This window comes from Passer domesticus, chromosome 27 (genome assembly GCF_036417665.1).
Source record: "Passer domesticus isolate bPasDom1 chromosome 27, bPasDom1.hap1, whole genome shotgun sequence".
Classification (NCBI taxonomy): Eukaryota; Metazoa; Chordata; class Aves; order Passeriformes; family Passeridae; genus Passer; species Passer domesticus.
Window position 1 is genome coordinate 1,966,127 of NC_087500.1, and position 140,767 is coordinate 2,106,893.

Sequence of the window (140,767 nt, forward strand, 5' to 3'; positions counted from 1 at the left end):
GCCGCTCGCCCGGAGACAGCGCTCGGAGCGCCCCCCCGGTCCCTGTCACCCTCCACGGGCTCTGTCACTCCCGGACCCTGTCACCTACCCGACCCTGCCACCCTCCACGGGCCCTGTCACTCCCGGGCCCTGTCACCCTCCATGGGCTCTGTCACCCTCCACGGGCTTTGTCACCCTCCATGGGCTTTGTCACCTCCCGGGCCCTGTCACCCTCCACGGGCCCTGTCACTCCCAGACCCTGTCACCCTCCACGGGCTCTGTCACCTCCCGGGCCCTGTCACCTACCTGACCCTGCCACCCTCCACGGGCCCTGTCACTCCCAGACCCTGTCACCCTCCAGGGGCTCTGTCACCTCCCGGCCCCTGTCACCCTCCACGGGCTTTGTCACCCTCCATGGGCTCTGTCACCTCCCAGACCCTGTCACCTCCCGGGCCCTGTCACCCTCCACGGGCTCTGTCACCCTCCACGAGCTTTGTCACACCCAGACCCTGTCACCCTCCACGGGCTCTGTCACCCCCGGACCCTGCCACCCTCCACGAGCTCTGTCACTGCTGGACCCTGTCATGTCCCTGACCATGTCACCTCCAGGCCCCATCACACCCCCGACCCTGTCAACCCCTTCACCCTGTCACACCCAGACCCTGTCAACCCTCCCCAACCCTGTCATCCCCCCGACCCTCTCACTGGCCCCCAGGCACTGTCACCCCCCCGACTCTGTCATCCCCAGGCTCTGTCATCCTTCCCGACCCTGTCACTCCAGGTTCTGTCACCCTCTCTGGGCTCTGTCACCCCGAGGTCCTCTCACACCCCCCGATCCTGTCACCCCTCCAGACCCTGTCACCCCCCCACCCCAATCTTGTCACCCCATCCCCCGAGCCTGTGACCCCTGAGCCTGTCACCCCTCCAGACTCTGTCACGCCCCCTCACACCCATCATTGCCCCAGCCCTGTCACCCCTCCCGGCCCCATAAGGAATCCCCTCAGGGCCGGGCCCGGGCTGTGGATGAGCTCTGGAGCCGCCCGAGGCCTTTGCACAACAACGGGCGCAGGGACATGTGGCCCAGGCAGGGGACTGCCACCAGGAGACAGCAGGAGCTGGTGACCCCAGACTGCACACACCTCTAAGGGTACACAAGCCAAGGATTTCCTCGGTTTGAGCTCTTGCTATTTAATCATTGCACCAAGATCAGATAGTCTGTATTGAGATGGCTGAGACTCCGCTGTGGGCAGCCTGGTGTGACGCTGAGTGTGGGGCTGAGGGGGGCTTTGGTGCCAGCTCAGGAGGTGACAGTGACTGCCAGTGTGGCTCCTGGATGCCTGGACAGCCCTTCCGTGGCAGCCCTGACCAGTGCAGCTATCCCCTCAGTCCTGCTCATCTCTCACAGGAGCAACCCTCTGTCACCCCTCACCGGTGACACAGCTGTCCCCAGTGCCTGTGGCAGGGTCTGTGCCCTGCCGAGGTGTCCCAGAGCCCCAGGGCTGCTCGCCTGGAAGAGAACACAACGGGGAGGTGTTGGCAGGGGAGCTGGGACAAGCAGGGGGTCACAGCCTGTGTTTGTTTATCCTTTTCATTGTTGCTGCTGCTTTAGATACTCTGCCGGCACATGACTATCGCTGCTCTGCCTGAAAATGACTAAGAAAAACCCACAAACTCTCAAGCCACACCCAACTTGTTTTTACTTCTAAAGATACTTTGTTTTGCACTCCTCAAGCTGTTTTTAAGGCACATGGAGACACCATTTTTTGCTGCCACGCTATCTGGGCCACACAGGGCAGTAAGTGCCCGCAGAAGCAGATGTTGTTTTATGAATCTTGGTCTTTTGTGCTGCCCTGCATCTCTCACTTCCTCAGTGTGTGCTGCCAGCCCGCAGGACCATGGGGAGGGTGGTATTCACATGCCCTGGGAACAGAGAGAAGTTGTGAGCAACAGTGAGTGCGAGGCAGATTCAGTTTTGATGTAATGTGTATAGTATAGAATAATAAAGTAATTATTTAGCCTTTTGATGATGGGATCATTTTCTCTCTCACACGTTGGCGTCACCCCTGATTTTCAATAGGGGAAGGCAGCCAGGTCTGCCCAGCCCCTTCCTGAACCCACCCAGGGACTGCAGACACAGATGTTCTGTCTGCGGGAAGCCAGAGGATTCACTCCAGGAGATCAGGGGGAAATCAGTGCAGTCTTGGTTCCAGGGTGTGTCCCAAACCCCCAGAGCTGTGGGGCAGGGCTTTGGGGCTGGCTCAGGAGCAGCCGGGTGTGGGCTGTGCTCCCCCTTAGTCCTGGACTGCAGAGGAGTCGGTGTGATCTTTGTGCTTGGTTTGGGGGAGCTTTGCTTTGTTTTTCTCCTCGTTTTGAAATGGTGAAAAGTGGGGAAGAACAGCCACTGCCTCACTGTTCCCCTCAGCCATTCCCTACAAATTCATATGCTGCATTTCCTGCATTCCTTGCTGCAAGAGACTCTCTTAAGGCCACAGAGCAGAGATGTGGGAAGCTGAGAGCAGTGAGAATCCCCCAGAACTCATCCCTGAGCCAGAGCTCACCGCTGGGCTGAGCCTGGGCACCTTTCCAGCTCGGCAGGACAAAGGCGTCACATTGTCACCTGCTGGGGTCTGGCCACCCCGAAGCACAGGGCTTGTTTGCAATATTTAACAACCACTTCCCAGCGCTGTGATTTCTGTCAGGGACAGAGAAAGTGCTCAGCTGCAGCCAGGGGCAACAGGCTCTAACTGCAGGAAACTGAATCCCTGCAGTGCTGGGATCAGATTTAGGCACTGACCCCATTTCTCCCTCCCCTCCCTGAGGCACATCCACAGTCTGGGGCACTGTCCACTTTGGCCAGCGTGGTGAATTCTCCTTGGTGCCAGTTTTCCGTGGATCTGGCACTGCCTCTGGATGCCAGCTGCCTCTAGTACCTGTTCAAGGCAGTAACCAGCAGTTACAGTCACTATTAATATTTTATGATGCTGTCAAAGCCCACGCAGGAAGCTGCTGGGACGGCTGCTAATGCGTTAAAGCTCCCAGGATGTTTGGGCTGGCTTTGCAGACACCGCTGAGCTTTGGGGTCGGGGTGTTTGCCGTCCCCTCCCTCAGAACACAAACCTCAGAGCACAGCTGGGATCTCATCTCTGGCTGCACATCCCACAGGGGATGAGCTCTGGGAAGAGGCCATTGTCACCTCTCAGCACCGCTCCTCCAGTGTCTCTGCTTCTCCAGAGTGAATCCCACAGGGATCCCCATCCCAAAACCGGGCTGGAAGCTGCCGGTGCTCAGGCAGGACCCGGCTGTGCAGGAGCAGAGCTGCAGTGATGGGTGACGGGCTGGAGGAGCCCTGAGCCCCGCGGGGACGAGCCACGGCCGGCTGTGACAGCTGCGAGGGGCTGGGGGCAGCTCTGAGCTCCCACTGCCACCTCGGGCTCACACACACCCGGGACTGTATCAAATATAAACAGCCATCAGTGCCAGAGAACGGGAAATCCATCAGGGAAAGTGAAACCATCAGGTGCCATCGAAGGAGACCACGAGGCCTGGTTTACAGCAGCTGCTGTGCGGTCGCTTCGGAGCAGGAACAGAATCAAAGCCAGATTAAAAATGGAATGAAAATAAATAAAAATGAATGAAAACAGAATTAAAATTTTTAAAATTACATACAATTAAAAAAATTAGATTAGTATAATACTTTATTATATATATAAATATAGCATCCTATATTATGTTATAAAATACAATAATATGTTAATAATATAACATAATACAATATAATACAACACAATAAATATAATACAATATAATACAACACAATAAATATAATACAATATAATACAATAAAATACAATAAAATACAATATAATACAATAAAATACAATAAAATACAATAAAATACAATATAATACAATACAATATAATATAATATAATATAATATAATATAATATAATATAATATAATATAATATAATATAATGTAATTATGTTATAACGTACAATATACTATACAATACGGAATGTAAATATTATCACTAATATATCAATAACTATACAAAACTACGAATAGTTATTATAAACAATATTAATTAATCACAACCACATTAAAATAGAATTAAATAATTTAAATAAGTAAAGCAGGCGTTGCCTGGCGGCTCGGCCCGTTCACCCTCACACCACGGGGCTCGGCCCATCCCGCTACGGACCGGGACCGGGGCCGGGGCCGGGACCGACCCCACGCTCGGACCGCCGGCAATACCGGGACCAGCCGGACCCCTTGGCCCCGCCCACCCCGCCCCACCGACCAATCCCCGCAGCTCTCCCGATGACTGACAGCAGCACATCCTGCCCCTCACCGCCGGGCAGATGGGCGGGGCGCTCCGTGACGCACCCCTCCGTGCCTTGAGCGGCGGGCAGAACGACCAATGGAAAGACGGAATCGCTCAGGGGGCGTGGCCTCCGGGCCATGGAGGCCCCGCCCCGGCGCGCCGCGGCGCCTGCGCTGCGCCGCCCCCTGGCGGCCGCGGGGAGGGCCTGTCGGTCGGCGCTGCGGCAACATGGCGGGGCGGGTAAGTGGGGGGGACGCGGACCGGCTATCGCCCATCCCCTGCCCCCTCCTCCGCCCCTGCTCCTCCCTGCGCCTCCGCGGCTTTGCGAGCTTCTCGCAGCCCCGCTGCCAGGAGGCCCGTCAGCCCCGGGGGTCCCCCGGCAGCGCTGTGGGGCTGTGCTGACCCCCTCACCGCCTGCGGTGTGGGGGCTCCTGGCGGTCCTGTGAGGCTGTGGGGACCCCCCGGTGCTGTGGGGGGCTGGGGGTGACCCTTCTCCCGGTGTTCCCCGGGCCTTTCGGGAGGCGGAGGTGGCCTCTTGGTGATGTGGCATGCGGGACGGGACTGGGGTTCCTTCAGGAGCCGGGGCCAGGGTGACTCTTCTCCCTGTGGGGCAGGATTTTAGGGTCCCCCGGGGTGCTGTGGGACCCGGGTGGCCCCTTGGCAGTGTGGGGTGTGGGACAGGACTGGGGGTTCCCTCAGGAGCAGGGTGACCCCTCTCCATGTGGCTGTCAGGCAGCATTTAGGGCTCCCTAAGGGTGCCGTGAGGTTGCAGTGGCCTTGTGGGGGGCAGAGCTGGATTTTGGGGTCTCCTGGGGGTGCTCAGAGCCTGTGGTGACCCCTTGGTGCTGTGGGATGAGCGTAGGGCTCCCTCAGGGGTTGGGGTGCTGCCTCTCCCTGTGGAGTGGGGTGGGATTGTGGGGTCCCCATAGGGGGCAGTGAAGCCCAGGGGTGCCTCGGTGCTGCTGTCAGGATTTAGGGTGCCCGGGGTGCTGTGAAGCTCTGGTGGCCCCTCTCCCTGTGAGCAAGGACCTTTAGGGATGCTGTGACAGGCAGTGATCCCTTGGTGCTCTGGGATGTGGGGTAGAATTTTGGGATTCTCTGAGGGGCCTCTGTGGGTCTGGGGTGCCCCTGTCTCCATGGGGTGTGAAGCAAAATTTTAGGGTCCCTAAAGGTTCTGTGAGGCTCTGGTGACCCCTTGGTGCTGTGGGATACAGAGAGATTTTCTCCTGTGCTGTTTTATAATGTGGGTCCACCTTTTGTTGTGTGGAAACACCTTAAGGGTTGTGCAGTGGTTTTATTCTGTATTAATTTAAAAAATAAAAAAAAATCCCTTATTAGTGATAGGTCACATCAGCAAGTGGCCAGAAGGGCTTTAAAATATGAAAGAACAGCCTTGGCTGTGAAATCCCTTCTTGTGGTGCCTGCGCATCCCCTCTTTTTCAGGTGTCCAGGTGCTGCAGGCTGTGCTTGGATTGCTCTGCTCTTTGCCAGGAGCTCAGTCATGCTTTGCTGGGTATCAGCCTGAGAAAGTCACATTTTTCATTCATGCTTGCCTCTGGCTGGAATCTTGTCTCTAGGCCAGGTCACTCAGTGGTTGAAATGCTGGGGAATTGGTTTTCCCAGTGCTGTTTGCACTGTGCTGGGCTGCTGGATGCAGGGTGCATGGTGCAGTGCTGTGGTGCAGAGCTGGGGTGAGGGCTCTGGCCCCGTGACGTGCTGTGCAGCACAGGTGCTCCACTGCCACCCCTAAATGTGCTGAGTAATTGAGAAAAACCCCACGTTTCGTGGTCTGCTTCTTGTTAAGAGCTTTCCTCTGCTCCAGATTCCTGATCTCACCTTCCCTCTTGCACCTTCTTTTCTTCATCTCACCCTTTGCACTCACCCAGGGAAATCTGTGAGCCTTGCCTGGCTTTTTTCAGCATTCTGTTGCCCAGAACAGAAACCCAGTGCTCTGGTCAGTGGTGAGATAATTTTACCCACACTGGATGTGGTTCTGAGACTCTCTGGGCCTAACCCAACCTGGCTGCAGTGCTCCTGCCCCCTGAGCCCTCCCAGCTTGTCCTCAGGGAACATCCTGGTGCATGCTGAGTGCTGGGATTGGTGACTGGGGATGTGGGGAGGAAGGAGAAGAATCAACCTCAACTTTATTCTTCTGCTTTGAGCTTTTCTTCTACTAAAAAATGTGAGACAAATGTGCCTTTACTTGACCAGCTTGGGAGCCTGGTGAAGGAAAGGGGGATTTGTGTGAATTTAAAGGAAAGATCGATGCTTAGCTGCCTCCTAATCTGGCAGTTGGATAAGTGGTGCTCTCCTTGGGTTATCAGGAAGCTTCTCAGAATTCAGTGTTTTCATGACTTGCCTACAAATGCAGTTGTTGCAGCATTATCAGGTTGTTTCATGCTGCAGAGAGAATCCTTTAGCTGAGTGTTCCATCTCCCTCTCCAAGCTGGGTCTGATCCTTCAAATGCTGTCCACGTGAGCTGCCAAGGGAGCTGCCTGCTCCTTCCAGCTGGCCCGTGGGCCAGCAGCAGTGCTGGGGAGGCTGAGGAGCAGGGGGAGCAGGCAGCAGCACCTGGGGCTGCAACCCGGAGCTGTGTTGGGGAAAACAGGGAGCACTTGGTGGGAGGATGGAGGTGTGTGATAGCTCCAGGCTCAGCAGGTGAGCTGGTGCTGGAACACAGGTGCTGTTCTGTTGGCAGCGTTTTTAACAGGTGCTTCAACCTGCAAGGTGGGAAGAGGAGCTTCAGTGACTCCTCCTGCCCTGCAAATCTGTTCTGCAATGCCATTTAGAGCTTAATCTCTGTTGCTGGACTGGTGTGATTCGATTTGTGCAGTACATTCTCACAGGGAGAAATGAGTGGCTGTCTTGATGTACCAGAGAGACAAAATATTTAACCTTCTAGTAACATTTTGAATAATTCAGGTGAATGGTAAGCCAAATCTGATTAATTGTGTGATGCTGTTTCAGGTGTGTTACTCTGCTCCCCTAATTGCACTGGGTCTCTCTGTGGCAAGGAAGAGATGGTGATTAGCAGTGATTGAAGTTTACAGGAAAAACAGTTTATGATGATTAGAAATAATGGCTGTTTCTGTAATAATTTATTCTGTATCTCTGCATGGGGATCATTAGGCACACAGGCAGAGCAGTGAGGCATCTGCAGGAGAGGGAGTGGGGGGAAGCTGCTGTGTCTGCAGCTGGTTATGGACCTCTTGTACCAAGTGGACCCCTGGAAGTTCACTGGGGCTGTCTGTAATTGATTGATTTGAACTACATCAGGAATTAGTCCCCAAAGGCACCTAGAAAGGCCAGGTGATTTCTGTGCCTTGTTCCAGTGAGTGGATCCAGCACAAGCTGCATTCCTGCCTGTGTCTGCACAGGCTGGAGAGCTCCATGGGGCTGGGGTGGGGCAGCTGGGTCAGTGCTGCTGGCTCCTCTGACACCCTGTGTGTGCTGGGTGCTCTTGTGGATCCCTCAGCAGAGACACTGGTGTGCTTTTCTCTAAGGAATATGGGATTTGTAGTAGCTGAACTTGTGTCACGTTCATGGTTAGAAATAATGGCTGTTTTAGGGGGTGTCCCTGGTGTAACACACCCATTTTTGTTCCTCTGCTGTTTGGGGCTCCTTTGGGGCAGTGCTGCCTTTAGCTCTGTTGGCTCCTCAGTAGAGGTTGCCTTTGTGTTGGGTTGGAAATGGTTTTGGATTCCCTCAGGTGCTGGATGGTGTCTGACCTGCAGAGTGGTGCTGTCACTCCTCTCGAGAGCCTGAGACTGAGCACAGGGTCCTGCTGGCATCTGCTGGCACCAGGTGCAGGATCCAGAGGTGCAGCAGGAGGGGAAGGTGGTGAAGGACAGACTGAGGCCCTTGGTGCTCTCCTGCCAGAGGCAGTGCTGGCCTGACCCTGCTCTCTTCTGCTTCCTGCAGCCAGCACAGAATCCCAGGATGGTTTGGGTCAGAAGGGACCTTAAACCCACTCAGTGCCACATCTGCCATGGCAGGGACACCTCCCACTGTCCCAGGCTGCTCCAACCTGGCCTTGGGCACTGCCAGGGATCCAGGGACAGCCTCAGCTGCTCTCTCCACCCTCACAGGGAAGAGTTCCTAACATTTAATGCATATAATATACCCAAAACAGCACTAGACAATTCATAACATTTGGCTTATTATTTGCTTGAATTATTTAAAAATACTTAAAATGTAGACACTGTGGTTTTAGGTTGGATGGTTTGGTAAGGACTTGGAAATAATGGGGGCTGGGCTTTATGTTGATGGGTTAAAGCTGTAAGGTGATTTCTGGTAACATATGGAACCAGCCTTCAGAGATGCAGGGGTTGTCAGGCAACTAAAGAAAGGTTTATGAATCAACTTAGCTCCTTCTTGCAGGCTGGTACTGTTCCTGCTATCGTCACTTAGTTTTTTTTAGTCTTTCCTAGGGTGTAATATGAAGAAATGGGTTTTTAGCAATGTTTCAGGGAGATGGGAGAAAACTCTATCTGAATCTCTGTTTCTGTAATCACTTCTGAAACCTCGTAACTGTCTTGTGAAATCATCACAAATCAGCTTGTGGCCTGCTTTCAGGACTTCTGCCTTGCTGAATTATTTAAAATAAAGTCACATAATTTGTTAAAAACTCTACAATTATTTAGAATAAAATTCTGAAGACCATGTGAATGTTTGTGGGCATATCTGGCCCTGTCATCTTTGATTAATTTGTTGCTTGGCTCAGTGGTGCAGAAGCTGTGTGTCCTAAGCTTGTGCTTAAAAAGTCATTGCCAAAGGGAGATGTCAGTGCTGCCTCTCCTTCTCCAGTTTTTGGGGTGCTGGTGTGTCACACTCATCATGTGGACCTGCCAGAATAATTAAACTTAGGTAATAATTTTTTTAGTAGAAAAAAGTCTTTTTAAAAAGTCAGAGAATCTTTTTGAGGATCATTTAAAGTGTGAACTTTGTAAGTATTACTTTTGATTTTTTTTTTCCCCAGAGCACAGCAAGATCTTCTCTTTTCCTCTCCTGTTCTGGGTTCTGTGCCTCAGACCACAGAGGTCATTCATGCTCAGGATAAACGTGAATTTGGAAGAAGTTCTGCCATAAAACCAGATCTGCTTGAGCCCACAGAAAAACAGTTGCTAGAAAGTAGTGGCACTTCTGTTTTGCTGAATTACCCACCAGGCAGGACATAGTTTCAGTGCAATGAAATTACCATTGATTCATTTTTTTTTTCATGAAAACAACTAAAATGTCAGTGCCCATGTCATGCAGTGATCTTTTTTTGATCCAGGGTTGGTGGAAATGTTCATATGCCTTCACAAGTGCAGGAGGGGATGAGCTTTAGGGAGAGCTGGTGCAGTGACAGCCCTGAGCAGCGGGACAGGGATCTTGGGAACTGCAGTGGCTTTTGGAAGGATGAGGCCCAGCCTGGGGGCTCTGCATGATGTGTTCAGGATGCTGTCTCACACCAGGGAGGTTCGCAGGCAGAGACCAGAGTTTTGTGATGAAACACCCATGCTGACCATCTCCAGAAGGTTTTCAGACCCCCAGGAATTGGAGAGCTGTGTTGGAGAAGGTTCTGTAAACAGAAGAAGCCCAACAAGAAACCCAGTTGCTGAAATGAATGGAGGAGCTTGTGTTGCAGTGCCTGGAGCTGTGTCTGAGGCAGCTGATCGTGCTGCTGCTCATAAAGCAAGGCTGGGTGTGCAGTTCCTCAGGCACTGCTGCTCTGCTCCTCCCTGTGAGGCAGATCCTGCCCTCAGGGAGGGCAAAGGTTGGAAGTATGAAAAGATTTAACACATTTCTCTGGTCTCCTGGGATGCAATAAAGCAATGACCTTCTATCAAAAAATCTGGAGTAATTGATGCCCTGGAGTTGTGTCATGTGCTTTTTCTGTAAAAAATAGAGCAGTACTTGCAAGCTGCTGCATCTTTAGCTGCTGGTGGCTGTGTGGTGTTTGGCACATCAGAGTCGTGGGGAGTTCAGTGCCAGGGGTTGCCCAGTGCAGTGCTGGGACAGCAGCATCCTGGGCTTTTGCTGGGCACATTCCAAGGGGGATATTTTTAACATTAACATATATTCACATTGTCCTTGTTGCCATCGGATAACTTTTCTAAATATAAATGGGATGAAATTTGCATCCATGAGCTGTCCTCACTGCTCAAGTGGCAAAATCCTGTGACCTGCATCCCAGCACCTCAGCTTACTCTGGTGGGGTGGTGGTTCATTGCCTTGGCATTTTTTAAAGATGTTTAGATGCAACACAACAAGCAACAATTCCCTGTAATTAAACTGTTGATCATCCTGGCTTGAGAAAGGAATGTGAGGCAACATGCACTCAAAAAATGGATGTGTTAATTAAAATGCACATATCCTTGGTCATTATTGCTTAATAGGAAGGTGGAGCTGCTGTTCCTGCTGAGCTGGCAGAGAGCAGCTCCCTGGTTCTGTGGCCCAGCAGCTCAGGTGCAGGTGCATTTCCTAAAATCACTGATGATATTGTGAAGAGCTCATGTGGAGAAGGATATTTCTGGGCAGAGCAACCTGTGTAACTCGACTGTAGGTGCTCTGCTTGGAGAAGCTCTCCTTTAGCTCTCTTATTTCTTCTGTTCTGTTGGATCAGGCAGACTCTTGGAACTCTTTGTTCTTGGGACTGTAAATTGTCTTTCTCGTGATGTTGGCAAATATTGGCAGTAGCAGAGCTGGGTTCCCAAAGCTGTGGCAGGTAACTGCAGTAAACAACGCTGGAGTGACAGAGCTGCCCCTGCAGACCTGGGTTCACTTGAACTTGGCAAACAAAGGGAAGCAGCAGTAAAAGCCAGTGTCCTTTAATTGTGGGAGAGGCCCTTCTGCCCTGATAAAGTGGCTCTGGAGTGCCAGGACAGGCAGCAATTTCCGGATTCAAGCCCAGAGAGTGCAGGGCTGCTCTCAGAGAGAGAAACGGGGAAATGTGCTGAGTGTTTGATAAACAGTGCCCAGTGCAGAGTGTGTGGCTGATGCCTTGAGAGGCTCCCTCAGTGTTAAAGGAATAAAGTAGGGATTTATTAGAAGGCATTTAAAGGGTACACCTTGGGCAGTACGAGAGCCTGGCCATGGCTCTACCCAAGATGGACTCAGAGTCATGAGTTTTCACACTTTTATAAGTTTTGGTCCTTTTCTGTATTGGGGTTAATTACAGCTTCAGGTTATAAAGTCATATCCTCCCAGATTGTTCTCCTCAGTTTGCTGTTGTTTATACTTTTTGGGCCTTCTCAGGCTGGAAAAGGATTGTTTTGTCTAGCTAAACTGTGAGGAGAACTTGCTAACACTTTCTGTGAAGTTCAGAGTTATATACTAACGCAGCGCAGAATCTGGAAAATAAGAAATCTAAACCTTTCCTGTGTCCTGCTGCCTTTCTGTGCTGGGATAGAGCTCTTACCAGGCAGGGATGTCACCATGCCACAGGCAGACAATGCAGGGAGAACATTCCCTGTTCCATTTCCAGCCCTGGCTGATGCAGGAGGTGCTGATGGGAGCTCTTGCCTCTTTCCTCGGAGCTGTTTGGGTTTCTGCTGCAGCACGATCACAGGGGGTGATTCACAGCGTGGGAGTGGCTCGGGGGGTGTGGGGAGGAGGGATCCATCTCACCCAGGCTCTCTGGATGCTGTGCTGAGGCTGCCTTGGTGGCAGCTCACTCACTCAGTGTTCCCTGCCTTTGTCGAGAATGTGAATATTACTTCTGAGATTTTAGCTTCCCAATATGTTTCTCTTTAATAGGAGAAGAAAATTGGTATTGCTGACTTTGTTTTTGACAGAGAATGCAGTTCCTTCCTGAAGAGAATAAAAGCTTCCAGCAAACAAATAGAAGTCATGATGAGCAGGTGGAATGGCCAGGCCTGAGCAGGGAGTCAGGGCTGTGTGTTCCAGGGACAGCAGCTTATCCTGGCACAGCCAGGAGGTCTGGAAGGGCCTGTCTGGCCAGGCTGCTGGTCCAGAAGTTCCTTGTAGGTTGATCTCTTGTGGCTGCAGGAATATGGAAGCTTTATTCAGTGTTTTTTTTGACATGTCCAGAAAAACCATCTGCAAGTTACTAAATTTCCTTAGTTAATTTCTAAAATTGGTTAGAACCACAACATTTGGGACAACTTGTGTCCCTGATGGTGACAGCATGTTGTCATTCCTTTTATGAATATTACAGAATTGTTCTTTAGGGGAGTCTTGGTTTTGTCTTTACTGTTTCTCCCTGTCACAGAGCCAGCTTCCCCTGCAGGTCAGGAACCCACTCTCAGCTGGCAGCCAGGAGCTCTGCTGGTGTTGCTGCTTTATGGCCATTTCTTGTGTCCTTCAGTGCTGAGCTGTTGCTCATCTCCGTGGTGTGTTTTGGGTGTAGAGAGCAGGCACAGTCCTTGGGCTTCCCTGAGCTGGGAGCTTGGTTGGTGCTGAGCCAGCTCTGCAGCTCATCCTCCTGCTGGAGCTGCTGCTTGTCCCTGTGTCCCCAGGTGTAACGTCCACCTCTGGTGTCCCTGGGATCTAGAGGTGCAGTCAGGGCTTTGTGCTTGTGTTTCCTGTCAGGAGCACACTCCTGGAGAATGTGTAGGATCTGTGATTCATCATGTCAGTTCCCTGTTTGTCTTCAGAGCTCCTTTGACATCATAATTCCTCCTGTCAGTATTCAAACTTCATTTTATTGGCAGATCCGTGGTGGTGAGTGTTTGGTTTGGAGTCAGCCGTGGTTCCACCCACAGAGGCACCTCTGCTGGGGCTCTGGGGAGAGTGGACTGCACTGCTCACCAGGAGTTACACCTCTGCAGGTGTATTACACCTCTCTGCCCTCTTTGGGTGATGAGGCTCTGGGCTCAGAGAGACTTTGGTGCCCAGCAGCTGCTACAGGAAAGCTTGGGTGCTTTTTGGAGCAGGGATCCCCATCTCAAAGCAGCTGGCAGTGGGCTCTGCTGGGGAAGTGGAAATGTCTGGTACCCAGAGTTGTCACGTTTCCTAACACTCCTCTGTCAGCACCTGTGTGCCAGAAATTCCATCTCTGTGCACCTGCATATACATGGGATGTGTATCTGTGTCTGTTTTACACAAAGGAGAATTTTGAACATACAGTACTTGAACAATATTTGTCTTGTACAAACCATGTGAGAACAGGGCACAGAACCAAGCCTGCCTCAGCTTTAGAGGCTGTTTCGTAATCTCTTGCTCAGCATTAGGAAATGAAATGAGTTCAGTTGTCTTGGATGGGGAGCATCTTTGCCTTAGCACTTAATGTTTCAGCTCGTCTCAGTACCAGCTGTCAGCAGTGCTCTTCAGTCGTTGCCACCACCTTATCTCTGTGGGGAGAAACATGTTTTTCCTTGGCTTCCTCCACCGTCAGCCTTAATGATTCACAAGAGGTGAATTGACAAAACACGAGAGGTGTGGTTTATGTGTGTGTGAAAATATCCAAATAGCAACACCACTTTCTGGGCTTTGGCAGGGGTTTGGACTGGATGATCTCCAGAGGGCCCTTCCAACCCCAACTGTTCTGTGATTTTGTGAACACATGAGTTTTGTATTTTCTGTGGAGGAAAATGAGTCCTTGCAGCTTTGGAAAAAAAAATCTCTGAAAGATCAGATGTTGTGGTGATTATTTTTATTATGTAGCTGTTTGTTCTTCAGGGCAAGTTTTCTTTGTAAAAATAAAATATGCCAGCATCATTAAGCCTCCTGGGTTTCGAGGCAACATTCCTGCTTTGTCACAAACCCAGAGGTGGGGTGCTTCATGTTTGTCTCTCAGAGTGAGATTTATCAGTGCATCGTATGGTCTCGTTTTCCTCTTGGCAAAGAGAAGGAATGCTGGAACAGGTCTGGGTTTAATAGCAGGTGCTGCCTGGCTGATGCTGGGAATGCTTTAGCACTGTGCAGTCACCTCCTCAGGACTGTGCTGTCCTTGGAGTCTCCTCTTTGCATAAAGCAGAACAATACCTGGAGCTATTGTGAAGATTCTTTTGCCTAATTTAACCCTAATTTGCCTTCTTTAATCCAGATCTGTGTTTTGGATGTGGGTGTAACAGCAGCCTGTGAGGGTGGGTGGGTCACCTCCAGCCTGGCAGTGCCAGGGGGTGACTGCAGCAGGTGGCATCTGCTGTCACCTGCAGGAGCTTGCACTCTGGTTTGTTAGACCTGTCTTGCCTGGTTGCCAGCAGTAACCTACCAGTTTGCTTGAAATTAGTTTGTATAAATGTGCTTTGAGATCCCTAGGAATACTCACAAGGATTTTCCTGCCCCTGTACCCTGATATGGTGTGTTAGTGCTGGCAGTGGGTGTGGGGTGGCAGAGAGGGGAGAGGGGGCAGGTTCTGGGAGTCCTTGTGCTGCTGTCCTGGGAAGCTGGAACCCAAAATGCAAGAGCTTAAAGTGTTCCTGACAGCAGCACCACTGGCATATGCCAGCCATGTGTTCCAGCTCTGGACTGCTGCATTTATGCCAGGAAAGCTTCCTCAGGAGCAGCCTGTGCCCGTGTCCTGGCTGTGACAGCTCAGCTGCTTGACAGAGACAAGAATCCATCCCTAGAGCAGCAGCAGGGTATGAGCTCTGTGGGGAGGCCAGGTAAAAGGGAGCCCCTGCAGCTCCCCACAGCAACGTGTTCCTCCTTCCTACCTGGGTGATTTCCAGTTTAATTGTCACCTCTTCATGACCAGATTTCCTCAAGCTGTCCCTTGCCCCCTTGTGGAACTCCATGCCTGGGAGTGAGACCCCTGTCTTGCAGCTTTTCAGAATATAGATAAGATTCTGAAGATCTGCAAAATCTTGGAGCTTGAGGAGGGTGTGTAGCGGAGGGCTGGGAGCAGAGGTGCTGCCTGAGATGTTGGTCATTGCCAAGGAGAAATGGGCTCCTGCCAGACCCCAGGAGGATGAGCTGGGCTCTGGGATGGCTGGCACACCTCTGCTGCTGCTGCAGCCACGTTATGTCACGGGTCAGACACCCAAGGGTGTTCTGCCATCGTCTCTGCTGTGCTGCAGAGCTTGCAGTCGTTGCTGGGTCTGGAATGCACTCCTTGCTATTCCTGCATTTCCCAAAGCTCTGTGTTCCCGGTGCAGCTGGGAGCGGCAGCTTGGCTGTGTGTAGGAAGCAGTTTGTCACCAAGGATTAAAAATGCACTCGAGGATAGTGCTGTAAAAAGGTTTAATCCAGGAGCTCCGTGTCCACTTTTCTCCAGAAATATCCCCTGTAATGCGTTTTATCAGGGCATGTCCTTCACAAAACTGTGCCCTGCAGATGGGAGCAGAAGTGATAAAGTGGTGAATGTTTGCTGTGGAGTGCCCCAAGCCAAGGGGCCTCAGCAGACAGGCTGTGTATCTCATAAATCCACTGATGTCATATATTTTATTACAAGAACATTTGAGTCTTTTATTACACTCAGCATTCAGATAAATCTGCTTCAGGTCTGAAAATGGAGTATTTTTTGGTTGTCACATATGTCAAGGGCAATTGAGCATTGTTTAGTAAAAGTAATGAGTTGGTCCTTTTCTAAATAGCAAGTACTTGAGACAAATCACACTGTGCCATGAAAGTTGATCTGAACTTTAGAACAGGCTGGGGGGGAATTTTTCTGATTCTTGTCCCAGAGGGGCTGGGGGACGAAGGCTGAGCAGGGCAGTAACTCCTGGGAAATGATTTAGATGTGTGTGTTGGGATCAGTGCATTTCCTGTGTTTGCTGCTGGGATTTAAGGGTGGTTTAAGAGAAAATCCCTCCTGAATTACTTTTAGCAATAGGTTGATGCTGTCAAATAGTTTCTGTTGCACTGGCTGCAAATTTGTATCTGACAGAGGTAGCTGTGCTTTGATTCTCCAAATGACACCTTGGGGGACAAGTTTAGCTTTCCCTAAATGAAATGTCTTCAGTCCATAGCTAATGATAGAAACATCCTGCCTTTTCCATCCCTTTCTCCATTTCTGGAGGCATTTTGATGACAATTTTAATCGTTCAGCCCTAGTTTTGTGGTGTAGTTCTGCAGGAGCAGGTGGGGTGGGGGTGTAGGATGGGGCTGAGGTCCCTCTGCTGTGCTCCCCCCATGCTCCATCCTGCCTCATGATGGGGATGGGCAGCTTGGGCTGGGAGTGCTTCTATTTCAGTTTTTAATTGCTGATTGATGAGTAATATTGGAAGGGACAAAAACAAGCAGATACTCCTGAAAAAGGATTGATCCTCTGGCATTAGAGAAAAAAAGAGGGGGAGGATTCCCCCACAAAATTTGTTGCAGTAATTTTTTTCATAGTGATAGACTGGAATTAACTATTTATCTAATTTTCTTCAGTGTGTTACAGATCTGGGATGTTTCCTGTAGGGTGGAAAATATTAATGTGTGATATTTCTTTTGAGAAGTGATACAAAGGGATTGGGGGGCTGGATAGCAGCTGGCTGAGGTTAAACCTCCCTGTGGACTCTCAGTGCTGCCCTGTACTGCCCTGGGTGAAGGGGTTTATGCAGAATGGACATGCTGAAATTCCAGTTTTCTGAGTTATGTTCAGGGAAGGTCACATCTTTATCCCTCCCTTCCTCCCCACATGGGCTCTGTGATCCAGCCCAGCACCATGAGACAGGGTTGTAGGGGAACTGCTCTGCTCCAGGCTGCTTTTCCTTAGCAGCTTCCAGAAGATCCCAGTGCTCTGTCAGTGTGCAAGAAACACCTTCCAGGGAATGCTGATTACCTGCTGCCTTGTGCCAGCATTGGGGAAGCTTCAGTGCCAGGGTTCACTTGCAAGCTAACACTGTTTGCCCTGCAGGCTTTCTCCCAGCTAATTTGGAAGTATTTTTGTAGGTAGGGTAGAAAATACAAAGTACATAACAGTCCCAAAATGCAGAGCTTTGGGATACAAATACCTGTGACACGTGGAAATGTTTGGAGGAAGCTGGAAGAGGAGCTTGTTGATACCAGTGGGCTCTGACAGTATGCCAGGACTCAGGAGATCTGTTTTGTGCTTTGTGGTTTTGCAGAAGTCTTGAGGCTTGGCTTGGTAAAGGAAAACCAGAATTTTATTTGACATTTTTTCCACCCTCTCTTGCAGCCTATGCAAGCAGCGAGGTGTCCCACTGATGAGCTGTCCTTAACCAACTGTGCTGTGGTGAACGAGAAGGACTTCCAGTCTGGGCAGTAAGTGTGCACTGTTGCTCTTTCAGCTTTTAACCAAAAAGGAGTTGTTTTCAAAATTTGTGTGGAGGGGGAATGACATTTCAGGTTTGGAAAGGTGAACACAGCAGTTTGATTAACAAAACTTGTGTGTCTTTAGGGATCAGAACTTTCAATGTGGCTCTTTCTGGAAATGGCAGATACTTGAAGAAGGGTGACTGTTTCTGTAAAGTATTTCTTTCTTGGGAGCTGCATCTGCTTAACTAATAGAATAATTATTTTGGTGAAGTACTTATTGTGATAATTTTTGTTAATTTTGGTTTTGCTGTTGCTCCTATTACATAATGAGAATATTTGAACTATTTCAGAAATGTTATTGTGTTACTTGGGGCATCTTCTCACTTTCACATCGTATGGGAGTGCTGAGCAGAGCCAGGAGAACTCTTGTTCTCAGGGTTTTCCTGCACAAGAACAAAAGGGAGAAGCAGCCAGAGTGTGGGCACAACAAGCTAGATTCTTTATTTGCATTTTTGGGGTGGCTGATGGAACCTGACTCTGGGGTTTATTTCTCTTAGGTGGAAAACACCTGCATTGTTCAGCTCAGCCCACACAGAAGGGTTTGGATTACAAGAAGCCAATTCACACAGTCAGATTCTTTGCTTTGCTGCAGCTTTAGGGAAGCTCTGACAGATTTTAGTATGTAGGTTGTAGACAAAAGTCATTAATTTCAGCTGAAAGGGAATATCACGTGCAGCACAAGGCAGAAGGGCTTGGGTTTGAAAAATGAGAAAAATGTTAAAGGAGATACTGAATGATATGCCCACCTTTATATAAAATACCTGTCCCAGTGAACTCTGCTAAGGCTGGAGAACACAGCAGTGCTGAGCTGCAGCAGTGCAGGGATGTGTTCAGCCTGTCCATGCTGTCAGCCAGCTCTGCTGCCCTGGCACCTGTCATGGCTCTGGAGGGTTGAACTGAACTGTGATTTCATGAGCCCAACTGGAGTACAAAATGCCAAAACCAAACAAAAGCACCCCCTGAACCAGCAGAACTTTTTGAGTCAGAAGCAGGCAAAAGTGTCTGCTTGGGCAGAAGAGTGTCCTGGTCTTTTCAAAGTATGGTTTTCCCCAGGTTGATTTTTTTTCAACATAATTGAGTTACAAAAATACCTGAGCTGAGCATTGTACCTCATGCATTATAAAAACTTTAATTTCCTCCACTATGGATGTCCTGCAGGGACCCAGCTGCCAGCCCTGCAGCCACTGTGTTCCTTTTGCTTCCAGAACCTTCTCTCCTGGCATTTGTGGCAGCATGCAGGAAGCAGTGCCCTGGGATGTGCTGGCTCAGCAGGCTGGATGTGATTCTGGCTGTTCCTGTGCCCCTGGGAGCTGTTTATTTCTAGCAGAGGTGCTCACACACCAGCAGTGTGTTTGGTCAGGAGCAGGTGCTGCAGATGGCTGTGCAGTGTCAGAGGGAGCACAGGCAGCTCCTGCTGTTGGCAGTGCTGGGGCTGGTGCTGCATTGCAGGTCCCTGGGGCCACCCTGCTGCAGATCCCCTGGACCCAGCCCTGCTGCAGATCCCTGAATCCAGCCCTGGCTGCAGATCCCTGGATCCAGCCCTGGCTGCAGATCCCTGGATCCAGCCCTGGCTGCAGATCCCTGGATCCAGCCCTGGCTGCAGCTCCCTGACTCCAGCCCTGGCTGCAGATCCCTGACTCCAGCCCTGGCTGCAGATCCCCTGGATCCAGCCCTGGCTGCAGATCCCCTGGATCCAGCCCTGGCTGCAGATCCCCTGGATCCAGCCCTGGCTGCAGATCCCTGGATCCAGCCCTGGCTGCAGCTCCCTGAATCCAGCCCTGGCTGCAGATCCCTGGATCCAGCCCTGGCTGCAGCTCCCTGGAGCCAGCCCTGGCTGCAGCTCCCTGACTCCAGCCCTGGCTGCAGCTCCCTGGATCCAGCCCTGGCTGCAGCTCCCTGGATCCAGCCCTGGCTGCAGCTCCCGGAATCCAGCCCTGGCTGCAGATCCCTGGATCCAGCCCTGGCTGCAGATCCCCTGGATCCAGCCCTGGCTGCAGATCCCCTGGATCCAGCCCTGGCTGCAGATCCCTGGATCCAGCCCTCGCTGCAGATCCCTGGATCCAGCCCTGGCTGCAGCTCCCGGAATCCAGCCCTGGCTGCAGATCCCTGGATCCAGCCCTGGCTGCAGATCCCCTGGATCCAGCCCTGGCTGCAGATCCCTGGATCCAGCCCTGCTGCAGCTCCCTGGATCCAGCCCTGGCTGCAGCTCCCTGGATCCAGCCCTGGCTGCAGATCCCCTGGATCCAGCCCTGGCTGCAGATCCCCTGGATCCAGCCCTGGCTGCAGATCCCTGAATCCAGCCCTGGCTGCAGCTCCCTGGATCCAGCCCTGGCTGCAGCTCCCTGGATCCAGCCCTGGCTGCAGCTCCCTGGATCCAGCCCTGGCTGCAGATCCCTGAATCCAGCCCTGGCTGCAGCTCCCTGACTCCAGCCCTGGCTGCAGCTCCCTGGAGCCAGCCCTGGCTGCAGCTCCCTGGATCCAGCCCTGGCTGCAGCTCCCTGGATCCAGCCCTGGCTGCAGCTCCCGGAATCCAGCCCTGGCTGCAGATCCCTGGATCCAGCCCTGGCTGCAGATCCCCTGGATCCAGCCCTGGCTGCAGATCCCTGGATCCAGCCCTGGCTGCAGCTCCCGGAATCCAGCCCTGGCTGCAGATCCCTGGATCCAGCCCTGGCTGCAGATCCCCTGGATCCAGCCCTGGCTGCAGATCCCCTGGATCCAGCCCTGGCTGCAGATCCCTGGATCCAGCCCTGCTGCAGCTCCCTGGATCCAGCCCTGGCTGCAGCTCCCTGGATCCAGCCCTGGCTGCAGATCCCCTGGATCCAGCCCTGGCTGCAGATCCCCTGGATCCAGCCCTGGCTGCAGATCCCTGAATCCAGCCCTGGCTGCAGCTCCCTGGATCCAGCCCTGGCTGCAGCTCCCTGGATCCAGCCCTGGCTGCAGATCCCTGAATCCAGCCCTGGCTGCAGATCCCTGACTCCAGCCCTGGCTGCAGCTCCCTGGATCCAGCCCTGGCTGTAGCTCCCTGGATCCAGCCCTGGCTGCAGATCCCCTGGATCCAGCCCTGGCTGCAGATCCCCTGACAGTGCCCCTGGCTCAGGTCCCTCACCACACTGCCTGCTCAGGTGGGTTTTTGGTGGTACCTCCACAAGGCTCTGCTCTGTTTGCAGCTGGGGGTGTAGAGCTGCAGTTTGCCCGTGGATCAAGGAGATGCTTTAACCCCAGGGTGCTGCTGGGCAGGGATGAGTCAGGGCTGAGTTCACACCAGGCCATGCACTGTGTGGTCCCAGTGTGTGCTGTGCAGTGGTTTGGGGAGTGGCACCATCTTCAGCTCCAGTGTCCTGCTTCTGCCTTGAGGACTCTTGGTGCAGTTTGGAGAGAGAAACCAGTTCTGAGCACAGCCAGGCTGTGAGGGACAGCAGTCAGGGCAGGCTGTCTCAGTGGCAGGTTTTTGTTCCTGTTAAGAACTGCTTGTTCCCTTTCACATGGGAACCCATCCCTCCTAGGCCAGTTTAGTTCTCTGAGGAGCCCTTGCTGCATGATTGCTGTGGGTTTCCAAACATGCACTGCATGGGATGAGATCCCTGCTGGCACCTCCACATGGATACCTGAGTCACCCCCTCCCTCACTGGAGCCCTGCTCGTGCTTCAGCACCAGCAAATCTGATGCACTCACAGGTTAATTCATGTCTGCTGCAGTTTCTCTTGGTTTGCTCAGCCTGGCCAGCAAACTTCGCAGCAGTTTCCTGGGCCCAGTTTCCTGGAGCCCTTCCCAAGAGCTGGCAGCACATGGGTTGGGTCTGACAGTTGCAGGCGAGGATTTACACACGGAGCAGAGCAGCAGGTCCTCCTGGGAGAGCTCTGGGAGCTGTCTGGCCCTGGTGATTTGTTGTTCCTTTTGTTCGTGTATAAGCAGAAGCTCTTAATGAGTTTGAGATTTCCCCCTTGCGCCTCCATGAGCTCTCTGAGCTCCTTCTCGGTGAACATGAGGGTAGGAAAATGCATTTAGTTTTTCTGCTATTGCCTTATTTTGAGCATTTGTAGTACTTAGGTTTACAGCTTGTTGGAAGCTGCCTGTTCCTGCTGTCTTTGAGAAGAAACATGGATGTTCCTGTGTCTTATGCAGATTTTTCTCACAGAACCTGTCAGGATTTGACCTTTCCTAGTATTTTCTTTCAGAAGGCTGATTTTTTTTTCCCATTTTTTCTCTTTATTTTTCTTCCTGACATCTATTTGTCTGTTGCCAAGCTATGCTGTCTTTCTGCTTTGCTGGAGATGTTTCTGGTGAATGGAATATCCCAACTTAGTAATTGCTATCAAATTTTTATGGATACTCCTCCCCAGTATTTTTACCAGGTATTGTAATTTTCTTGCATTTTGGGTTTTTGAAGTGAAGCCCAGCAGTGATGGAGTTTGTTTCTTCCTGCAAAGATGCTGGATCTCTACACGTTGAAGTCACTGTTGCTTGCACTGCTCAGGACCCATTTGGGGCTTTAAAAAGCTTTAATTTTGGGTTTTTTCCTGTGTCATGAGCTGCTTCCAGTCAGGTGTTAGCTGTCATCAGGTGCATTTTGTGGTGAAGTATTTCTGAATTGTAGCTGGAACTTGTTTGTTGCCTCTGGGCACGTTTCTCTCATATTCTGCAGTGTCACACCTTCCTTTCCAGTTGGTTGTGTGTCGATACTAATTTGGATTCCTCAGGGTAATACTGTGCTGGAAAACTCCTGCTTTCAGTCCTGTCCTCCTGGATAGTTCTCTGCTTTACCCACTGCTGAGTTTGAAATGAGCTGTCCTTGGAGTGCTGTTCCATCCAGGGAGGATCACTGCCTGGTCCTGCTGCTCTCCCTAATCATGGAGTAACCCAATGCCTTGGGCTGCAAAGGGACCTTGAAAACTTCCACTTCCAGCCCCTGCCATGGGCAGGGACACTTCCACTGTCCCAGGGTGCTCCAAGCCCTGTCCAACCTGGCCTTGGGCACTGCCAGGGATGAGGCAGCCCCAGCTGATCTGGGCACCCTGTGCCAGTGCAGCCTGTTCTGGCTAATGCACCCCAAGGGGATCTCACCACATTTGCTGCAGGAATGTGTTACTGCCTCCTCTTGAGCTCGTGTCCATCTGGTTCCCAGGGCTTCTTGGCCCTCAGCATGCATTTATGCATGGGATTGTTCCCCCTGGGTGGGGAACTTTGACTTTTCCCTTATTGAGCTTGATTGGGATCTGTTGAGGTCCCTCTGAGGAGCAGCACACCCAGGTGTGTCCCCTGTGGGCTGCTTGAGGAGCTCTGTCCCTTCAGCTGCTCAGAATGAAAGGGTTAAATTTCATTTTGGCCCCTTGTGGACTCCTGGGGTGACCTCCTGCAGTGGGATTTGCAGATCCCAATGACCTGCAGTGGGATTTGGACATCCCAGTGACCTCCTGCAGCGGGATTTGCAGATCCCAGTGACCTCCTGCAGCGGGATTTGCAGATCCCAGTGACCTCCTGCAGTGGGATTTGCAGATCCCAATGACCTGCAGTGGGATTTGCACATCCCAGTGACCTGCAGTGGGTTTGATGCTGTTGGCTGCAGCCCCAAGTGCAGCTGCTCATCCTGCAGCCCCCTCCCTGCCCAGTGTCTATCACAACAGGGTCTGAGGGTGGTTGTGCCAGGCAGTGTGCAAAGTTTGCCAGTGTTGGGATAAATCCAGCTCTCCCTTCAGACCCAGAGCTCACTATTTCATTGGAGAAGGCTGTTGTGCTGGTCAGAATGGATTTTCCTTTGTAAATCCATGCTGACCATTCCTAAATCCATGCTCAGAGTGATTCCCAGTCACTTTCTTGTGTTTTAATCTGTTTGGCTTCCTGGATTAGTTGCTCCATCACTTCTCTGGGGGGTAAGGTGAGGCTGACCAGCCTGTAATTCCTTGGATCCTCCTACGTGAAGGCAGAGTGACATCTGCTGTCTTCCAGTCTCCATAAATCTTCCCTGGCTGCTATGCAACACCAGTTAATGCCTTGTTCTCCCCATAACATTCGTGTGGAACTTCACCACCTACAGCAGGTTCCTGGATTTATGCCTGGGGCAGGAGGAGGAGGCAAGGAAAGGGTGTCCTGGCAGCTGCTGGGTGATTTTGGGTCAGAACCAGTGAGGACTCAGCTCAGTGTCTCCCTGACCTGGGAGCTCTGTTATCACCTTGGTGTGTTGAAAATGCTTCTGACTGCCAGGCCACCAAGTGCCAGCAGTGCCTGGGAGGGGTTTGCAGGTGGCAGCTGGCCATGGCTCAAGGTTTGGGCTGCCGTGGCTCCAGGTTTGGGTTACATTTCCCCTTGTCTCCAAGGGCCATATGCTCCTTCCTGTGGGTGGCTGGAGCTGTTCTGCACACAGGATGGAGCCATGGCAGATCCTCACTTGGATGTGCTGGATTGGCTGGGCATGTGCAAATGGAAGTATAAGGAGCATATGTGCATGGAAAACATGGGCTGCAGGGAGGGAGGAGGGCCAGGAGTGAGGACCTTGGCTGCCAGCAGAGCTCATCCTGACCCTGGGGTTGGTGAGGGGCAAAATCCCATGGAGATGGTGCTTTGTGTAGCCCAGGGGTGCTCACAGTGCCAGCAGCTGTGAGAGGAAGATGAGGTGAACCCTGATTCCACCATCACCCTGCTGCCAGAGCACACAAATCCCAGCCTCCTTTGGTTTTGCTTTCTCATGCCAGCAAGCTGTCTGCCTGTCACATGATAAGAGCTATCAGGCATAGTCTGAGGAAGCTGTAAGCAGCTTCTGAGTATCTTTGTTGCTGACAGCTTCAATTCTGAGTGTGACAGACAGACACATGCCATGGCTGCTGCTGTGTCTGCTCCTCACTGCTTGTACTGCTCTGGTTTTGTAACTGTTCTATGATGGAATCACAGAGTCATTGAGGAGAAGGTTTCCCAGATCAATGAGTCCCACCTGTGCCCAATGCCCACCTTGTCCCCAGCCCAGAGCACCGAGTGCCACGTCCAGGTGTTCCTTGGACACCTCCAGGGATGGGGACTCCAAACCTCCCTGGACAGCCCTTCCATGATGTTCTTTCTCATGTTCAATCCAAACCTCCCCTGGCACATCTTGAGGCCGTTTCCTCTCATCCTGTTCCTGTTCCCTGGGAGCAGAGGCCACCCCCTGTCCCATCCTGGCTGTCCCCTCCTGCCAGGGAGTTGTGGAGAGTGAGAAGGTCCAGGCTGAGCCCCCCAGCTCCCTCAGCCACTCGTGGTGCTCCAGACCCTTCCCCATCTCCATTCCTTGGACACGTTCCAGCCCCTCAAGGTCTTCCTGGCAGTGAGGAGCCAGAACCGACCCGAGTCCTTGAGGTGTGGCCTCACCAGTGTTGCAGTAAGGTAGAAAAATTATAAAGAAAGGCCTCAGAAAGTCAAGCCTGCTCTCTTAAAATCAGTGGCTGGCCTTGTCAAGGTAGCATTTTGCAAGTTCCCAGATGAAAGGAATCCTGGTGTGAGCAGTGCATTAGCATAACAATCTATTCCTGCGGGGAAAACCAGTTAGCACCTCTATAAACTGCTTTTATGCTGTTAGGTAGAAAAATGAGAACTATCTCTTATAAACAACTTTTCCTGTACCTACACACTGGGGGTTTGGGTGACCAATCAATACAGAATGCCAGCTTGTTGCTAACCAATAAAGTAATTTGCAAGAAAGCTACTGACCAATTGGAGTCACACATAAGGTGTGTAAAACTGGATAAAAACCAGTTATGTGAATAAAGAGGGAGCTTTTCCATCATGAAGAAAATGGATTCTGCTGATTTATTGTGGCACCAGTGCCTGGCACAGGGACAGTCCCTGCCCTGGGCCTGCTCCCCACTCTGTTTCTGGTGCAGGCCAGGTGCCCTTGGCCTTTTTGCCCACCTGGGCACCCATCAGCTCCTGCTCCACTGCTGTCCATCAGCACCCCCAGGTCCTTTCCCACAGGGCCACTTTCCAACACTGATGCTGTTTTTCCAGCCACACAGATGCTGTCTGAGTTCAAGATCAGCTTGTCACTTGCGCCATGAGGAACTGCCCCAGGGCCTGTGTGATTTTACTTCTTGTACAGAAATTCCTCCCGTTTTTTTCTACTATCAAACTTCTAAACAATACACTCAGATCCCTGTATGGGCTTTGGATCTACTTTTTGTTGGCATCACTGCTGGGGATGGTGCTTGTATGAGGGTAAAATATTGGTGCTCTGGTGTTAATGCTTGAGATGTGAAACCTGTGTTGATTTTTAACTGTGGTGTTTGTGGTTTGGTTCTCTCTCATTTGTACAGTGCAGTCCTGAAGTACTGACTACTGGGGGATATAAATATTAATTTTTGGTGCAAAGTCTTGCAGCTGGGCTTTGAGATCACATTGTACCAGTGAGGGTGGTGGGCTCTGTCACCCTGCTGCGTGTCTGAGTCAGGCTGTGCCTCCAGTGCTTTTGGTTTTCTTGTGTAGCCCCAGAGATAAGCTGAGTGTTCCTTTTGAGCTGTGAGCAATGCAAAACCCTCCTGGTACACATCAGAGTAAAACACTGATCTCTTTTCCAGACATGTTGTGGTGAAGACCTCTCCCAACCACAAGTACATCTTCACGCTGAGAACTCACCCCTCGGTTGTCCCTGGCAGCATCGCCTTCAGCTTGCCCCAGGTATGGGCTGATTGGCCTTTCCACTCTGCTACAGAATAAGCAAAATCTCTTTTTGGAATCAGGATTGAAGAGAAGTTCTCTAATTGGAATAAATGTATGCTGCAAATTCGATTTCTGCCAGCAAAAGTTCAAGGATACTCATACTGCAACTGAAGTGACTGTACTTTGATATATTTTTAGTGCATAGTGGGATAAAGATACTGGAAAATGTGTAATTTAACCTTTTAAAAATCCACCAGAAAGAAACTATTGAAAAGGAAAAGTCTAAGCAATATCTGCCCTTCCTTGTGAATCTTTATTGCTCCCCATTTTCCCTTTACTTTAAAGGGTTTCTTTGCTGTGTTTTTCATTTTTAAGACCTGCTGGAAGTTTTATTGACCACATTCAGTCATTGTTAGTATTTCTAGATGAAAAGTGCAGTGAAATGAATAAAAAAACCCCAAACCCCTTTGTCTTCTCTTTCTTAATTAAGTCATCATCAGATGTTAAATGATGGTTGGAATAAATAATGAATATAATTAACTTCTAAATTGAAAAATGAAGCTTGTAGCTTTTGACTGCTCACGCTGTCTCATCCCATGAACCTGCAGCAGTTGTTGTCTCTGATTCAGTGCTTTCCTATCTCCCTGCCACTGACTGCTCCAGAGCCCAGTCTCTGTGCTGCAAACACAGGAGATTTTTTTTTTCTCAGCACATCTTGCCACAAGCCCCAAAATGACATTTTACCTTCTGATGTGCTGCTGGAATTGGGTCTGTCCGAATGAGTGGGTGGGGGATGTTATGTTCACCAGTGTCTGGCTGTGGTTTGTGATGCCCAGCAGTGCCCAGCAGGAGATGTTGGTGCTGCTCAAGTCAGTCTCAGGTCTAGGCTTGGTTTTTGTGTGTTGCAGTGGTTGTTGTGGAGCCAGGAGAGCCCATCTGCCACAGGGGAGGCCTGGTGCTCCCCTTGGAGAAGGGGCTGTGCAGGGAGTGCTGCAGCCTCTGGGAGGTGAATGCTGGGTGTGTAGGGTTGTGGAGCTGTTTGGGTTGGAAGGGGCCTTTAAAGCCTGGCTGAACAGGGACATTTCCCACTGGACCAATTTGTCTACAGCTCTTGTCCAATATGACCTTGAATGTTCCCTGGAACTCTCTGGGCAAGGTTTTACCATTTTCACCCTGTCTGAATTCACCTTCTTTTAGTTTAAAGCCACATCCCCTTTTTCTTTTGCCACAGTCCCTACTAAAAAGTCTGTCCCCTTGAAAGGATTTAAGCCCACTTTAAGTATTGGAAGACCACAGTGGGATCCCCCAGAGCCTCCTCCAGGCTGAACAACCCCCATTCCCTCAGCCAGTCTTTACAGCAGAGCTGTTTTCTCTGAGCATTGGGGCATTCCTGATGTGGGTTTTAATTTTAAAATCCCCAGTATTTCCCAGAGCCTCAGATAATTGCAGTCAGTCTCACCCCAACTGTGTGTTTACTGCTCCTGTTCAGGGATGTCTGTGCTCTGAGGCCTCCAGAACATCTCTTTGTTGTACACTCACTGTTCACATGGAGTTCTTGACCACCCTTATTCTGTGGCAATCTTGACTCTTAACACTGAAAGCTGTGACAAATTTTGTATGCTGAGAGCCTAAACGTGAATTGCTGCTCAGTGATGACACCTTTAGCAGAAACCAGCCAAGTGAGCGTGGAGGTTGAGCTGTATCTCTTGCCACAGAGAAGATCATGGCAAATCTTCCCCCAGAGGGTGCTGGCACTGCCCAGGCTCCCCAGGGAATGGGCGCAGCCCTGAGGCTGCCAGAGCTCCAGGAGCCTTTGGACAGCACTGCCAGGGATGCCCAGGGTGGGATTGTTGGGATGTCTGGGCAGGGCAGGAGCTGCTCTGGATGGTCCTTTGTGGTCCCTTCCCACTCAGGATATTCTGTGGATATTGGGGAGGGTGTAAAGGGAGAAATGTTCACTTTGTAAGCAAAGTTATTGTGTTCCTTGTCCCAGACAAAAAGGCACACACAAATGACCATAAACTACAGGTTTTCAAATTTGATCTCCCCAGAGCTGTTTGTAACAACATCTACATGGGATTGGTGCCTCTCTTTGATACCTGAGGGGCTGTGAACACACTGCAGCCTGTCTGTAACACAGCAGCAGCCACTGGGAAAACCACATCTTGGCAGTCATCAAGGCAGAACTGTTGGAATTGTAAAGGTTATAGATTTTCTTGTGTCTCATAATTCGTGAACCATTTCCCACTTCTGCGGTTCCATGCAGCACAAACCTTTCTAAAGGAATTTCTAAGGGACCTAAAAGATTTGAACAGTTTCATTCTTACTGGTTCAGGTAATATTGTACCTTGGAGCACATTAGAACAAACTTCTAAAATGCTCATGGGGTGTGTAACAGCCATTCTGGTACCTCTGAGTGCTCAGAACTTGGGCTTTGAATATGAGCAGAAGGGCAAAAAGCCCCGTCCAGCACCACAACTTCTGCCTCCAGGATGGTGGGGAGACCAGCAACCTGAAGGAGGTTGGACAGAATGACCTTCTGAGGTCACAATAATTATTTGGAGAGATTATTCAATGTTTCCTGTTTGTAACTTGTTTCCTGTTAATTTTGGGGTATTTGGGATATTCCATTCTGCCCCTTTTTTCTGCTGCTGAAGGTTCTCCAGGGGATCCTGCTCCTCTGGGTGAGGAGGCTGCCTTTGAGAGGGCAGGTGTTCTTCAAGGCAGGTGTTTGTTCTGAGGGACAGGTATTCTGCAGAACAGGTGATCTGACCTTTTCGTCTTGTTTTTCAGAGAAAATGGGCCGGCCTTTCCATCGGGCAGGAGATCGATGGTGAGTCAAAGCGACTGGGATGTGTTCATAAAGCTGAATTCATGTTTCTGTCCTGAAGGGAAACTGAATTGGGAACTCACAGATCTCCAGTCCTTCTCAGGTGATGTGAGGCCCTTGTAGTGGAGGAGCTGCTCTCCTCTCTGCAGCTTTTCTGCTTTTCATGTTTTCCAGACCTGGGCAGAGAGTTTTGGCAGTTTCTCCAGATACTGCTGGTATCTCAGCCTGGCTCTGTGTGGGATGTCAGTGTCCACATGCAGATATGAACATTGAACATCTCCTGGATAGCCTGTTCTGGGTCTCTGGAGAACACTCCCACTAACAGAGGACAGCTCTTATCCTTGGGGAATTTCTTGGCACCAGCATTGGAATGAATTGGGATGTTCTAGTTCCCAGAGCAGCAGTGTGCCCTGCAGTGCTGAGCTTTGGGAGCAGCACTGATCTTGGCACCAGTAACTGACCAGAATATTCTGCAGCAAGGAGAAGCGCTGAAGTGAATCTCTATTCCTATTTCAAATCTTCCCCAAGCCTTGCAAGCCTTGGTGAATGTTTGGAGGGGAGCAATTAGCTCTTCTGTCTTTGTGCTGTGTGTCACTGTTCCCTCTGCATGGATCACTGTCAGCTCCAGGTGCAGCAGTTGAACCTGTCTGTAGCTGCTGGAATGCTGACCAGACTCCTTGTTACAGGAGGGTCTCTGTGTTCTTTGCCACAGCAGGTCCAGGTAATGGCTCACGTTTGTTCTTTGGACCATCAGGAGTCACCTCTGTGCTCCTGGAGAGGGCAGCTGCTCCTCTGCCTTGCTGGGGTCCTGCTCTCTGCACTGGAGCACAGTGTTCAAGAGGCCACTGCTTTGCCTCTGGAGTAGCTCCCAGTGGTTCCAGGGAATTCCCTCCTCTGGGACTGTGGGCAGAGCTGATGGCTGCATCCTGTCAGGATGAGGAGGGCTGAGCCTGAGCAGTGTGTGGCTGTGTGTCTTGGTTTGGAAAGCCAGGTGTCTGCTGAGGAAGGCAGGAGCCTCCCTTGAAATGGAAAATGTAAACCCCTTCCCTCTGAATTATAATTTTGAAATTAAGGGACTCTCAGGCAAAGATATGGGAGTAGGAATAACAGTTCTTTGTTAGGAACATTAAAATGCAGTAATACAAACCTGGAAAGAAGCTTGGTCTCTTCTCCCGGGAGAAGAGGGACAGGTTGAAAGGAAACAGTCTCAAGTTGTGCCAGAGGAGGTGTAGTTTGGATATTAGGGAGAATTTCTTCACAGAATGGGTTGTAAAGGCTTGGAACAGGCTGCCCAGGACAGTGGTGGATTCACCACCCCTGGAAATGTTTGAAGAACTGGTAGATGTGGCACTTGATGACATTATTTATTGGTGACCCTGGTGCTGGGTTGATAGTTGGACTTGGTGATCCTGGAGGCCTTTTCCAACCTTGATGATTCTATTAATCTGTGTTTGCACACAGATTATTATTAATCTGTGATTTTTTTTGCCTGCTGGTCTTGTTTTAACTGAAGAAGTACCTGTAACAGGGGAAGAGTCATAAATTAATTTCTCACCCTTGTTTGGCTAGTCATGTGCCAACTCGCTAACAGATCAATGCTTTTCAGTACTCAGGTCTTTTGGGGAAAGAAGCCCTGAAAGAAGCACTGATATTCTGTGTGATCAGCTCTTAGAGCAGTTGTGACTGTCCTTGTCCTGGGTTTTGCTGTAAACCTTCCAGCTATGTGGGAGCCTGTGTTAACAAAAATAATGCAGTGATTCTGTGCAGAGTGACTAAATGTCATCTGACTCCGTGCTGGGTGGAAGGGATTTGTAAAAGCATTCTGCAGGTAGGGAGAAGTGTTCACAAAGCCAGTGATTTCCCAGGGCCCCTGCTTTGTCCTGCTCCCCTGATAATGTGGAAGCTGTGTTTTAAATGTCAGTGTAAATGCAGCCCACAGCTCTGTGGAGCAGTGCTGAGCCCCTGATGATGCAGTGAAGGTTTTCCAGGTGAGTGATTTTCCTGGTGGGAAGGCAGAGTGCCCTGATGGATGTGTCTGTCCTGCCTTCCACGCACTCCAGCTGCCCCAGCTGCTGTGTTCCCAGCAGAGATGCCCAGCTGGAGCCAGGGCAGGCTGTGCCTTCCCACCCCAGGGAGGTTCCTGGTGCATTCCCAGCCTCTCTCTGGGACATTCCAGGCTCTTGGGGCTGGTGCTGTACTCTGCTGGGTTTGCTGCATGCTGGGGGTTCCCCTCAGCTCTAGTCCTGGATGTAAGGGCTGCTGACACCTCAGGCCTGTGATGTGACCAAATCCAGGGACTGATTTTCCAGAAACTTATATTTGACAAAGCCACGAGGTTCAGCAAGGAAAAAGAAACTGCTCAGAGGTGACCTGTAAGGTGAGAGGAGCTCCTGGTGTTTGCTTGCAGGCCCAAAGGGATCACCCTGCTGCTCTACCCCTTTTGGGAGAACTCGGTGCAGTAGATCAGGAAACAGTGTAATGTTTTCTTCTTTATCCCTGTTTCCTGGAAGATCTGTCTGTGGCAGCTCCTCCCAGGGTGGCCCATGCCAGGAAGGATGTTTGTGGGGTGTGCTGTGTGTTCTGCTCACACCTTCAGCAGGAGACAGGCTCTCCTTGTTCCCTTCATGTGAACAGTCCTGGAGCAGCCCATGCTGGGGGCTTGTGTTGCCATCACAGCTCAGCATGTGCAGCTTTGTTCTGGAGCCATCCTGCTGCCAAGGGCTGGACAGGGAATCACAGATGGAGTGAAGCACCTTTCCCACATTCCCCTCCTCCTGCTTCATCCTTACTGCTCTTTGTTCTCCAGATTCAAAGCACACCTTTAATGTTCCTCAGTCTTCTGGAGAGCCATTGGGTGCTTTCTGCATTGCTGGGCCTGCCTGTTTGTGCTGCTCTTTCCTTTCCATCCTGTTTTCCTCTTTCCATCCTGAATGGCCTCGTGTTTCCCACGTGCTCTGCCTGTGGGATCAGGGTGGCAGTGGCTGTGCAGTGCCTTCCCTGCCCCTTGGCTTTCTGTTCGGGGGATTCTGCATCACTGAAGGAAATCTGGAAATGTCAGCATGTGCCCAAGGGCACCCCTGAGGTTGGGACTCTTTCCTCAGTGTCAGGGTTGAAGGGCAGTTGATGATGTGCTTTGTATTGGGCTGACAGACTGCATTGCTGGATTTGAATGTGCAGTAATTCACTTTCTGCTTCTTCATCTGGACAAAAGCTCTGAAACCTGTTGCCACAGAAAACCAGTGATGGCCTCTTGTCACTGCCTTTGGGCAAGGCAACCCTTAAAGCTGCTTTTGAGCTTCCTGGAGATGTGTCCAAACCCCTGGGTGGAGATGGAGCCATGTGGGAACATAGCATGTGTGGATTTGCTTTCATTGTCCTCATCCCCCAAAGTCTGTGTGGTGTTTGAGCTGTTTTAAAGGTTTATTAAGATTTTTGACAGCAATGCAGGCATTTGCAGTGAAAAATGGGACTTTTCAGTGAAAAATTTACTGTATTTTTGACCTTGTAGTTGAACATGGGTTAAGAGAAGTAAGGGTCTTTATCAGAAAGAATATATTCAGTTTTACCAAGTGAAATTCTCAAGGGTAGGGTGTGTATTGCCAAACTTGTTTAATACACTGGCGGGACCTTAAATATACTGTTTCTTGGGGTTTTTTTTCAGTTTCCTTATACACTTTTGACAAGACCAAGCAGTGCATTGGCACCATGACCATCGAGATTGACTTTCTGCAGAAGAAGAACATCGACTCCAACCCCTACGACACAGACAAGATGGCTGCAGAGTTCATCCAGCAGTTCAACAGCCAGGCCTTCTCCGTGGGCCAGCAGGTGGGCTGTGCCCTGGGGCTTTGAGGCTACCCTGGGCTGAAACACCTCCTGCAGGCTTGTGAGGGACCATCTGAGGGTGCCAGAGCTCTGCAAAGGCTGGGTGAGGGGCAGGAGTTGTTCCTTGTGTGAAGTGATGCCTCAGGTTTTAGCTTTTCTATTTTTCAGGTTCTGTGCTGCTTTAGTGGATGGGTCTGGGCTTCATATCAGGGGATAGTGAGCTCTCTGCACCAAGTAGGGAGACAAAACAATTCCTGCTCCAGCTGGGGACCAAGGACAAGTGATCCAGATCTCAGGCCCAAGAGCAGAAACAACGTGGAAGGAAGAGAGAAAAACAAGGATGGGACTGCATGGGCTGGGGCTGTAATTGGACAATTAACTGCAATATGCAAATGGAGCAGAACTTATAAACGTGAGAGACCCTGTGAGCAGTGGGGCATTTTGTGACCATTTTGGGTTCACCTGGGGTGCAGCCCTGGCTGGGCTCTTGTGCTGCCCAAGATGGATCTGTTGAGGCCTCCTAATAAATCCCTACTTTATTCTTTAGCTCTGTCCAGTCTCTGTTCTAGGGCAGCCTGCACAAGGCATCAGAGGGATGTCTTTATGAGCAGTAAAACCATTGTGGCTTTCACTGAGAGCATGGGCAAAGGGGTTTAGAATCTGCCCTATCCTAAATCTATGAAGAAAATCCCAGGGCTTGGGAGAGTTTGAGTCTCTCTGTGTTGTGGCCTGGTTGGATGTGAGCATGGCAACTCCTGGAATCTTTTGGGAAGTCAACTTTTGTTTCCTTCTGTATAAGATCAAGACAAACACCAGGTTTAATTAATTCTCAGTGGCACCTCCCAAGTGCAGTGTATTTTACTGTTCTGGAAGTGCCCAAGGCCACGTTGGACATTGAGGTTTGGAGCAGCCTGGAGTGGTGGAAAATGTCCTTCCTATGGCATGGGTGGCACTGGATGAGCTTTAGGCTACTTTCCAGCCCAGACTATTCTGGGATTCCATAATTTATTGCTGCTCTAGGGACTTAAGCAGCTAAACAGGGATGAAGTATTTTCCTTGGGGACCTTGGAAAGCTGATGTCCCTGTGATTGAGCCTGCAGGGGTCTGCAGCAGATGGGCTTCAGCCCCTGAAAGCCCTGTGTGATAGCCTCTGCTTTGCCCTGTTCCCTAAACAGGTCAAGCTTGGTCTCTCACAGCATTTACACCCTGCAGGATCTGGATCTTAAGCCAGTTGGAAATACAAATTCAAGGAAAGGGAGGCAAGGCTGCACTCCCAGCCTGGTTTTCTGTGGGATGGACCCTACTTGTCAATACATTCTTTCTGGCTCTCATTAGCAGTGTTCCTGAAGTGTCCTTGTCAAGCTGAAATGCAAAAGATCTGAAAGTTTTGAGCTGAATTGTTCCCCATGACTAGCACCAATTATTGAAGTGAGAGGAAAATGTCATCAGATGATACAGAGCATTGAGCTGCGGAGAAGGGAGGGGGGGAATAGGTGATTTTCTTGGAAGGATAATTTTTCTTTGAGTTTCTCCAGCTGACTTCATGTTCTGCAGCTTTAGGTCTGTTGCTCTTACATTGGGGCAGGGAAAGGACATGGTCAGCACTCCAGAGCTTTACAGGGAAGAACCTCCAGGGGAGCTGCTGGGTGGTTAACTTAGTGTTCAGGCCTCTCTCCCTTCAAATCTCAGTAGTCTTAGAATCCTTTTTAGCTTTTTTAATGAGATTTGTTTTCCCTTTCCACAGCTGGTGTTCAGCTTTAATGACAAGCTCTTTGGGCTGTTGGTGAAGGACATGGAAGCCATGGACCCGAGCATTCTCAAAGGGGAGTCTGGAACAGGCAAAAAGCAGAAGGTGAGCTCCCAGGAACTCCTGTGCATTCCTTGGGGACTGCAGAGCTGCAAGTCCTACAGGTCGTGCTCCCAAGGGCAGTTCAGGTGACCTGGTTTGGAGAGGTCACACATCTGCCTCATCTGCTGTGTCAGAGGAGACAAAGAGCCTTGTTTGCAGTGCAGTGCAGCCTCCACTGAACTACAGAGCTGGGGAGGATACAGGAGTAGCCTTTTGCTCATTAAGTACTAATTCATGGAAACAGCCTCCCTTGAGTTTTTTTGTCTTCCAGATATGTCCAGTTTTAATTTTTCCATCTGTAGAAATGACAGGATTTTATTTTCTCCTTTGCATGCTAGATCTTGCTGAAATAAAATAGTTGGGTTTAAACTAAACCAGTAACTTTTAAAAGCCATGTTGTTGTACCTGGTTGTTGTACCTGGTGAGCTTCTCCATTCAATGGTGTTTGTTTTAGTGGAGGGGTTGGTATTTTTCATTCTTCCCAGGGACTTTTGAAATGGAGCTTTTGCTGCTTTTTTCCTGCCTTCTGAGATGTTCTTGGAGATACCAAAGGATCAATCTGAAGCTGAGTCTAATGGTAATTAATGTAGTTATTTCTTTCCCTTCCCTTTGCAGATCGAGGTTGGTTTGGTTCTTGGAAACAGCCAAGTTGCCTTTGAGAAAGCTGAGAACTCCTCTCTCAATCTGATTGGTGAGTTCCTGCACCCACAGGGAAATAATGCTTGAGATCTGCTGCTTTTCAGGCCCAGGAGACTTCATTGCCTCCAGGCTGTTGTTTGTCTTCACTCCTAGGCTGAGATTAGCAAGGCCAAATGGACCAGGAGATCCAGAGACAGCAGCTGTTTGAAATATTTTAACTCTTCAAACATCAGAGAATGATGTTTTCAGGGACAGTAACAAGCCAACAGCTCTCCCATTACCTTTAATTACAGGAGAAGGGATTAGGAAATTGAGAGCTTTTTAAAATGTGTGGTCAAAAATGTCAAAGTCCTGCTCTTTGGAAGGCCATGGGAGCTGCAGAGCAGCACTGGGGGTTGTGTGCAGCTGCTTCCAGGAGTTTATTCACACAACTGGGAACTGATTTAAACAGACAGTTTCTAAAGCCTCAACAAAACAAATCCCTGTGTACAATATCACACTTGGCCATCAAAGAAATTGGGGAATAATTGGTATGTCCTCCACACAATCCTTTAGAAAGAAACTGCTGTAGGGGCTGGGCTGGGTCTGGAGTGTTCCATAGAGGCCCCAGTTGGAGTGGTGGGACCTGGGTCCCAGAGAGGGCAGTGGCCCTTCCCTGCAGTGGCTCTGTGTGCTCTGGGACTGTGGGGTTTCCTGGGGACCAGGGACACCTGCTCTTCCTTTGGCTGTCCCTTTGCTTAACAGTGGTATGAGGTGGGTGACTCTTTCCAAGCTTCAGCTGCAGATCCCTCCCTGGCTGTGATTCAAGGCCGAACACACACTTTTATTTTAATTTTTTCTTGTTTTTCTTCCCTGTTTTGTTCCTTCCTCCCAGAATCCATGAGCTAGGGACACTCCTCCTTTTGCTGCTGCTGTTGCACAGATCAGGAGTGGCAGGTGCAGGCTGCTGAGGGGGCTCAGGGAGCCATGAGGTTTATTTTTGCTGCAAAGCACAGCTCTGCTTGGTTGGAAGTGCTCAGTGCTGTGAGTACTTGTTACAGGAATAAACCCTCTGAGGGGAGCAGCCACTGAGGAAAGGAGAATTGAGCTCATCCAGCACTGCAGGAGCTTGTGGCAGGGGCTGAGGTTTGATGCTGCCCTCAAGAGCCACATTTGGGGCTGGGGTTTGTGACCTGCAGCTGCTTCCTGTGCAGTGGGAGGGTGTGAGGCTGTTGTGTAACCACACCTTGCACCTCACCAGAGTTTGGGTCTGAGCACTCAGCCTGTGCTGAAACCCTAACTTACTGTATTTGTGGGGACCCTCATGGCAGGGAGGAATGATGAATCTGACTCCATGTTCTCAGAAGGCTAATTTATTATTTTATGATACTATATTATATTAAATAATACTAAACTATAGTAAAGAATATAGAAAGGATACTTACAGAATGCTAAAAAGATAATAATGAAAATTTGTGACTCTTTCCAGAGTCCTGGCACTGATTAGCCAAAGAGTGAAAACAGCTCACAGCAGAACCCAATGAAACAATCACCTGTGGGTAAACAATCTCCAAACACATTCCAAAGGAGCAAAACACAGGAGATGCAAATGAGATAATTATTGTTTTCCTTTTTCTCTGAGGCTTCTCAGCTTCCCAGGAGAAAAATCCTGGACAAAGGGATTTTTCAGAAAACATGGATGTGACACTAACACAGCTCTGTGGCTGATGGCTGTAATGAAGCATCCTAACGAGGGTACAGCTGTCAATAGCACCAAAAGGAACTTGCAGGGGCAGGGCAGTGAGTTCCCACCTGTGACTGTGGGATCACATTGTTCAGGTTTCACTCTGCTGCCAGGACAGCTGGGGGCAGTGTGATATAACCCTGTTCACTGAGGGTTATTTCAGCAGGGCATTGTACCTGGTTGATATTCAGAGCCATATAATGAGCTGGCATCTCCCTCTTGGCACGTGTGGTCCTGTGGGAGAGCTGCTGCATTGGGAATAGGGACCTTCCCCAGGATTCTGTTTCATTGTCTTCAGACAAGACAAAAGAGCTTCTTGTGCCTCAATTTACTTCTGTCAAATTGGTACTTCATTTAATCTCCTCATTGATCTGAGGCAGAGCTGCTTAATGTGCTTTGTTGGTCTCTGGGGAATTGTAAAGTTCTGAATAATTAAATTGTGAGAGAGGAGATGAAAGTGAAGTGAGTGTCACTGAGCTCTGCCTTCAGTAAAGGGCCTGCATTATTTCAATAGAGAAGAATTGTAGTAATTTTTTAAAAAGCCAATTCTGTTTGTTCTGTTTAGCATAAAATTGTGTTATGAAACCATTGGCAGAGGTTTTAATCCAATCTGCAAGAATTTTACTGTGCTGAGGTGCAGCCAGAAGGGGGAAGTGTAGGCCAAGCTCTGTGGGAGCAGGAGCAGCCCTGGCTGAGGGGTCTGACCTAAAAGCTGGAGTGCAGCACTGGGCTAATAAACACAGGGGAATTGGGGATTTGTGCTCCCTGCAGAGCTGTAGGTGCTCTGTGTCCCAAGTGCTGCTGGGCTGTCCCTGGCTTCTTACCCAGAGGCACGTTCCTGTTTGTTTGTTTTGCTGCCCTTGGAATTGGAATATTGATTCCAGATGTGTTTAGACCAGGATTAAAGAGTCTGGTTGAGCTCACACAGAGCTGCTGTTTGCTGTACTTCCTGGACTCTTGCTGCTCATTCATTACCTGGCTGAACTTGAAATACCTCTTAGAAGAGCTTGTGGAGCAGAGCAGCAAAATGCACACTGGTTGTTTGCTAGGATTGGATATTGGGAAGGAATTGTTCCCTGTGAGGGTGGGCAGGCCCTGGCACAGGGTGCCCAGAGCAGCTGGGGCTGCCCCTGGATCCCTGGCAGTGCCCAAGGCCAGGCTGGATGGGCTTGGAGCCGCCTGGGACAGTGGGAGGTGTCCCTGCCATGGCAGGGGTGGCACTGGATGGGTTTGGAAGTCCCTTCTGACCCAAAGCCACCTGTGACTCTGTGATTCTGTGATGTTCTAGGGTGGGAATGGCCCCCATTGGGAAAACCATTAAGTGCCAACCCTTAAAGCACTGTGCAAGTCTGAGGAAACAGCCCATTTCTGCAGTAGTTAAGGATAATTGGCAGTGTCTTTGCTTTTAATCTGGGTTGTCAGATATCTGTGTGTTTCCCTGGTAGCTGAGGGTGCTGAAAGCCACGTGGAAGGTTGATCTGACTGATAAAAGTGTCAGTGCTTGAATAAACCTAGGGTGAGACATAGGTTTGCCAGCATCCTTCCAGGAGCATTTGTGCCTGTTTTCTGCTTCCTGAACACTCTGAGTGCTCCCAAGCTCCTCTGCAGAGCTCTGTGAAGCTGTGGTGCCAGTGGCTCAGCAGCAGCAGGGAGGGGAGGTGGTTAAAGGGCTGCAGACCTGTGCCCAGGGGTCTGGAGTGCCTCTGGAAGAGCTTGTGGAACAGACATGAACTGTGAGGGTTTGCCAAGTCTGACCTTGGTTCTTCTGAGTTGTAAAGGAATTGTTCTGCCTAACTTTGCTGCAAATTGCTCTGGGAACTGAGTGGTGAGTGTGTTGCTCCTTTCCAAGGGATTCTGGAGAAGGTTTGGAGAGGTGCAGATCTTTGAACCTGAGATCTGTACAGGAAAAAATCAACAGAAACTGTAATAAAGCCTTAAATTAGAAGAAAAGGGTGATACACTGGGAAGGGCCAGGCTGTCTTGTCTGAGGGCAGCCCTGCCTCATGATCCTACTGGAGTTCATTACAGCAATCAGAAGGCTCTGGCAGCAGGGCTGACATGGGCTGATTGTCAAAGCTCCTCCAGCAAAGTTCTTTGTCAAAGTTTCTTAAGAAGGAATCAAAACAGAGATCTGTGGGAGAGAAGGTCCTTGCATGAGTCAGTGAGTGATGAAAGGGAAGGAGGAAACAGCTGATGTCATGGAGTTCAGTGGGAATCTCTGCTGGGCCTTTGCTGCCCATTGTAATTATTGAAAAGGCTGGGAAAAGGCTGGAGCAACGAGGAGCCCAGGCTGGCTCTGACTGAGCCCAGGGACTGGGGCAGGAAATGGCAGGGGAGATTCAGTACAGACAACTGCAAATGATGTGTGGGAGGAAGAGCTCTCCTGACCTGGGTAAAACTGGTGGCTGTAGAGGGCGCAGATCCCAGGCATGACCAAGGGAATGCTGCACCCATCCTGTGCAGTGTGTTCCTTTGTTAGGAGCTGTTAAACACGGCTGCTAAGAACGATCACATATTGCTCTGGAGGGATATGAACAAAGCAGAGCATCCTTCATTCTGTGCCTGTACTGAAGGTGCAGCCAGCCTGCAGCACCTGCAGGTGCATTTGCCTGTCCAGAAGGTGTGGGAGGAAGAGAGAAGGCAGAGAGGGAAATGGTTCCAGTGTGGAACTACTGCTGCACAGGGAAGAACAGCTGGGCACTGGGAAAGGCAGGACTGAGGAGGATGCAGGACAAAGCTGTTGCCATCCCAGCTGGCCTGGAGCAGGGTGGATGCTGGTTCTGGCAGCAGCCATGTGAGCTGGGTGCTGAGCTCACGTGGGTCCAGGGGCACCTTGGTGAATTTGTGGCAGAGAAATCTTTTGTGGATTCTTCAACACATAGGAGCTACACCTGGCTGGAGAAACCCCTGAACTGAGCAGTTGGAACCTGGGGATCATTTACCAAGCTGGGTCCCTGGTGTCCTGTCCTTGTGTCATTGTCACAGTGTGTCCTCCTGGCCAATGTTTGAAACTGAGCACAGAGTTTGTGGGATGGGGCTGAGCTGCAGAGCTGTTCTGGTGTCTGTTCCTGTGTGTGCTGCAGTTCTGCTGGGCTGTGGGCTTGAAACCATTTCTTGGCTTTTGCAGGTAAATCAAAGACCAAGGAGAACAGGCAGTCAATCATCAACCCCGACTGGAATTTTGAGAAAATGGGCATTGGAGGCCTGGATAAAGAATTCTCAGATATCTTCCGAAGAGCTTTTGCTTCACGAGTTTTCCCACCTGAGATTGTGGAGCAAATGGGTGAGTACAACCTGGAAAAGTGTGCCTGGGGCACAGGCTGCAGGCCTGTCCCTGGTGTGTGAGAGCTGGACACAGCTGACTCCCTTGTGCTGCTGTAACACAGCAGTTTCTGAGGGATCCAACAGGCCAACAGAGCCTCTACTTCCCCTGGTGCTCCCAAATGTATTTTGGACGCTTGCTGCTTGGCTGGGGAAGGGAGACAAACCCAACACAAGCACTCAGCCCTGCACATGGAATGTCTGAAGGAATGAGACAAGTGGTTTAACTGGATTCTGTTCTGGTGGAGCTGAAACTGGGGCTCTGAGCAGCCTGGTCTGGTGGAAGGTGTCCCTGCCCATGGCAGGGGGTTGGAATGAAATGGGCTTTAAGGTCTCTTCCAACCCAAACCGTCCCGTGCTTCTGTGAAACCCTCCCTCCTTGAATCTTCATTTATCCATAGCAGTGACGCTGCTCCTGTTCCTGACTGCCTGGCCATGTCTGTCCATGCAGCTCAGAGGAAATTTTGCCTTAATGCTCCTGCCATAATCTCTTTTACATCCCAGTTCTCCTGGCAGCTGCACCATGAGCCCTGTCCTCCCCAGCCTGAGCCTAGTAATCCCAGCATGGGCTGTGAGTTCTGCTGCTCAGGTTTGAAGTGCTGGCAGGATGCACAGGCCATGGCACGTCCTGGAGTCTGTGAAATAAAAGCACAGATTCTAAATATAACTTCTCTTTTTGGGTCAAGGAAGGAAAGGCAGTCGCAGTACTTGGTAAACATCTGCTGGCAGGCAGATAAATGGTGCAGGGTTTAATTTTTAGTAAGCAGTGTGCAGCTGCAGGTGTCTGATTCTGTCACAGAACGTGGCTGGGGATGTTCTGGCTGCTCCTTGTTCTCGGAATATAATCTGTGTGGGTTCCTATTTGAACTTGGAATCCATAGCTGTATAATTTCTGTGTATGTTTATGTTTCTGATCCACCTTCCCTCTCCCCACAAATGAAGCAATCAAGATTTTGATTACAAACCAGATTTCCATCAGGAGCTACATCCTGTTTGTGCGGGGGTGTGCGGAGCGTGTCCGCTTCCAGTGCCTGTGGAATTGATGCAAAGTAAACTTCCCTGGGATGTGCCTTCAGTCTTGTCTTGGGGATTTGGACACGTATGGAGGAGCTATGGAGAAACCCCAGGGCTGGGCCAGCCAGTGCCTGATTCTCTTTCTCTCTCCTGCCTTTTAATTCCTGTTGATGTGAGAGCTGAGGCCTTTGGGGGATGCTCTTGGGTCTCATGGGTTTTGTGGCTGTGAGCAAGATACAACTTCTCTGCTTCTGCCTGAGAACATAAAATGCTTAAATTTGTTAAATATTTAACTGCTCTGCAGAGAGAAGAAATAAGAGAAATGGTGCTGGCTGTGGAAAGAACAGCTTTTACCCAGAGGCGCTGGTGTCCACCTCAGCACTGCTGCTGACAGTCAGCCTCCTGTACTTGAAATATTTTTACCTTTTGAAGCAGCTATTGTGTGTATTCATGAAGTCTTTCCATGGAGCCAGGCTGGGAGAGCTGGGGCTGTTCAGCCTGCAGAAGACAAGACTCCAGGAAGATCTTAGAGCCCCTTCTAGTGCCTAAAGGGGGCTTATAAAACAGAGGAGAGTGGTTTTTTCTTTTTTTTTTTTTACATGGACAAGAATGGGAGTGGTTTTAAACTAGCAGAGGAGAGATTTGGGTTAGATATTGGGATAGAATTGTTCCCTGTGAGGGTGGGCAGGCCCTGGCACAGGGTGCCCAGAGCAGCTGTGGCTGCCCCTGGATCCCTGGCAGTGCCCAAGGCCAGGTTGGATGAGGCTTGGTGCCACCTGGGACAGTGGGAGGTGTCCCTGCCCTGGCAGGGGTTGGCACTGGATGGGCTTTGAGATTCCTTCCACCCAAACCATTCTGTGATTCTCTGATTCTGTGGCTGCAGTACAGAGCCCTTGGCTGGGACCACATGTGAAAGTAAAAGGTAAAAGATAATTGGTGTTGTTTAATAAAGGAAGACAAAGATTCTGTGAAGGACCACTGGTATTTGGATTACCCTGGGCAATGAATTAAAGGAGTGCCCCATTAAATTCCATTAGGTACAAATACCCTTGCTGTGCATGTTTACACCCAGGCTGCACAAAGAGACTTTTTTCAGGGAAGAAGTTGGACTGGGAGCAGAGCTCCTGAGCTCTGATTAACCCCAAGGCTAAAGAGCTTATCTGAAATTTGAAAAAACAAAAACTTTCTGACATTCATTTTCTTTGCCTTAGTTATAACTTGCTCTTAACTATATTTCAGATCTGAAATGTCAGTGTGACAGCTGTTCACCTTTGTGAATAATTTATTGGGAAAGGAAAAGATGGAATTTGCTTGCTCCCTGGTGCTGCAGTGCTCACCCAGTTGAGTTCTTTGCCCAGTGCTCCCAGACTGCAGCTTCCACGCCAAATGCAATAAATATTTCTGTCCAGAACTACACAGAGGCTCTATAGACCCTTCCAGCATTACTTGCAATTTGTGTGTGGTTTATCTAACTTCCAAGGAATGTTCTGGGTTTGGAGCGCATAAATCAATGTTAGTTAGCCATATCATCCAAGGGGGGAAATTCTGCTCTGCTGGTACAAGCCTTGGTTTATCCAAGAGCAGAAATGTTAGATCAGCCCCAGCTGGGCACCAACCCTGCCCAAGCTCCCTCCTGGCCTGGAAGGGGCAGTTTGCTTTTGCCATCTGTGGATGTCCCAGCCCTGCTCTGGTGGCTTTGGCCTTGCATGGCTCTGTAGGGAACTAACACAGTTGGCAGCAAAAATGCTATTAATAAAGGCAGTTTATAGGTCAGTATTCAGCTAGATCAGCTCCCTGGTGGTGTGAGTGACAGAATCCCAGAATGGTTTGAGTGGGAAGGAACCTTAAAGTGCCACCCCTGCCATGGCATGGACACCTCCCACTGTCCCAGGCTGCTCCAAGCCCTGTCCAGCCTGGCCTTGGGCACTGCCAGGGATCCAGGGGCAGCCCTGTGCCGGGGCCTGCCCACCCTGCCAGGGAAGATTGACTGATGCTTGACTCCTGATAATGCTGTGGCTGCCAAATGGAATTAAATCCTTACCTGGATGAGTTTGAGGAAGATGTCTGGAAACGTTTTGGTGTCTCACTTGTAGGAATGACACTTCTGAGGAAAGAATTTCACACCTTGGGGCAGTGAGTTCTCCCTGAGGGACAGCCCTTCACAGCCCTGTTTCCAGGGAATCCTCCTTTCCAAGCCCTTTCAGGATGTCTGTGCCAGCTCAGAGTGAGGCTGTGTCACTCTGTGGTGAAGGGAGTCTGCCTTTGGTTGCTCTCAGCTGCAGTTCAGAGCCTCTTGCTCCAGCTGAAGCTCCTCTGTTTATTTGACAAATGTGGTTTTTTCCCATCCATGGTAGATGCTGGTTTTCTGCTGAGGCTTTAAACCCAGCTCATTGAGCACCTTGTGCTCTTGCCTAGAACACTGTTCTCTCTTCTTGTTGTTTTTTCTTTCCCCCTGACTCCAACAGGTATTTATTCACTTGGAACAACATTTTTGGTATTTAGTGCCTGGAGCTGTAATTTGCAACAAATCTGTAAAGTCCCTTCTCAGCCCTGAAAACAAAACACTTGTGCTGACCCTCTTTTCCTTATTTAAGAACCCTCTGGTGTCCCCAAGCTTTGAAACAGAGTCTTGACTTGCAGCAGGGAAGGGATTTCTCTGACTCCTGTGGCACATTAATTGTTAGAGGCCTCAAAGAGCAAATTCTGCATGGACATGTTGTTTAATAACAGGCAGAGAAATGTTTGGTGTTACAGGTCACGTTCCTTCTAAGACACTGAAATGGAACCCAAACTCCCCATCCGCTCCTGCTACCATAAATAAACTAAATCAGACTTTTTGAAGGTGGTTTCTGTTTCCTGGGAACCATCTTAACCTGTGCTCTTGACCTGCCCTCTCAGGATCAGTTTCTCAGAGCTCTGTAATTTTGAAGTCCAGCTCATGATGGAGAAGTTAAATACCAACATAACACAAGGGGAACATTGAAATGAGCAGACACTCAGATTATTTTCTTCCTCAGATTCTGTCTGAAGTGGAGACTTGTCTGTTAAGCTGCCTTAAAAATTAATGCATTAATGTTCTCAAAGTACTCAGATACTGTAAGAGAAGAATAATGATGGAAAGGTTCTCACCCAGCTATTCTGAAAATAGGGTAGTTTTAATGAAAAATCAGTGTCAGGCATGTCTAACCTCAGCTGGGGTGCTGGGAATGCCAGGCCCTGCTGGGCAGCCTGTCCCAGTGCTGGGTGCTGCTCTCTGCCTTTGCACCCAGCCTGCTCCTGTCTCTCCAGCATTCTCCAGGGCAGCTCTGGGGTTCTGAGGCCATTTCTGTAACCTCTACCTCATCCATCATTGCTTCTCCTCCCTTCCCTGCTCAGGACTGTGGTGCCCAACCCAAACCATGGGTCTGTTGTGGATCAGCAGGTCCTGGCTGTGCCTCGCTGTCTGGGCTGGGCAGAATCCTCACTGAGATGATTTTTTTTTTCTTTTTTTTTTCAGCATGCAGTTAATTATTCCTCCCCAATTAGAAACTCGTGCATCAGGTTACATGGATTTCAGATGAATTTAATCCTGTCTGTGTGTTTGTAGCTCTTGGCTTTGCAGTGTGCAGATTTAATTGGAGCATTCTGTTCTGTTCCATCTCCCAGGCACCACATGCCACTAAATTCAGGATGGATCATTTCTCACTGTGCTTTTAAGTTCATGGGGTTTAATCTACTTTTCATCCACCTCTAACTTCATTCAGCCTGTGCTTTTCCTGCATCTCTAGGAGGGTGTCTAACACATATTTATATTTTTAGGGACGTCTAAATGTCTCTCTCTTGCTTTGTTTCCTCAAACCCTCTGTGTGGGGACCCCCATGTTTTCCTTGAGGGAAGTTGTCTCAGACTGGCCTAATAAAATTGTTCTGGCTACTCCTTGTAGTCTTCTTTTCTTCTACCTACTTAAAAAGACATTATCTCAGAATTTTCCAGCCATCTGGTTAGTGCTGGGTCTGTACAACACAATCAGAAAGCAGCTGAGGTTGAAAGGCACCTCTCAATTTAGTCCAACCCCACAATTCTCTCCCTTTTCCCTTTACAGCACCAGGGATGACATTTGCCATCTCCCCCCTGGTTTCTCACCCACCCTGTTCAGGTTCTCACTGACTTTGAGATGATTTCACCCACTCTGAGTGAAGTTCATGTCCAGGTGATCTGCCAGTATCCAACAGTTGTGGGCTCTTGTGTCCCTTGTTCTTTTTCTGCTTCTGTTTGCTGTTCCTACCCGTTTGTCACTTTTATTAATATGAGCTGTCACAGAATATGTCAGCTCTTCACTGGTGTAAATAAGTATTGAACAGCTTGAACTCAGCATTTGCTGTTGTTAACTCTTCTTCTTTGCTGAGAATGGACCAGTGCTTTCCTGCTCTTCTCCTGCTGATGGGATTTCACCTGGAGTGCTCTGCTCACCCTGGGGCACCTGGATCCAGGGCCAGCCAGGCTGGGTCTGGGCACTGAACTCTTCCTTTGGGGAGAGCAGGGAAGAAGTCCCTGACATCTTTCACTTGCCTCATCTTCTGAAAAGCAGAGATTGACTTTGGCATCCCCCAGGGATGGGGAAGAAAGTGAAGTTGCTGAATTAATCAGAATTACTTCTTGTGTTGGGTTGCTGGATGCAGCACAACTGGAAAACTTTGGAGGAGGGCATCAAAATGGGGGGCAGGAAAGCTTCTGGACACAGAGTGAGCTGACTTGAAGGACTTCAGTCCTTGGAGGGGTATGAGAGAGAGGGCTTCCAAATTCTGCACCAAAGGAAATGATTCCCTTTTAACACAGGAATGTGGAAATGGGAATGTGGCAGATGGTTTGGAGGGAGGGGAAGGAGCTTTTCACCAAACCTGCAGCTAGGAATTTCTGCATGGATGGCCAGAGCCATCAGTGGGTTCTGGGAGGGCTTTGCTCCTGCTCCAGGCTGCAGGGGTGTTGGTTGGTGGCATCACCATGGTCTGGCACCTCCAGTTTGTCCTGGGAGCCCTGGGGTGTCCCCATGCCCCGGGGTGTCTGTGTGTGTTCACAAGGCAGGAAGTGTTCAGCAGGCGTTCCCAAATCCCAGTGTTGGCTTTCTAACAGATGGGAATGATCCAGCTTCATCCCAGGAAGCAGGGAATGCTGGTGGGATCTGTGCTGCTGGCTTCCAGGTGGGATGGGGCTGTGAACATCCTGGCTGTGCTCAGCTTCCCACAGAACCTGCCTGTGGAATTAGGGATCTTTCTGCAGCACTCTTAAGAGACATTTACTCCTTGCTACTGTGCTGGCTTCCCTTAGTGCTTGGTTTTGTTTGTTTATACTCTTAACAAAATCCCTTCTCCTGAGTGTCCTGGTGCTGTTTTTGTAGCCAGAGGCATTCTGTTGGAAGTGTCTCTCTGAGATGCTGATTTATTTTCATTTCTAGCACCTTCCCTCAGAAATGGATAAAAGCCCTTGTCATAAATCTCATTATTGCCTCCTGATGGATGTGTGCACTGAGCTCCTCAGAGCCAGTGGATGTGCTGGGGAATCACTTTCCAAAGCTCCATAGAGAACTTCACTTTGTCTTCTCTTTCCAGTGGCAGAGGATTTGATAAATCAAAACTCTGACCATTGAGAAAATAAAAAAATTTGGTTCAGGTGTGGCCCTTTCCCTGCTCCAGCTTTGAATTCAAAGCAGACACTCTGGGCTTGCAGCATGAGAGGGAAATTCCACCCAGCTCTACTTTTAGGGAAATTTTGCCTGCATGGCAGGTGAAGTCTGGGAACCCTGAACTTCCTGTAACCTGCCCCAAGATGAATGTGCAGAGATAAAAATCTCCCTGCTGTGCTGGGGCCTTACCATCCATGCAGGTTCCTGGTGGTGCATCTGAGTGATCCAATCACACCAGAATGCTTTGATTTTAATTAAAAGGGGAATTACACTCCCAACGAGAAAATCCCTGTTATACTAAATCAGTTCTTCTGATCTCTCCAATAAATTGAAGAGGGAGAATTGAACAAATAAACTTTATCTTGTCTTTGGGAAGGTGATGTTCTGGGTCAAACCAGAGTTTGACTTCCATTAGTAACACCAGTAACTCTCCCATTCTCAGCAGTTTTTATGAGTTTTCCCTCATATTTTGTTTCCCATATTTGTATGTTTGAGTTCCTGTTAATGTCCCTATTCAGCCTCTGTCATTGAATGGCATAATTTAAGGCTCAGGTTACAGCAATGACCTTTTTTTGGAGCTCATCAAATGATGAGCTGAACTGGTTGGAGATGTCTGCACAGCTGTAATTTGTGTTTAGAAAGATTCTCATAATGGTATTGACATTTGGGCCACATTGGTGAAATCAGCAGAGGGGAGATAAACTTAATCAAAATTCCTGTGTGGTGCAGAGGATCCCACTGTGATTTGAGAGGTAACATTTGTGATTTGTCATCACCTGTCTATTTTAATAAAGTCCTGCTTATCCTTAAAACTTTGATTTTAGCCAGGTGAACGTGGCTGTAAAGGGAAATGCCTGCTGGAGTCGTTTGTGGCAGTTTTATTTGAAGAGGAACTAATTGCTTTGGGGTCAGGAATGTTCTGCCACCTGCCCCAGACCCTGCTCTCAATGTTGCCCATTCAGTGGCACCCAAGGCTTGCAGCAGGTGGTCAGGGATGTGCTCAGGGTCCAGGCAGGGGGAGCCTGGGGAGCTCAGAGAATCCCTTGCTGGGATTTCTCTGAGGAAAACTCCAGGGCCCAGCTGGAGCTGTGCCGGGGGAGCACTTGGTTGGGTATCAGGGAAAGGTGCTTTTCCCCAGAAAAGTTGAATTTTTAACCATTTCCGCCCTCATGTGGGGTTTTTCAGAGGATTGGGGCTATTTGGGATGATTTTGGCTGTGGAGTCAAGGATTTTTTACCTTTGGGAGAGGAAAACCCAAAACTCTAATCCACAGGGTAAGGGTGATGATCTGGATTTTATGTTCCTTTTATTGACTTAATATTGAACCCGTACAAATGGTCTGCAGAAAGTTGAACTTTTAACCATTTCCAACCTCATTTAGGGTTTTCCAGAGGGTTTGGGGCTGGATATTTGGGAATTTCACTGTGGGGTTGTGGATTTTTTTACCTTTGGGGGAAGAAGGGAAGGGGCTCAGTGTGAATTATTATGTTCCTTTTATTGAATTAATCTTGAATTGCTGTAGGAAGTTGAGTTTTTATCCATTTCCAACCTCAGTTGGGGTTTTCCAGAGGGTTTGGGGTTGGATTTGGGATGATTTCACTGTGGGGCTGTGGATTTTTTGCCTTCCTGGCTGTGGGATTTGGGGAGGAAAACCCAAGGGAAGGCGCTCAGTGTGGATTTTGTGTTCCATTTATTGACTTAATCTTGAATTGCTAGGCACTGCCCAGGCTCCCCAGGGAATGGTCCTGGCCCTGAGGCTGCCAGAGCTCCAGGAGCCTTTGGACACCACTCCAGAGATGCCCAGGCTGGGATTTTGGGATGTCTGGGCAGGGCTGGGACTGGATGATCCCTTCCCACTCAGGGTACTCCAGGATTCCTTTCCTTTCCCTTGAACAGGAGGAAGGTGAACATTCTGGGAGGTTTCTAAGCAGATCAGTCCAAACCAGTTTGTGTTTGGTGTCCCAGTCTCCCCGTGGGAGATGAGATTCTGGGTGTGGGGTGTTCCAGCTGAGGCCAGGGCAGCTCATGCACAGAGGGGAATGTTTGTGCTTCTCAGGAAGTTCAGATTTTTTGGGCTGTGGAAGAGAAGCTTCTGGGGGATGTAACTCAGTTATACTTCTTGTAGGAAGGGATTGGGAGCTGCAGGAATCCCAGAATCACTGAGATTGGAAAAGACTTCCAAGACCATGGAGCCCACCCTGTGCCTGATCCCTTCCTTGTCACCAGCCCAGAGCACAGAGTGCCACATTCCTTGGACAAGGGTGTTCCTGGGACACCTCCAGGGATGGGCACTCCAAACCTCCCTGGGCAGCCCCTTCCAAGGCCTGACCACCCTTTCCATGGAGAAATTCCTGCTGATGTCCCACCAGAGCCTTCCCTGGTATAGCTTCAGGCCGGTTCTCCTTGTCCTGTCCCTGTTCCCTGGAGCAGAGCCTGACCCTCCTGGCTGTCCCCTCCTGTCAGGAGTTGTGCAGAGCCACAAGGTCCCTCCTGAGCCTCCTTTTCTCCAGGCTGAGCCCCCCCAGCTGCCTCAGACACCTCTCACAGGACTTAGAAGAAAACCAGAAGAACCAACCAGAACCAGACTGTTGGTGTTTGTGTTGTGAGCACCCTGGCACAGCCACTCCCTGCAGCACCATGGCCCTGCCTGGCTGGGCTGGGAGCAGAGCCCTGACCTGCCAGTGCCCTTTGGTGGCCTCTGTGGGCCTTTGGTGGCCTCAGTGGGCCTTTGGTGGCCTCGTGCTGGAGCCCAGGAGCTGCTGGAGCATTGCTGTGCTGGGATTTCCCTGCAGAGATCACTTGTCAGCACCACCCTGCCTGGTGCAGTTTGGTTACAGAGGAGATCCTGCTCCCCCATGAGCAATGCCCTCATGACAGGGATTTGACAGAAAGAGCTTTTAATTTATCTGTGCCTCACTCCCTTCCCTGTGAGATTTGTCTGCACTGCCAGTTTATGTTGTTTATGCTTTTGACTCACAGATGCCTCAGTGCTGACTCATGAGTTCTTAGCCACAGCTCTGGATTTCTGTAGTAAATTTTTTATCTGCAGAGAAGCCCAGCAGGATCTCTCAGCTTTATTGCTGGGCTTACCCAGTGCAGCACTGCTGCTCCCTGGGTTTTGGGAGGATCAGCTGCTCCTCAAGGCAATGTCCTGGAGCTTCACTGCAGTGAATGAGCAGCCAGAGAGAGAGGGAAGAGAGCCTGTGGGGTCACAGGAATTAAATAATATTGAGCAGTTGTTCAGACAGAAATCAATTCTTTATTGCCATAACCTTCAGGAGTAAGTGAAATCACAGCAGAGGGTTGGGAAGGTGATAAGGGGTAGGTGTTTGTCCTTTACAGGCAGAACTGCCCTGAGGTCTGAGCAGCCCTGAGGGCTCTGTGGGATGGGCTGGGGTTCCCATGGAGCTGAGACAAGCCAGGCACCAGGGGGGAAGTCATCCTGTGGGGTGACAGACAACTCCAAGTGCTCAGGCTCCTTGAGCCTGGCAGAAACTGAGCTCAGGTCCCCTCAGTCTGAGCTTGGAGCCATCAGTTTGCTGCCTTTTGTTGATTTTGATTTTAATGTGCATCCTGAGCACTGCAGGGCTCTTGTTGGGTGGGTCACATTCTTAAAGAAGTCAATCCACAAGAATGGAGTAAAAAATAGATTTTCATATATTTATTAAAAAATAAAAAAACCAAACTCTGAGTCCCACCATTCCCAGCACTCCTGAGGCCACCACTGACCCATATTCCCTCTGTTCTCTGAGGCTTTCCCTCAGCCTGGTGCTCAGGGTTCAGAACCTGGTGCTGATGCACCATCTCCTACTGCAGGGTTTTCCAGCAGCAGCTTCCAGGCCAAAGGTTTGGTCTGTGCAGTTAAAGGAACAAAACAAACCTGGTTGTGGACAGGGGCTGGTCCCACAACCTCTCTTGGCACAGTGTGGGAAGTTGGGGCATAAGGATGTTCAGAGACAGCATAGTGATAAAATATGGGGTCACAAGCTGTATATCCACAGTTCCTTCAGGGAAACTCTTCTTGTTCACCCTGCAGCCTCTCCCAGGAGCTGTGAGCACACTTGGAACACATGTGCCTGTCACTGGTGGGATGTGTCCAGCCTCAGCTTGCAGCAGTTGCATCCCCTCTTTCCCTACAGGAGGGAATTTAAACACACAGTGTCCAAAGTCTTGTTATTTGAACAAATTATAATATTTCAGGTCTTTCTAATTACAGCATTTTGGGTTGATAATGCTGGCATTTCTTGGAAGATTTTTCAGTTTTCTCAATATTTATTCTATGAACTCTCAGCCAGAACTGGATGTGTGATATGGGACTCACCAAAGCCCAGTACAGGGGTAAAAAGTTTGGCATTATCACACAATATTCCTTATTTTCTCTTTGAAGAATCAGATGAGTGTGTTTGACCTGTGTCTGCTTTGCTTGGTGTGCAGGCTGTAAAAAACAATCTGCAGCCCCTCTCTTCCTGGGGATTCAGCATCCCTAGAACCTCCTTTTGGTGAGAATTGTGTTATTCCCACCTTTCGCAAGGGATCTCTGGTGCTCTGTGTTCCTGCAGTTACAGCTTGGAGTGGCTGATGGATGGAGAGCCCTTGAGTTGGTCTAGGGGTTGTTTTTCCTTGGCACATCCTTGGGATGATGCTTATCCAGCCTGTGTTTGAATTTCTCTGACAGCAGCACTGAGCAGAGCTCAGGCCCATCCCTGCCAGCTCCCTGTGCCTCCCTCAGTGCTCTGGGGCTGTCCCCATCCTCTCTCAGCCCTTATGGTGCTTCAGGTTTTAGCTTTTCTATTTTTCAGGTTCTGTGCTGCTTTAGTGGGTGGGTGTGGGCTTCATATCAGGGGATGGTGAGCTCTCTGTACAGAACAGGGAGACAAAACAATTCCTGCTCCAGCTGGGGACCAAGGACAAATGATCCAAATCTCAGGCCCAAAGGCGTAAACAACATGGGCTGAAGAGAGAAAAACAAAGAGGATGTGACTGCATGGGCTAAAGCTGTAACTGGACAATTAACTCCAATATGCAAATGGAGCAGAGCTTATAAAAGTGAGAGACCCTGTGAGCAGTGGGGCATTTTGTGACCATTTTGGGTTCACCTGGGGTGCAGCCCTGTATTGTAAATTCAGGGCCACTGATGAAGGAAGGATGAGGAGGACTCCATCTTATCAGAAGGCTAATTTATTACTTTCTTATACTATATTATATTAAAGAATACTATACTATACTATACTAAAGAACACAGAAAAGGTACTTACTGCATGCTAAAAAAATAATAATAGAACTCGTGACTCTTTCCAGAGTCCTGACACAGCTTGGCCTCAATTTGCCAATGAGTGAAAACAACTCACAGCAGAATCCAATGAAACAATCACCTTGGGTAAAAAAATCTCCAAACACATTTCACATGAGCACAACACAGGAGAAGCCAATGAGATAAGAACTGTTTCTCTTTTCTGTGAGGCCTCTTGCTGCCTTTTCAGCTTCTCAGGAGAAGAACCCTGGGCGAAGGAATCATGTTCAGAGAGTGTGAATGCCCCAGCCCTGGCTGGGCTCTTGTGCTGCCCAAAGTGGATCTATTGAGGTCTCCTAATAAATTCCTACAGTAAGAGCCTGAATGAGAGATGCAGGACTTCAGGCAGCTCTTCCAAATGCAGGTTATTACATCCAAGATGTTGCAAACACCCCAGGGTTGTGGGTGACAGGGCCTGTGCCTACAGCTGGCAGCTCCAGCTTCAGGCAGGCCTGGGGATCCTTAGTTTAGGTTACAAATGCATTATATACCTTGCTGAGCATCTTAATACAGTAGAACCAATCTATACCTTGACTTTTATCTATAGCCTATCATAACTACTATAATTACCATATTCATGTTACTATTCTCCAATCACTAAAAGTTAGTATATTATAGTTGAAGCTAGAAGTTGTTTTTCAGTTTTCTTGCAGTGGAAAATTCTGAGACCTTTTTTCTACTTGCAACATCAGCTGACTTGTTTGCCTGTGCTATCTTTCTGCTTGGTAAAAACATCTTCTTGTTTGACATGGGTTTATCCTTTGCTCTAAGTGATAAAAACCCTTCTAACCAACATACCCTTTGCCTCCTTGGTTGTCCAGTGAGCCTGGCTCAGCAATTCTTTTCTTCTATATCAAAACTTGCTTCCATCTCTATTCCTTCTTCAGATTCTATATTCAAAAATCTTTTTGCCAAGCATCCATATCTATGAAATATGAAATATTTTTTGTCAAATTTTCATCCTTCCCAACAGCCTCCTGTAATCTTTAGCTCCTCCAGTCTCTGCTCCAGGCCAGCCTTCTGAAGCACCCCTCCCCTGTCCTTGCAGGCTGCAAGCACGTGAAGGGGATCCTGCTGTACGGGCCCCCGGGCTGCGGGAAGACGCTGATGGCGCGGCAGATCGGCAAGATGCTCAATGCCAGGGAGCCCAAGGTGGTCAACGGGCCCGAAATCCTCAACAAGTACGTGGGAGAGTCCGAGGCCAACATCCGGAAGCTGTTTGCTGATGCAGAGGAGGAGCAGAGGAGGGTGAGGACACACAGCAATGGGGGTGGTGGGAGTGAGACCAGTGCGGTCTTTGTGAGGTTCCCCATGAAGAGATGAATCTGACTCCATGTTCTCAGAAGGCTGATTTATTATTTTATGATATTATATTATATTAAAAATACTATATTAAAACTATACTAAAGAAATAGAGAAAGGATACAGACAGACGGCTTAACAAGAATGATAATAAAGGCTTGTGACTGACTCCTCAGAGTCTGACACAGCTGATGATGACTGGTCATTAAGTAAAAACAATTCACATGAAACCAATCAAACATGCACTTGTTGGTAAACCATCTCCAGACCACATTCCAAAGTAGCAAAACATGGACAAGCTGAGGCTTCTCAGCTTCCCAGGAGAAAAAAATCCTGGCGAAGGGATTTTTCAGAAAATATGACAGTGACAGACCAGGAGAGACTGGAAAGGGTCTGGAATCTCAAAATTACTAATTACTGCTTGTATTAAAGGCAGAGTTGTTGGAACCCTGGCTGCTGAGAATTTCAGGCTTTCTGTACTGACAGACTCTGACCCCCAAGAGAACACTGAATTTGACCTGAGGCTATGAAGAAAGCTTCCAAAATTGAATAATACAGCTGAGATTATAGATGTGTAGTTTAAATAGAAGTGTGCATTATCACATAGTAGAAAACTTAGTGTTTAAGGTTTTAGAATATAGAAAATATATATATATATATAAAACAAGGTAGAGGTTTTAGAGAGGAGGCTAGTCCTTCTTCTTCACCTTCTTCATAGGTTTAGCTAGTATTGTGTAATTAGATAAAAAAGTCTGCATTGCAGGCCATGGGTTAAAAGTAAAAATCATTGGGTTAAAAGTAAAAAAAAGTTATTGGGTTAAAAGTAAAAATAATTTTGGTGTCATTTCTTAATTAGTTTATCCTTAAAAGACCTTATAGAGAGAGACAACTCCATTTTTTAGTTTGTTAATGTGAAGTGCTGTAGGACTCACAGTTTGTGAGACTGTAATATAGATAAGAACTAATAAACATCTAAGTCTGAACAAGAAATAACACCTCACACATTTAATTCCAACTCTAACAAAAAGAAAATAAGACTCAGCACAGGATTACTGCTTGGCTTGGGGTTATGGTTATTCCTGGTGAGTTGTGGAGTATTGGTGTTGTGCAGGCTCACAGTGTCAGCTGTGGAAACAGCCTTGGAAACTGGGAAGGCAGCTGGGCTCCAGCCAGCCCTGCAGACAGGGACAGTGTGCTGAGATTCCCTGCACAGTTATTTGGGAGCAATACAGCAGTGCCCACCCTGCTGGCTTTGGGTCATATCCTGTCACCTTCTCCAAAAGTCCTTAAAACTCAGATTGTGCAAATTTTCCTCTGTTTTTAGTTGCTTTTTTTTTTCTTCTTTTTGTGGGAGAGACATAATTGAATCTGTTTGGATTTTTCTTACTGAATTAAGCTGGCACGTAGGCTTTCAGGTTTTTAGGTTGTAGGCATATTAGTATGTTACAGCACTTGAAGTGTTATAATCAATACATGGTTAATTTTTCTCAGCAGAAAACTAACGGTTGAGAACAATGTCTTGAAACTAGAGATCTTTGAAACTGGAAGTGAGGATGGATAAAGATTCTATTTTTTCCAGTGATTTTTTTTTATCCATTGCTTTAAGTGGCTTTCAAACTCCCAATCTTTAGTTTCATGGTGTAAGTACTTCTTTCATGTGTGCTATGGTAATTTTTCTCTGCTGTGGATCACTTGATCTTGATAGATTTTTCTGATAAAGAAAATCAAATGTCAGGCTAGTCACAGTTAAATACAGGGAAGTCTTTTTAGAAGTCATTAGCAAATGATCCCTTAATTTTATTCAGCTCACAAGACTCAGATTTTGGTGGTGACTTGAAATAATTCCATTTCTTCAGCAAAAGGTTTATTAGTCAGTCAATCAGCTCTGTGTGGTAACACAGACCCACGTGAGCAATCTCCTGCTCCCTGGTGGCTGCAGCATCCCTGGGAGCTGCTTTCCTTGGCAATAACACACCTGTTAAAACCCACTGGATATTGGCTGCAGGGGCTGCTCCTGATGACAGCTGGGAGATTAAAAAGGTCTCCAAAAGGTTGGCATTGTGCTGCCTGTGTCTGGGGCAGATTGCCAGGGCCAGCACATGCACCCAGTGATAACGTGGTCTGCACTGGCCACAAAAGATGTTTTAGAGGTGGAATTTGAAGGGAAGAAGCTTCATAATGCAGTCACAAAAAGTATCCTGTTCTCTTAGCAGCTGCAACTGCCTCACCCCTGAGTGAACCTGGAAATGGCAGTTCTGGGGCTGACTGGGCTCCTTAAAAACATTATCAGCAGAGCTGCTCTGGCAAGCTGTGTGTTTACCAAGCCAGTCCAGCCTGGGGTGTTCCCACCCTGGTGCATCCCTCCCTCCAAGACAAGCCTTGTTCCCTGTCCCTGGTACCTGTCCCTTTCCCAGGTGCTGAGTGCTGGCACCCTTTGAGCTTTGGCCTTTGCTTGGCTTGCTCAGCCTCGTGCTCTTCCTTGAAACCTGTGTAGCTGCAAAGTCCTGAGTTTGGGCAGAGCCCCCTGATGTGGAGATGGGGCAGGATGTTCCCCTGGAGAGGGGTGAGATATACACACACACACATGTGTGATACTGAGCACACAGGGAGTCTCAGTGCTGTCGGTGTGGCTGAGCTTGGTGTTGATTTTGGATTGCTCTCAGCAATCTGTGACACTCCTGTCCTCTCTCCCACAGCTTGGAGCCAACAGTGGGGTGCACATCATCATTTTTGATGAGATTGATGCCATCTGCAAGCAGAGGGGCAGCATGGCTGGCAGCACCGGCGTGCATGACACCGTGGTGAACCAGCTGCTCTCCAAAATCGATGGCGTGGAGCAGCTCAACAACATCCTGGTCATTGGTAGGTGGGGCTGGCTGGGCACTGCTGGGGTTTGCCTCACTGCAGGGCAGCTGAGGAGCAGCATCAGCAGCAGGTTTAAAGGGAGGTGCTGCTGTGGTTGGCAGATATTGCTGCTTTCAGCAATTTCCTTATCTAGTTTTTGAGAAGGAGGGTGTCATAGTTTAGGGAAATCTGCAAGGACTGATAGAATTGATGTATCAGCCTGTGGGGGAGTGGGGCTGCTCCTGCTCTGCTTGTCCTGCTGCAGGATCCCAAGGACAGGCAGACAGAACCACAAGCACAGGTTTGATCCCTGTTGCCCTGACTCCCTCAGGGCATTTCCCAGCATTCCAGAAGATGAGTGCCTTCTGTCTGTTTTCTTGGGACTCTTTGAGTGTCTCCCTAGCTCTATGGGCTGTACCAGGGGCTGGAAACCCACTCAGGAAGCTCAGATAACAGTGTTTTGTTTTAACTTTGCCTTCAGGAATGACCAACAGACCTGACCTGATTGATGAGGCCCTGCTGAGGCCGGGGAGGCTGGAGGTGAAGATGGAGATTGGTAAGCACACTGCAGAGCCCAGTTCCTCAACTCCCTGGACCTACAGCAGCAAAGCAAATACAGATCCTAATGTGAGCAATCCCCAGCATGGCTCAGGAGCTGAACTTCCTGCAGCTCCCTCCAGAATATCAATTAAATCAGATCAATAGAGCACCACTTTGGACTTCCCTACTGATAAACCTGATCTGAGTTTCTGCCCAGCAGAGCGGGCAGGGATGGGCAGGCAGGACCCTGAATATTTGTGTGAATGAAGGGAGGCAAATAATGGTACAGGTCATTCCTGGGTGGAAATTGCAGGAAGGCCAGGCAAGAGCACTGGATGAACTAAAAGTGGGCCAAGAGCTTGGTTTGCCATTTCAGCTGGCAACTGGAAAAGCAGCTGTCTGTCAGTAGCTAGAAAGGGACTTTTGTAACTCTGCACACCCAGTGCAGGGTAAATTAGGGAATATCTGATCATGTAGGCTTTATTAAGAAAGTAAGCCCAGATCATCTTAGATTCATGAGAACAAATCACTGGCTTTGCATTTGAGGTCAGAATTTGGTCAGTGCAGGTTGTGGTGCAGCCTAAAGGGTGCCTGGCCTGGGGCTCAGTGCTGAGGTGGCAATTCCCTGAAGGAAGATGGAGTAGGGAACAGCCTGGGACTGCTGGAAAGCTCAGTGAGCCTGGAATGAACTATCAGGTGACAAGGCCTGAGTGCTCCTGGGTACTGTGCATGTTGTAAAATGTCTTTTCACATCCCCTCAGCACACACAGTGATCAGTGCCAATACCAGATCCCTGGAGCAGAGGCTGGAAGGGGCTGGGCACAGTGGGGCTCAGGGTGATGAGCCACACTGCCAGCTTACACTGCTAAGAGTAGGATCTTCTGTGTCACCCACTGTGGGCTTCAGAAATGACTTGCTGAGGTGCAGGCTGGGAAATGATCACCTCAGCTGGTGGAAAGGAACATTTTATGGGCATGATATGGGCCATGTGAAGAGGCTCTGGATTTTGGGAGAGTAAACTTTCAGCTGATTCAGTGATTAGTGGATGTGACCCCTTGGGAAAGGGCACTCAGGGATAGAGGAGCAGAACAGATTTTACCAGGGTCTGTGGTGACAGGGCAAGGAGCAGAAACGTTTAATGGACAGAGGACAGGGTCAGATGAGATATAAGGGAGAAATCTGTTATGGACAGGGTGGTGAGGCCCTGGCACAGGGTGCCCAGAGCAGCTGTGGCTGCCTCTGGATCCCTGGAAGTGCCCAAGGCCAGGTTGGATGAGGCTTGGAGCAGCCTGGGACAGTGGAAGGTGTCCCTACATGGCAGAGGTGGCACTGGATAGGCTTTAAGGTCCCTTCCCACCCAAACCATTCCATGGTAATTGCAGGGTGGGAGCTGGATTGAAGGATGCCAGGGGCCTGACCAGATTGTCATTCCTGGTGTGGAAATCTGAGAGCAGCCAACTTGGAAGAACCCTGAGGAATGAAACTCAACCTTGTGCTCTTCTTCCTGGTTTGGTGGTGGCACAGTTCAGTTTAGCAGTTAATGTAATTGAATGTTCTCAGTGCAAAGCATCATCAAATACCCTCATTGTGAGTGCAAGTTGCTCATGGTGGCAAGGGGTCTTGGAAGGAGGGGACCCTGAGGGGAGGCCAGGGGATTTGCAGTGCTGTGCTCAGGGGGTTGGGTGTGTTCTCTTCCCCATGCCAGGCCTGCCAGACGAGAAGGGCCGATTCCAGATCCTGCACATCCACACAGTGAGGATGAGAGAGCACCAGCTCCTGGCTGAGGATGTGGACATTGCAGAGCTGGCAGTGGAGACCAAGAACTTCAGTGGTGCTGAGCTGGAAGGTTTGGTTCGAGCTGCTCAGTCCACTGCCATGAACAGACACATTAAGGTCAGTCTTCTGCTGGGGCAAAAAAGGGAAAATAATTATGTTTGGAATATGGAATGTTTACCTCCCACTGGAAAGGGGCCTATCAGTGTACCTTAGGAGATGAAATTTATGTGGGCACCACCTTTTCCCTGTGCTTTTCTTTTGTTCTGAATTCCCTCTTCCCACTCCTGCCCTTCAGATGCCTCTTGCACAGCTTGGTGGAGTGGAAGGGGTGGTTTTTGAGGATGTTTTGCCAAAACCTGAAAGCCTTGGGCACAGTTTGTGCATTGGATCCAGGAGAGGAGGTGGGAATTAGAACAGCCATTTATGGGGAGGCTGTGCTGGAGCCTGAGCAGCTCAGTGTGTTGATAAATGTTCTGTAAGGAGGGGAGGTTACCATCTCAGAGCTGGTTTGGGGGCATAAAGACAAAGGTCACCAGTGGAGATCTGCAGGGGGTGTTTGGAAGGATGTGAGTGCACAGGATGCCAGTGAATTTTGGGTGTCCTCTGGGAGAGAGAATTGAAACAGGTGGAGGCAGGGATGGGGACTGACCTGACCATCACCTGGGGTCAAGTTCTTGGAGCTGGAATGGTCTGGAAATCCCAGCTCAGTCCTTGTCAGTGAAAATAGCAAAATAGCAAGGTTAGAATTTACCAGGAGAGGTAAAGAGCAAAAGTGGGGCTGTGATTACATCATGGATCAAATCCCTGGTGTACTGGGATCGTGCTGGAACCAGGGTGTGGGATGGCAGCAGGGGATCAGAGGTCCAGGAGGGTTTTCTTTGGAAAAATGGTTAAACTGGGATTCCTCAGCCTGAAAAAGTGTAGGGAAGGGTCATGGAGAGTGTGCTGGGATCAGGGAATGGGGATGGCTGTTCACTGTTTCCTCATGCAACAACCAGAAGAGCAGAGGAGATGTGCTTTGTGAGGAGAAGTGTTCCAGCCAGGGAAGGGACCCTCTGCTCCAAATCCAAATTCAGAGGGCTTTGTACAAAGTCTTCCATTGCAGATAAGTGCTGACATGGTGATCAGCATTTCAGTCTGATTCATGCAACCTTCCCTCTGTTCTCTGGGAACACCTCCCTGCCCTCCCAGTCCCACTGCCTGGGGGGGTCAGTGTGCCTGCAGGAGGGAGCTCAGGGCATGAAATGTCAGGGCTGGGAGGGCAGATGCAAGGCTCAGTATTCAGTGGTGTTGAAATATGAGATGATGAGGTGGTGAGGAAGGAGCCTGAGGCACAGCCCCTGCTCCCCTGGTCGGGGCTGGGGGCAGCTCCTGCAGGGAGAAGCCCTGGACATCAATCCCACAGCACAGGGACTGTAAAAATCTGCTCAGCCTCAAGTGTGAGGACAGCAAATCACATTTTCATTTCAGTGAGAAGTCATTTGCTGCTTAGACATTTGTATCTCCTGGGAGTGCTCCTTCTAAAGGAAAAATTACTCTTCCTGCTAATTAGTCTTGTATAACCATAATACTTGACAAGTTATTGTTTCATATAGCAGAAAACCACAAACATCATCACTTTCTCATTTTCTTGTGCTCTCTCTCAAAAAAAACCCCCAAAAAACCAGTGCTTCTGGATTCTTCCCTTTGCAGGCAAAACATTTTCCTTAAATAATTAATTTTGCTTATAGCTGATGTTTTGTCAGTGCTTGAGTTTTGGGTGAGTTTGGGGAGCGTTGGTGTTTTGATCTATTCCCTGTTGTGCCAAGAAATCCTGTGGGAAAAGGGGAGATGGCAATGTGCAAATGTGCAAGAGCAGTCCCCTCCTCTGGGGTGCTTTGTGATCCACATCTCAGTAATGTATGCATGTGTTTTCCACATGGGAAGTAGCCACGTGTTGTTTTGCTTTTCAAACACTTTGACATAGTAATTTTGGGTAATATTCTTTATTCTGAAATTGCTTTTAGCTAAATGAAGCAGTAAAGTACTTTATTCTTTCCTACAAGTACTGAAAACTTAAAATATACATCACAGGCCTGACCTAGTTTTCAGAAGCACCTGTGAGAAGCAAGAGCACGAATGGAAAATGAAGGGGCATTGTCTTCTGAATCATTTAAACGCTTGTGATTATCTCTCAAAGTGTGAAAAATTAAAACATGAGCTCATTAAAGGCTGGGGAGGTAAGAGCCTCCCTGGTTTTAAGTGTACACACAACTTCAGGAATTTATTGAGTGTTTCATCTCCCTCTGCAGAGTAGAAAAGTGATCACCTGTACTAAAGATGCCCTCAGATGTTTATTTGGCATGTGTGTTTGTGCTTGGTGGGTGTTTTTGGAGAAGGGACTCTGATTTCAGCCATCCTCTGGCTGCAGGTGTGTGTCTGGCACAGCAGGATTGCCCAGGCTGGGGTCCTGTGGTGGCTGTTTAGGGGCTGCAATTGCTGCTTCTCAAGACAAGCACCACGTCATTATTTTTATTGTTATTTTTCCTCCCATGCTCTGGTGCACTCTGTTCTTGCAGGTCCCTGTTGGAGGGGAATGTCTGAGACAAGTCTTTGAGGGTTAAATGTAGTTTATTTCTCTTAGCTCCCAGCTCCAAAGGGTACCTGTGTAATCCCAGTAAGTTGTAGAAGTTTGAGCTGGGCTGAGGTCAGTCCCACACTGGCACCAGTCTGAGCCTCACTGACTCCTGCTTTGCAGCACAGCAGCAGCAAGGGTGGGCCAGAGCTCCAGTGCTGTTCTTAGCTGGGGTGGCTTCTCTGAAATGGGGGTCACAGAGCTCCTCTGCACTTCAGCATCACCCACTGGGGTGGCACAGCTGCCCTGAGTGGCTCTTGGAGGTGGGCATGGCTCCAGGGGTACCCAAATGCCCCCACAGAAGCATTTTTCTTACTGAGCCCACAGGGCTGGGGCTGTGGAGGGAGGCTGGGGGGAGCTGGGTGGTGCTGCTGCATCTCAGTGGCCTTTATTGCCTTTCTAGGCCAGCAACAAAGTGGAGGTGGACATGGAGAAGGCAGAGAGCCTGAGAGTGACCAGAGGAGACTTCTTTGCATCCTTGGAGAACGATATCAAACCAGTAAGTGAGCACTGTGGGGCTGCAGGAACAGCCACCAGTGCAGTCATATGGGAGGGACACTTCCTTTGGGGTCACACAGCACTGGCATGTCCTGTTGTCCTGTGTTGTGAAGGTGGGAGCTCTGAGCTCTCTGTGTGCCTGTTGCTACCCAGAGAGTCATAAAAAGAGCTAGAACAGATAAAGAACAGCTGGGGGTTTCTTCTCCTTGTCACAGCTTTCCCTTTTAGGCCATTTCAGTTCCTGGGTGACAGCTTTATCCTGGGCTGGAGGAGGAGGTTTAAGCCTCATTTCTGGGAATTGTCTCCACACAGTGTGGAATCAGAACACACTGGTAACCTGCACTGAATAGAACTGGTTGTGAGGGCCTATGGAAAGATGATTCTGAACATGCCTGGTTCAGCCCTCTGAGCTGGAATGCTGTGAGTCACCAGGGGCTGTGACTGTCTCACTTCAGCATCTTCCAGAGCCTTGCTCCTGGTCATTTTTGTTTAATTGTTTCATGGTTTTTCAATGAGATGAATTTTTTTTTTTTTGCTAAAAGAAGTGTTCCCTCTCTCCTGCAGGCATTTGGAACCAACCAGGAGGACTATGCCAGCTACATCATGAATGGCATCATTAAGTGGGGGGACCCAGTGACGAGGGTGCTGGATGATGGGGAGCTGCTGGTGCAGCAGACCAAGAACAGCGACCGCACTCCCCTGGTCAGCGTCCTGCTGGAAGGTACAGCTGGGGAAACAGCTGGGAAATCCCCTCTGGGGGCTGCTCCTGCTCACCTCTGGCATCCTGCACCTGCAGGAAACACCTGTGGGAGGAGTGGAACTGGGCTCTTTCAGTTTGCTTGGGTGAAACTGCTTTGGATATTAAAACTGGCTGCTCAGCCAAAGGGATCCTGTGCTTGGAACGAGGGAGAAGGGAATGTACCCAGTGAATAACCAAAATGTACCCTCCAAATAACCAAAATGTACCCAGTGAAGAGCCTGCATTTGGCTGGTTTACAGTGGAGCTGTCTCTAGCTGAGTCAGTTGTCTAAATTCTCTTTGAAGTCACTGGAGAGCTCATCAGTGCAATTAGCTGAGTTCAAACAGCCACATTTGGGTGTCTCTGTCAGTTAAAGGTGGATCCCCTCTATCCAGACTGTTCTGCCTAAGGGGAGTTTTCAGATATTGGAAACTGGTTCCAGTATCTGTGTTACAAGTTTTGGAGGAGAATTTGTTATGTTGGAGTAGAATTTGTTATTTATCTCTTCCCTTTTTCCTTTCCCAAAGTCCAAAAAGATGCATTACCACTGTTGCTTGTAGTATGTAGCTTTGGAGTTAACCCTGAATAATTCCTTGTGTTTGTGCCCAGCAATTTCTTCTGTCCTTCCAAACTGATTCATGTTGGCCACGTGGATTCAGGTGTGTCTTTGGTCTCTGAATTATCCTGGTGTGAATTCAGGCAAATAACAAATTGTCTTTGCCAGTGTTTCCCTGGTGTGCCTGTTGCTGGCTTGTTTGCCAAGGTGCCAGCAGAGTTCATACTGAGACAGGACATAAGCTCAAGAAATTTATCCAAAATACAAACTCACACATTTTGGTGCCATGGCTGCTCCTACAGAAAGTGTAATGCCCCCTTTTGTGTCATGGCACATCATTCTGCATATGCTTAAGTAGTTCCATTAATTGCCTTCATGAGGAGGATTGGGTTGCAGCAGGAGCTAGTCTGCTCCTTCTGCAAGCAGGAAAAACATTCATTTCACACTGCAGATGCCTCTGGATGGAATTCAAACATACCCTAAGTATCATTCACACTGAGCATTGTCAGAGCTGTTTTCTCCCTTGTTTATTCCTTGTTTGTCCTTTGCTTCAGGACCCCCCCACAGTGGGAAGACTGCTTTAGCAGCAAAAATAGCAGAAGAATCCAACTTCCCCTTTATCAAGATCTGTTCTCCTGATAAGATGATTGGGTTTTCTGAAACAGCCAAGTGCCAGGCCATGAAGAAGGTACGTGTGTGTCATCCCCTGTGCCTGCTGACAGCCCAGTTCTGGTTCTCTCCTGCAGGGAAAGGTGAATTACCTTTGGCATGGTATTTTCAGCTATCTAGGTATGGAAATCCTGCATGTATTTATTTATAAAGTTGAATGTATCACAGAATTGTAGAATGGATTGGGTTGGGAGGGTCCTTAAAGCCCACCCAGTGCCACCCCTGCCATGTCAGGGATACCTTCCACTGTCCCAGGCTGCTCCAAGCCCTGTCCAGCCTGGCCTTGGACACTGCCAGGGATCCAGGGGCAGCCCCAGCTGCTCTGGGCACCCTGTGCCAGGGCCTGCCCACCCTCCCAGGGAACAATTCCTTCCCAATATCCCACCTAACCCTGTCCTCTGGCAGTGGGAGCCATTCCCTCCTGTCCTGTCGTGCCAGACTCCTGTCACAATGTTTTTGTGGCACTGGCACTGAGTGTCTCAGGGAAGGTTTCAAGTCTCAGTTCTGGTGTGTGATCCTGGCCAACAGTGCAGGAGAACAGATCTGGGATGAGCAGGGCTGGAGCTCTGCCTGTGCAGGGGGAGCCAGGAAGGGCTTAGGGCTGCACTTGGGGGAACAGATCTGCCTGAGTGGGACTGGGACCCATTCTGAGGTGGGGTTTTTATTTAAACAGAAGGTTTAACAACCTGGGCAGCCAGGGAATGTGAATGTGTTGAACATTTTCATTTCCTGGAGCAGCCCAGCACTTACTCTTCAGGTGATGGGTACTGAATGGAGCATGTGAGCTGAATGTTACTCTGATCACATTGGTGCAGGGTTGTAGAGTTTGTAAGGGCAGGAAGGTTCTTAGGAGAAGCAGTGGAGGTCCAGTTTGTGAGTTGGATCCAAAAGGAGCCTTTGGATTCACTGGAATCAGGGTTTGCTGGAGGCAGGGCTGCAGCACCACTGCTGTCCTTAGAGCTGCCTCCTGCTCACACCCAGAGCTGTGCAGGGCACTCTGCTGCTCCAGGAGAGGTGACTGGGGCTGAGATCCACACCTGAGTCAGTCCCTTCTCCCTGCAGGCTGCTGTTCTGCACAGTGCCCAATATCCAGCCTGAGGGGAAGAGCTTCACAGCTGTGTTACAGCTGGGGAGGTTCTGTGTGTGTGTGTGACACTATCAGTGTTGCCCCAGCTCCTAAAACAGAGAAATGGTGCTGGTTTCTCCCTGGCTTCCACTGAAGCTCAGGACAGCTGCTTGTTGCCAAGGGTGGGGGATAAATGAATAAATGAACCAAATTTGTGGAGATGGCAGTGTTTTATTGCCTGCAGGGAGCCTGATCTCTCATTACCCACCTGTTTCATTCTCAGATTACTCCTCTCAGTGCTGCTGTGTTCAGCTGAACCCACATCAGCAGGCCCAGCTGTGGCTGTCACAGTCCTGTGGCTGAGGTTTAGCACTGAGATATTTCACTGTTTTTCAGATCTTTGATGATGCCTACAAGTCCCAGCTCAGCTGTGTTGTTGTGGACGACATTGAGCGACTTTTAGGTGAGTCAGGAGGAGGGAGAGCTGTGCTGGCTGCTGCAGAAGTATTGATGTATTTGCAACGTTGAAACATTGCAAACTGGAAGTTATCTGGAACCATTTACTTCAAGGCCATTGAACTGGTTTTGATGCAGTGAAGTGGCTTAAATGTGCATCTACTCCAAGGACATTAAAATGAGTTTTTGCTTTCAGATTATGTCCCAATTGGACCTCGCTTCTCCAACCTGGTCTTGCAAGCCCTTCTGGTGCTGCTGAAGAAAGCCCCCCCTCAGGTAAGGCAGGGATGGGACAGTGGGACTGTCCCTGTTCCTGCAGGAATGGACAGTGGGAGCTCTGTGGCTGCCTGAGAGCTGCCTGTGGTGTTAATGCTTTGTCTGAGTCAGCCACGTTAATCCCAGCCTGCTGCTCTTCATTCACTTGGACATTTCTAGGATAACCACAAGGGATTCAGCTTGAAATATCTAATTACTGGGGGCTGTATCTTCTGCAGTTAGTCCTAAAAATACTGACTGAGGAAACCAGTTTAACCTTCACCATGTAAACTGAATTGTGCCAGCTGTGCCCTCTGAGGAGCTGTTCAGGCCAGATCCACCCCTGGCTCAGCCACGTGCTCCCTCCCTATTTATAGATCAATTTCTGTCTAATCTGTGATTGTGGTTGTCAAGGGTTTAATTTGTTCTTAACTTGAAATGATCAGGTGTTAATTACAATGACTGAGAGAAGCTTAAGATCTTGTCTCGTGCTGATCCTGTCTGTTTGCACTCTGTGGCTCGATGAGATTTAGGAACATCACAAGTGCTGAGGGTTCTGCAGCTCGTGCTGGGTGAGACAGGCAGGCTGAGCCTCCTTTCTTGTTTGCCATTTCCCTGTCCTTCACTGCCTTTCTGCTCTGTGTGTCAGAGATCTGCATGAATAAATAACGTCCTAACAGGAACACCTTGAAAGTTGATGTCAGGAAAAAGCAGAGAAGCACAGTCTGGGTGAAGTCAGTTTTTTGTCATGTTTAATATCCTGGCACAGGAGCCTGTGTGTGAGTGTTGTTTTCATTAGAGAATTTGGTGAAAAGACCTTTCAAATCCAGGACTTTGAACTAAATTGTAATGCCACAGGCCCTGAGTTCCCTGTGTGACTGTCAGCCTGGGAGAACAAAGATTTTCCCAGTGAGCTTTCTAGGCCATGTGAAGTCTGTAACACAACAGCATCCAAGTTTTATCACATGCTTGGAACAGAGCAGCTGCCTGTGTGCAGCAGCACAGCCATTCCTGGTCCCTTCATCTCCTGTAATCACTGACCTGCTGCAGGCTGTTCCACAGTGCCAGGACATGGCTGTTCCCAGAAATCAATAGGGAAAACAGAACTTGATTTGGCTCAGCTTTCACAGGAACTTAAAGTATTCAATTGTCCATTTGCCCATTGCATCCTGAATGTGTGCTGCTGCTGGGCTGCCCTTTGGGTGGCACCTGGGGCTCCCAAGAGCAGGACACAGGCTGCAGCTCACAGATATTTGCCAAGTTTGCACTTGTTGCAGAGATTTGTGCTCAGCAGGGTTTGAAATGCCCTGGGGGCTGAGAGACTCTGCCTTGACAGCCAATATTATGGTGGCTTAAGCCATAAATTGTTGGAGAGTAGAGAGTTTGCTGAGGAAATGTCACTGGTTGATTGATCATGTGGGGTTTTATTTTATTTATTTATTTTTTAAGTGTCTAGTGTTGGCTTCGTGGGAATCAGGACATGGGGTGAGCTGGGCCCTTTGGGCTGCCCTGCTCTGCACTTCTGGGGACAGGGCTCTTCCTGGTGTGTTTGTAGTGAGTTCCCTGGGATAGCCATGGCATGTGGGGATCTTGGGCATTTAAAAACCCAAAGCTGTGTGTAAGAAATAGAGTTGTGCAGGAAAGGCCTTTTCTGCTGTGACAGTTTACTGTTAAAAGGGCTGGATTTGGGCACAGAGACCCTTTGGGGGTTTTGAACTCAAGTAAGGAACCCATGATGGAAATAATCCTGAGTGTTAATCAACACCTTCCAAGACCCCTCTGAGGTTACAAGTTGCCTTGAGGAGCAGTTTCTTTGGAGGGAATCTCAGGGGGTTGCTGGAATCTGAGGTGCAGGTACAGGCTCTAAGTGCACCAGCAGCACTGGGACTGACCTGCATGGGCTCAAAGCACTGTGGGTTTCTGTGGGACTGGGATCATGGTTTAGCATCATTCCTTGTAAAAATGGGATGTCCTGGGACATCCCTGTGCTGAGAGGAATTCTTGGCAGGATGCTGGGGAGACAATACCTGTTACCCTTTGCTTCAGTGCTTCACTCCTGGGGGGTGCCTGAAATACCGAGCTGATTTAAAAGCTGATTTAATCTTTGGGTTGGGAGGGTCTTTACAGCCCATCTCATTCCACCCCCTGCACTTCCAGGGATCCAGGGCTTCTTTGGGAGTTCCATTCCACACCCTGACAGGGAAGAATTTCCTTCCAATGCCCATCTGTCCCTGCCCTGTGGCAGGGGGAAGCCGTTCCCCCTTGTCCTGTCACCACGGCTGCTCCCACTGCTGTGGCCCAGATTATGAATTCACTGGGGTGTCACGTCACTTGCAGGGATATTCTTGATGTGCAAGCAGCTCCCTGCAATCACTGCAGGCTCTGTGTGGAAGAGAAGCATTTCTGGGATGAAATGTTATTAATTATGCATCGAGGTGCATGTCTGTGTTGAATTGAAGCTGCCTCCCAGGCTCCACTCTTCCTCCCAGGCTGGATTATTGGAACGTGGTGTGGGAAGGGCAAACACTTGAAGGTTCTGGTTTTCTTTTGAGGGTAAACACTTTAGACTTTAAATAAACTAGAAACCTCTCTGAGCTTGCTTTAAATTGCCAGTCACAGCTCCTGCTTGTGGTTCCACTCAGCAGTGTTAAATAGTGCTATCTGTTACTGCTGCTTCAAGAGGACTGAAAACCATTGCATTTTGTTCAGCATCTTTTTTTAAACCAATTAAAAATCTTTTCTGAAATGCCTTGAAGAGAAGAAAATAAACCATGTTCTCTTGGGTCTTTAATTCAATCAAGTTTGCCTGTGTTGTGCAGGAGCAGGGACTGGGGGATGGAAAGGCTGAAAAGGGCTGTCTCAGCAGGGAGCCAAGCAGGAGAAAAAGCCTTCCCTGAGAACTGAGCAGCAGCAGCTCCCAAAGCCGGGGCTGCTTCATCTACATGCAGAGTCACACGGGGCTGGAGGCTCTCCCCAGCCCCACCGAGTTCACATGTGCCTCCCTGCTGCTTCCCAACAATCGGCCTGGGAGGGAAGGAGGGACCCTCAGCATCCCCAGCGGGCTGGGCAGGCTCAGGGAATGTCTGCCTGGGCAGGGTGCCCTCCAGGGGACACCCACTGCTGGGGCTGCCCCTGGGGCTGCCCTTCCACTGCCCCCTGAGCCCCCAGCCCCTTCCCTCCAGGGGACACCCACTGCTGGGGCTGCCCCTGGGGCTGCCCTTCCACTGCCCCCTGAGCCCCCAGCCCCTTCCCTCCAGGGGACACCCACTCCTGGGGCTGCCCTTGGAGCTCACTCCCTGAGCCCCCAGCCCCTTCCCTCCAGGGGACACCCACTCCTGGGGCTGCCCTTCCACTGCCCCTGAGCCCCCAGCCCCTTCCCTCCAGGGGATATCTGTTCCTGAGGCTGCCCTTCCATCACACCCTGAGCCCCCAGCCCATTCCCTCTAAGGTGCACCCACTCCTGGATCTGCCCTTCCACTGCTCCCAGAGCCCCCAGCCCCAATTTCAAGGTCAGATTCATGCCTGGGGATGTCCTTCCATTGCTCCCAGAGCTCCCAACCCTTCTTCTTGAAGGAACACCCTCTTCTGGAGCTGCCCTTCCACTGCTCCCCAGCCCCTTTTCTCACTGGGACACTGGAGGCTTTGAAAGTTACAGGGAAATAATCTCCTTGTTTGATGTAATCCCAGGTGCATTCCTGATTCCACATAACTTGGTGTGAATTGGAAGCAATTCCAGTCACCAGTGATGTTACTTTTATGTGCACAAACCTGGGGAATTGTCTTTCTCCCTTTGTATGTGAGGAATTCCCAAACACAAGGATAAAGGTGTACAAGGGTCCTGAGCAGCTGGTGGGTGACAGAGGCACCTCAGTGTCACCAGGGCCTGCTTCCAGCAGAGCTCAGGCTCCCCTGGCCTGGGGCTGGCTGGATTTGCTGAAATTCTGTAAGTGGGGACTCCACTGAGGTGTTGAGGCTGCAGCTGCTCACAGCAGGGTCTGTGACTGTGTCATGTTCTGGTTCCCCCTGGGCAGGGATGTGCCTGCTGGGAAGTTGCTGCTGTGGTAGAGAAATCCATCCTGGAATATTTAGTTGGTTCAAGAGGCTTCTTCAAGTCCCACAGTTGTGTGCATGAGAGCATCCTTCAGTCAGGTGAAACCCCTGCAGCAGAGGGGTCAGCTCTGGGCTCGTCCTCTTCTGGAAGGCAGCAGGGCAGGACACACACCTCTGTTCTGTGCCCCTGTCAGCACAGAGGGACCTTGAGCTCCAAATTGGGGCACTTTGCCTAAAAATGGACAGGATGAATGCAGGTCTAAGGCTGTGTTTGTTTGTGATCTCTGGTGATGGAAGAACTGGGCTGGAGCTGCCCTGGTTGTGAAGCTGACACCAAATCACCCAAAGCTGTTCCTCCTTCCTTGGTAATTTACTCACATGTTATGCCTGATTTTTGGAAGTTTAGATTGAATCCTGATTTTCTGTGGGCTGGACACGTGGCACATTGCCTTCACCATGGCTGCTGTAGAACTTAAGGATGAAAAAAGTGAATTTTTCTGAAAGTGGGACAGCATCATCAGTACATGAACCCTGTGCTGTGTGCTCTGGGATGACCCTGCAGGAGCAGGGAGTGGCACCATGAGCCAGAGCAGTTCTGGGGTCCTGGAACAAGAACAAATCCCAGGAAATCAGTGCAGAGGAGCTGGGTGAGGGCAGCTTTTTCAGTCTGATGGCTTTTTCTGCTGCCTCCATGATTCCTGGGGCAGGCAGTGCTGCCCTGGGGGTTCTGACTTGTTTGTTGGGTTGCCTCAAAGTTGGAGGAGCTCGAGGGACTCCTGCCCTGTCAGGTCACTGTGGCTGCTTTCCAGGGGTCAGGTTTAAAGCAGGGAGTTGAAGGCATGGCTTCTTCTGAGGAAAGCAGGGAAAAATCAGGATCTTTTGGGTGGAGCTGTTAAAAATTTGAAGCACTTTTACAGAGTAGCCATCTGTTCTGAGGAGCTCCCAACCACGTCAGTGGTTCAGGGACCTGGGAATAGATTTTAACAGAGATATCTAAAAATTGCTGATGGATCTGCCCTCTGGAAACTCATCCTGGTGCTTTTCAACCTTGTTAAGCCTTTCCATTCTTAGCACTGTGCGTGCCTGAGTCCAGCTGAGCTGTTGGTGAGAGCAGCCACCCTTTAGTTCAGTTTATCTGATGTTTGAGAATTCCTCCTTGTGCTCCCTGGTTTCTGTGATGATGAGCAGCAGTCTCTCCCTCATCCCCTCTACACCAGCTATGATTTTATAAACCTCTCTGTTTTTACCAAGGATCTATTTAGGGAAGTTATTCCCTATATCATCCCAGTGCTTTCTCTACTCCAACTAAACAGAATCACAGAAACATGGACTGGTTTGGGTTGGAGGGGACCTTAAAGCCACTCCAGTGCCACCTCTGCCATGGCAGGGACACCTTCCACTGTCCCAGGTGGCACCAAGCCCTGTCCAGCCTGGCCATGGGCACTGCCAGGGATCCAGGGGCAGCCCCAGCTGCTCTGGGCACCCTGTGCCAGGGCCTGCCCACCCTGCCAGGGAACAATTCCTTCTAAATATCCCATCCATCCCTGCCCTCTGGCAGTGGGAAGCCATTCCCCCTTGTCCCCAGTCCCTCCCCAGCTCTCCTGGAGCCCCTTTAGGCACTGAAGGTGCTCTAAGGTGTCCCCAGGCCCTTCCCTTCTCCAGGTGAACACCCCCAGCAGGGAAGTGATGGATTTGAAGTTGTATTTGGAACAGAAAGGAACTCCTGGGTTCACATGGCAGAATGATGATCCTGCTTTGCTCTTTTCCTGTTGTAAATCTGTCCCAGTGGTCACACACAGTGAGACTGAGCTGGTGTTCCCACAGAATTCCCACAGGGAGCAATGCCAGTGGTTCCCTCAGTGCCCCAGGGCTTTAGAGCCCTTTCTGTGTGTGCAGCCCCCTCCCACTGCCCTGCTGCCTTTGGGTCCAGCTGACTCAGGGTGGCACTGGCCAGCTGGGCCAGGGAATGTTTGCTGGATGAGTCCAGAGGGTGGGCAGCATTCCTGGGAAGGGGAATGTGTCATCTGGGCTCCAGCAGCTGGCCAGGAAAGGCTGACATCAGTCATGGACACCTGAAGTGCCAGCAGGTACAACTCCCCTCACTGTGGCATTCCTGTGCTGCCTGTGTCCTTTCCTGGTGAAACTCCAAGCTAAATTCCATTTTTATTGTAATCAGCACAGACTTCATTAATGTATGAGAGCAGCATCCCTCAGGCAGCCTCTCTGAGGTAGTTATCCCCTGATTGATGCCTGATCAGTGTGCCAGGCACTGTGCACATGCTGGGAGCTATATTTGGGGAACAGACACTGCCTGGGTGCAGCTGAGCAGTTTTTTCCCCTCTTAAATGCTCATAGTTCATGGGAAACTGTTATTAGCACAGCTCCTTGCCCAAGCTGTTCAGGATTTTGAGAGTTCCATGCAGTAACGAACAAGTTTTTAGGAGAACCACTTGTGAAGCAGATGGGTCTGGGTGTTCAGCACTTGCAGGAGGGTTGTTCTGTGTTTTGGAGGCCTCAGTCCTGGTCAGGAGTCTGTCCTTGGCTTCCTCTGTGCCCTGGTGCCTCAGCTGTGCAGCACTGAAGCTGTTTGGGGAGCCTGGGCAGTGCCAAGCACCCTCTAGGTGGGCACTGGACATTCCCTTCACTCCTGGAGCCTCAGCCAAACTTCTTGGACAGCAAAAGAGGGGGGTCCTTGGCCAGCCAGGCCCCTCCAGCCCATGGGCTCCCTGTGTGCTGGGACAGAAAAGGGACTGATGATCCTGCCTGTCAATCCCAGCAGCTCCTGCTGTCAGCCACTATTGATCAGTGTCCAAACCCTGCTCAGGGAAATTCCAATAGCAGTGGAAAGGGCTCTGCAAGGTGAACAAACAGCAGTGGATTTGCATTTGCAGCTGATGTTTTCCACAACTTGCTCTATTATTCATAAACCCTGTTATTGCCTGGGCTGACTCTGTGCATTCTGCATTGGGAATTGGAGCCTGCTGGAGTGGGACTGTCCTGTACAGCTGCAGAGGGAACTCAGGGACTCACAGCAGCCTCTGCTCAAAAGCCTGAGCTGGAAATCCACGGGAACTGCCTGTGCAGGAGCAGGGAATTCACTGTACCCACAGAGTCCTAAAGACAGGCTGTTCCCCCGAGAAGTCATTTGTAATTCAGCTTTGGGAGTGGGAGTTTGCTCAGGCTTTTAAATTTAATGAGGATCCAGTTATTTATAATGCAGGGTTCAGAAGGAGCTGTGAGTGTGGTGGGGCTTTGTGCACCATAATTCTTGGACCCTGTTGGTGGCATTGCTCCGAGAGCTGATCCTGGTCTCCTGTGGCTGCTGTTGGCGACTTCAATTACTGACAGATTTAATCCCATTAATTTTATTTGAAGTGGGTTTTTAAATGGCCATTTATCATTTGTAGTTAGCTGAACCTTTCCCAGGCTGGTTCTCTCCAGGTTTTCCTTTCCTGACTGTGGCTCCCTTGCCTGGACAGGGCCGCAAGCTCCTGATCATCGGCACCACGAGCCGCAAGGACGTCCTGCAGGAGATGGAGATGCTGAATGCCTTCAGCACCACCATCCACGTGCCCAACATTGCCACAGGGGAGCAGCTCATGGAGGCTTTAGAGGTGAGCAGAAGTTCAAAGATGACAAAAGACTCCAAACGTGAGGGATTTTGCAGTAGCTGTGTCTGGTAACACCACCCCGCTTGTCATCATGTCATAACAGAGCAGTTCTGAGGCTTTTCAATTTGCTTTTTCATGAATTAAATTAAGGCAAAATTAGAGAACAGTAGGTCTGGGGAGAGGTTTGTGGTCTGGATTGAAGCATTCCAAGGGCAGGGAAGTGGGTAATGAGTATAATTGGGACACTTAAACTGAATGTGCCCAGAGGGTGCTCTGGTGAATTGGAACAGCATCAGCTGAAGGTGTTTGGTGCTGAGGAATTAAAAGTTCTTTATAAATTCCTGCCTTCAGTGTCCCCTTATTCTGTGCCCTAGTGGGAGTTGTAGTGAGTACTGAAGGCTGTTAAAATAAACTGAATAGCCAAATCTTTGGTGCCATTGGCAAACTTGTCCCAGGGTGGTGTCACCGAGGCCTGAGAGACACAGACACTTCTGCAGCAGCTGTGGAAACTCCCTGTGGCTTGACCCATTGTTTCCTTGTAGACCCTGATCTGGAGAAGACCTGGAGTGCAGCATAAAAGCACAGCACTAACTGTTGGATAAGGGGTATTATGGAACAAACCATCAGGGAATTAAAGAATTTTTTTTGTGTTTTGCCTTGTCTAAGATACATTGCAACAACTTTTCCCTCAGCTAGTAAATGCTTCTAGCTTCCCATTCCCTTTCTCCCAAGGTAGGTACCATTATTCCTACTCTCAGTGTCCTGTTGTTGATTTTTTAAAATGCTTTTCCCCCCAGCTCCTGGGTAACTTCAAAGACAAGGAGCGCAGCACGATTGCTCAGAACGTCAAAGGGAAGCCGGTGTGGATCGGGATCAAGAAGCTGCTGATGCTGATAGAAATGTCCTTACAGGTAGGAATGGTTCCTCACAGGAAGGACTGGGGTCCTAGAGCACTCCTGGAGGTTCCCTTCTCTGCAGAGCCCTGGTGTGGGAGGGAGCCTTTGCATTGGTTCAATTGGGAAAAGAGTTGCAGTGAGGGGAAATGTTCAGAACAAAGAAATCACCACATTTTGGTCCACAGAGATCTTTAAATCCCCCTTGTGCCCATGGGCTGTTCAGAGCTGCACTTCAGAGCATCTGGCTATGGGAGGGGTTGGATTGGAATTTCTTTTCTCCACCCAGCATGTTAAGATTGCAGATAGCAATCACCTCAGGTTTTTGGCTTTTTTTAAAGAAGAAGGTGCCTGTGCAGGTGTATGTGCTCTTTCCCTGAAGAAGATAAATCTGTCAGGCTCTTCAGCTGCTCTTCTCTTTATTTACCACTTTCAGCACTTTAAAGAAAATAATTGCAGAGGGTAGAACTATGCAGCTCTGAGCCCTCCCCCGCAGCAGCACCCATGCCTGGAGCCAGCCAGCAAGCTCCTGCTCATGCTGACACGGGCTGAGGGTGCAGCCCTAATCCTCCCCTGACATCCCAGTGCTCCCCCAGCCCCCCCTCTGCTCCCATCAAATGGATTTAGTGCAGCTGAGTGAGCTGTTCTCAGATCTTCCTCGCAGAGGCAGGGCAGAAGTGAAGAGACTTGTAGTTCAGAGCAGACAAGTCGTGTACCCCTCTGTTCACTCCTCACAATTCTGTTAAAACTTGCTCAGCACTGAGGATGTGCTCTGACTGCATGTCACCTCAGGGAATAAAGTCATTTATCTAGATTACTTTTTCCTCTTCTTCCTTGGCTTTTAATTCCATACCTAGAGGCAAGTCAGTAAGTCATTGCTCACATGTATTAAATGTATTTAAGGGGTGCTGGCCTTCAGGGGCTGCAGGGCTCTGCTGTGCTCCCTGAGCCCTGACAATGGCTCCCTTCTTCTGACACAGGACATGCTCTTGTGCTGCTTTCTCCTGAAGTGCTGGTTGTTTCCAAAGCTGAATGTTCTGTAAACCAAGTTCTGAGGTGGCAGTGGTGACCCAGCCCTGTCCCCAGCCTGGCCCCTGTGCCTGTTCCTGGGGGGGCAGTTCTGGGCACCACAGTGTCATAGGGATAGAAAGGAATTAGAGAGTGTCCACAGGAGGGAGCTGAGGATGGGGATGGGTGTGGAGGTGAAGCCACAGGAGGAGCAGCTGAGGTCACTTGTTCAGCTGGAGCAGAGGGGGCTGAGGGCAGAGCTCAGTGGGGCTGCAGCTCCTCCTGAGGGGCAGCCCTGATCTCTGCTGTGGGACAGGGACAGGAGCCAGGGAATGGCTGGGGCTGGGTGTGGGGAGGATTAGGTTGGATATCAGGGAAAGGTTCTTCCCCAGAGGTGCTGGGCACTGCCCAGGCTCCCCAGGGAATGGTCCCACCCCTGAGGCTGCCAGAGCTCCAGGAGGGTTTGGCAGCACTGCCAGGGATGCCCAGGGTGGGATTTTGGGGTGTCTGGACAGGTCCAGGTGTTCTGGATGGTTCCTGTGGGTCCCTTCCCACTGAGGGTGTTCCATGATCCTGTGACCAGTGACACTTGACACAGAGTCCTCACTCTGCTGAGGCTGTGCAGGCAAGCTGCTCTCGGGTGTTAATTTTTTTCAGCAGACCATTGTTGTGTAGGTGAGTGCAGGACCAGGCAGGCTGGGAGGGGACAGGCAGAGCTGGGACTGTGCCCTTTCCCACACACTGAACATCAAGCACGAAGTGCTGCCACTGTCCCTAGAGCCACTGAGGGTGTCCCTTTGCTGCCCATGGAGGGTTGGCAGCAGGGTGGTTCCTGCTCTGCCACTGGGTTCAGGTGGTTGTGTAACAGCAGAGGTAGCAGCATATGGCAGCTAAATATGAACCAGCTCTGTTCCAAAAGGTCTGAGGTGTTTCCATGACTCCATCTGCTGAACTGCTATAAATACAGGAGAGCAGTGCAGGCTCTCAGGGAGCAGAGCTGGGATCTGAGCACTGGAGCCCACAGAGAGCTGGGATCTGCCAGCCCTTACAGGAAAGCACAATTGAGCTAGGTAAGAAATCCAGGACTGCAGCTTGTTTTCACTGAGCTGTACCACAGCTTTTCAGGAGATTTCAGTCTGGAATCACTTAAGAATTCCAAGTGATGGATGAAATTTCTCAGAGCTCAGCTGATTAGATGCCAGGTGACTGAATTATTTGTAAAAAATGTGCACATTGTGTCTTCCTCTGAATCTAGTGGTGGGTTTTGTTTTGTTAAAGCAGTGACCCCACCCTCAGCTCTCTGCAGAGATCCCTGAGGTGGTCAAATAACTTCCAGTGTGTTTCAGACTAAAGTCCCAGTGAACCAGACCCCCAATATCAAATCCTTTCTTGGGATACCTGAACTGCTCTGGTGCCCTGGGTGAATTCTAACCTTGTTTATGAGCTGTGCAACCCCACAATTTCTGGCAGCCTCATTCCCCCAGACTCTGTTATTGCTGTTCTTTTCTTTCTTCATTGTCCAGCTGCTTGTGTTTTGTGTCACATCCTTTGGTCATTTGTGTACATTGGAATGATTCTGTGCCTTTGATCCCTGGATACACTCAGGGTTTGCCACGTGAATCCACAAGTGTTGGCAGTGGCCTTGGCTGCAGGACAGGGCCAGCTCCAGTGCTCCTGGGTCCCACACTGGCTTCAGCCTGCCCTGGCTCTGCTGGCTGCTCTCTCCAAGGGTTCCTTCTTCCTCTCCCTGCCTGTTGCTCTTGGGCCTTGTTGGCAGCACTCCCAAAGCCAAGGTCTCCTCCTGAGCCCGGATGAGTCAGGCAGTGTTCCCAAAAGCCCCTTCTGGCACCTCCAGGCTTTCCTGATTTGGTAACTTCTGTTTAGCATAAATAAAGCTTAATCAGCATAAATAAAACTTAATCTAAGCTGCTTGTCTTTAATGCATCTTAACTTTCATGGGAACTTTGAAAGATCACCACAGAATATTGCCTGCTTTATTTGGGGGATGGGAACCCCCATCCCTGTTGTCCCTGTCCTGGGGGAGGCAGGGCTGCTCCTGGGGGCTGTTCCTGGTTTATGGATGCACAGCACTCACTGGTGCTGCCCCTTCTGGAGCCCTGTGCTGGCTCAGGTTTGTGCTGCACCTCTGGGGGGAAAGGAGCCCTCAGAACTTCCTCAGTCCCTCTCCTCCTGTGTGATTTGCTGCCCCAGTCCTGGGAAGGGGTGCATGGAGGCAGCCTTGGAGTGGGCCTGGCTGGAACTGGCAGCAGGGTGTGGGTGTGAGGAGCCTGTGTGTGCTCCCACCTCCTGCCCTGTGAGCACTCACAGCTTGTGCCACTCACCTTTTCTCAGGGTGCAGGGCTGAGCCTGCCCTGGCAGCGCCGGAGCTCCTGCCCAGCCAGGCTGGTCCCTGCTCAGGCCAAGCAAACACAGCTCCAGCAGCCTTTGTGGCCCCAGTTCTGCTCTCTGTGACCAGTGACAGGACCCAGGCCATGGCTGAAGCTGTGCCAGGGAGGGTCAGGCTGGATCTCAGGGAAAGATTCTTCCTCCAGAGGGTGCTGGCACTGCCCATGCTCCCCAGGGAATGGTCTGGAGGCTGCCAGAGCTCCAGGAGCTCTCAGAGATGCCCAGGGTGGGATTGTTGTGGGTGTCAGGGCAGGGCCAGCGGTTGGACTCCATGATCCTTGTGGGTCCTGTCCAACTCAGAACATTCCATGATTCTGTGCTTTCTTTTTTGGCTGCTTGGAGGGTTTTCTGGCACTAATGGGGATCTCTTGGCTTTGGTGTTTAGATGGATCCTGAGTATCGGGTGAAGAAGTTCTTGGCTCTCCTGAGAGAAGAAGGAACGTAAGTACTTTATTTTAAAGCAGTGCTTAAATTCTCTTTTCTGCTCAGAAATGAGCTGCTCTGAGGGGAGCCAGTGGGCTGGATCTGCTCTCCTTGTTGGCCCCTCTGTATTGTCAGAGCTGTATCTGATCAGTTCTTAGAGCAATTTGGGAGGGGGGAGGTCCTGAAGGTTTGGGAACCTGCATGCCTGAATTCTCTGCTTTTCTGAATTTGCCCTTGACTTTTAAAGTGTGGGCCAAAATTTACCTTTCTTTAACTAAAGTAAATCAAAAGAGATTCTGCTTGAGTTAAAATCCAGCTGTTTATCTAAAATCTGGAATTTTTGGTTTCTTGTGTCTGCTGTCTGAGAGAAGGATGTCCTACTCTTTCCCCATAGGTGCCACAGGGAGTAGTTGAGCCCAGTGGGACAGTGGCATCTCCTAGAGAATGACTTTCTAATACATGTAGGGCAGTACCTGTGCTGGGGAAACTCACACCACTATCTATCCTGGCTACATGTGAGTGGGTTCCAGTGTGTGCTTGATGCTTTATACATGTGCATGATGCTTTCCTGATGGATTTGGCTTCTTTTGCAAGAGTCCCTACCCTAGACTGAAGGTGGACCAAGTGCAAGATCAACAGCTGGAAAAGTGACCAACCTGGAGAACAAACACTGGGATCTTTACTCTTCTGTGCTCAACACACTGGACAAAGTGAAATGCTCCCCTGATCCCCAGAGCCCCATGTGGAACCTGCATGTGTAGTGCAATACAGTACCTTTATTCTTTGTCTTTCATATTCTGATGTCATGTGGAAGTGTCTCCTGGACCACCGTGCTTCTGTCTCTGTGTGTTTTGGGGTGAGCAGGGGCAGTGTCCTGTGAGGTTTGGGGCTGACCCTCACTTGTGTCCAGCATTCCTGCAGTAGGAAAGAGATCCTGGCTTCCAATAATCCTGCCAGTGTGGTGGGGGGATGCTGAAGCACTGCTCTGTCTGACCCTGGTCAGGTGAAGCTTTTTGTGGTGCCCCCCAGCCCCACAGACAGAGCCCAGAGGAGTCCAGCTCCAGGAGTGCTGGAGGCTGCAGCCACTTTATTTATATCCAGGTATTTTGGGGCCTGATGGGACACTGCTGGTGGCACTGGGGACTGGAAGAGGGCAGGGCAGGGTTGATCAGAGTAGAGGAAATTTCCAAATCCAGTATTTAAGGCATCAAACCTTGCTGTTAATCCAACAACAGTTTTAGCAGTGCTGGTTCCAGCCTCCAGCTCTTCCTGAGCTCCTGTAGTTGGCAGCTTTGGTATCCTCCAGCCTCATTTTATCCCTTTTTCCTGCCATGTTACCAAAGGTTGAAATTCCTCCTTAGAGACAGAGAGGAAGCCAAGCTCTGCAGGTGCACGAGATGTGTGTTGCCATGTTTTTGCACTGAAATAAAGGAATGTATCAAACCTTGCTCCTCGCTCCTTCCCGTCTCCTGAGGCCTCAGGGAGATGCTGAGGCTGCTCCCCTGGGCTCCACTCCTTCCAGAAGGTTCCTGGAACATACCTCAGTGTGGTGGGGCATGAAATCAAAGCCATTTAGCAGATGTTAGTCAGTGTAGCTTCCTAAACTCGAGCAGACCCACTGTAAGGGCTAGCAGTGGCATGCAGAGGGGTGTTCCCAGGGAAGGAGGGTGCCCCACGTCCTTCAGGCCCAGGTGGAGGTCCTGTTGTCCTCAGTGTGCTCACAGCAGTCGGAGTGTTCCAGGCACTCCACTCTGCTCCTCTGGCAGTGCTGTTGTGTTGTGATGCTGTTGTGAGTCCCAGTGGTGGTTCCCTCTCATTTTGTGTAGGATCTTGTGAATTTATTTGTTCCTCCCTTCTCTCTGCCAGTCTGAGTGACAGCAGCACACAGTAACTTATATTTCAGAGTAAATGATGTAAAACCTTATTGTGTCTGTGTCCAGAAACCTATATTGATGAATAAATATCTGGTTTAATTGCACATTCAATGGATTCAATAAAAAGCACAACTCCTTGTGATGACCTGGGTGCCATCTGTGTCTGCTGCTGGTGTGTGTGAGGGGCAGAGCTGCTCCTGGGCTGCTGCTGCTGCCAGAGGGGTGCTCAGAGTGTGCCTGAGTGTGGATGGATTGAATTTAGCCCAGCCTGGGTAGAAGTTAGTGAGAGGACCCTGGTCCAGCCCATTCTGGAGCTGTGTGGGCTCTGCAGGGCTGAGGAGGTCTCATGTGTGTCTGTGTGTGTGGGGTGGGGGTATCCATGGAAATTATTCATTTCCATTATTCATGGAAAGTATCCCACCCCTGGGGAAGGCTGGAAAACCAGGCTGGGCTGCTGGGTGTGACACCTGAGCCACTCCAACCTCTGTTCCAAGATGTCCATCTGAGATCTCCCTGCAGCTGGCACAAGGGAGGGCAGCACCTTCACACCACCTGTGTGTTCTCCTTGTAGTAGAGGGGCTTTAAATGTACAATAAATACACACTATTGCTTTCAGTGTAAGGGCTGAATTCTTCACCCCCTTCCTTACCCTGTTTCATCTTGAACTTTCCAGAAATGTGTCCCTGAAATGGAGTTGTTGACCAGAGGCAGATTTGAAGGTGCTGGGATGGGTTTTGGGGCACAGTGTGGGGTGGAGGAAGGTTTGGGGCAGTCAGGGAGAGCTTCACCCCCAGAGCTGTGGAGTCCAGAACCCTCCATGGGCCAGGTGCTCTGGTGAGGACATGTCAGGGGTGGTGGCACCAGCAGAGACACCCTGGCCATGCACTGGATCCATGGGGTGGCTTTGTGAGTAATCTGGGGATAAAGACAAGAATATGAGTGATTCTATATTTTGCCCTTCAGGCAGGTGCATTTGAGGCCAGTGCAGTGGAAAGCTGTGTGCACTTAAAAGCATTGCTGATGCAAGGGGGATGCTGCAGAAACACCCACAGAATTATTCATGGACAGGAGAATGAGTTTTTATATGAGAAAATGTGGACCTTGGTCTGTCCAAAGTGTTGGAAGGTGATTCAGAGACAGCCTGTCACATGTGGGGAGTGTGCAAAGTCTGGAGCCTGCTTGGATCCATTGCTTAATTTGATCTTGATCCATTGCTTAATTTGATCTGGCTCTGCACAGCTCCTGCCAGGAGGGGACAGCCGGGGGGGTCGGGCTCTGCTCCCAGGGAACAGGGACAGGAGGAGAGGGAACGGCCTCAGGCTGGGCCAGGGCAGGTTTAGATGGGATTTCAGGGAGAGTTATCCATGGGAAGTTGTCCAGCCCTGGCACAGCTGCCCAGGGCAGGGGTGGAGTCCCCATCCCTGGAGGGATTGTGTGGATGTGGCACTTGGGGACGGGGCTCAGTGGTGGCCTTGGCAGTGCTGGCAATGGTTGGACTCCATGATCCTAAAGGGTTTTTCCAACCCCACGGGTTCCATGACTCTGTGCTGAATCTCACTTGTGCACACTGTGCCCTGGCACTCCCTGAACCAAAATCTCAGCATTCAGCTGTAAAATCGCTTCTTTTTAAAATTTTTTTAAAAAATTTTTGGCCATCATTGTCTCGATTCCTTTAAGAGATACCTCTGTCCATGCCAGGGAGGTGGAACTATGTGACCCTTAAGGTCCCTTCCAGCCCACACCACTCTGGGATTCCATGATTCCGTGGCTGTCCCTGTCCATGAGCAGCTGGGACATGACCCACTGCTCTGTAGCTGTTCAGCAGGACCCTCAGAGCCAAACCACACAAGCTGGCAAGTGCATGTTTTTGAATTTTTACCTTTTCTTTAATGATGTACCACAAAAAATGGAAGTTGAAATATATTTTTCTCCAAATATATATATTTATATAATATATAATCTTAGTTAACTCAAGTATATACATTGTATAATAAATAATGCTTATAAAAAGAGAAATTTTCTGAATATAAAATAAAAAAAAAATCGACCTCTACAACTTTATACAAAACTTTGGATACAGCAGATTGATGGAAAAAGATCTTCCATTCAGTGCTAGAATACCTGGCTACAGTAAAATAATTACAAGGCAATAAATGTTCTATTTAATATTAAATACCTTTTCTTGATTAAAAAACAAACAAACAAAGAAGGGATTTTGTTTAAAGTCGGGTACTGGGAGTCTTTCCAGACATGGATTTAATATATACTTTAAATAGATGCATATCAGAGGACGGCGTGGCTCTGGCTGGGGGAGGCTTTTGGAGTTCTCTGGGATTTGAATTTTCGGGAGCAAAGGCTGCTCTGAAGGGATCTGGAGCTCTGCAGGGAGGGACCTGGGGTTCTGCTCTGCCTGAGGGCCCCCTGCTCCCTGCCAGGGGTCTCTCCCCTTTATTGCTCTGTGCAGCTGCAGGGGTCTCACTCCCAGGAGAAGGGAGAGTGGAGCAGCAGCCCCAGCCGCAGTGGCCCCACTCCCTGGAGTTCACTGTCTGGGCTGTGTTTGAGCATGGCTGTAGGTCCTGGAGCCCACCAGCACAGAGGGAGTGTTTATTTATTAATTTCACAGGTCAGTCCTCCTGGAGGAGGTAACCCAGGGAGAGGGGATGTGCTCAGGGACAGGGGTGGCCTGGGGAGCAGGGGGGGACAAACACTGGTTCTGCTGCACGGGATGGGCTGTGGGCTGTGGGATGTGGGGGAATGTGGCCCAAATCCCTGCTCGTGGCACAGGAGCTTCCTGGATGATTGCTGACAGCTCAGTAAATCCCCTGGCAGGGGAAGGCTCTGCCCGGCATTGTGCTGTGGGGCCACACCTGGCTGGAGGGAAGGCAGACAAGGAGGCTGGGACAGAGATTTCCTCTCTCCCTGGAATCTCTCATGTTCAGAGCTGGTGCAGCAGCTCACCTGGCAGGTAACCTGTCCCCAGAGAGATCCCTGAGCTCCCTCTGGGGTGTAAAGTCATGTTAGGGAATGCAGAGTCAATAGGTACTGACCTGATCCCCAAAATCCTCTCCTGGGCAGCTGCATGGTGAGGAGGGGCTGGGACGATGCTGTGCCCTGTAGGAGGTGGCAGCAGTGCCCTGTGCCCTGCTCCTGTCCTGGGCCAGGTGCAGAGGGTCAGCTCTGGGCTCTGCCTTCCTGCAGTGCTCCATGGGAGGTGTGGGGCAGGGGGAGCAGAGAGGACAGAGGGGAGGGGGAAGGAGAGACCACCCGTGGGCTCTGTTGGTGTGTTCAGACAGGTTTGGTTCTCCAGCATCACCTGGGAGCAGGGAGGAGGGAGCTGGGCTGGGCAGGGGGCTCCTCCTCTGCCCACTGCATCTGCTGAGACCAGGACAGCAGCAGCTGGGGGAGCTTTCACTGTGAACAACCCATTTCCACCTGAACCCCGTGTTGGTGCCTGCAGGGGCTGGACCTGTGGAGCAGGACAGAGCTGGGAGCTCTGGGGCTGCTGTGGCAGCAGCTCTGCCTCGTGGGGCTGTGCCTTGCTGGTCTCTGCTGCCTGCCTGTCCTGTCCCTGCCTTCCCTGCCCTGTCCCTGCTCTCCAGGGCATCTTGACCTGTCCCTGCCCTCCCTGTCCTGTCCCTGCCCTCCCTGTCATGTCCTGCCCTCCCCAGGCAGTCTGTCCTGCCCGAGGGACCAGCAGTCACACCTCGCCTGGGTGAGGTGCCCAGAGCCTTCTCGGTGCCCTGGCTGGGGCCACCAGGAGTTTTGTGCCATCCTCTGCAGCGTGAGGCCACGTGTGGGGCTGACCACGGGGCTGAGGGACCCCTCAGCCCTGCTCTGGAGCCCCCTCCACCAGTGCAGACCCACCTGTGCTTACTTGCAGGTATGGACGTCGTAGACCCGCGTGCACTCCTGGCAGCTGACGTAGCAGCACCAGTGGAAGATGCAGTGACACTTCTCCTTGCGCTTCTCAGTCCGGGTGTTGTGGCCCCGCCCGCAGCACAGGAGGTCGCAGCCGTCGATGCCGTGGGAGGTGACGTTGCACGTTCTGTCCCTCGTCCCAAAGGAGCCCGTCTCCGGGTTGGGCTCACAGAAATTGGGGGAGTTCTCGTAGTAGACCAGGTCCCGCTCCGTCGGCGGCTTGAAAAGCGCGTACTTGGCCCTGAGAGTTTCCACCCAGCCGCGGGACTCGCGGTGCTTCTCCACCACCATCTCCGAGGCGCTGTCGTATTTATCCTTCAGGTAGTCCCCGATGGCCCGGAAATCGGGCTGGGCCCACCAGCAGGTCTTGACCTCGCAGCTCCCCGAGAGCCCGTGGCACTTGCACTTGAGGTGCATGTGGTCCAGGATGGTCTGTGCGGGGCAGAGCACGGTCAGAGCAGTGGGTGGAACACGGGGTTTGCTCTCCATCACCCGCCTGTGCCACCTGGGCTTAAATGTCTGAGCTAAGCTCGGTCTGGGAAGCCTCACCTTGAGTTTTGGGGGCAGTTTTGGGCCCACAACATAAAAAAAGGCATTAAGCCACTAGAGAGTGTCCAAAGGAGGCCACAAGGATGGGGAAGGGTCTGGAGGGGCCATATGAGGGCATTTAGTTTGTTCAGCTGGAGGAGAGGAGACTGAGGTTGGACCTCACTGAGGTCCTCAGCACCCTCAAGAGGAGCAGTGGATGGAATCAATCTCTTCACTCTCGTGACCAGTGACAGGTCAGTGGCTGGAGCTGGGCCAGGGGAGGATTAGGTTGGATCTCAGGGAAAGGTTTTTCCCCAGAGGGTGCTGGCACTGCCCAGGCTCCCCAGGGAATTGTCCTGGCGCCGAGGCTGCCAGAGCTCCAAGAGGGTTTGGACAGCACTGCCAGGGATGACCAGAGTGGGATTTTGGGGTGTCTGGGCAGGGCAGGAGATGGATCAATGATCCCTGTGGGTCCCTTCCAGGCCAGGATATTCTCTGGTTCTGCAATTCTGTAAGCACGGGCTGGTTGGAGATACTGGGGGGCTTTAAGGATGTCACACTCCAATAGTACAGCTGAAGTGAGCAGCTGCTCGCATCATCCACCCCATCCAACCCAACCCCATTTTCCCAACCCAACCCAACCCAACCCAACCCTGTCCAATCCAATCCAATCCAATCCAATCCAATCCAATCCAATCCAATCCAATCCAATCCAATCCAATCCAATCCATTTTAATCCAGTCTAACCTAATCCTAATGTCTGATCCTTTTGTGGGGGTCCTTCCTGTGCTATGTGTGTGGACAGTCAGAGCCCAGAGAAGCTGAGGGCTGGAGATGTTTCTGAGCCCTGTGGATGGAGACTGATCCCTGTTCTCTCTAATGACCCTTCATTTATGTCCCAAGTCCAACAGTTTGTACTGAAAAGTGTGTGAAATTGGGAACCTACAGACAGGACTCTTCACCAAAATCTCCTTTGTGTGGAGAAAAATAATCACTGATTGTGAATAAAATTATTGGAGTTTGGTGAGGGATGGAAGGTGTCAGGCTTCTCTCCTTCCACCTCTACTTTCTGTGGTATGGAAAACTCATATCAGTGTTAGCTTCAAGCACTGTCGGAAAGGTCCCACTGGGTTTGCAAATGACCCAGGGCAGGCAGAGGCCCAGGTACTTGGTGACTGCAGGAATGGAATGGAATGGAATGGAATGGAATGGAATGGAATGGAATGGAATGGAATGGAATGGAATGGAATGGAATGGAATGGAATGGAATGGAATATTCTAGTTGGATGGGGCTGTGACTATCATCTCCAGGTAATCATTGTGTGGGATAATGTTGTAACAGAGAACATGCAGGAAGGAGGCACTGGGGGGAAAATCCTCTTCAGCCACTGCTGCCCTGGGGTTGGGTTTCTGTGGCTTTGGAAGGTGCTCAGGATGCCTGGGGAAGCTGTGACTGCCCCACCTGTGGAAGTGTCCAAGGCCAGGTTGGACGGGGCTTGGAACAGCCTGGGATAGTGGAAGGTGTCCCTGCCCATGCCAGGGGTGTGGAACAGGCTGGGCTTTAAGGTCCCATCAACTCAAACAGAATTCTGGAAGTTTGCACTGGAATCAAGGAATATTTTAGCTCTTAATCCCATGTGTCTGTTTGGAGGGAGAGGAAATGCCATGCCCTGGAAAATAATCCTAGCAAGTTGCTGCCTGGGAATTCCTATGATCCTACTCCATCAGGAGGAGCTGCACTGGGCTGTCCATGCAGGACTGGACACTCAGCCTGCCCCCACTGGACCTTAGCTGTCACCGTGATATTTTCTGAAAAATCCCTTCACCAGGATTTCTTCTCCTGAGAAGCTGAGAAGCCTCAGAGAGGAATGAAAACAATAATTATGATTGCTGCTCCTGTGTTTTGCTACTTTGGAATGTGGTCTGGAGATGGTTTACCAACAGGTGCATGTTTGATTGGTTTCATGTGAATTGCTTTAACTTAATGACCAATCAGGGTCCAGCTGTGTCGGGACTCTGGAAACAGTCACGAGTTCTTATTAGTCATTCTGGATAAGGCTTCTGATGTATCCTTTCTCTATAGTTTAGTATAGTATTAGTATAGTAAATATAATATAATATAATATAATATAATATAATATAATATAATATAATATAATATAATATAATATAATATAATATAATATAATATAATATAATATAATATAATAATAAATCAGCCTTCTGACATGGAGTCAGATTGTTTAAAAAAAGACTGGACTTGGTGCTATAGTCTGGTTGAGGTGCTAGGGCATAGGTTGGACTCGATGATCTTAGAGGTCTCTTCCAACCTCATTATTCTGTGATTCTGTGATTGATCTCTTCCCTCGTCCTGGAGACCCTCTCAAAGACCACAGCCAGCCTGTCCCCGCTGTGCTCCCATCCTGTCCCCGCTGTGCTCCCATCCTGTCCCCTCTGTGCTCCCATCCTGTCCCCTCTGGGGTCCCATCCTGTCCCCTCTGGGCTCCCATCCTGTCCCCTGTGTGCTGCCATCCTCTCCCCTCTGTGCTCCCATCCTGTCCCCTCTGGTCACCCATCCTGTCCCCTCTGGGCACTCACCGTCCGGCCGGCCTCGTTGTTGTGCCTGTTCATGGCGGAGCGCGCGTCCGGCCGGTTCTCCCGCGCGTCTGCGAACTCCCGGGACACCAGCACGCCGAAGTCGGCGTCCTCGCTGCACCCGCCCCACTTCCAGCCGTCCCCCGGGGGTCCCTTGTGGTGGGAGTCGCAGCCACAGATGGTGGAGGTGCCCTCGGCGCAGGAGCGGGTGACAGCGAAGGCCACTCCAGCCGAGGCGATGGCGTGCACGAAGGCAGATTCTCGAGTGGCTGCAGACAGAGCCCGGGGGTCGCTGGTCAGTGCCTCCTTCCCAGCCTCCCCCAGCAGCACCCCAACCTCACTGAAATGCCAGAAGTTATTTTGTTAATTTGTTAATGGAGGTTTCCTGGAGCGGGAGGTGCCGGCGTTGCCCTTGGGCAGCAGGAGGTGGGGCAGGGGTGTGACTCCAGCTCTGGGGGTCACACCTGCAGCATCTCCCAAACACAGGGTCCAGGATTCCAGCCAGCTCAGGGGTGAACAAGGCATCAGCAGCAGCTTGAGGGCCCTCAGGAGAGAGCTACTGGAGCAATTCCCAGCCTGGGAACTCAGAGAAGGGCTCTGTGCCAGGGGTTAGAGATGGAGGAGCTCATTGACCTGGGGAAATGTTTTGGATGATTCAGGACACACTGTGGGAGGACAGGTTTGACCCTGGCCTAGTGGCTGCACTGGCCCAGTCTCTCCCAAGCACAGTTGGAATCTCAGAATCAGCTTTCTCCCTGGGACACCTTTTGGCTCAGAGCTCTGCAGAGGTGCAGCTCCATGGGCAGTGACACCAGGCTGCTTCAGCCCAGCTGTGAGGATGGAGACCTCAGGTCTCTCAATCCAGAGCAGATGTTGGGGTCAATCCAGCCTTGTGCCAGTGTGCAGGAGGGGCTGGAGGCTGGAGCTCAGGGGCTGTGGAGCCTGGGCTGGAGGGCTCTGACTGCCTCGTGGGTCTGGTGTGATCAGATCATGGGAGCAGTCATCAGCAGATGTGGGATGAACCAGAAATTTCTGCTGAGAAAATCACCTTGGAGCCAGTCCCCTCCTTCCAGAGCAGGAGCCACGAAGGAGCCATCTCTCAGCTGTCCCCTGCATGCCTGCCCTGCTCCTGCCTGGTGCCTGGGGACAGCAGGCCCTCTCCCCAGCCTCAGTGTCTCTGCAGAGGTGGCCCTGGCTCCCAAAAGCCAGGTTTGCCAAGCTGAGGTGATGCCAGCCCCAGCAGGCTCTCGGGGGAGGTGGCTGTGGGTGGCTGCCAGCGGTGGGAATGTGCAGCCCTGCCCGGGGAGCTCCAAATGGGATCTGCAAGCAGGGCTGCTCAGTCCTGGCTGTGCTGGCAGCATCCCGCTGAGGTTTTAATCTCCTTTCAGCTCAAACTCTTTCCTCCTTGCCCTTCCCATCTCCGATGTGCCAGCAGGGATGCAGCCTCTACCAGCCAGGTTTTCCTGGGGGATCTTTCGCCAGCTGCTCCCACTGGCACCGCTGGGCACCGGTGGAAGGGCCCTGCTGCCAGTGAGGGGTCTCAGCCTGACAAAGGCTCTTTGGGTGGCCGTGATCCACAGCAGATCACATCAGGGAGCCAGCGAGCCCTCCTGGCCCCAGCCCAGGACAGCCCGGGGACAGGGGGAGGACACGAGTCGCTCTGGGACCGAGGTGGCTCCGCTGTCCCTGGGAGGTGTGGATGGGCACGGGGAGCAGGGTCACTGCCAGGGGCTGGGCCGAGGCGGGCTGGGCAGGGACCGAGGTGGGCTGGGCTGGGACAGAGCCGGGCTGGGCCGAGCCGGGCTGGCAGTGTCCGCCGGGCAGGGCCGCAATGGACACGGCTCCTGCAGCTGCCCCGTGGCCCTCGTTCCCCCGTGTCCCCATTCCCCCGGTGTCCCCTGTACCCCCGTGTCCCCTGTACCTCCCTGTGCCCCCCGTGTCCCTCCTGACTCCGTGTCTCCCGTGTCCCCTGTGTCCCCTGTACCCCCTGTACCCTCCATGCCCCCGGTGTCCCCTGTACCCCCTGTGTCTCCCGTTCCCCCCGTGTCCCCTGTGCCCCCGTGTCCCGGTGTCCCCCGTGCCCCCCTGTACCCCATGTCCCCTATGCCCCCCGTGTCTCCCGTGTCCCCTGTAACCCCCGTGTCCCCTCCATCCCCTGTGTCCCCGTGCCCCCCGTGTCTCCCGTGTCCCCTGTACCCCCTGTGCCCCCCGTACCCCCTGTGTCCCCTGTGTCCCCGTGTCCCCCCTATACCCCCTGTGCCCCCCGTACCCGCCGTGTCCCCCGTGCCCCTCGTGTCTCCCGTGTCCCCTGTACCCCCCGTGTCACCGGTGTCCCCGTGTCCCCCGCACGGTGCTGGCGGGGGGCAGCGAGCTGCGCTCACACCGCTCGCCTTGAAATTCTCGCCCGGCTCTGGGCGAGGAGCTGGGAGAATTTCCCAGAGATGAAATGCGGGAGCAGCGTTCCCAGAACCAGGGGAGGGGCTGCCGAGGGAGGATTAGAGCCGCCTTGACAGTGCACCACTGCGACTGTCTCCCAGCCGGGCCCGTTACCTGCTGGGACACTCAATTTGCCATTGTTCCCGCGGTGTCACACTGTATTACCAGCATAATGCGGAATGTTTCCGCCGGCCAGCGTACCCACGGCACAGAGCACTGGCATTCCCCAGGAGCACCTCGTAGCAACGGGGCAATGTTCCCCTGTCCTGCCGTCACCCTCCAATCCCGCCAGCCCGGCTGGGAAATCCCTATTGATGGCGCTCCCCAGCCCCCCAGAATGGCTAAAGGGCGTGTGAATGCGGCAGCGATTTGAAACGACTGCGGCGCTGCGATGGTATCGCTCGCCCTGCCTCACAGTAGGGGAGGAAGCTTAGCTCTTTCTCATCGGTATAAGCTTATTTTTCTCTCTCCTTCTCTCCTTTCCCTCCCCCTCCCTTTAAGCTGCTGAGTTTATATCAAGCCGGCCCCTGATCCCACACACCCCTGTTTAGATGCAAATGACTGCGAGTGTCATGGCTGAGAAAAGCCCTGGGTTATCGTGGTGCGGGTCTGCCTTTTCACAGCTCGTGTCAGGGGCTTAGCCGAGCTCACCGGGACCCCCGACGGCAGCCCGGGCCCAGCTGCCGCCCCTGCACCTGCCCCGGCCCCGGAGCATCTTCCCGGGAATGTCCCGGGCCAGGAGAGGAGCCCGGGCTGAGGGGACAGGAGCGCAGGGACTGGGGACCACCATGGTCCTCCAAGGGAATGGGGAGCATCCTTTTCACTATGGGCTGCACCTCGGGCTGCAGGGGAACCTGAGATCTGGAGCACCTCCTCCTCCTCTTCCTCCTCCTCTGCCCCTGGTGTCTGCAGAGCTGTTCCTCTCACCTGCTCTTCTCAGGCCACAATTACACCTGCACAGTAACTCATTTTTCCTTCATAAATCTGTTCTCTCAGAGGCATTACCACTGCTTCTGGCCCAGCCCTGGCCAGTGCACACCCATCTTGGAGCCAGCTGCCTTTGGCTCTGCTGCACATGGAGAAAGCTTCCAGCAGCTCCTCACAGCCACTCCTGTAGCCCCTCACTACCAAAGCTTGGCCACACAAAATCCAGAGCAGGAGAGGAGCCAGGGCAGCCGGGACAGGAGCTCAGGGAGTGGGGAAAGGTGTGAGCCTGCAAAGCTGACCCCTGCAGGTCCAGCCCTGCTGCCCTGCTCCTCCTCCCCAGCCCAGGGATCGCTGTCCAGCTGCCCTGTGTGTGTGCCAGCTTTAACCAAAATCCTGCATTTCATCACCAGCCCAGAGAACTGTGATTGCTCCCCCCCCGGAGCAATGTGTGGCTGCTGGCTCAGCCCTGGTTTGGGCAGGACTTGGCTGGAAGAGCCATTGGCTTTAGATAAGAGCTGACCTTATTTTACAAAGAAAAGGGAAAGGAGGGAAGGGGAAAGCAGGTTTTTCTTCCCTCCTTATCCCAGACTGCACACCTGCAGTATAAATCATCTTGGGGAATCTGCTTGTAAAAACATGATCTTACCCCACACTCAGGGGTTGGTTTTTTGGGATTTTTTTTTTTTAATGGCCTGGGTTAAAAACTAAGACATGGAAAAAAAAACCCAAAACCATAGAATCACAGAACTACAGAACAGTTTGGGTTGGGAGGGACCTTAAAGCCCATCCTATCCCACCCCTGCCAGGGCAGGGACACCTCCCACTGTCCCAGGCTGCTCCAGCCCCAGTGTCCAGCCTGGCCTTGGGCACTGCCAGGGATGCAGGGGCAGCCCCAGCTGCTCTGGGCACCCTGTGCCAGGGCCTGCCCACCCTCCCAGGGAACAATTCCTAATTCCCAAGATCCCATCCATCCCTGCTCTCTGGCAGTGGGAGCCATTCCCTGTGTCCTTTCATTGATAGATTCTTGTCCCCAGCTCTCCTGGAGCCCCTTCAGGCCCTGCAAGGGGCTCTGAGCTCTCCCTGAAGCCCTCTCCTCTCCAGGTGAGCACCCCCAGCTCTCCCAGCCTGTCTTTCCTTGCAGAGGATCAGTGGCCTTAGGAAAGCAAAGCCTGGGCAGGTACAGCAGCCAAAACCTTGTGAGTCTGACGCTGGGGTGGGAAATGTGGAGGAGCCCTGGTGGGTGAGGGCAGAGCCTCGCCAGGGGAGTTGCTCAGCAGCTCCCACATGGGCTCAGCCCCTGGGGTACCCTGAGCTGCCTTTGTGTTCTGTGCCCTGCCAGGGGCTGCAGGGGGAGAGGTTGGGGCTGTGGGTGACACTGGGGAGGCCCTGGAGGCAGGAATCCCTTGGGTATCCAGGGAGGGCAGCCTGTGCCCCACACTGGCAGCAGAGCTCACAGCCTGGAGGATGCCCCAGGGAGGAGCAGCCCAGGAAGGCTTGGACCCACACTGGGACATGAGTGTCTGCTCAGCTGAGTGCTCCCACACTGTGCTGCTCTGCAGGCTGAGCCCTCCTTCACTGGAAGTGACCATGGTTAACATGTTTGCAGCTCCTTTAAAATGAAATTACCCTCAATTTCTTTTTAGGCTCTATTAGAAAAGATTTTTGATGCTGTTGTAGTGAGAACTGCACCTTTGAAGCTTTTCCAAAATAGCCTCAATCTACCTGAGGGAGCAGCAGCTGAGATGATCCAAGTTAATTCTGACAGGGGATTTCACCCAGGTGTTTGCGAGGTGAAACCTCAACCCTCTGTGGCCAAATGCAGAGTGTGGGCTGGGACAGGGATTGTCCTGGTTTGGGTTTGGTTTGTGGGGCTGCACCCCTGGGTGTGCTGGAAGTCAGGAAAAGGGAACATGGCAATGGAGGCCACAGGATCCAGATAATGCGCCCAAAACTCTTGGTTTGAGAACCACCTAAAGGGGCTCCAGGAGAGCTGGAGAGGGACTGGGGACAAGGGATGGAGGGACAGGACACAGGGAATGGCTCCCACTGCCAGAGGGCAGGCATGGATGGGAGATTGGGAATGAGGAATTGTTCCCTGGGAGGGTGGGCAGGCCCTGGCACAGGGTGCCCAGAGCAGCTGGGGCTGCCCCTGCATCCCTGGCAGTGCCCAAGGCCAGGCTGGACACTGGGGCTGGAGCAGCCTGGGACAGTGGAAGGTGTCCCTGCCCTGGCAGGGTGGCACTGGGTGGGGTTTGTCCCACCCAACCCAGTCTGTGACTCCTGTTCCATCCAAGGAAGAGGCTGAGTGGGATCAGATGCTCTTTCAAAGGTCCCCTCCAGCTCAGACTGTTCCATGATCTCTGAAGGCCCAGGAGTGTCCACAGCCTTGTCAGGGATGAGCAGGGCTGGTCCCACCCTCCTCAGAGCTGCCAGCACCTCTCAGCTCTGTCACCAGCCCTGTGAGCTCAGCCACATCCCCTCTCTCCTCCCTCAGCTGGGGGAGCCTGGGAAGGTTCTGGTTTTCTCTGCTGCAGACTCCTGGAATCTCAAAGGCTCCCTGTGTTCCTCACTGCCACACAGTGACACCAGTCCCATCCTCAATCTGCTCATTAATTTTGAAGGCAGCAGGGAAAAGACACGAGCACAGTTCAAAAATGTGAATAATCCCCACCATCAGATGGGCTGGGCTTTGATGTGTCCTCCTTTGCAGATGATGCTGTTTATTTTTAACTGCTCCACTTACAGGTTAGTGAGACACCAGGATAAATACACGCTGGGAGCCTGGCAGGGCTGTCTGGAGATGTCACAGGGGGACTGGCAAAGCTGAATATCCAACGTGCTCACTCATTTTTCTCCATCTGTCAGAAGAGTTTCAGAGCTCTGGGTGATATTTTACCTTGTCAGCTCAGGCTGTGTGGAGATGCTGAGGCAAGTCCACACACGAGGCTTTGCTCGAGTCCCTGCAGCCGAAAGAATCTTAAAATATTCTCCATAAATTCAAAGTTCAGTTTGCTCATTACAGGGAGGATGGTTCAAATCTGATCTTTAAGTGCTTTCCCGCTGACAGAAATGGTGCTGAGAGATTTTCAGTGTCTCAATGCTTGAGCAGTTCTTTCATAACTTGTTTAGAATTTTTTATGACAGTTTTTTAAGAAAATTAAAACTTTCTGATCTTTTAAGTGCTGAAATTTAGGACAGGCTTTTATTAGGCAGCAAATCAGAGTGTGTTGAGCCCTGCTGACATGTTATTTGGTAGTAAATACAATAGTTACCCCAAAATACACTCTGGCACAACAGAGGGGAAATGAATCTCATGGTGCCTATTAGTGCTCTAATAAGGCTTGACAATCCTGGTTCCTGCAAAGAATGCCACATTAACACAAAGGAATGATTTCCACTGGAATTCTCAACTGACATTTCATGGATCTGAAACGATACCTACCCTCACTAGGAGGCTGAAACTGGAAAAAAAGGATATCATGAACTGTTTCTTTGCAGAATATTGGGGCTTTGAAAGAAAGATTCACCAGGACTCCTGCGTTCTCCAGGGGACTGTTGGGAAAGAGTCCAAAGTCCTGCTCTCACCCCAATTTCTCCAGTTCCTTGAAGCCTGTACCATAAAATTCCCATTTCCAAAGTACCACTGCAAACAATAATTTCTGTGCAATAGAGAGATTTTGGGCTGCAGGGACCCAGTGGTGTCAGCAGCCAGGAAGGGGTGGGGGAAATGGTTTTGGTTCTGTTTATGAAGCTGTGGAAGCAAGATATCACCTGTGGATGTCCCTTGTGCTGAACGTGGCACAGAGTGAGCAAAATCCATGGGAAAACTGGAGATTTTTATCCACTGGGACCTTTTAATTCTCCACTTGGTTCAGTTTTGTGGGAATGCTTTTTCATCTGGGCTCTGGGCCATCTGAGATGTGGGACAGGTTAGCATGGGGCTGTGCTGGGGGGTCAGGGTGGATCTCAGGGAAAGGTTCTGCCCCCAGAGGAGCTGGCACTGCCCAGGGAATGCCAGAGCTCCAGGAGGGTTTGGACAGCACTGCCAGGGATGCCCAGGGTGGGATTCTGGGGCGTCTGGGCAGGGCAGGAGCTGCACTGGATGATCCCTTCAAACTCAGGGAATTTTGTGATTCTATGATTTGTTCCTCCAGCACCTCCCTCCAGGCTGTTTTGGGGCCCTTTCTCCCTTTTCCAGTGTCATGCCCCATGATGTCTCTGGGAACCCCAATTTTCTGGTGCCTCATCAGTGCTCCAGTGTGCCTGACCTGTGCCAGTTTAGAAAGGTGGCATTTCAGGAGCAGGGCATGAAAAGGAGTTTAGAGAGAGGAGAGGGAAAATCAATTTATAACCTGTCCTTATTTCCTGCTTTTTGGGCTCATTTGTGAAAAGATTCATTGAAATCCCATTGAAAAAAAAGATTTCTTGAGCTAAGCCTGATCAGGACCATGGATTTCAACCATGGTTCCTCACTGCAGGGGAAACCTGAGCCCAGGGACCTCTTGGGGTGAGCAGTTTGTGCTTCAGTGGCTCTGCCTTGATCCCAAAGAGCTCAGGCACAGCCCCTCTCCTTGGCTCTTCCCACGGGTCTGCTGGACCCACTTTGGAAATGCTGCATGCCCAGGACAGGGAGGTGGAGCCCCTGATCCCAGAACTTGAGAGTGCCTGGGGCTAAACTTTCCCTTCCTTTACATCCTCCCTGACCCTTCTGAGCTCCTGGGATGGGAACCTTTCCCTCCTTGTGATGGGAACACACCAAAAACTTGGAAGAGAAAGAAACTGGAGACATTTGGGTTGAAAGCTGGCACATGAGTGTGGTAATCACATATCCTCTGAACAGAGAGAGACAGCTCTCTGCCAGGATTTTCCTGGGAAGCTGTGAGAAAGCTCAGAGAAAACTCACAGAGAAAAGAATAAGAAACAATTCCTATCTCCACTTGCTGCATCTGTTGTTGTGCACATGTGGAATGTGTTATGAAAATTGTTCACCAAAAGATAGTTTCTTAATTGGACACTAAATGGTGTTTGAAGAGATTGACCAATTAAGTCAAAGCTCTATCAGACTCTCCGTGAGAGTTATTAAGCTTCTTAATAATGTAGTATAATAAAACAATTAATCAACCTTCTGCAATCATAGAGTCAATACTAATTATTACCTGACTTGGAGCCTGCCACGACACATCAGAGCCTCTCCCTGTCCAGCAGGATAATCCTGGTGCATCCCAAAGTCCAGAGGAGCTCAGTACATGATCCTGGTGTACCCCAAAGCCCAGGTGAGCTCAATACACAAACCTGGTATACCCCAAAGCCCAGAGGAGCTGTGGGGAGCTCAATGCAGAATCCTGGTGCATCCCAAAGCCCAGGGGAGCTGTGGGGAGCTCAATGCACAATCCTGGTGCACCCCAAAGCCCAGGGGAGCTGTGAGGAGCTCAGCACACAATCCTGGTGCACCCCAAAACCCAGGGGAGCTCAGTACACAATCCTGGTGCACCCCAAAACCCAGAGGAGCTCAGCACACAATCCTGGTGCACCCGAAAGCTCAGGGGAGCTCAGCACACAATTCTGGTGCACCCCAAAACCCAGGGGAGCTCAGTACACAATCCTGGTGCACCCCAAAACCCAGGGGAGCTGTGGGGAGCTCAATGCAGAATCCTGGTGCATCCCAAAGCCCAGGGGAGCTCAGCACACAATCCTGGTGCATCCCAAAACCCAGGGGAGCTGTGGGAAGCTCAATTCACAATCCTGGTGCACCTCAAAGCCCAGGGGAGCTGTGGGGAGCTCAGCACACAATCCCGTTGCACCCCAAAGCCCAGGGGAGGTCAGTACACTATCTTGGTGCACCCCAAAGCCCAGGGGAGGTCAGTACACTATCCTAGTGCACCCCAAAGCCCAGAGGAACTGTGAGTAGCTCAGTGCAGAATCCTGGTGTACTCCAAAGCCCAGGGGAGCTGTGCCAGCCCTGCCCCTGCCCAGCTGCCCCCCCGGGGTACCTTTGTCCAGGACGGGCCCGAAGATGGCCAGGCTGTCGTCGATGGTGGTGCAGTTCCAGCGGCGGCCCCGGAACTGGTGCTGGCACTCCTGGATGCCCAGCTTCACCCCCTCGGCCACGCTGGGCATGATCTCGATGTAGTTGCGGCAGAAGCGGAGCTGCTTGGGGACCAGGCCGGGGATGGAGCCGCAGAGGATGGGCTGGGAGCCCAGGGAGCTGTACTGCTGGCCCAGGGCCAGCGACCTGCAGGGACACGGACAGGGCCTGCAGCTCTCCTCACTGAGAGCAGCAGGCACAACTTCCTAAGGGCTTCTCTTAGGGAAAAACAGTGAGGAACTCACACAAGAAGAGAAAACAATTCTTATTTCTATTTTCTGCTCCTGTTGTTTGGCACATGTGGAATGTGTTACGGAGATTGTTTACCCAAAGTGATTTGTTAATTAGACACTAGTGGAAGTTGTTTTGATTCCTTGGTTAACTGAGTCAAAAGCTGTGTCCTGACACTCTCAGACAATCAGGAGTTTTTCTTTAGTTTTCCTTAGTATAGTATCTCTTTAGTATGTAATTTAGTACAGTATTTGTGTAATATAGTATAGCTTAATAAAGCAATTGTTCAACCTTCTAAATCATGGAGTCAGAACACATTATTCCCCACATGAGGGTTACCCTACATCAACAGGAGACAGTGTCAGGGCTGGGGAACACCCCATGCCTGGCCGTGCCCTGTCCTGGTGCCACTAATCACCCCAACCCTGCCCCCACCATCCCCAGGGGTGTGGGAAATGGATTTGTAGGGAATTCTCCAAGCCTGGCAGAAGACTCACACAGTGTGCATCTGTGTGCAAACCTGGAGATAAGAAATGCTGAGTTAGAAATGCCATGGAACAGGACAGGCATTGCTGAGAGAGAAATGGAACTAGAAACTGATGCCTTGAGAAGGCTGCCCGAGAACAGAGACTGGACAGAACTAAAAAATAAAGTAGGGATTTATTAGGAGGCCCCAATGGATCCACCTTGGGCAGCACAAGAGCCCAGGCAGGGCTGCATCCAAGATGAACCAAAATGGTCACAAAATGCCCCACTGGTCACAGGGTCTCTCACTTATATAGGTTTTGCTCCATTTGCATATTGGAGTTAATTGTCCAATTGCAGCCCCAGCCCATGCAATCCCATCCTTGTTTTTCTCTCTTCATTCCACGTTGTTTCTGCTCTTGGGCCTGAGATCTGGATCATTTGTCCTTGGTCCCCAGCTGGAGAAGGAATTGTTTTGTCTCCCTACTCTGTGCAGAGCTCACCATCCCCTCATATGAAGCCCAGAGACACCCACTAAAGAAACACAGAACCTGAAAAATAGAAAAGCTAAAACCTGAGGCATCAAAACAAGTTTCAAAGGATGGCCTTGCAAATAACACAAGATACTTTGGAGAAATAGAACTGTGAAAGATGCATTGTAGTAGGAGCCACAAGGGGTAGTTTGAGATGATTGGCATTAAGGCATTTACAGCATGGTGTGGCAAAAGCTGATAGGCCAAGAAACACTTACAGTGTATTGAAATTAGGAAATAGTTGACTTCTGATTGTGATGGCATGAATTATAACACGTGTTTTTTCTCACCCTTCACATGAGACTGAAAATGGAATAAAAGTTTTTAAAACACCTCTCAGCTGCCCCATCAGAAAAGGGCTGAGTCCAACACAGGGGGAGTTTGGTGAGCCAAGAGCTCAGGGGGACAAAGTTCTGAACCCCAGGGATTCCTGAGGGATTCCTGAGGGAACAGAACTCTGCTGACAGCCCTGGTGTGGGCAGGTGGGGACACCCCTGGCCTTGGGGGGCACAGGGCAGCCAGCTCTGCATGGAGCCATCCTGGGTACCCCAGAGCCCCCGAGGACCCCCCAGGGGGCTGGAGGATCTGACAGGACCTGCCAGGGGCTGCACCCAGGGCAGCCTGGGGAATACTCTGGGATCTCTCAGCTGTCAGGAGAGCTGATGTGGAGCTTCTCAGCTGTGCCAAGGTGGAAAGTGCCCTGTGCAAGGCCAAGCTCAGCAGCAGAGGGATCAGCATTGCTGCACAGGGCTGCTCTGGGCTCAGAGGTGTCAGTGCCTCTGTTCCAGGCTGGGCACCTGTGCAGGTGGCCCTGGCAGAGACTGAGCCACCACAGCTCCACCTGGATGGACACCAGGCTCAGGACACCACCTGTGCAGGTGGCCCTGGCAGAGACTGAGCCACCACAGCTCCACCTGGATGGACACCAGGCTCAGGGAGCAGCTGAGAGCTGGGCAAGGTGCAAGACAGGTCTGAGAGGATCCTTTGCACTGCACCAAGGAGATATAAATGATAATAATTCCATTAGCATACATAATATTCACATACTTCATGAATCATGTTTTTCCCCTTCTGTTTGACAAATTAAAAAAATAACATGCATTTATTGCATTTTCCTATGCAATAAAAAGGAACCATTTCTCAGCAGTTTAAATGGAGAATTAGATCCAATATTATGATGGAGTCTTTCCATATGCTCTCTTGTTATTTAATTCTTGCATAATCTTTGCAATTAAGTGTTTAATAATGTTTGGTTTTTTTTCCTCACCAAATTAGGGACTAGTCTTTTGTTGCTTTTCCCCCTTCAAGGAAAGAAGAGTTAGGTAAGAACTGTGGGATTGATTTAATCAAAAGGCCCGCAGAGATTATTTTATTATTTTGTTCTGTTTGAAGGCTTGAGGAAGTAAAACATAATGACCACAAAAACACTCTGTGGCCTTAATGTATGTCATCTGCCCAATGCCCCCAGGAAAAAGACATCATATGCTGTATATTTAAACCTGCTTCTCCGATGAGGTTGCTGTTTTGTCATTCTAAATTTTGAAAAATCACAGGAGGTATGTTCACAAAACCCATTAACAAATAAGATTTGTGCTCACACTTCCTACACATTGTTTTGAAAATTGGTCCCTGAGGGCTGCCAGTGGCCCAGCATCAAACTGTGGGAACAGTGGGTCAAACTGGCCAGAAATTGTCACTGAAGGGTGAAGACACAGGGCCCGAGGAGGCACTGAGACACCCGTGCTGCCCAGGAGCAGGGACAGCCTGGGGGTTCAGAGGTGTGTGAGCAGCAGCTCTGTGCCACGGTGACCACCAGAGCAGAGACCTCCCTGAGCAGGCACCGCTGCGGGCAAAGGAAGAGAGCTTTGGCTCAGCGTGTTCTCAGCCCTTTGTGGGATTGTTGGGGTGTCCTGAGCAGGGCCTGGAGCTGGCCTGGGTGGTCCTTGTGGGCCTCTTCCAGCTCAGGAGATTCTCTGACCCCCTGGTTCTGTTTCTCCAGGGGCAGGAGCTGAGGTGAGGCCCCAGCAGCGCTGAGCAGCAGGGCAGGAGCTGCTCCCTGGCCCTGCTGTCCCTGGGCCAGCCCTGGTGGCTCTCTGGATGCTCCACACTCAGGCTTTGGCCCAGGTCTTGCTCTGCACTCTCTGCTGGCTGCCCCAGCCTTTGCAGGTGTACAGGGCTGCTTTATTCCAGGTTGTTTTTCCCCAGGCTGTTTTCTCCCAGGTTGTTTTTTCCCAGGTTGTTTTTACCCAGGTCCCTTGGTTGGAGTTCATCCCATTCCTGTCACATTCCACCCACCTGTGGTACCAACCACTCCCCCCCCTGCATTTGTGTTTCTTCCCCAAGCTCCTGGAGATTGTGTGGAATAAAACAATCATTTTAGGGCTTGGTTCACCCAGGCTGGGAGAGACCTCAGGAGGGCTCAGAGGAGGGCCATTTCCAGGTCACATTTGGTTTCTCAGGGCCTTGTCCTTCCACAGTTTGAGCCCCTCCAAGGACAGAGATGCCATGGGACACGTGAGTGACTGTGTCACCCAGAGCTGCTCTGCCAGGCTGGAGGCTGAGCTAGCATCAGCTGATTTCATTACACATGAATGATTTTAAGGATGGAAAGGGAATCCCAGGGAACCTGCTCAGGAGAAATCTGCTGGAGACACTGACGGGGAGGACCTGACTGCCACCCCTGCCCCAGTGCTGTCCTCCTGCTCCCTGCTCCTCCTGCCCCTCTCTGCCCCTGGGACACCTGCCTGAGGCTTCAGCAATCTTTGGGCTGCACATCTCCCACTCTTGGATGCACGTGGGGAGAAGCAGATGTGGCTGGGAGGCAGAAGCAGTGCCCTGGGACTGGCTCCCAGAGCTGCTCTGAGCTTCCAGCTCCCTCCCATCCCATGGGATGCCCTGGGACTGGCTCCAAACCCCCTGGGGGTGCTGCCCTCCAGGAAAGCAGCTCCTTGGGAAGGTGTTTGTCTGTCCTGTGCTGTGTGAGCAGGGCAGGGTCTGGGCTGGCCCTTGGGGTGTGCTCACGGGGGCTTTTACAGGTTCCTGACAAGAGATAAGCAAAGGGCCAGGAGGGGACCCTGTGTGCTGGGGGCAATCTGCTGGGTCACCCCTTTCTCCTTCTTCTGCAATCCCATCAGCTGGTGCTGTCTGTGATGAGTCCTGGGAGATCCGGGGGTCCTGGAGATGGGCAGGAATTTGCTCAAACCTGGGTAAAGTTGGCATTTGTGTGAGGAGTGTGCTCCAGCCCCTGGGTCTGCTAAGCTCAGTGCTGCAGCTTTTTACTGGAAATGCAGGGAGAGCCTCTCTGGGATGTGCTGCTCTGGGAGCAATCTTTGCTTCTTTTTTGCCAGGGATGAAATGTATGAGATGGTATTTCTTGTTGGGACCCAGATGTTTATTGGTTCTTATCCATGTTACAGTCTCACAAGCCCTGAGTTCTGCAGCACTTCAACAAACTAAAATTGGAGCCTCATCTCTCTCTACAAGGCCTTTTAAGGATAAACTTTCCAATTAAGAAATGACACCTAATTATTTTTACTTTTAACTCAATAACCAACCACCCATGGCCTGCAATGTGCACTTTTTTATCCAATTACACAAAACCACCCACACCCATGGAGAAGAAGGTGAAGAAAAAGGTGAAGGAGAAGAAGAAGAAGGACCAGCCTCCACCCTAAAACCTCCATCTTGCTCTCTATATATTATTATATTCTAAACCCTTCAACTCTAAGTTTTCCACCCTGTGATATCACACACCTCTATTCAAACTCCACACCCACAATCCCAGTTCTTTCATTCCATTTTGGAAGCCTTCTCCACAGCCTCAGGTCAATGCAGTGTTCTCCTGGGGGTCAGAGCCTGTCAGCACTGAAAGTTTGAAATTCTCAGTTTCCAGGGTTCCAGCACTGCTCTGGGAGTGTTTTCTGGCTCTGAACCCAGCAGCTGGAAGCAGATGAATTTGAAGAACTTTTTTTCCCCTCCCCACAGCAGGGCAGCTCCAGCCCTGTGGCAGGAGATCTCTGGGCTGTCACCAAGGGCACAGCTTGTCCCCTAGAGCACTCCCTGCATTGCAGCTCTCCCTTGCCCTCCTGAGGGATCTCCCATATAAAAGGGGACAAACTGGAGGGATCCTGGGTCCCTCTGTGCCCCTTGCCCTGACAAGGCACACGGAGGGATGGAGGAGGCAGGAAGAGGCTCTCCCTGTGGACAAACTGGCAGAGGATGGATTATTTTCACTCTGAGTTTCTAATTTCAGTCTAATCCAGTGTCTAAACCCACCTTTCTAACAATTTAGCCTGACAAAATTGTTAGAAAGATTGTACATTTTCCTCACTGGAGCCTCCAGCACACCAGGAGGTGCAGGAGGAGACCCAGGAGTGCTGCTGGTCGTGGTGGCTCCTGCTCTTCCGGAGCTCCTCCAGAGCCACGGCCAGCAGCACCCCCTGAGAGATCCCAGCAACTCCAGTAAAGCTCTTTGAAACCGCAACTGCAGAATCCCAGGATGGATGGGGTTGGAAGGGACCTCAAAGCTCATCCAGTTCCACCCCTGCCATGGCAGGGACACCTTCCACTGTGCCAGGCTGCTCCAAGCCCTGTCCAGCCTGGCCTTGGGCACTGCCAGGGATCCAGGGGCAGCCCCAGCTGCTCTGGGCAGGAGCTGTTGGTTACAAACATTGTCCTGCTTGGCTCCCTGACACCAATCAATGCCTCAGATTGATCCCTGGAGCTCTCACACAGCACTGGGGAAGCTGGGAGCCAGCAGGGAAAAAAGATCACAGCTGGGATCCTGTTTGCCATCTGCTGCCTTTGGAAAAACCTGTCTCTGCCTCGAGGGGGTTTTCTTGCAGGGTTTTGGGATGTATTTGGTGTTTTCCAGGTCTGGTCAATGTTTTGGCTCTGAGCAGAGGCACTGGTGCCTCCTGGCAGTGCTGGCCTGGGGACACAGTGCTGGGAGCAGCAGTTTCCATCCTGGCTCCTTCCTCTGTCTCACTTTTACCTGCTGTAATATTCACTATTTTAATTCTGGTGCTGTGCTGGCTGCAGCCCTTTGTGGGCAGAGGAACACAAAATTTCTTGGGATTGCCTGAAGATCAAGAGCAGCAGCAGGGAAAGTTTTGCAAGTCAAAGCATGCCATGGATGTTCACATCTGAGAGGGGAAATGTCAGGTCTTGACTGAATGTGGAGAACAGACAAAACCTGACAGAATTCCAATGAGGAGAGGGACTGGATAGCAGCTTTTCACTCAGGAATCCCCCTCTGAGCATGTCTGGAGGTTGGAGCTTTTCCATAGAGGGGGCACCTATGTCACCAGACTCCCCACCCAGCTCTGCAGTCCTTGGGGGTCAGCAAAACAGACCAAAAATTCATTTTTTAAAAGGAGATTCAGCTGCCTGAGCTTTAGAGGCTGATGGCCCCGCCAAGAGTGAGGACAGGGCAGGAATGGGATGTGGGGTTTGAATGTTTAACTCTCGCAGAAAGTGGAAAGATTTCACAGCCCAGTGTGACCCCTTGAAGCAGAGAGCTCTTTTTCCATTTGATGTGCTGGAAAATTACCTCATTAAAGAGTGTGTATGAATTGTATGATCTGAATGAATTGTATGATCTGGTGGTGGTGGCTCCTGCTCCTCCTGAACTCCTGCTCTTCCTGAACATTTAGCACCCACAAGGCCAGCTTCTGTCCCATTAAACTTCCCCCTTAATGTAGTCACTAAGGGCCATAACCCTTTTAAAAGGCAAAAGTCCATTAGAAATCATCGCTTATAATGTATTGTAATTAGGAAATAGTTGGCTTCTGATTGTGATGGTGTGAATTACAACATCTATATTGTCTCACCCTTCACATGAGACTGAAAATGGAATAAAAGTTTTTTAAAACACCTCTCAGTAACCCCATCTCTGGGTCAGGAAAGGGCTGAGTCCAACAGGTAACCTGCTCCATTTGCAGGTTATTTCCTGCAATAACCAACGCCCCTTCTGTCCCCAGGGGGATCCACCAGCCCTGTCCAGGTTATTGCTGTCAGAGCATTGGCATGGGGGGAGTCCTGCAGAGAGATGCCACAGGGAGCTGAGGGGACAACGAGGGCATGGAGAGAGGGATGGATGATGGATGGATGGATGGATGGATGGATGGATGGATGGATGGATGGTGGATGGATGGATGATGGATGGATGGATGGATGGATGGATGGATGGATGGATGGATGATGGATGGATGGATGGATGATGGATGGATGGATGGATGGATGATGGATGGATGGATGGATGATGGATAGATGGATGGATGGATGGATGGATGGATGGATGGATGGATGGATAGATGGATGGATGGATGGATGGATGATGGATGGATGGATGATGGATGGAGGGATGATGGATGGATAGATGGATGGATGAAGGGATGATAGATGGTTGGATAGATGGATGGATGGATGGATGGATGGATGGATGGATGGATGGATGATGGATGGATGGAGGGATGATGGATGGATAGATGGATGGATGGATGGATGGATGGATGGATGGATGGATGGATGGAGGAAGGGATGGAGGGAGGGATGGAGGGATAGAGGAAGGGATGGAGGGATGGCAGGAAGAGGCTCTCCCTGTGGACAGACTGGCAGAAGATTGATTATTTTCACTCTGAGTGTCTAATCCCAGGGATATTGAATGGGAAGGAGTTTCAGGGGTGCAGTGATGCAGCAGAAAGGGAAAGCCAGAACATGGAAAATCCAGGGTGAAGCATCAAGGGCAGTGTTGGCAGGAGGCTGCCCTGCTCAGTGGGAGTGTTTGCACTCAGAGAATAATGGCCAGCATTTTATGTATTTCTCATTGTGCCCTATCAATCATTTTAAAAATTGCCAAATGACACCCATTAATGACAGATCATCCTCCTAAAGAGGAGTATTTGGTTGTGCTTTATCTTCTTGTGCTCTAAAAAAGTTACTGTTGAGATGGGGTTTTCCTGTTTCCCTTTAAAAATGCACCCAGACCCTTCAGATTTAATGAAACTTCGGGGCAAAGAGGGGAGAACATCACTCAAGCCCCCAGCATTGGTTCAGAGCTTGCATCAGCAGGTGGTTTCTTCACTGAAAGCTGGAGCCACATGTGCTTGGTTGGGGCAGATTTTTGTGTCTAAACCCCAAGTGTGTTTTCTCCGATCTCCCAGTGACCTACCCAATAACTGGTGTCACTTGTGCCATCTCCAAGTCCTGAGTGCTGCTCAAAAACCCCAAAATCCATCAGCTGGGCTGAGTTTCCCACGTTGAGCAGCCCCAGGAGCCTCCTGCCCTGAGCACTTCGGGGTGGGGATGAGCACAGGGCAGGTGGGAGAGGAATCCCACTGGGGCAAGGACACGCAAAGCAGGGAGATGTCCTGGGGTGGGACAGTAATTCTGGGCAGGGCTGTCTCCTGAAGCTGCTGCCAAGCACAGAGGGGTTGGGAACCAGGGGTTTTCCCCACTGAAGGTTGGTCTGCTGTGCCTGTGGGTTCCTGCTCAAACTCTTGTTCCCTCTCTTGTGTTCAGGACCAATCTTCTCTAAGAATAACTGATTTACTGCTCTGTTAGAGTTGTAGACAGTAAAAAATTTACACTTTCTATACTAACAAACTCTAATCAAACCCAAGAAAACACTACATTTAACCTAAAGCTGTGGAAAAGGCTTCCAAAATTAACTGATAACACTAAAATAACAAGTATAATATCACTAAGTAAAAAATCTAGTTTGAGGTTTTAAAATATAATAATATGGATATGAAACAAAATAGAAGTTTTAAAACACTGGATAATCCTTCTTCTTTACCTTCTTCTTCCTTCTTTTTCATGAATTTAAGTAGTATTTTATAATTAGACAAAAAAGTCCACATTGCGGACTTCGAGTAATTAGTTATTAAGTTAAAAATGAAATAATTTAAGTGCAATTTCTTAATTAGTTTAACCTCAAAAAACCTTATAACAAAAAATAGTTAACCATTTTATACCTCGTTAATAAAATACTACAAAACTCACTACCTATGAAACTATAACATGGATTAAAAAAAAATAAACATATAAACCTAAACACAAAATATAATCTGAAAAACTTCAGTCCCAACTTCAACAAAAAAACCAAAAAACCCCCAAAAAACCAAAGACAAAACCAAGAAAAAAAAAAAACAGAAAAAAACCCCAAAACACAACATTTAATGGTGTCTTGTGTGAGGAGTGAACTCATGACCTTCAGATTATGAGACTCCCAAATCTCCATGGAGATCACCCCCACATCTGGGCTGGCCTGGGTGGCTCCTGGATTTGGTGAAACATTCCTGGGCTCTGGGCTGAGCAAAAGCTGCTGTGGGAATCCCTGTGCTCTGGAAGAGGCAGGAAGGAGATCCTGGAATTCCCAGAGCTCACCACTCTGGGATCCCCCTCTGCTGGGGCTGGCAGTGCCTAAAATCCACCTGAGCAGAGGGAGCTGATCCCTCAAAGCCTGGGGGGATTTTGGGGTTTAGAAGGAGCAAAAGCAGAAAAGGAGGTGAAGGTGTGGAGCTGCAAGGGGTTGTTCATCCCCATGGTGAAATCGATTCCTCTCTCCCAGGGTTAACCCCCCTCACGTTTGCTGTTGTTTCTGGTCCCACAGCCATTCCTGACCCCCACAAATCCAAACTCACCAGCTCCCCATGCCAGTGGGGTGCTGCCCAAGAACTGCCCCCTCCAGCTGGCTGTGCTGAGCAATTCCCACTGCAGCTTCCCCAGCAAGTCCCCAGCCAGACCTTCTCTGCCCCCTGATGGGTTTTCCAAACCTTTGATTAAATTATGTGGATTTTTTTTTGGGCCATTTGTCTCCTCTCACAATCTTCACTCACAGTTGCTGGGCTGAATGTGCCCAGTTTGAACCCAAACCAGTTTGAACCCTCTCCTCATCAACTCACTGGGCTGGGCCAGGGTGGGCTCAGCACATCCAGGGGCACCACTGGTGGCACCAGACTGGGAGTGCTGCATCCAGAGGGACACTGGAAAGGGACATTGTCCAGGAGATGTGACCATGTGCTCGGGTTTAGGTGGCTGAGGGGTGTCAGGAGAGGAGGAAGGGCTGGGCAGGTTCAGTGGGCAGGAAAAGAGGCTGAAGGGGTCCAACAACAGCCCACAACCACTTGTGGGGCAGTTCCAGATGTGGCAGAGCTAAACTCATCCCAGGGCTGCCAGATGATGGGAACAACTGGAAGTGCAGCTGGAAATTAGGATGGGCAGAGGAAAAATTCCCTTTGCAGGTGCCCAGCAAAAAGGGGGGATGTCATCCATGGGGATCTGGACACAGCCCCTGCTGCCCTGGGGTGGTGCTGGAGATGTCTCTGCCCCAGGGGAGGTTGGACTACAGACCTGGCTCAGGCTGAAAGGTGTAGCTGGGTGTGAATTCCATTGCCATCTGTCAGAGGTGGAGCAGGTATCTGCTGTTAACTGGGCAGGTTTCTTTATCTCTTCCACAGCCAATCCTCCCTCAAGGAGATCTCTGCTGTCCATGGGCCATTAATTATTAATTATCTTCTGTTCATGGCCAGTGAGTGTCCCTGCATGGCTGATCAAATTCCAGCATCCCATGGGGAGATGCTGTGCCCAGGGGAGGAGCCAAGCATTCCTACCTGGATACAATCTGAGCCTGGAACAGCACAGCAGCCTTTGCCCATTGCATTCCCAGAGGAGCAGTTTTCCTCTGCCCTGCATTCCCAGAGGGAGAGCAGGCCCATCTCCAGCAGCCCTGGAGCTTCAGAGGAAAACTCCAGCCTTGTGCAGGATCCCTGCTCCAGCAGAAGCACAGCTGGCACTGCAGGAGGGCTGAGCCCCCATGGGATGGGGCTGTGCCACCACCCTGACCCACAGGGGGTAAGAGCCTGTTCTGACTCTGTCAGATGTTTATTTTCTTTTTTTTGTACAATTGCATTTTTATTTTTAATTTTCCTAATAAAGAACTGTTATTCCTATTCCCATATCTTTGCCTGAAAGCACCTTAATTTCAACATTATAATAATTCTGAGGGAGGGGGTTTACATTTTCCATTTCAAGGGAGGCTCCTGCCTTCCTCAGCAGACATCTGTCTTTTCAAACCAAGACACAAGGCAAAGGAGCAAACTGTACTTCAGCAGGGAGAAAACAGCCCCACACTCAGGGGCTGCTGCTGTTGGAGCATTCTCACTCTGGCCTGTTTCACATCCTGGGTGCTCTGAGGGGCTGAGTTGGCTCCTCTCACCTTGGAGAAGCATCTTCCTTCAGACAGGAGCATGGAAAATCCACACCCAGCTCTGAAATGACCAAATGGCTCAGTTCCCCTGAGAATGGTGAATTCCACTGGAGTGCTGCTCTGCCTGGCAGGGACAGTGAGCGCTCTGGGCGCTGGGAGGGATCAGAGCCACCGGAGAAGTTTAAGTTCTTTGATGTGGAAGATTTTAGAGAAATGCAGACATTGGCAGTGCAAACAGGTGCAGACCAAGGGCAGAAGAGTCTCAGTGAGTGGAAGGTTTGTTGGGGGGGTGAAATGACTGCCAGGAGGTGTTGGGTGCATCAGGGTTTCAGAGAACACAGATTTCTGCAGCTTTCCTCCTAAGCTGACCCTGAGCTGAAGGGATCTCCTGTCCCCCTGTCCCTGGGCAGGGTTCAGTGCTCCCCTTTAAACTCCAGGGGCTGTAACCCAGAGAAACCTCCTGAGGAACTGGGGGAGAGAAGGAGGCACTGAGGGGGCTCAGGTACCCTGCTACATGGAAAGTTATTGTAGAGAGGAGGTGTCACAGCCCAGAAAAGTTCCCCTGACCCCACAGAGAATCAGGGAAGGACTTAGATGAGGTCAGCTGAGCCTGCCCCTGAGTCCTGGACAGTGCAGAGCACATGGGCCTTAGCTGGGTGAAGGATGACCAAGGACTGACCCCTAGGAGTTCTGTGGTGAGATTTTTGCCCCAGAAACAGAAATAAATCTTGTTTTATTAACTTTTTTTCTCTTGCTTCCTTTTGCCCTGTAGACATGGCATGAGCTGCTCTCCCATGTGTGCTGCCAGACCTCTGCTGCCATTATTTTGTAGTTTTCCAGAATCGGGTAGCTGCAGGTGGCAGCTGGGCTGCAATAAATGGAAATAAGAGGGTGTCTCACAAGACCCAGGTGTTCCCCTGCCACTGACCCTGGGTTTGGGGTTGCTGAGTCAGAGTTCTGATGGTTTGGGAAGTCAAAGGGATTTTTGCTTTGATCCAAGGACATCACAGAGCCACAGGATGGTTTGGCTTGGAAGGCACCTTAAAGATCATCTTGTTCCAACCCCCTGCCATGGGGAAGGATGTCACCCACTAGACCTGGTCACCCAGGGCCCATCCAGCCTGTCCTTGAGCACTCCCAGGGATGGAGCATCCAGCTGCCATTCCTGACTCCACTGAATGGGTGGGGAATGCTTCCAGGGAGGACCAAAGGGAGCAGAGGTGGAGCTGCAGGTCTGAGCCCTTCTGAGAGGGGGAATTGTTGCCCTGACCTGGCTGCATCAAAGCCCTTCTGGGTGGAAACCAGCCAAGTTTGGGTGAGGAAATGTAAAACCAACCCCCAGAGGACACCTGAGCTGCAGAGTCCAACTCTTGTACTGGAATTGTGTTTGGGATATGGGGAGCTCAGAAATTCCTGTGGAAAGGACAAGAGGAATTACAGAGGATCAGGTCCTTCAGGAATGTTCTCCCTGGGGGGAGCAGGGACCTCTCTTCTCCCTCAGCACCAGGCAGGATGAGCTGGGGAAGGAGTGACCAGCTCCAAGTTGAGCTGCCAGCCAGAAAAACCATCATGACCCTGTGGCACTGAGCAAGGCCCAGGAAATGCTGGCAGAGGAGCCTGGTGAGGTGTCAGGGGGTGTGAGCCACAGCCTGGGCACAAATGTCACCTCTCTGGGAGCAGGCAGGATGTGTCACAGCCCTGGAGCTGCTGCAGGCTGAGCCTCAGTGACATCTCCAGGGGGATGCAGCCACCCCCTCATACTCAGCAGAGGTAAATGAGACATCCAAGGCCAGGAGGACAGGGTGGTGTTGATGGAATTGGATTCTTCAGCTCTGGATTTGCCTACAGCTTCCCTCCTGGACGTGTTCAGGGTGGTTCTGTCCTGTTTCCCCCTGGAGCTGGGGCTGTGCTGTCTCACCCAGGCACTGCTGCAGTGGTTTAAGCCTCCTCCCTGTTGTAAATGGGATGTTAAACACGGGCAGGGGACAAAGGAGCAGCAGCAGTGAGCTGAGGCAGTGGCTTATGCTGACAGTTTGATCAGTCTATTGGAAAGACTTCTGAGAGATTATTTAGTTACAGTGGGAAGAAGGGGAAGATTAAGACTTTGTGTCCAGCAGAAGAGGGCAGGACAATAGCTGGTGAGTGGGAATTCAGACCAGGGGGGTGCAAAGGCACAAATCTCACACCAAAAGAGCAGTGCCCAAGATTTGTTGCAGATTCTCTTACACTGACTGCCCTCAAATCCAGCCTGTGCCTGTCTGAAAAAAGCTGCTGGAGCCAGGAAAAGTGAATTTCTCACCCTCAGGGTGAGGGGATCACATTCAGGGGTCACACAGCCCTGCCTGCCTTTGCAAGGGGGATTCTTCCTGCCCCCTGTGCCCATGAGGAGGGAGAGCCCCTCAGAGGGTGTTGTGCTAGCACAGGAGCTGTTGTGTAGTGGGGGATCAATATTATCAACAATCCTGAATATATCAATATTCTCTGGCTAAAGTTGAGTCCTCCAGGAGCCTTTGGTGAAACACCTGAGCTCTGCAGGGCATGGGCAGGCACAGGAGTTCGGCACACCACGAGTCCAGGGCAACTCAGTAATTTCAAATAACACTGTGGTAATTGCAGAGCACACAAGGATCCTCGTGGTGGAGGAAGGACAGAGGTTCCCTGTTGTATTTAGGGAGTTTTTGAATTATTGGTATTTGATTTTATTGATTTAGAAGGTTGAATAATTGTTTTATTAAAATGATATTATATTATTTATGTTATATTTTAATTATATTAAAGAGATACTCTATTCTATTCTATTCTATTCTATTCTATTCTATTCTATTCTATTCTATTCTATTCTATTCTATTCTAATATTATTGTATTATATTGTATTACATTGTATTATATGATATGATATGATATTATATTGAAAAATTTGTAATTGTTTGAGATAGTTACGATATAGCTTTGATTTAACTGGTTAAGGGAATAATATAAGTTTTACTGGGGTTCAATTAACGAAATTATTTTAGGGAAATAATTTTATTAACACATTTTACATGTGTAAAAATAACAGGAGCAGTAAGTAGAGATAAAAATTGTTTTCTCTTCTTCTTTTTGTGTTTCTCTAGGAAAAAACTTGTGAGATAGAATTATGTTTCTCTGTTCAGAGAATGTGAATACTACAGCTCCCCAGATGGGCTGTGCTGACCCCTCCAGTGCAATGGCTCATGCTGCTGCAGGGTTCCTTGAACCCACAGACACTGAGGAAAATTCCTCTGTCCCCTACTGATTTCTTCCCTTGCTGCTTTACTTCTTTGTGACCCAAACAAGCTTTGTAAAGAAATCAGCTTTAAACCTTTCCCAGGTGCTCTGTCTGCAGCTCGTGTTGCAGAAACATCCAGAGTCTGCACACCCCAGAAACATCCAAATCTGCAAACCCCAGAAACATCCAAGTCTGCAAACCCCAGAAACCTGGGGCTGCTCCAACCCCCGGCGGAGGCTGCTCCCCTCCATGCCCTGCTGTGTCCATCTTCTTGGCACCTTTCTCACAGTCTCTCTTGGGTTTGGAGTCCTGATGGCTCAGGAGCAGAAACAAATTCTGCTCCTCAGCCCTGCTGTACCTCAGGCTTCCTCACAACTCCAAGTTCAATGTCCCTGGGCCAAACCTGGGTAATTTTATTGACTTTTCACAGGTTTCCTGCCCACCCTTTGCCTCTCTTGGTTCCCCATCCCTACCAGAGTATTTTCCCTGCAGACCCAACCCTGGTTTGGCATTTCCAGAGCTGCACTAGAGAACCATGGAATCCCAGAATGGTTTGGGTGGGAAGGGACCCTAAAGCCCACCCCTGCCATGCCCTGCCACACCTTCCACTGTCCCAGGCTGCTCCAAACCTCATCCAAGCTGGCCTTGGGCACTGCCAGGGATCAATGGGCAGCCCCAGCTGCCCTGGGCACCCTCATAGTCAGGAATTCCTTCCCAATATCCAGCCAAGCCATTCCTGTCACTCCATGCCAGCTGCAGCTTGCCCTGCTCACTCTGCTTGCCCTCATGCTCTCAGATTTTTCCCAGCTGGGCAAAGCCCTTTGAGGAGTGTCCCAGATCAGGACTTGGTGTTCTCCTCTGGTTTCACACAGCCCATGTGGAGCCACGAGTGCTGCCTGAGCAGGGCCCTGGCTCCTGTAGAGCTGTCCAGGCATCTGTCTGTGCTGGAGCTCACCACTGCCTTGCTGTGCTGTAGATCTCAGAAAGAGCCATGGATTTTTGTAATTTTTTTTTTCCCTGTCAGAGAAGCTCACATTCATTTCTTACAGGCAGATGGAGATCCCTGGGCACAACAACTGACAAAGGGCTGGTAAAATTACACCTTTGGCAGAGAATGGGGGTAACCTGTGCTAAATCCTAAATCCCTGAGGCTTTTTTTTTTTTAATTTTGGAGTGAGGAGGGTCTTAACTAAAAGAAAATAAATGCCTGATCCCCAGGAATGTTCCTTGTTACACAAATAAAACTCTTTCTGTGGTCACATGGTGTGATTCAGTGGCCAACATGAGTTCTCCAAAAGTGGGTTGGTTCTTGTTCTTACAGGAACCTGGCACCATGAAGCACAAGTGGTGCTCTGGTTGTGGATGGAAAACTGAGTTGGGTCTCAAAGTCCTGACAGTTAAAGAAATAATGAAATTCAGAGGCTTGTGTGGAGCAGAGAAGGAAGATCAAGATGTTGGCTGTTTGTTAAATGAGTTGAGCACAGGAATTTCAATCACAGCATAATTCCCTCCCCTCCCTGCCAGCAGCCGGCTTTGGAGGCAGAGTGAGAATCATGGAACCACAGACTGGTTTGGATTGGATTTGGCTGGGTTTGCATTTTCCATTTCAGGAGTGGCTCCTGCCTTCCTTAGCAGACACCTGGCTTTCCAAACTGAGACAAACAGGTAAGCAGAAAGCCACCAGGCTGTTGGAAAAGCCATGGGGATGTTTCTCCCACGAGCTGGTACAGGAACACAGCCCTGACTGATGCCTTGAGAAGGCTGCCCTAGAACAGAGACTGGACAGAGCTAAAGAATAAAGTAGGGATTTATTAGGAGGCCTCAACAGATCCACCTTGGGCAGCACAAGAGCCCAGCCAGGGCTGCACCCCAGGTGAACCCAAAATGGCCACAAAATGGCCACTGGTCACAGGGTCTCTCACTTTTATGAGTTCTGCTCCATTTGCATATTGCAGTTAATTGTCCAGTTACAGCCCCAGCCCATGCAGTCCCATCCTTGTTTTTCTCTCTTCAGCCCATGTTGTTTGTGCTCTTGGGCCTGAGATCTGGATCATTTGTCCTTGGTCCCCAGCTGGAGAAGGAATTGTTTTGTCTTTCTTCTCTGTGCAGAGAGCTCACCATCCCCTCATGTGAAGCCCAGAGCTACCTACTAAAGCAGCACAGAACCTGAAAAATAGAAAACTAAAACCTGAGGCACCATAACCCACAGCAGAGCCTGGAAGCAGCCTGGCATTCCCAGAACATTCCAGAGGAGCCGTTTTGGCAGCCCTGGCAGTCATGGCCTGTGGCTCCAGCAGAAATGAGGATGCTCAGGGAGGAGTCCCCAGGGGTGGGCTGGGTGTCACTGTTGGTGGTACCACGCTCAGCACCCCCTGCACCCTCAAACACCTGTGCAGGGGAACTGTGCAGGTAAATCAGGTGGGGTTGGCCCTTCTGGGGGCTCTTCTGCCTGGATAGGTGCAGACTCAGAGGATGAGGCTGGGAAAAGTGGAGCTGGAGGAGAGCATCAGGTGAGCATTTAGCCCTGCCTGGCAGTCCTGAGTGTTGTGAGGGCAGATAAGAGCCCTAAAGAGCATGGAAATGATCTCTGCAACGGCCTGGGGGCTGTGAAACCTCTGCATCTGATGTGCAAGAGGCTGGGAGAGCTGGGACTGTGCAGCCAGGAGAAAAACCCAAGGAGACACCTTGTCAATGTGTGGAAATTACTGGTGGGGGAGGGTGGAGAAGCTGCAGCCAAACTCCTGTGACAGGACAAGGGACAATGGGAACAAACTGAAAACCACGGAATTCTCTCTGAGCATGGGAAAACTGGTTCACTGTGAGTGTGGCAGAACAGGTGACCTAGAGAGCCTGAGGAGATTTCATCGATGGAAACACAAACCAAGTGGACACAGCCTGGGGCACCCTGCTCTGCCAGGCCCTGCTTCGAGCAGGCTTGAGCTCTGTGATCTCCAGAGGTCACTTCCAACCCCAACTACTCCTTGATTCTGTGATTAAAATTCACTTATTTGGCAACGCATCATGGATTTAGTGTTGAAGTACCCAAAGCATTTCTATGGGGCTTTTAGGACAGATCTGCCTGAAACCATTCTAAGATCCATTAGGTCACCCAGACACGTGGCAGGGGGTGGTGGGGAAGAGTGGGAAGAGAAGAAGGATGTCCTAGGTGAGTTCAGTGTCACTGTCACAAAAACAAGGATTGTTGAAAACATTCCAACTTACCTGCCTGTTTGAGCTTTCCAGCTGGGAGCTGGAATTGCTGCGACTCTGACCAGAGCCAGTGCCACTGCTTCCTTACCTTTTACAGAGATGGGACAACTGAGAGGCATTTTAAAAGATTTTACATCATTATCAGTCTCTATGAATAGTGAGTCACAAGAGATGTAAAACTCAATGCTATTCTATTAGAAGATAACCTATTTCTTGGTTACAATACCTTATAAATGTTTTTTAGCCTATTAGCTTTTGCTACACAATGCTGCTATTGCTTTTAACACTAATCACTTATATTCTTTCTTCACGTGGTCTTGTTACAAAGTATCTTTCACAGTTCTAATTCTCTAAAATATCTGGTCTTTTTGTAAGGCCATAATTTGAAACTTGTTGAAACTTGTTTCTAGTTCAATCTCCATAATGTCATCTCTATTTTATGGTCTTCCTAAGTCAGCACACCTTATCTCAGTGTGTACATACAAATATACAAAACTATATCTATCAAGTTTTAAAAATTCTTTACAAATCCATTTCCCACACGTGGGCAGCTCCTCTTCCTCCCCTCCCCACCTCTCCTTTCTCCCATTTCCCTCCTGTGTCCTCCTTGGTCAGTACTGAGAAGGGAATGATCCCAAATGCCAAACTTCCCAACCTCCTGCTTTTTTAGCACTTGACCCTGAAAGCCTCTTATTTCCAGTTTGGGTTCTAACACCCAGCATCACTTGTGAAAAATCCCACCTTAAAAGCCATTATCTTTCTGATGGGAGGAGGTCTCATCCCCAAAATATCACCTATCTGCTCAGTCACAAATTCCTTTCTCCATAAATCTCCCACCCCTGGATTTGCTGCTCCACTTTGTTCTGTTGCTCATTTTAACCCTCTTGCCTCATGCTCCCCTCCTCGTGTCACCCTCTCTGTTTTTCTGTTACCAACCAGCATGACAGAGCTCCAGGAGGGTTTGGACACCACTCCCAGGGATGCTCTGGGTGGGATTGTTGGGTGTCTGTGCAGGGCCGGGGGTGGAATTAGATGATCCTTGGGGTCCCTTCCAGCTCAGGACATTCTGTGATTCCCTGCAGTGGGAGGGGGCACAGAGAGGGGTCTCTGATGCAGTGACAATGGCATTGGAGCCTGGGGATGACAGAGACATTGCTGGGGAGGAACTGGGGCCAAAATGCTCCTCAGATCAGACTGGGGGTGAAGAACAGCCCAGCTGAGATTTTGAGGCCTCAAGTGGCCTCGTGGAGAAGTCAGGAGTTGGTGCAGACAGCAACAGGGGCTCCGTTTGTGGCAGAGTTTGGGGTCAGTCAGACCCACCCCAAGTTCTGACAGGGAATCCCCTCTGTCCCTTCCTGGCATGGAGGAATTAGTCCTGGATTAGGTGGTTTATTCTGTGAAAAACCAAATTGAATCTTGCAGAAACCAGATCTAGAATTAGTCCTAGATCAGGTGGTTTCTTGTGGTGAAAAACCAAATTGAATCTTGTGGAAACCAGGTCTAGAACCAGTCTTGGTGGTTTCTTTTGGTGAAAAATGAGGCTGCTTTACTACTGAATCCTGTTATTCTCTTTCCATGGAGAGCAAAGCAGTTGGAGTGGAAGGTTGTGGGCTCTGGAAAGGTGTGAGACACAAACTGCCATGAATATTGCAGGAAGGACTGAACCATGTGCCACACTGGCATGGAAGGGACAGAAGGGTCAGAGGGGTCTGTGGTCACTGGGGACAGTGGTCAGAGGGGGCAGTGGTCAGCTGGGCTGTCCGTCCTGAGCACTGTGGCTCAGATTGAGGCACCGGTTCTGTCTCAGCTGGAGGAACTGGATCTTAAAGTGCCTTGTGTCAGATCCAGAATGGAAAAACCAACTGGAATGAAGTCAGACCCGCCCCAAATTCCAGGGAATCCCTTTGCCCCACAAGAGAGGCCCGTGGCAGGCACGCAGCTGCCTGCAGGGGAGCGGGGCAGTGCTGCATCCCTGCAGCATCCCTCTCCTCCCGCTGTGGGTTAGCGCTGCTGCAGCAGCAGCACTCCAGTGAGATGAGCCCGTTCTGGGCTGACTCAGGGCTCTGTCATGGGCTTGAGGGTGACCTGGCATCTGCTGTCAGCGCTTTGTCTGGGCATCCACACGGGCTGGCCCGAGCGGTGTGCCAGCAGAGGGGGAGGCGGGATGGGGATGATGGGGATGGAGCTGAGAATGGGGATGGGATGGGAATGGGGATGGGGCTGGAGCTGGTTCTCCTCCCCAGGAACCTGAATGAAGTTGCTGACAGGGACTGGGTGTGCCCAGAAGCGGGTCCTGCATTGCTCCCCCACCAGATAGAAATGTTCTGCTCAGCAATGCCTGCTCAAAGCAGTGCCACTCTCGCCTTGGAAAACACAATCCACTGATTTGCCATGGCAGAGGATCTATTCTGCGGGGACTGTGATAATATTATTCTACCCAGAATTTACATAAATGCAGATCATTTGCATATGCAAATGTAGGCTTCCAGGCTGTGACTGCAATAAACACAGTGAGATTTCCAGTGCTGTAAAACCTTTCCTCCTAAAAGAGATGCTGGGGTTTGTTTGGGTCCTGGCAGGGCTGTGAGTGAGGCCATGCCACCTCCCAGGGCTGCTGTCCCCTCACTGCCACTGCCAGCCCTGCCTGCCAGCCATTCCCCTTCCTTTCCTGCCTCCTTCCCAAATCTGGCACCGGGGAGGGAAATGTGTCCTGCCAGGGATGGGGGACACTGGGACCAGAACAAGCATCAGAAACCCAGGGAAGGAAGGAACAGCTCTCCACTGAGGCCAGGGAAGGTGCTGGTCATCTCCCACTGGTCAGCCAAGCCCTCCAGCCATGCCTCCAGTTTGGGGAGGCAAACTCCAGTTTGGAGAGTCCCTTTCGGGAGGCAAACTCCAGTTTGGGGAGTGCCTTTGTGGTGGTGGGTGGCCGCAAGAAGTGGTTGGTGCCAACTGTGCCGAAATCAGCCAGGGTGAATCACAGTTTGGCACTGGGAAGCGGCTTCCCAACACTCAAACATCATGGAAAACACCCCGTGGGTGGGAACTGCCACATCCACTCAGCTGTGCCACAGCCTGGGGTGGGATCTAAGGGGGATGCCTGGGCTGCCTCTCTTTGGAGAGTCCTTCCCTGAGCCCTGAGACCAGGACTGGAGTCCCCAGGCTGGTTCTGCTCCCATCAACAGCCTGGAGTTACCCCAGGAAGGAGGAGCCTGGCATGGAGGGGTCAGTAAGGTCAGTGGTCAGCTGGGCTGTCCATCCTGGGCACTGTGGCTGAGACTGAGGCACCGGTTCTGTCTCAGCTGGAGGAACTGGATCTTAAAGTGCCTTGTGTCAGATCCAGAATGGAAAAAACAAATTGAATCATTTAGAAACCAGATCTAGAATTAGTCCTAGATTAGGTGGTTTCTTGTGGTGAAAAATGAGGCTGCTTTACTACTGAGTCCTGTTATTCTCTTTCCGTGGAGAGCAAAACAGTTGGAGTGGAAGGTTGTGGGCTCTGGAAAGGTGTGAGACACAAACTGCCATGAATATTGCAGGAAGGATTGAACAATGTTCCACACTGGCTCTGCCCCAAAGCTCAGCATGGCTGCTGCTGCCTCCTTCCCAGGAACCTCAGCTCTGTTGGGAAGCACCACGAGGAACAAGGCAAGGATAAAATTTGGCTCAGCCCAGTTCATGCAGGTCCCAGCAGGGATGGGATGTGGGGTTGATGCCTCACATTTTAGTTTTTATATTTTCCAGGTTCTGTGCTGCTTTAGTGGGTGCCTCTGGGCTTCACATGAGAGGATAGGGAGCTCTCTGCACAGAGCAGGGAGACAAAAAAATTCCTGCTCCAGCTGGGGACCAAGGACAAATGATCCAGATCTCAGGCCCAGGAGCAGAAACAACGTGGGCTGAAGAGAGAAAAACAAGGATGGGACTGCATGGGCTGGGGCTGTAATTGGACAATTAACTGCAATATGCAAATGGAGCAGAACTCATAAAAGTGTGAGACCCTGTGACCAGTGGCCATTTTGTGACCATTTTGGGTCCATCTTGGGTGCAGCCCTGGCTGGGCTCTTGTGCTGCCCAAGGTGGATCTGTTGAGGCCTCCTAATAAATCCCTACTTTATTCTTTAACTCTGCCCAGTCTCTGTTCTAGCTCAGCTTTCTCAAGGCATCAGTCACGCCTGAGCTGGACATTGGCTCTGGATTTTTGTGCTCAAGGACTGTGAGGGAAGGGGACCCTCTCTTAGGTGATATTTTGTGTAAGGCCAGGGAACAGGGGAGTTACTGAAGCCTGATCTGACTCAAAAACCTGAAAACCCAGCCTCAAGGCAAATGTTCTTTGAGCATCTCTTCCCACAGAACACTTTCCTAATGTAATTCATTCCAGCACTCAGGAGAGATTTTACTCCTAGCTCTTCATTTCCCCAGGTGTCACCAGCCAGCCTTGAATCCACAGCCTTCAGAACCACACCAGAAATCTGAGTTTCCACTTTGTGTGTGGTTTCCAGCCAAGCAGAGAAGCCAAGGCACACTTGAGCTGAGGTCTCAAGGCCTGAGGTGGAACCCAAGTGTTTCCTGCTCCAAACCCTGGTCCCTGGAGCAGCCTCAGGGTGCTGGGCTCAGGGGCTCTAGAGGGAGGCACAACTAAAGCTCAGCCTGGATTTACACCACAGACCAAGACTCCTGTCCCACAAGCGTGGCATTCACATTTTCTGGAAAAATCCCTTTGCCCAGGATTCTTCTCCTGGGAAGCTGAGAAGCCTCAGAGAAAAAGGAAAACAATAATTATCTGACTTGCTTCTCCTGTGTTTTGCTCCTTTGGAATGTGTTTGGAGATTGTTTACCAACAGGTGATTGTTTCATTGGATTCTGCTGTGAGTTGTTTTCACTCATTGGCCAATCAGGGCCAAGCTGTGTCTGGACTCTGGAGAGAGTCACGAGTTTTATTATTATCTTTTTAGCATTCTGTAAGTATCCTTCCTGTATTCTTTGGTATAGCTTAGTTTAGTATTCTTTAATATAATATAGTATCATAAAGTAATAAATTAGCCTTCTGAGAACATGGAGTGAGATTCATCATTCCTCCCTGCCATGAGGGACCCTGCAAATACAGTACACAAGGACCATGGACAGTGTTAGGACTGAAACTACACCCCCTTGAGCCAGGATTACTGGACTGGGCTGGACAAAGGCAGCTCCTGCAGAGCAGGGCTGTGCTGGGAGGAAATATCTGCACTCCACGGGGTCACAACACTGCTGAGCAGCTCATCTGTGTATTCCTCCGGGCACCAGAGGCTGATTTTCAGCAGCCTCCAGAGCCTCTGGGCATGTCCTTGGTGGTGCTGTCCCCTCTTGTCTGGCTCTTCCCAACCCTCCTGGCGCTGGGGCAAGGGACATCACAAAGGTGCCACTGCTCCCAAAAGGATGTGAAAATCACAACCCCAGCCCCAGCACACCAGGGAAGGGTCTCCTTTGGGGGTTTTCTCCTCCAAACTGTGTTCCTGAGCATTGCACCACTGTTTGAGGCAAAGGATCTCTTTTATATCCACTCCCAGCCCTTTTTACGTTCTCACTTCAACAGAGCAGCAGCCTGTGCCCCAGCAAACCCACAGACAAGGATTTGGTGTCTGGAGATCTTCTTTTTACATTTGTAGGGGAAAATAATCAGCAAATTGAAAGGAAAAGTAAAAATACAGACAGCCATGGCTTGGTGTTCTGCATAAACTCCCTGTGAGACAGACAACAGGTGAATTTCATTAAAAACTTATTAAAGGTGAGTTGGTTGTCACCAAACCTAATGATGCCTGAGCAATAATGAGAACTTAAAAATACAATAGAAATATTGTGCAACAATAAAACAAACAAACAAGCAAACAAAAAAAAAACATCAAGAAAGCCCCCGTAAAACATCTAAAGAGACCTCTGCAGGTAAAACCTGCCTTGCAAATGTGCCCCTGGCTGCAAGAAGCTCCTGTGACATTTTTCAAGGACCACTGCAAATTTCTTAATTGTAAACATCCACAATTTCTAGAAAGTAACTGCAGGAAACTTGGGGGAGTCTGTGACATAGAAATGGGACAAGAATAAAAAACCCTGAAGATTTTATCACCCAACACTGACCCTTCCTGCCCCAGTGAGGGTCTTTTGTTGAAAAGGGGGCAGAAGATCTGGAGCCTGAGCCAGGGTGGGGCTGGAGGGCAGTGGGGAAAGAGTTTCTCATTCACAAGTGTGAGCACTGGGAAAGGTGCCAGTTAGACTTTATTAGATTTGTAAGATTAATTAAAAGCAGACAGGTTCAGTGAATTGTGAAAAAGACAAATTAGCAAATTATCAAATCAGGAAACCTATCTTCAGAAAAGGAATTAGAGACTTTGTCTCCTTTATCAGGACAAATTTGCTTTTCAGAGTGTGGTTCTTTCATGTTCCAGGGGTGGCATTTTACTATTCTACATAAAAATAATATATAAAATATAATTTTAGCAATAATTTGTAACATATATATTTCACAAAATCAAAAAATAAAATGTAATAATTTTACATAAAAAACATTAAAAAAATTACAAAACTGCCACTAAAAAAAGAAATATGTCTCTATAAAAAACACATGTTAAAACCCAAAAATTCCCCAAAAATTACTCTTTTACTTCCAACCTAAAAAGAAATAACACAGCACTGCCAGCCCTGGTGACCAACAGGCATTTCCAGGCCCGGTTTCCCTTCCAGCCAAGGCTCCCAGTCCCTGCTGTGGGTGTTTTGTAGCCTCAGCAGCAGCCCTGGTGTCTGCTGGATGTGGGACTGGAGAGAGAGATCCCAGCCAGGACAATGAGCAGTGTTAGTAAAAGACCCCGTGGTTTGCAAACAAGCACCTGGTTTTGGGGTTAATTTGGGATTTCTGATGAGTCCTGGGTATGGTCCCAGAAAGAGAGGGCTCTGGAAGTGGGAGAGCTGAGGGCTCTCAAATTCCCTTTGTCCCAAGGGAAAGCTTATGCCATGAAAAGCTGCAATTAATATTAAAAAAGGTGGAATAATATGAATTCCCAGGAATTAATATTAAATATTAATATTTTTAAAATAATATTTTAAAAACTGGAATACAATTAATTCCTGGGCATTAATATTAAATATTAATTTTAAAAAGTTTTAAAAAGCTGGAATACTATTAATTCTCAGGAATTAATATCAAATATTAATATTAAAAATAATATTAAAAACCAAAATAATATTAATCCCTGTAATTAATATTAAATATTGATATTTTAAAAATTAATATTTTTTAAAGCTGGAATAATATTAATTCCCAGGAATTAATACTTCAATAGAACATATCAGACATGACAGACCACAAATGACTAGACCTGTTTTGGGGCTTATAAAAGATGAACTTTCTTTGCTTTCTGATTTGTTAACAGTGAACTGTGACATTACTTCTCTGGGATTTCTAACAGCTGAATCCCAAAGGGCTCTTCTGGACTGGAGCAGGCTGAGATCTCTCTCTGAGTGGGGCCTCAGAGCAAAAAACCTCTCAATGTTGCTGTTTCTGCCACAGCAAAAAAATCCTGGGATGGCTTAGATTATAATCAGAGCCAGAAAAACTTATTATCCATAGATCAAACCCCATTTATATTTCCTTCAGCAAAATTGTTTTTATTTTAAGTATAGGCTGTTTAGATTTTTAATACCTTTTGTGTTATTAATATGTGTTGATTTGCAACAAATCAGGGCGCAGGTGGTGTTAAATGGCTCCAAGTGTTAATCACAGCACAACAAACACAGAAATCCCAGCCTGTGTCCCATCCAGACATTGCCTTTATCCTGAAAATTTCACCCAAACAACCTTAAATAACACAGCCTGGTACTGAAAACCTCTCACCACATCCAGCATCACTGTGACTTCACTACAAACATCAATATCACCGAGCCACTGCCATTTGTAGACTCAAAAATGAAAGATTAGGTCAGCAAGAATTGGATTGCAATGCCAACAGAAGGCTAAAATTCAGCTTCAGCTAAGTGACAGGACATGAGCTCTTTATGTGATGTGTAAATTTTATAAGTGAGCTCCTGACAAGTCCTCCCCATTTCAGGTCCTCTAGGAAAATTCCTGAGAGATCCTGAGAGGTGCTGGCAGCTGCATGAGGCTGTGGGCATGAGCAGGGGCAGGTGAACATCAAATCTGTCTTGTTCCAGAAAAAGCAGTGAAATGCAGGTGTCGAGTCTGGAGCTGCTGGGCTGCTCCATCCCCCAGCAGAGCCGAGCCCAGGAGGCTGTCCTGGATTGCCAAGCAGGTTGTGTTCCATTTGCCATCTGGATGGCAGCTCTCTGCTCTCTCTGCTGTTCAGTGGGAAGTTTTCCTTATCTCTTCCACACCCAATCCTTCCTGGGAAGGACATTTGCTGATAACAGGCTATTGAATGTCCCTGCATGGCTGATAAGAGCTACAGCATCCACTGGGAGATGTGAGCCCAGAGGAGGAGCCAAGGTTCTGTCCAGGTAGGTATTCCTGCCTGGACAGAATCTTGAGTCTGGAACACCAGCATGGCTTCTCCACTGGATTTCCCAGAGCTGCCTCTTCTTCCACTGGATCTTCAGAGGAAGACTACACCCTTTTCTCCAGGATCCCTGCTCCAGCAGAACCACACCTGACACTGCAGGAGGGCTGCAGCCACAATTCCAATGGGACTGCTGCCAGCACCCTGACCCACAGAGTGTCAGGCTGTGTTTTGACCCTGTCAGTGTGGGTTTGGTTTACTGCATTGTTTATTTTATCTTTTTATTTTCTTCCCTAATAAAGAACTGTTACTTCTGTTCCCATATTTTTGCCTGAGAGCCCCTTAATTTCAAATTTATAACAATTTGGAGGGAGGGGGTTTGCATTTTCCATTTCAGGGGAGGCTCCTGCCTTCCTTAGCACACATCTGGCTTTCCAAACTAAGACAGGGCTCCAAACCCTCAAGACCAGGGTTGAGACAGAACTTCTGGACCTCACAGAAGGGCAGCAGCAGCAGAGGGTGCCTTGGTGACTTCCCAGAGCAGAACCCTGGCTCAGACATCCTATCACAATCCCCTGGCTGCAGATCAACATCTCTAGGGGCAGCTCAGAGCTCTTCAGAGCTGGGCCAGCTTGAGCACAATTCCATCCCAAGCTCCATTTTGAGCTGCTGCCTTTGGGAACTGAGAGGAGGAGTGGCCTTAAACACAGCAGAGGTTTAAGTGTGCAGGTTCCAGTCTAGCTACAGGGACAGGATCACAACCATGTGAAAAGAAAATCCATTAATCCACCTTCAAGAGGCCTTTGGTATGAGCTTCATTATGTAAAAATTATTATGGCTACTCAGTATTTATGGAATGAGCCCTGATTTTCATCAAGGACTGTGATGTGTCCACACTGGTGAATGGTTGGACTCTGAATCCAGAGGTTTTTCTATCTTAATACTCAAAAATATTCCATATTTGATATATATGGTGTCACACGTGACACCAGCAGACACCAGTGAGTGAGAGCAGCCAGTTCAGGCTCTGCTGAAAACTCCTGCTGGACAAGCCAAGGGTGCTTCACTCAGGCCTGGCACGAATCAGAGGGCAGGTTCAGGCTGGGCCAGGCTGCCACAGACACAACCTGGGCTCCAGGCAAGGCTGACAGGGCAGGGAGGGTCAGCACTGGCCCTGCCAGATGTGCTGGGGGTGCTGAGCTGCTGTCACACCAAGGGCTCTGTCCCCAGCAGCCCTGGGCCTGAGCAGCACTCCAGGAGATTCCCAGAGGGCTGAGGCTGAGCCTGGGACATGGGGATGAGCAGCACAGGTCAGATGAAAACATTACTCAGTTAAAACAAACAGAGATAATGGAAATGTTGTGCATCACACCTGCATGTTTCAATAGACCAATAGACACTCAGTTCTTTAGTCTTTATTACTTCCTTGGTAATACTTTTTTTTTTTTTTTTCCCTCTAAAACTGGCTGCTTGAACATTTTCCTGCCTTTCCACATGAAATCCAGCCATGCTGAGCTGTTTGACCTGGCAATGGAAGGGTCTGATGAACATCACTGAGACTCAGATCACCAATGTCAGGGGGAAGAGAACCTTCTCCTGCTGCTCACAGCCCTGGTACCCACGCAGGGAATGTCCACTTGTCCTCCAGGACAGCAGCAGCAATCAAACACCCCCTGAGTGACAGCTAGAGGATGAAATTCAAAAGTCAGGATGATTTAGCGACTCAGAGCTCTGTCCCTGGGTTCAGGCTGCCCTCAGGGAGGGCTGGAGACACCTCCCTATGCTCCCACACCCCTCTGAGAGGGATGAGTGAGAACATGAGCTAAAATCCTGCTCTGACCCAGCTGGGGTGGCCATGCCTGGGCCCAGAAGTGTTGTGCAGAGCAAGAGTGTAGGTGTGACAGTCTGGTCAGAGAGAGAGAAAGCTAGATAAGCTTTCCCATGAATTGGTCTGGGAACTTTCAGGGAGGCATAGAGAAAGAACTGTAAACTATCTGCAGGTGGTGTTTACAACAATTTGTTTTCCTCAAAGTTGTTTCCCCCAAAGGGTGTCTTCTTAATTAACTAATTGTGAAATCATTAAATGACCAGTCAGATCCACCTGTATCAGACCAGGGTCTGAAGAAGGGGTTCCAATAAACTGGCTGCTTTTAGTCTCCTGATCTAGAGTCTGTGTCATCCCTGACTCAGTGGTGACAGGAGGGGCCTCCAGGTTTGTCCTGTGGCTCCTCTGGAGCCTTGGGCTGCAGGTGGGTTGGAGCTGCTGGGGGTCCAGGAGAAGGCAGAACCCCCATTAAATGTGCCCTGGGAATGGAATGACCTGGAACTGTGTGTCAGGAGGAACATAAACACCACCTTTGGTGGCACTGGCCTCAGCAAAGGGAGCCACAGCCACGGGAGGGGAGCCTGAGGGGATCCCTGGAGGTCAGAGTAGGACCAGCCAGGGTGGTGCAGTCTCATCCTACAAATGTCCCAGAACAGTGCTTTCTCACCTCCCTACAGCAAGGAGGGGCCCCTCAGGAGTGAACCTTTATTTGGCAATTGACATTGGATGTGACAGTCTGCTCAGAGAGAAAGCTAGGTAAGCTCTCCCAGAATCAGCCTGGGAAGCTTTAGGGAGCTGGGGATAAACAATGATAGCCAAATATTAAAACAACCTGCAGGTGGTGTTTTTCTAAAAATCTGTTTTGCTTTTTTTCTCATAAGGTTGTTTACAAATGGGTATCTTGTTAATTAGCCAGTCATGTGAAATGTATTGATTAAATGACCAATCAGGTCCACATGTAGTGAACTAAGCCATAAAAGAAGAGAGGATGAAATAAACGAGGCCTTTTTGCCATTTTGCCTTCTGACGTGACTTTGTGTCATCTCTGACTCAATGATGGCAATTGCCCTTTGTTAATTGTTCAGCACTGGGGAGGAGAGATCAGCCCTGTGCTGTTTGTGAGAGCCCCCCAAGCTGCCCTGAGCAGCTCTCACCTCCCCTGGTCACCCTGCACGAGCTCAGGACCTCCCTTTCCACCTTTCCAGCCCCACTGGCCACACTCCAGTTCCTCTGCATCCCTCCTGAGCTGTGCCTGAGCTGCCCACAGCAGCACAGGAGCCCCAGGTGCCCCTCAGCTCACTGGGTTTGAGGTGAGCCCAGCTGTGAGTTCTGTTCCTGCCACCCTGTCACCATCCCCTTGATGCCTCAGGTTTTAGTTTTTGTATTTTTCAGGTTTTGTGCTGCTTTAGGGTGTGGGTCTTGGCTTCACATGAGGGGATGGTGAGCTCTCTGCACAGAGCAGGGAGACAAAACAATTCCTGTTCTAGCTGAGGACCAAGGACAAATGATCCAAATTTCATTCCAAGAGCACAAACAACGTGGGCTGAGGAGAGAAAAACAAAAAGGATGGGACTTGATAACCTAAAGCTGTAATTGGACAATTAACTGCAATATGCAAATGGACCAGAGCTTATAAAAGTGAGAGACCCCGTGACCAGTAGGACATTTTGTGACCATTTCGGGTTCACCTGGGGTGCAGCCCTGGCTGGGTTCTTGTGCTGCCCAAGGTGGATCTATTGAGGCCTCCTAGTAAATTCCTGCTTTATTCTTTATCCTCTAGTCTCTGTTCTAGCCCAGCCTTCTCAAGGCACCCCCTGCCTCTGTCACAGGGTAAGCTCCTACCTGACCCCATCAGGGTGACAGCAGGGGCAGTGGCTCAGCAGGCAGCACAGCTGGCATGGGAAATCACTGGTCTGTGGCCTCCCCCACCCCAGCACCTCCAGATGAGAGGGTGGGGTGGCCAAAAATCCCTCCTGAATTACCAGTGCTCTTCTTTGGGGTGCCTTTAGCAAGGGCTTCACTTTGGCAAATGCTGCTTTTAGTGAAGGAGACAAAGAACAACTGGTTGCAATTCAGCAGCCTCTTCAGAGCTCTCTGTGGCCACTTAAATTTACTTCTGACCTCAGTGACAAGACTGGTAACAGAGATTTGTGTCTTAAGGCTCTTGAGTGACTCAGAGCCCTCCTCCCTGAGCTCTGTGGCTCCAGGCTTGCCCTGGCCTTGTTCTGGGGCACTCCAGGAGACACAAGGGGTTCATTTCTGAGGGAATGAGAGCTCCTGAAGGGCAGCAATGTGACAGTGCTTACTGCTCTGTACTGCCTTGCTCTGGGAGCATTTTGAAGCTGTTGCTGAGCTCAGGACTCCACTGGCAGGGCTGGAACAAAACGACCTCCAGGGCTGCTTCCAACCCAAACCACACTGGCATTCTGCACTGGGGAGGGACAAAACCAGCAAGAGGTGCCACCTGGAACACTCTGCCAAGTCCTGAGGCTCATGAGGCTCTGCATCCTTGCAGATCTGCTCTGGCACTGGTTGGGGCTGTCCTGCTGGTCAGGACTCAGGATCCACCTCAATCCCGGCTCCAAAACTCTGCTTTTCATGGCATGGAGTGACCATCCCACTCAGCAGGGAGTTCCCACTGGCTAAACCTGGCTGGGAAAAACGCTGAAGAAAACCTCGAAGCCCACAAAACCCTCTAGAGCCACAAGCTCCTGACCACATGTGGCCAGTCAGGTACTCAGGGCTGTTTCCATGGGCAGCCCCAGGTCAGCCCAGCTGTGCCCCTCACTGCCCACAGCCCTGCTGCCCACTCTGCCCCCAGCCACGCCACTCCTGGGGGGTCAGGAGGAGCAGCAGCCTGGTCTGCATGGCCCCACCACAGCTCCCCATCTCCTCCTTCTCTTTTAGCAGCACTAACCAGACAGCCAAAGTGTTGGACACGTCTCTGAGGGAGCTTTGTTGGCCTCAGCTCCTCCTGTCAGCACTCTCAGGCAGCATTTCAGTGACCTTTTCCCATCTGTGCCCTGTTTGTTCCCTCTCACGGCTGTGATGGGATGGCAGCATGTGAAGAAGGGTTGGACCTGTGTCAAAATACCTCCCTGGAGGTTACATCCACAGCCTGAGCCACCCCTGGAGCTCACTCACAGCTGCCTGGCCGGGGACAGGGAGATGGCAGGGAGTTTCCAACAACCCAGCTGGGCTGAAACCCCCTCTTGGCTTCTCCATCCTGCTGCCACCAGCGGGGCTGGACCCCAAGATCTGGGTTTGCAGCACAGGGACCTTCTCTTTGAGCTGGGGCAGGACCCCTCTGCAGAGCTCCAGGACTGCACTTGGGCTCTCCTCTCTCTGGACAATGCCAAGGACCACGTCCTTCCCTGGCCCCTCAGTAAAACACACCCCACAAACCCTCAGCAGCTCCATCCCTTTGCCTTTATCCCCTGCAGTGTCACTGCTGCTGGGCTCCTGGCATTGTCTGGCTCACAGTGGAACAGCAGGATAATTCCAGCCACCCCCAAACCCATTTACAAGGAGATCAGACCCCATTCTCATCACTCTCCTTTTCCTAGGGCACACACAGACACTTCCTCCCCACCACAGGAATAAACCCTTTTCTCCTTTCTGTCCCACAGCAGAAAGGATCTGTTTCGATGTTGCTGCCAAAACGTTCACTATCCAGCAGGAAAATCCCCAGGAAGGTGGTGCCAGCAGGACAGGGCACTGCCTGTCAGCATCTCTGGGGCTCTTCCACATGAACTGTCCCCCTGAAAGTCTCGAGTTTAGCAGAGATGGGCTTAGCTGGGGGTGAGGAAGCCCAGGGGAGCCCCAGTCCAGCCTGGCCTGGAGGGCAGGACAGCAGCACGGGGGTCCAGGCTGATGCTGAGCCCCACCTTTGCTCTCCTTGCCCTGTTCTGGGGTGTGCTGAACCCTGCAAGTGGGGCTCATCCCCCAAATCCTTCTTTGTGCCTGCCTAAAAAGCAGAGGAGCAGGAAGACAACTGGAAAATTATGTTCTTTTTTTAAGAGCATAGATAACACCGTGCCAGAGTCCACCACACAAACCTCATTTCCACAGAGCAGATATTGAAAGCCTTCCATGGGACCAAAGGAGACCTTGAATTTGTGTGCTCTGGGAGCATTGTCTGTGCCTGAGCACCAGGGAGCCCTGGCCCAGGTATTTCTGCCCTCCTGCTCCCTCAGCCTTCAAGAAACCTCTAAAACCCCACAGCATCTGCAACCTCAAATTGCAAATTGAGGCACCTCAATCACGTCCCTCCAGAGCAGCAGAGACTCTCTGGCACTTTGGTGTTGCCAGAATCTATAAAAATACACAAAACCTGGATCTGTGGATGAAATTCTGTGGTGAGTGTGTTCAACTCCCTCCTTTCCCAGGGATGCTGCTTGCCATGCCCCTGGCGTCTGTGCCCTACATCCTTTGTATTGTTCCTTTGGGGTGAAGTCAGAGGGGTTTGGGAGAAGAGAATGGGGCAGACACCTGTCTACGGCATTTGCTCCTGAAAACAGGCACAGGAGACATTTTGCTCTCAGGGACATTTTTGTTTCACAGGGGAAAACGAGACCTTTTCATCGAGAAGGTTTCACTTCCTCGCTCTGAGGCTTGAAACCCTCCTTGATTTGGGCATTAAATTCTGATTTATATCAAAGCCTGAGGCAGCTCAGGGGCTGGTGGGATGAGCTGATGCCATGGTGAGGTGTCCCTGCCCCAGGCAGCTCCTGCCCTGGCATCCTGACCTGTTCCTCCATGTGCCCCGTGCCCGCACAGCGGTGCCCAGGTGGGGAGCAAAGGGATGGAAGGCATCAAAGTGCTGCTCTCTGTATTTCTGGAGCTTCCCCTGCCTTGGGCTGAGGGCCTGAAGTTCGGCAGCCATGCTCAGGGCGAGGAAATCATTTAATTCTCCAGGAAAACCTGCTGTGATTTAGCCATTTCATGAACCTGCGGAGCTTTGAAACGCTTCCTGAGCGGGGACTTCTCATTGTGCTCTCAGTCTTTCTCCTCTGGAACGGCACATTCTCATCCCAAAGTCCACAGTAATAAATGGATTATTTAAAAAAAAAAATCGTCTTTTCCCTCTTGAATTCTAAATATTCCCAGACACGGCAGTCCATTCCCAAGTTCACTCCCACCTACTTCTTGCCATCTCCATGTTGGCACTGAAAGGATCTAATTCAGTAATAAAGAAGAGAGACTTTTCTGGAAGGGCGAAAATAACCCAAGAATCTCAGTAGCACCAAATTCCACCATCTCCCTCTTTTCCCTATGGATCATCAGGCTCACAGCCCCTACCTGGCACATACAGAAACTTAACAAGAGATATTCCAGCAAGAAATCCTGCATAAAGACAGAAATAAACTGAAATATTTTGTTATGCAACTCGCCGGCTGCTGGATTTAAATGACCTGGAGTATTTAATTCTATATTTCTTATTCTAAAGGGCTTCCAATTGCATTTTGTTACTGTATTCATTTATATAGAGTTAGATTTATTTTTAAAATAAGTAACTCAGGTTACTTACCAGCCTCATTATAAGATACAACCAATTCTTTTAAAATCTATTTTTCTCATTGGTGCAAGGAAATTAGTGACATTTCCATAATTAAAATGACCAAAATCCACCTTTGAGCAATTTTACTAATGAATGTTTTCTCAGGTGCCATTTGCATTATTTGCCGGACTAAATTCACATGACAGAATACAACAAAAGAAGGGAAAGAAGTCCAAAAAAATGCAGCAACCAAACAGAAAATAGAATTAAAATTTTTTTTAAAGCATCCATTGCAGTTTCATGGAAAGGAAGAAAATCCCTGTGGCAGAGAGACAAAATTCCCATTGCACAAGGAAATAAAACCGCATCCTTTCACATCTGAACCAAGAGCCCATCGCTACAGTGCCGAAAATGGAGAAATTAAGAGTGGTAGGGAAGCCTCCATTTGCGCAAAGGGAAACCCAGGCATGGCCCTTTCGAAATAACCCCCAAACTTTTCACTGATTTCATTAATTACAGGTCAAATCTGAAGAAATCACGCTTCAACTCCAGCATGCAGCCGTGGGCAGCTCCGCAGGGCAAGGGGTGAAAAGGAAGGAACACACAGCTCCCATGGCTAATAATTAATGAATTCATTAATCAATCATAGGGAGAGGAAGGGCGAGGGGAGGAAGGAATCTTACCACCAAATTGGGTAACCGGCTAGGACCTTTGTGCCATTGAAGAGAAAAGACAGAATTAGTCCAAGCAGGTGGTAATCCATTAGTCCAGGCTGGTGCAAGGGGAAAATCGCCGCGAAGTTTTCAGAAAAACATGAAGTGCCAAAATGAAGAATCCCCCTCCTCCCAGGAAAAAAAAAAAAAAAAAAAAGAAAAAAAAAAAGGGGAGGGGGGGTAAAAAGAGTGAAGCCAAGTCCCTCGTGGCTCGGGTGACTTTCTGGCTTGTCAGAAACACACCTCTCCAAGCCTTTCCCCCGTAGATCATCCAAAAGCGTCTATTAAAAAGTGCAGGGCTCGGGGATGTCAGCAGGCGGCCAATCAGACCGCATGGCCCAAGGTGAGGGATGAGGCTCAGCCCAGGGCTGTCAATCACCCTCTCCTCCCCCTCCACCCCACAACTTTGTTCCGAACCCTCGCTGCCACGGACAAACCCTCTGTGCACCACACTCCACTGGGGCACTGCGATTTGGGGGCGAGGATTTTCAATTTTTAATTTTTTTTTCAAATTATTATTTTTTTTCACTTGAAGCCCAGGATGTGCTGCCCCTGAATGCCAGGACTCAGCAAGGTAAGGATGAAGGGTGGCTGTGGTGAGGGGTGGCTGTGGTCGAGCTTAATCTCGCAGTGGGAGTGAGACAGAACTTGTTCTTCAGATGGACAGGGATGGGGGCACGGAGGGGCAGAAAACCCTCTGCCTGTGGTGGTGTGGGCAAAACTGGTGATAAAGTTGAAATGAAACCTGCAGAGCCCAGGTTTTCAGCATGTGGGGGTGATGGATGGAGGGGGGAGCAGGGGCAGCCTGGCTTTCTATTGATTAAAAAATGCCATGTCATGGTGAAAGGGGAGCAGGCAGATGGGGACGTGTCCCATGGATGGATTGCTTGTGAAGTGCATCTCTGGAAGCAGGAAGATGAAAATATTATCAAAACCCCACACATGTAACCCTAAAAAAAAAAAAACCCTAAAAAAACCCAAAAACCCAAAATAACCAAAAAAAAAAACCAAAAAAACCCAACCCAAATCAGTTTCATGATTTGCAAATAGACCCAACAAAGATTTGACTTAAAAATCCCTGTTATTGGGTAGAGAGCCTGTTATAACAGGAGCTATTGTGCAGTCAGAGGAGATGAGTCGACAGAATGGGACAAAGAAATGGGAGAAGACAAACAAGTTGCTTTTTCTCCTGAAGCATCTCAGCAACCACAGCTCTGTTGCTGTCCTGGGGCTGCTCAGGGTGGAACCACCTTGAGATCAGGTATTTTAGGAGCAGCCAACAAATCAGTTTATTTCAGAGCCATAGCAGTAATGGAGATTTAAGGTCCTTTCTTGGGCAGCTTAAGGCATCTCATGATTTTGAAAGCTCTAAACTTCCTCTCGATCTTAAGGCTCTGGGCACAAACAAATTCCTCGTTGTGTTTCATCACACACTGGCACAGGGAAGCTGTGGCTGCCCCTGGATCCCTGTCAGTGCCCAAAGCCAGGCTGGACAGGGCTTGGAGCACCCTGGGACAGTGGAAGGTGTCCCTGCCCATGGCAGGGGTGGAATGAGATGATCTTTAAGGTTCCTTCCAACCCAAACCATTCCATGATCCTGTGATGCACCTGCCTCTTCCTTCTGCCATTCTGGATTGCCAGTTCTGCCTGATTTTGGTATTTGGGTGCTGAGTTGGGGCAGTGCTGCTCTCAGAAGGGGTGGGTGCTGTCCTGGCCGTGGCACACCCAAGGAAGGACACAGCAGCTGCTCACACTTCCCCTCTCCATCACTCCCTGCACCTGCTGCAGGCACTGTGAGGCCAAATTTCCCCAGGCTTACTCCAATAGATTTTCCAGCTGACGGTGACTCACCATAGATATTAAATATTCTTGTTCTTTTGGGGGGCTTTGAATCCTAAAGGGGATGTTGGGTGTAGTCTGTCCTGGCAAATCTTCCTGGAACCCAGATGGGTTTTATTGAACTGGGTCTAAGAAAGCAGCAATTGTCCAATGACATTTGGGGACACGTGGATTTAAGCTGCTCCAGTAAATTTAACACTAGCTGGAAATCTTCCCCAGATCTTGACATTTCCTGCCCATGTTTTTAACCATGAGGATGGACCCTGCTGTGGAGCTGGCCCAGCCAGCTGACCCAGCCCTAAGCACATTTTAGTCACACTTTGGAGTTAGTGTGGGACAGGAACTGTTCCAAACAGACCCTTAAGATTTGACCCACCTGTTCTGGAGCTTAAAGGAATCTCTCAAGATGGGTGAAGGTGCCCTGTCTGCCTCATCCTAGGGCCAGGGAATGGTCCCAGGCTCTCTTTCCTTACAGCCTAAACAAAGCCCTGGGCTGTGTGAAATGCTGTGAGCTGTTCTGGCAAAAGCAGAACTGGAAGTGTTGCCCAGGTTTGTGTTGGTTGATGTTTTGGAGCTGCACAAACAGAATAAGGATTAAAAGTACCAAGGGACAGAATTTTTGTCGTTGAAGTGTCACTACTAGAGAGGCAGCAGCTGGAGAGACTGAAGTGAGATATCTCAGGTGATACTGCAGGTGGCTGAGCCCACTGGAGAGGAGGAAAACCTCAGATACTGTAGAATTCCAGTTGGAGAAATCTGAATTGAGTTGTTGGCTGGAGACCATCATCAAGGTCTGGGTGGACTGGGCAGTGTGCTGGGTTAATGGTTGAACTTGATGATCTTTAAGGTTTTTGCCAACCTCAATGATTCTGTGGTGGCTGAGATGTTCCTGTGCATCAGACATTGGGGAGCACAAAATGCTCCTTATCCATTTCTGGGTGCTGGTATTTGTAAACCAACACAATAATGAGCTACAAAGTGCTTCCTTTGCAGGAACCAGGAGGGAAAGTGATCCCAGACCCAAATTCAGAGGTTTATTTGCTGTTATGGTAGGACAGGGATCTCAGTGTGCCTCAGGATGGGCTGTGCTACAGCAGAGCAGAGATACAAAGCTCCCACACACTGATGTGGCCACGGGCAGGTCCTCAAAGATGCACAGTGAAGGGCTGATCCCAAGCACGCTGAATTCATGGGAATGCTCTCCATGGCTCTGACAGGTGTCCGAGGAAGTTTCTGGAGATGCTCATCGCCCCCAAATCCTTTCACTTCTCTATTCCACTGCTCTCTGAACATCTGCTTGTCCCAGCACCATAAGGAATCTGTGCTGTCCCATCTTTGGTGAGGAGGTTGGGTTTGAGGTGTGTCTGTAATTGCTTTGGGTTGGAGATCCTGGGAGCAGAAGGTCCTGCCTGTCCCTGATTCCACTCCCAGTTTCTCCCAGTGAAATGAACAGAAAAACAAGCAGGAAAACAATGGCAGTTCTCAGCTGTGTCTTTGGCTGTGTCAGCCTTGATCCCCCAAGCCTTGAGGCAGCAGGCAGGGCTCCCCAGGGAGGAGGACCTGTCTCCCAGGGATGAAGACTCCATTGGCTGTGAAGGGAACAGACTCACTTTGAGTCTCCTCTGATGTGAAATGAAAATCTGATGCGTACATGCTAAAATTATCCCGGGCATACTTCATGCTAGCCTGAACAAATATTTATAAGTTCCACAGCAAACATTAATTTTAAATGTAATTTCTAAGAGCAAATGACAGTTACCCAAAAGAGTACAATTTCAAAATTTCCCTCATAGATACCTCCTTGTGCTGCTGAGTGACAGTTTTATTAACTGAGGGTCTTTCAATCACATCACTCTGTCTAGTTTGGCAATATTGACTCTCATAGCCCAGTTTCAATATGCCCAGAAATGAAAGGAATTGAGGAAGTAGAGGTTTGGCTGCTCAAGAAAAGTCCTGCTGCCTTTACAATGTCACTACAGAGGTCCTTGTGTGTCGTGGGACATTGTGGCACTGCAAACTCTGCTGCTGGAGGGGATCCTTGGTTTATTCCAGCAGCACTCCAGCAAAGGAGCATTGTGATTCCGTTGGAAATGTGCCTCTCCTTCCCCTTGGGCTCTAACTGTGCAACTTTGCCTTCTTTTAGCTTTCCCTCCTTTCTCCATCTGAACCTACCAGCAGGAAGAGACCAAGTGCCAGGGGAAGGTGATGGGACCACGGAGTCTCCTGGATTTGTGCTCAGCATGGATTTCAACGTGAGGAACCCCTGAGGAGCTCCAGGAGCTCAGACCCCTCGTGGAGTCACCCCAGGGTCAGGATGATGTGGAGAGGACAACCCACACCTCACAGAGGGGGTTTAGAGCCCTGGCTCAGAGTTTTGGGGATGTACAAGGCCTGTGGTGCAGCCCTAAGCAGTGAGAGGGGTCAGAGGGCTTGACCGGCAGGTCCACCCCAGGTCACAGTGAAGGGTGGCATAGGTGGGTGCCAAGGTTGAATTTCAGGTCTGGGCATGGCCAGCAGCAGAACTGGAGGTGGATCTCTTGGACAATGGTCTTTTAGGGGTTAGCAAGGCCTAAAACCAGCTGGGTTTGATGGTTTGAAGAGCTAAATTTTTGTTGTTAGAGTCTAAAGTGGAGGTGAAATAGGACATTGGTGCTCTGATGCATCATCAGTTCTAAAGTTAATAATTACAGAAATCTGTGAAGAGCTGAGGAAATCCTTCCTCAAAGCCTGATGAACTGTCTGACTCCTTCCATCTGAAACTACTGAAATCCTGAGGGCTCTGTTTGCTGCTAACCTGTGACAGGTAACATTAACATTCCCTCTAAACTTCCCTGTTCTCATTTTTCTTGGCCAAACCTCTCTTCTGGATCCTTGTGTTCCCTCTGGCTCTTCAAGCTCTTCACCTCTGGTGGGGATGCTGTGAGTTGGTGTTACCTGGGCTGCTCTCACCTGGACAGAGCCATCCTGTGACAACACCTCTGAGATTAACAAAACGCTTTGCCACTGCTTTTACTGGTTTAGCAATAACTTTATGGCTCTTTTTTTTCCCCCTGCAAATATCCTTTACCTCACTCCATTTATTTACAAACTATTCTAAGTAGAATTCCTCCACTTGGGATATTTTTTGTCTACTACTGTTGGTAGAAACTCTTTTCAGCCAATTTCCTGCAGTATCCCAGTCTTGTGGCCAAGGCCTTGGGATTTCTGGTTTAGTTGTTTTTGTTTTTTTTTTTTCCCTTAATTTTTTTGTTATGTTTTGGTTTGGTGTTTGTTTGTTGTTGTTGGTGGGGTTTTTTTTGGTGTCTTTTTTTGTCTTGTTTTGTCTTTTTTTCCCTTTAGAAAGGAAAAACAAAAGATGTATTTTTGTCAAAAATTATTACAAGGGAAAGGTTGCATTTTAAAACACCAGCAGTGTAACCTGCTGTAGTACCTGTTCTCAGATCCAAATCAAGAAACTTGCGCTGTGTTCTCAGCTTTCCCAAGAGCTCCTCACACGATTTTACTGGCCCAGGTTCTTTATCTATCCCTGGATTTCTTGTAAACCTGGGAAAATCACATTTTCTGTGTGGATCCCATTAGCTGCTGCAGGAAGGAGCTGCCTCCTGCTCTGTGCAGCCTGAGCTGGAACACCTAGGGACAGCTGTGAATCTCAGCTGGATAAATACTGAGCAGAGGAGCAGAACTGGAACCCCAGATTTCATATCTGAAGGGCAGAAAAAGCAGAAATGGTGCTGCCCAAGGTTCAGTTGTTCTTTCTAGTCACAAATATCCTCTGTGGCCAGGGGATCGCAGGAAATGAGCGAAGTGGAAGTGCTGAGTGCTGGCTCCTCCAGGACACTTCACCTCAGAGCCCGGGTGCCCATGAGCTGGAGCACCTACAGACAGTCAATAAAAACACCTTTTTTTCATGTCATCCACTTTAATTCCTTCAAACTCTGCTAGTTTTTCAGATCTTTGCTCTATTTTGCCAAGAAGATGTTAAAAAACCTAAAAACCACAAATAACAAAAACCCCAGCCCTAATGAAGGCCTAACACATGGGGTTTAGTGGCTATGGCAACGTGGAGCACAGAGAGTGAGCAGTGAGACCCATCTCAAACTTCAGTAAACACAAGGACTTTATTATGTTTGACTGGCATGGATTTGCCTGAAACAGTGTTGGCATCATGTGGGGTCACTGCTCTGGGCTGACAGAGCTTGGGTTGCACTTTCAAGTGTTCTCTGTTCACCTCCTGCTCTTCTGCCCATGCCATCCCTGCCCCAAGGCATCCCCACTCTCTTCTGGAGTAAAGGGAAAAAAGGGAAATCTAAGTCTGGTCCTCTGGGGCACTTTTCCCACCAGCCATCGGCTCTTAGTGAGAAAATTATTTCCAGATGCCATTTAGGGCTCAGTTCAGTCTTCACCTGAGCCACTTAGGGCAGTCTAAGGAAAGGTCTCAGAAGGGAAAGGTCTCAGAAGGGAAAGGCCTCAGAAGGTTTTCTTGCACAATAATGTGATTTTTGCACAGTTTGAAGCAGTAGCTGGGGATCCAGGGGAAGCTTGAGTGGGATGGGGGAGTCTGTGCAGAGCCCCAGCTGCCAAGGTGTGTGTGAAGGGTCTGGGGGTGAGCAGGGCTGGGTGAGGGGGGTGAGGATGTGCCAGGGGTGTGACAGCTCTGGCTGGTGTGGGAGCAGCCTCAGGGGCCTCCTGGAGCAGCTCCACTGCACAGAAAGCACTGTAAGGGCCAGTTTGTGGTGTCCCTCTGAAGCTGGAAGTGAAGAGAAGTTTTCACCTCGTATTTGGGGCAGCCTGGATGTACAGGAGAGGCTGAGCTGCCTCTCAGGGCTGCAGTAAATCTGACTAATTGAACAAGCTGAGCACATGAAGGAACTACGCCCCAGGTCCTGGGCTTGTTGAAGGCAGCTCTGTCTACCTTGACATCTGCAGGAATGCATCCCAGGGAAGGGGGAGGGATGGGGAGCACAGGAGCAGAGTCATTCCTGCCCTTCCTTCTCTCCTTCCCCAGGACTCCAGCCCAGCAGTATCCTGGAGATGGGTAAAAGAATGAGACCAGCTATTTTTTGCTGCAGGCTATGATTTTCCATGATGTTGTAGCTGGAAATTGTGGAGCCCTGTGATGTGGGTGAGTGAAGGAAAAGGAGATTCATGGATTTCCATCCATGCTGTGCTTCCCCTGGGCTGTGGCTGGCTGTGAGTGCCCTGGAGCACTGCGAGGATTGGAGAGCTCCTCCTCGCTGAGCTGCTGTGCCCACAGAAAATGTTCCCACCTGGAATCATGGGATGAGACTCAAGGAATGTCCTGAGCTGGAAGGGACCCCCAAGGACCATCCAGAGCAGCTCCTGCCCTGCCCAGACACCCCAACAATCCCACCCTGGGCATCCCTGGCAGCGCTGTCCAAACCCTCCTGGAGCTCTGGCAGCCTCAGGGCTGGGACCATCCCTGGGGCAGTGCCAGCCCCTCTGGGGGAAGAACCTTTCCTGATCTCCATCCCAACTCCCCTGACAGCTCCAGCCATTCCCTGGCTCCTGTCCCTGTCACAGAGATGGAGCCTCACTCCCCAGAGCCCAGATCTGCTCCCACCCCAGCCCTGGCCATGGCACTGGGGAGGTGGCACAGCCCAGCACAGGCAGCAGAGCACAGGAGAAGCTCTAATCATGGGGTTTGCTTTTTCCCTGGCTCCAAATCACGGGACTCCTGTGCCATGGGTGCTGCCAGGGAGGGAAGGGTGACACAGGTCACAGGTCCTGCATGCTGGGCTGTGCCCTGCTCTCACAGAGGGTGTGGTGAGTGCTGGGTCTGGCAGGGCTGTGCTTGGCCAGGACTGGCTGTGCCAGAGCAGGGGCTCTGCAGGTCCCCAACAGCCCCTTCAGCCCCAGCACCTGGTGCAAGAGGGGCTCTGCAGAACGGGGCTGCCAGGGCTGGGCTGCCCCAAAATGGGGGTGCCAGGGCTGGGCTGCCCCATGCCCCTCCTGAGACAAAGCCCAGCCTGGAGGGAGCAGAGTTCCCATTTCTGTCTGAGCACTCTGGAGATGGACTCAACTGCAAGAAACCAAAATATCAGGCAGGAATGAAGTGGGACAGGAAAAATATCCTGATGTGAAGTTGGGCTGAGGTTTACTGAGCTGGGGCTGAGCTCGGACTGGGCTTTACTGAGCAGGGGCTGAGTTCTGACTGGGCTTTGCTGGGCTGGGGCTGAGTTCTGACTGGGCTTTGCTGGGCTGGGCTTTACTGAGCTGGGGCTGAGTTTGGACTGGGCTGAGTTTGGACTGGGCTTTATTGAGCACGGGCTGAGTTCATACTGGGATTTGCTGGGCTGGGGCTGAATTTGGGCTGGGCTTTGCTGGGTTGGGGCTCAGTTTAGACTGGCTTTACTGAGCTGGGGCTGAGTTTGAGCTGGGCTTTGCTGAGCTGGGGCTGAGCTGTGCTGGTGCAGGGCAGAGGAGAGGCTGGCTGGAGGCAGGCAGGAGCTCTGGAGCGCTGCCTGCCCAGCAGCCTGGTGGGGATTCAATCCGGGAAGTTTTAATGACACAACAACAACAACAACAAAAGAGGAAAGAGGGGAAAGGAAGAAAAGGCTCCTGCAGGGCTGGTTGCCACGGAGACCCCAAGGAAGTTTGAACCAGTCCTGCTCTTTTCACAGCCGCCTTTGAGCCAAGGAGGGAATTATGGCTGGCCATAAAAGGGGACATGTGGCCCTTTGCTCACAGGGACCGGCCTCTGCAGTTACGAGCCTTCAGCTCATTTTCTCTCTTGTAATTGTAAAAAAAACCCCTCCTGCAATTATACATTCAGATCTCAGGAAAAAAAAAAGGGGTGGGGGGGGAGAATCTAGGACAAGCTGTGCATCCTTTGCCTTGGGGACCCATCCCCACAGGGCAGATCGCTGCCTCTTCCAGCCCATTATTCCCCCAGCACAGCCCTCCTCCCCTGCTTGCTCTGCACTTGGGGAATGTTTCTGTGCTCAGGGCTGACCAACAGCTCACACTGTCTATCCTCACACCAACCCCAGCTCCCTAACAGCCAAAATCTGTCTTGGTTTGGAAAGACAGGTGTATGCTAAGGAAGGCAGGAGCCTCCCTTGAAATGGAAAATGTAAACCCCCTCCCTCAGAATTATTATAATGTTGAAATTAAGGTGCTTTCAGGCAAAGATATGGGAGTAGGAATAACAGTACTTTATTAGGAAAATTAAAAATAAAAATGCAATAGTAAAAAGAAGAAATCAAACACCTGTCAGAGTCAGAACATGCCCTGACCCCCTGTGGGTCAGGGTGGTGGCACAGTCCCATCCCATGGGGGCTCAGCCCTCCTGCAGTGCCAGCTGTGGTTCTGCTGGAGCAGGGATCCTGCACAAGGCTGGAGTTTTCCTCTGGAGCTGCAGGGCTGCTGGAGATGGGCCTGCTCTTCCTCTGGGAATGCAGGACAGGAGAAAGCTGCTCCTCTGGGAATGCAATGGGCAAAGGCTGCTGTGCTGTTCCAGGCTCAGATTGTATCCAGGTAGGAATGTTTGGCTCCTGCCCTCGGTGGAGCATCTCCCCATGGGATGCTGGAATTTGATCAGCCATGCAGGGACACTCACTGGCCATGAACAGAAGCTAATTAATAATTAATGGCCCATGAACAGCAGAGATCTCCTGGAGGGAGGATTGGCTGGAGGATTTCTTTCACAAAGAAAACTGCGCAATGAACAGCAGATACCTGCCCCCCTCTGATAGATGGGGATAGAACACACACCCAGCTACACCTTTCAACCTTAGACCCCTGTCAGCCACCCCACCCCCAGTGGAGAACCTCCCTGCTCAGGAAGAACTGACCTTTAATGAAGGCAGGTTAACATCTTTAAATGAAGAGCAGCTGCATCAATTGACACTCAGCTGGACAAATGTTTGCAGACAGGTTTGTGCTGCCTTTGACAGATTTCTGTGTCCTGGACAGCTGGATCTCCTGTTCCCACTGTGCTCCCTGGACACACCATCCTGCATCCCACCCTGCTCCCAGCCCCTTCCTCCCCAGCTCCTGCCATGGTCCTGCTTTGTAGAGCAGCTGATAATTTTCAGGCTCTGTGCTTGGCGCTTCTGCAAGGCTTTGCCTGCTGTCTTCAGACAGAAATAAAAGGAACTTACACCCCTCAGTGTCTGAGCATCATCCTTCCCATCATGGAGCTTGACAAGTGTGTCACCCTTGGAGGACTTGCTGCAGGGGAAGCTGGAACTTCATG

At 50.2% G+C, this 140,767-nt stretch overlaps 2 protein-coding genes and 1 long non-coding RNA gene across 4 annotated transcripts; 2 read left to right on the forward strand and 1 right to left on the reverse strand.

Annotated features, from left to right (window-relative positions):
* The first annotated feature begins 4,444 nt into the window (after nucleotides 1–4,444).
* Nucleotides 4,445–79,951, forward strand: NSF (N-ethylmaleimide sensitive factor, vesicle fusing ATPase). 2 transcript variants are annotated; one of them, XM_064400159.1, is made up of 21 exons: nucleotides 4,445–4,544; nucleotides 17,321–17,406; nucleotides 25,995–26,094; nucleotides 28,870–28,909; nucleotides 32,568–32,734; nucleotides 34,476–34,583; nucleotides 35,196–35,271; nucleotides 40,070–40,225; nucleotides 53,275–53,474; nucleotides 56,225–56,390; nucleotides 56,854–56,928; nucleotides 58,618–58,805; nucleotides 61,706–61,801; nucleotides 62,365–62,521; nucleotides 63,650–63,783; nucleotides 65,227–65,293; nucleotides 65,483–65,562; nucleotides 73,071–73,205; nucleotides 74,000–74,113; nucleotides 77,895–77,950; nucleotides 78,327–79,951. In XM_064400159.1, exons 1-21 carry the CDS (start codon nucleotides 4,533–4,535, stop codon nucleotides 78,340–78,342), a joined length of 2,229 nt encoding a protein of 742 aa, XP_064256229.1. In that variant the 5' UTR covers nucleotides 4,445–4,532; the 3' UTR covers nucleotides 78,343–79,951. The 2 variants fall into 2 exon arrangements, with proteins under 2 accessions (XP_064256229.1, XP_064256228.1); XM_064400158.1 differs by having other exon boundaries at nucleotides 78,527–79,951.
* LOC135286919 (uncharacterized) lies at nucleotides 5,976–11,856 on the forward strand. The gene is made up of 3 exons (XR_010350902.1): nucleotides 5,976–7,234; nucleotides 9,029–9,171; nucleotides 9,284–11,856. It is a non-coding gene; the product is annotated as an uncharacterized LOC135286919 (long non-coding RNA).
* Nucleotides 79,952–81,714: 1,763 nt separating the features above from the next.
* WNT3 (Wnt family member 3) lies at nucleotides 81,715–96,500 on the reverse strand. Its single transcript, XM_064400160.1, has 3 exons — nucleotides 96,201–96,500; nucleotides 86,851–87,116; nucleotides 81,715–84,156 (listed from the first exon to the last, which is right to left on the reverse strand). Exons 1-3 carry the CDS (start codon nucleotides 96,325–96,327, stop codon nucleotides 83,677–83,679), a joined length of 873 nt encoding a protein of 290 aa, XP_064256230.1. The 5' UTR covers nucleotides 96,328–96,500; the 3' UTR covers nucleotides 81,715–83,676.
* Nucleotides 96,501–140,767: the final 44,267 nt, after the last annotated feature.

Bases quoted from the DNA above. Each gene is read 5' to 3' on its own strand.
- WNT3 (XM_064400160.1), bottom strand. From the start codon at position 96,327: ATGCCCAGCGTGGCCGAGGGGGTGAAGCTGGGCATCCAGGAGTGCCAG. The intron at 87,117-96,200 runs GTACCCCGGGGG...CTCTGTCTGCAG, and splicing joins CGGGCCCGTCCTGGACAAAG to CCACTCGAGAATCTGCCTTC. The intron at 84,157-86,850 runs GTGAGTGCCCAG...TGCCCCGCACAG, and splicing joins ACAACGAGGCCGGCCGGACG to ACCATCCTGGACCACATGCA.
- NSF (XM_064400158.1), top strand. The intron at 56,929-58,617 runs GTAAGCACACTG...TCCCCATGCCAG, and splicing joins GGAGGTGAAGATGGAGATTG to GCCTGCCAGACGAGAAGGGC. The intron at 73,206-73,999 runs GTGAGCAGAAGT...TTTTCCCCCCAG, and splicing joins AGCTCATGGAGGCTTTAGAG to CTCCTGGGTAACTTCAAAGA.